The 108730-nt window shown below is 33.5% G+C and overlaps 3 protein-coding genes, 1 long non-coding RNA gene and 1 pseudogene across 4 annotated transcripts; 2 read left to right on the top strand and 3 right to left on the bottom strand.

Moving 5' to 3' along the window:
* Window positions 1–10785: 10785 nt before the first annotated feature.
* LOC146994071 (protein brain tumor pseudogene) lies at window positions 10786–14706 on the top strand (annotated as a pseudogene).
* A 2933-nt stretch (window positions 14707–17639) lies between these two features.
* LOC146994072 (uncharacterized) lies at window positions 17640–23506 on the bottom strand. Its single transcript, XR_015044000.1, has 3 exons — window positions 23415–23506; window positions 20776–20866; window positions 17640–17776 (listed from the first exon to the last, which is right to left on the bottom strand). It is a non-coding gene; the product is annotated as an uncharacterized LOC146994072 (long non-coding RNA).
* Window positions 23507–36657: 13151 nt separating this feature from the next.
* On the top strand, window positions 36658–42570 carry LOC146994073 (uncharacterized). The gene is made up of 2 exons (XM_085826806.1): window positions 36658–36844; window positions 39009–42570. The coding sequence occupies exon 2, from the start codon at window positions 39118–39120 to the stop codon at window positions 41683–41685; it is 2568 nt and encodes an 855-aa protein (XP_085682932.1). The 5' UTR covers window positions 36658–36844; window positions 39009–39117; the 3' UTR covers window positions 41686–42570.
* A 437-nt stretch (window positions 42571–43007) lies between these two features.
* Window positions 43008–81538, bottom strand: LOC118186570 (monocarboxylate transporter 9-like). The gene is made up of 7 exons (XM_035356676.2): window positions 81366–81538; window positions 66809–67144; window positions 60832–60975; window positions 58945–59265; window positions 56521–57225; window positions 56288–56413; window positions 43008–47058 (listed from the first exon to the last, which is right to left on the bottom strand). Exons 2-7 carry the CDS (start codon window positions 67047–67049, stop codon window positions 46835–46837), a joined length of 1761 nt encoding a protein of 586 aa, XP_035212567.2. The 5' UTR covers window positions 67050–67144; window positions 81366–81538; the 3' UTR covers window positions 43008–46834.
* Window positions 73717–74310, bottom strand: LOC118186574 (protein FAM200A-like). Its single transcript, XM_035356679.2, has one exon. It carries the CDS (start codon window positions 74308–74310, stop codon window positions 73717–73719), a length of 594 nt encoding a protein of 197 aa, XP_035212570.2.
* Window positions 81539–108730: the final 27192 nt, after the last annotated feature.

Raw genomic sequence — 108730 nt, forward strand, 5'->3', positions numbered from 1 at the left:
CGTCTGTACGAACGTATGTACACTACTAAAAAAAAAAATAATAATAAAATAAAAATAATAATAATAATAAAAAAAAATGGGACAGTGCTATATCCCCCATTCTACTGGGCCGATTGACAAAATTCAAACTGCGTTTTTCATGTCTCGAAAGCGCGACTTAGGATATACACTCATGTCCATAAATTCAGGATAATTCGGAGTCACGCGGAAATCGAACTCTAAAATAAGTATATCACCTGTAAAATGACTACACACATCTTCAAGAATCATATGCAAATTTCAGGAAGTAACCAGATGACACCGATGGTACGTCACAATGACGAGAGTGTAAGAGATTGATATATAAGGAACACAGGCAAAGAAGTAAACTTGTTCGCAGGCGCTTTATAAGCATTTCAGTGCAATAACCGAATAGTTATGACAGAAAGGACGCATTTGGATGATTTTTTACGTGGTAGAATTATCGGCCGTCTGGAATGTGGGCGTACCCAACTGGAAGTATCAGAAGAACTTGGAATTGCCCAGAATGTCATCTCCAGGCCTTTTCCAACGATTCCAAGATGATGGTAATGTGAGTAGACGTTACAGCACAGGTCGCCCCAGAGTTACAACGCCGAATGAGGACCGGTATTTGGCAGTTACTGCCAAACGAAACAGGCGGAGCACAGCCTCAGACCTGTCTCGTCAGCTCTCTTCAGCCACTGGTACGAGAATTTCAAGGCAGACCGTGTACAGACGCTTAGGGCAGATTGGTCTATATGCTCGTAGACCTGTCAGATGCGTTCCACTTACTGCAACTCACTGTCGCCTGCGGTTAGCCTGGAGTAGAGAGCATGCAATGTGGACACCGCAACAGTGGGCTTGTGTGATGTTTTCCGACGAGTCCAGGTTTAGCTTGCAGTCTGATTCTCGCCTAACTTTCATATGGAGAGCTCCAGGTACCTGTTACCACCAAGAAAACATCATTGAAGGACACCGTTACGGTGGTGCAGGAGTGCTCGTTTGGGTTGGAATTATTCTGGGTTCCAGAACTGACCTGCATGTTCAAATTAGAACCATGACAAGCCAAATCTATCGGGACGTCATTCTGGAACAACATGTACGTTTGTTTCGGGGCGCCATGGGCGCACAATTTGTGTTTATGGATGACAACGCCCGTCCTCACCCTGCAAACATTGTAAGCGAATGCCTTCAATCGGAGGATATCACCCGTATGGACTGACCAGCATTCTCACCGGACTTGAATCCGGTAGAGCACGTGTGGGACATGCTTGGTCGACCAGTTGCAGCCCGTCAACCTCCTCCTACATGTCTACCGGAACTTCGGAGAGCATTGCTTTTTGAGTGGTGTAATATCCCCCAAGATCAGATCGATAATTTGATACTCAGCATGCCTAGGCGTTATACGGACTGTATTGCATCGTCTGGGAGACATACAATGTATTAACAATCATACCAATCATGTAATATTAGTTTTTTGTAAATAGGTTTTTTTTGTAATTTGCTCCAAGGAGAAAAAATCGCTAATATTTTTAACAATATCAAATATATAGCACCTCTTTTTGCTCTTTACCTCTTGTTTAATATATAAGCTTTACAAATAAGTGAAATTTGCTTTGCTTCTAACTCTTCCTTTGCCTGATTTTACATTATCCTTAATTTATGGACATAGTGTATATTAGATTTATATATAGCACTATTCTAACATAGATATTTTGACACAAAATCCGTCTTTTTCTGAAATAACATACCATTTTCTTCCATATTTCGATTCTACGACTCAAATTATGCCAGAATACCAAGTTTTGTAAAAATCGTACGAGTAGTTTTTAAAATATTAGCTCTCAAAATTTTAGCTCCTCAATGTTAATTGAATTTTGGAAATATTTATTAATGCCTCTTTTTTTTATTAAACATTTTTGATTTTTCTCTCACATTTCGAAATTTAGGTTCATTCCAAATAAGATTCACCTTTTTTTGTGTTTTATTTTTTAAATTTCTATTTTTAAATAATTTTTATAAATTTTTCGAAAAAAATTTTGAATTATAACCTATAAAATTTTTACCATCATCTTAAAGTAGGTGTATTTTTAAGCATATCTGGAAAAAATTAGACTTTTTTATTCAAAATTTTCTAAGATATACCCGAATTTACATATTTTCGAGTTTTGAAATTTGGCATCTTTTTTTTGAACGAAAATAGCGCCAAATGTGGTCTATGTATTTTTGTTACAGTGAATTGCCATAGCTATTTTTAACCTTAAATTTCAAGTAAAATTTTACGGAGAATTAATTATATGACATTTTTTCCCTCATTGATGCATAATAAATATTTATTAATACTATATGAAAAGCTATTTTTTTTTAAATTATAGATGATATTATTCAAATATTTAACTATTTTTTTTTAAATTTCTCTCTATCTTCCTTTTTTAAAAAACATAAAAAAAATTTAAATAATAAATTTTATAAATAAATAAATTTTTAAAAAACATAAGTAAATTTTTGCAAGAGTAAATTTTGACCTTCGGCGTTTTATCGTCTGCTACTTTACTTCGTTTAAATCGAATTGTCTAAAACTGAGAATTTTCGTTTGATATTTATTTAAATTTTATGACATTAACTGCATAATTTATTTCTCAACAAACTGTTGTTTTGAAGTGGCTGAATAAGCGGCTGATACTATCATCCACATTTTTAAAGCACAGTATATTTTTATAGAAACATAAGATTTAGAATAATCATTTTTATAAAAGTCAAATTATGCTATAAACATACAACCCTCTAGAGACTGAATTAATGGAAGTTCAATGGTTATGTAGAAATAATCTACAGCTACTTAATGGTAGGATAAGTCAGCAGATTCCGTGGACAAGTAAGAATAATTATATAAACGACACCCAACATTCTGGATTCAATTAACAACGAGGATACGATGTTTATTAAATGAATTTAAGAAGTTTTAAAACATAAAAAATCAACTCATTTTTTATCCTAAAATGTATTTTTGTGCGTAGCGTATTTTCATTATATCCTTAAAATTCTAATTTAGAACGTAATTGTCAAGAACTGAATCCTAATCATCAGTAATATTATAAGTAATTATTACGGTTATTAATAAATCCTTCGTATAAAGTAATTGCAAATATTGCAAAAACTTTCTGTCTGAATGCAAATATTTTTTACTTTATATTAATCAAGATTGCACACGATATTATTATTTGCACTTCAATTCTTACCGTCAGTTCTAGTAGAAGTTACAAATCAATTATATTTAATTAAGAATTGTATTGTATTGGATTATTTAATTATGGCAAAGCACACGAGGGCTATCTGCCTAAAGGGAGGGATGCACTCGTGGAGGACTTTCTAAAGTAAACTAGCTCGTATACACGTTACACATGGGGAAAACCACGAAAACGCCGATGCGGCCAGCCCGTTCGCGGGATTCGAACCTCGGACCGAACTACCAGCGTTCAGCGTCTTTACCGCTCGGACGCTGGTGGAGTATTTAATTAACTCTTTCGAATCGAAATCGCCTGTAGCGCCCGTTCATTCAGGCAACGGCAAACCGCCCGAACGCCTCGTTTATTTTCTATCTAGTTCTTTCCCCTCCACGTTAGTGTATGGCTCATTGGTTTCGCGAGTTGTTAAAAGACATGTCAATCATTCTTTTGAAGCAAATAAAGGAGAAATACGGAAAGCTATTGACGTTCGCAGGTGCAATCCGGCCCTAAGGTGAAACTGCGCACAATGGATGAATGGATGAAACCGCAAAAGGGGGAAAGGAAAACTATTCCAAGACAAATTCGTAAACACGGGCGTTTTCGATGTTTGTTGAAAACAGATTTGGTCGTCTCTCGATGCGAAAGAGTTAAGGAATGACCATCTAAGTTTAGAAACAGTGCACCGTAACAGCAATTCAATTATTGGCGCCGTATCTTTCATGTTACTCCCGATTGGCAAGCTACATGATTTTTAATGAGTATTCGGGTTTTGCTAGTAATTTCCCTTGGAAATCGCGATTAAACTAGGTTTGTTGGTTATTTGAACACAGAAAGAACATGGGAGCTATTTGATTAAGATGCTTTCGTAGAGAACCTTTGTAAAGAGAACCTAGAAAACTACGAAAACCAACCATGCAGCCTGGGTTAGACTTCGCAACAAACATTAGTATTTAACAATCTTCAAATGCTAGGCAACTGGTGAGACTCCAGTTAAATCTCCAATTTAATATTTTATTTGTAAATATTTAAAATATTTTTGTATTCGTAGACAAAAAGCAGAATTTAAGTTTTGTTAACTCGTTAGTAAACTACCAATCCGTAGTGCAAATGAATATTCAATTTCTTTTGCAATAATTGTATTCACTTAATATTCTTGGAATATGAGCTAAAGAAGGAACGTTCTCGGAAGATTAAAGAAGTGTTTAAATCCAGTGATATTAGGTTTGTCTTACAAGCTTAGGATCAAAACGATTCTGCAATTGCCCGAGCAGCTAACTTGTAAATGGCTGTGAATTAAGCAGATGACTTTTAATCTTACATTTTCAGTCAGAAAATGTATTCCAAATGTTTTGTATTGCACGACAATGCATCTTTTCATTATTCAATAACCAGTCGAAGAACCGCTTGTGTTCCGAAAATAAGTATGTGTACTCAATCGTTCTGCATGTTTTTCAAATTTGTCTTCTTGTGATTTCTTTTCTTTCCCAAAAACTAAAGTTGTTTTTCAAAGGAAAGTTTTTTGTCATTGAAGAGACAACAGGAGTATGACATCTACTTTTAGAGGCATGTCAAAAACAGATCTCTATAAGCCTTCTCTTCCATTACATGTTGTGCAGTCAGACAAAAAGTTGCATCAGCGTAAATTCTATAATCTATTTTTATTACACTCTGATTACTTTATTAACATACAATGAATATATACTAAACTTTTTACTTCAGATTCAGTAATTCGAAATTTTTTACGGAATTGTTGTCGGAACTAGGATTTAGAAGATAAGTCAAATTGAATATTTCGATAATTCAATAAATTCTTGGTCGAAGTTTCAATATTTTATTTTCGGAGGGAGGGGAAAGTTTTTCAGTTTTGGTCCAGTATCTTAAGTATATTTGCTTCGATTCTTTATTTTTTCCATAAAAGCGAAAATCTTACGCATGGTATACATATAACGCATAGCTTCAAATTAAAATTTAATAATATACAGGGTGGTTATAATTAAAGTTTCACTTTGAAACGGTCATAAAAAGAAAACTACTAGATCAAATGTTATCAAACTTTGTAACAGTGTAAAGGATGTCATGGGAATTTATTTTCCGCGAAAAAAAGAAAGTTCGAAACTTCACCATCAGGGGTAAAAAGGCGCTGTATGCAATATTGTTAAACGAAATATTGGGCGGAATCTAACTTAACCTTTTGTTACACGGGTTTAATATGTTGTATACCCTTAAGAAACTTTGAAGTAAGCAAATAACCATTTAAAGGCGCTAAATTCGGTAAAAGTCGAGTGCGCCATCCGTGTAGGTGAGAAATTCTTCCGTGAAAATCACGAATTAGCGATTAGAAAATGTGAGATCGCAAATCACTCGCACAAGTGCGAAATCGTTTTCTTACAGATCACTAATTTGTAATTTTTGAAGCCTGAATTCGGCCCTAAAACATGAAGATACTGATTCAAAACGATTTTCATCGATTTGGGCCAAAGAAATCCCTCATGTTATCTATCTAGTTCCATTGCATTCTCGTACTGCATTCGATTGCATAGCAGTCATTCCACACCGTTTAGTGTTGAATGACAGCTAGTTTTATAACTGACCCATTTTTCTCTGAAGAGCAGTCGACAGCTGGACCACTGTGATTGCAGCTCACTTAGAGTCAATGTTAAAATGTTTCGTGATACATAAACTGCAGTAACGTGGCATTTTAGATACTACGACTTTTATGCAGGACTGGGCCCCACCTCACGTGTGTCGCACAGTTACTTAGGCAACATTTCACGAATGAACGTCTTATAAGCCGGCAATTCCCCTCTTCCCACCAGACCTCAATCTCTGTGACTTTTGGCTATGGGGTTATCTCAAAAGCACTGTTTATGGTAATAATCTAAACAATTTGGCAGAAATGAAAAATGTGATACACTGACATGTCCGTAACATTCCTCCTGGATATGCTAAGAGCTGCTGTTGAGAATGCAGTAACAGGATTTAACTTGCTCTCGGAAAATGCTGGACGCTACATTGAACATGCTTTGTAACACGTTTCGGAAATTATTAAACACATTTTAAACAGATCTTTTCATGTCTTATTTCATTTACCAATATTGTATACAGCGCCATTTTTCCACTGGTGGTAAGTTCATTGTATAAATGAACGTTCATTGTATAAAAAAGTGAGACGTTCATTGTATAAAAAAATGATCTTTAATATGAACTCTTTTTTCCCGCGGAAAATAAATTCCCATAACCTCCTTTACACGTATAGTTAAAACGACTAGAAAATGAAAAACTGTCTTCAGCTGAAACGCAATTCATGTAATTGATATTTAAAAAAAATTGACAAGAATGCAAAATTTATGGAAGTCTAGCAATGGAAAAATCATAATTTTCTTGTGTGAGCACTGAAAATAACTGTAGAAGGAAAGAAGAAAATTAGGGAGAAAAGTAAGCAAAAATTTGCAGGGAAATTTGGCTGTCAGACATACCAAGATGTTTCAAAAAGTTGGACGCTTTTGAATATACTTTCAGGATACTTCAAAGAATTTAGGTGTTGAAAGAGAAAACACTTGGACGTGTACACGATCAAATACCATCAATTGAGCTTGTGTTAAGAGAAAAGACAAAAATGATATCATTGCAGATTGAAGAGCGACTGGTTTTAGACTATATGATTGTATAAATTTAAATTACGTTATAGAACATCATATCGAATCATAAATGGAGAATCCTATAATTTTCTCAGTCGAATTATTTGAAGATTCAGGAGTTTATACAGTGATGTGTGTGAATGTTACCTAAAGATGCTTTTTTTTCCTCCTGATGAAACAGCGGCCGAGCGGTAAGTCGCTGAACACTGGTAGTTCGGTCCGAGGTTCGAATTCCGCGAACGGGCTGGCTGCATGGGTGTTTTCGTGGTTTTCCCCATGTGTAACGTGTATACGAGCCAGTTTCCCTTAGAAAGTCCTCCACGAAGGCATCCCTCTCCTTAGGCAGATAGCCCTAGTGTGCTTTGCCATAATTAAATACACACACACACACACACATGAGTACTATATCTTTAGCACTGAGACTGAATATGTTTCAGCTTTAACATCAGTGAAAGAAGTATTGTGGTTGCATCAACTTCTATAAGATGATGAAACATGTGAAGGCATATCTGTGATCATAAAGTGTGTGAAATGTGAAAAACAGTTGACCGATATCTCCTAAACTATCTGAATTAAAATTTTATTTAATCTGTTGGAGAAGCCAGGTAATGAAATGCTGTTTAGGTTTCTGATTACGTTTTACGGGGTTTTTTATACGGTTCTTAAGAGTCCTTGGTATTTTTTTTAATCGATTTTTGGTCCTTAATAGTCCTTAATTTTGGACAAAATGGATAGAAGGTCCTTAAATTTAATCATCAGAAATTTCTGTCTGTTTTTACGACTGCCATTTTTAGTGTGAATTAGCATTTTGGAGGAATATTTTTGGCGATTGACTGAAAAATATGGCTATCTTTTAAATGGGTTCATGGGTTATAATTCGTTCCTATTTCTAATATACACGGCGGGATACTTGAGTTTCTGAGCAAGACATGAAACATAAGCATTTTGAAATTATTTAATTTTACCTATTAAAGTGCTTTTAAACAACTTTCCGCTTTTGGGGATGTAAATTGTTTTATTAAACGGTTCTAGATTTGTCGATTTATAAACATTTTGGCGATTTTGAGATCAATTTCTATAGAAAATTTTTAATTCCGAGATTTGGGTATTTTTCGACGATTTTTTTTAAAACATTGTAGCATTGACAAATTTCATTAAAATAATGGTAATGTATTGAAATTATGTTTAAAAAATAACATTAAAATAAAACATTTTTATTTTTTGCTGTCATATTGTACAGTTCCATTTTGGCCACTTATTATACAATATTTTGAATCTGAAAAATAAACAAGGTATAATTTTAAAAAGCCGAATTTATGAAACAGTTGTTAGCAAAAACAAAATAGCTGTGTAATTAATTAAAAATATCTCCTTTTTAATTTTTTTATGGTAAGAGTTTTTCCCATGCTTTTGTCTCAGAATTCTCAGAATATGCATCAGTTTTCTCTATAAAATTCATTTTACATCTTCCCCTCTGATTTTTTTTCCAAAAGATTTCTGGCTATTTGCTGTTGTAGAATTCGTAAAAGTAATTTTTCTTTAGGATATTTCACCTAGGACCTTCTTTAGGACTTTAGGATCACCAGCTCTGTAGCTGGTCGTTATCATATATATTTCATATTTCTTCTGAATGTTCATATGACTAATGAAATTAAATTACCAGCATATTCTATACATTCTATGCTTCTATACCTTCTACACTATTCTAATTCTATATTTCTATACTTTCTATACATTCTATTCAATACATTTAGTTTTTTAGAATATCAGAAATCTTTAAATTCTAAAATGAAAAGGAAATGTATTGAAGAAAGGAAATGAATGCATAAACAGAGAGAAAATTTTTCTTCAAAGCTATGTACAGTTACTATTATGAAAATTACCCAATTTTTTATAATTTCGGCCTTTACTATAATATCTTATTTCGCTTTCTTGACCAGAATGCAATCACTTAGACAGTTTTTAAACTGAGGTTTTTGGAGTATAAGACAGAACGTGTTTCTGACCTCTCCGCTTGTTTGCTGCATTAGTTCCTGCCAGCTCTGATCATTTGTAACTGCTTTGGATTATCACTGCAGACATTTCAATTTGTTATGATGATAGAGTTACTGAGCTAGCATAAATTAAAATTATATTCTTTAGTCTTTGACCAGGCGTCCTCGTTTTTAATTTGAATTTGACTCTTCTTGTTTAATTACATCACCACGAGCTGTAATTGACTTTCTTAGCATATGAACATGCGTTTACGGTCTAGGTTCTGCTTATTTAAACCTTTGTCTGACTTTGTAGTTACTTTCAGACATAGCAATAATTTCTTTCACGTCTGTGTGGATATTTTGGACTATTTAACTGTCACCAGATCAAATAAATCCTCATAGGTACATTGTGAAGAGGTTTACAATTTAGAAGATAAAGCACGCAGAAAATATTGAGAACATTGGTTTTCGTATTGAGGCAAATTTCTGATTGTTAGAAAAGATGTTTATAGAGGAGGAAATTGATATAAATTAGCCAAAATGTCTAGGAAGGCTTCAAATTAAAAGGAAGCATAAATATTTTGTTGAGTGTTGTTGCTGCAAAACATAAATGTTTTGTAGGTTTTAATGTGTAATTATCCTGATATTTTTCTAAGAATCAATGTCATAAATTACATATATTTTAAACTGTGAAATTTTATTAGATTGTGATTTTAATAGGGCTTTTTTAACAAATATAGTTAACAAATATTGTTAAAAAATAAGTAAAATCTAATAGTGGTCATGTAAATCCATAAGGATTAAGGTTATCCAACTAGCTGATTTAATTAAATAATTTATAACTAACTGCTTATTCTTAAAAATTATCTCTGCATATTAAAAGGAGTTATTACGTTTCATTTATTTTTACCGTGGTCACGAGATAAAATTCGAAAATGTAAAATTCATGTAAAACTTATTCTTCGCATTTAGTGAGACTTGAAATAATACAAAACAACTTATCACTCTGGTGCTTTGGCTTATTGGAACCTTAAAGTATATTACCTGGGTTACAACCCCTGGAACTGTACACGAAGCTACGACACTAACTGCATCAAACAGAGCCTGACTAACTTGCCGACCGTGCCTAGATCAGACCCTACAGGTTTGTTCTGATCAGCAGATCTCCCTCTAGGCAAACGGCAGACCATAAACGCATGTTCTTATTCTGTAGCAAAAATGCAGTAGCAAAAATGCAAGATTCATAACGAAAGACAGCAGCTAGTCTTTTGTAATGAATCATGCATTTTTACATCTCATTTTAAGCTATGCCGCTTGACGTGAAATCTACTGGCTATTTAAAGCTCTAGACTGAGCAAGTTTGTGACAAAATGAGACACAAAAATAATCAACATAAAGCCAACTGTTAGTAAAACGCAAATAAAATGTCACTTATCTTCTTTCAAATATGTCCAACTATTATATGAGTGTAAAATATTTAATGCTACTTGATAAATTTCGCAAAGTTTATTTTATTCTCAAGCTTATTAATAATTATGTTTAATAGTAATGCATCTACTTACGAATCTATTTTATTTTTCAGATGGTATTACAAAAGTGAAGTTCAGGCATAGATAATATCTTTAATTAAATTTATTCAGCTCCCATTTGCTGATAGGTCCTTATTTTTTTCATTAATGGTCCTTAAAAGTACTTAATTTCCGTGTACAGAAATGTGTAGGAACCCTGGTTGTAAATTTTTCTGTTTAGATTTATGTATAAGGTGAGCATATCTGTGTTGATCCTAGGAAGTAACTGCTGTAAGTTTTGTAATTCTGTTAGAAACTACTCAAGAAGTGAAAATTTTTATGGGAAATATAATTGTTATATTGTATATTTTTGAATATTTACTTTCTGCCTTTGTTTTCCAGGTTGGTTCTTCAATAATTTGAGGCATCTCTTATAATGGCATCACCTACTCCTTCTGTCCTAGATTCCTCTTTATTTGGATCTCGTCAGTTAGAGTCCTTTGGAGACCGAGCACAACCGGAAAACGTAGGCACTGAGGGCAGTCTTTGCCGCGAAACATATACAGTTCTAAAAGATTTACCTTATTTACGCACTTTCTGCCAAACTTGTCGTGAAAAACTAACAGAAAACCACGATAAAATCCATTGTCCCAAGTATGAACAGGATCGTGCTCTTTTATCTCAAGGTAACGCCATCAGCAACGTGCTTGAAACCTCTGCCTTAGAAGTTTCTCATCCTTGCACTGGTTGCAAGGCAAAAGATACTCACGCTGTTGCTCGTTGCTTTGATTGTCAGAATTATTTGTGCCGAAATTGTGTCATGGCTCATCAATTTATGTATTATTTTGAAGGTCATCATATTTTCAATCATAATGAGAAGTTCGACAAAGATGACTTTAAAACAGATAAAGTGAAACGTTGTCCTCGACACATGATGGAAACGCTCAGATCCTTTTGTAAAGCGTGTAATACACCAATTTGCAAAGAATGCATGAAGAATGATCATCCAAAAGGTCTCCATGATTACAAATCTGAAGAAATACTTGAGGATATGCTTGAACGGAGCAAAACCAAAACGAATGATTTAAGAAGTGCTGCCAAGTCTGTAGAAGATTTTTCATCACATCTACAAATGCAGTATCATAAAGCACAAACAAAAATCGATGACACTTTTAATTTTTATTGTTCTGTATTGGAAGAACGTAAAGAAGAACTGAAGAAAGAGCTTGACGATCTGTATAATACTAAGATGGTTTCTTTAACTTTAATGGGCAATAAAGTCCAAGAAATGATAGAAAGAGCTCAACAAACGCCTCTGTTTGTTGATCGCATTAAGAAGAGATTCTACAGCAATTCAGAAATTTTAATGTTTAAACAGCTTCTTGACTCTAAATTACAGAGTATTATTTCGTATAATCCTGAAGTCAATATGCAATCTTTAGATCTTGAGTTCCTGTCCAATCACCAGGCCATCCAAGTTGGTGTTCGGAACACGTTTGGATATATTCGCCATATTTCTGAAGATGTTCCAACTACTAAGGCACAACCAATTGCAAGGCCAAATGGTGTGGTTAATTCTGATCGTACCTATCAAAATGCGCATGCCTATGAGTCAAACATCATATCTAAAAGTTCTGCAAATAGCCTTGGTTCTGCAAATAGCCTTGGAGCATTTTCTACAAGTTTGGGTGGTATGAAATGGTCCAGTGAAATGGTGCAGTCTGAAATGGTCCAGTCCCCATATGAAAACTGGTCCAGTGGAACAGCTGACTTATTTCATCTGACTAGTGAACCAGCTGTTGATTTTTCACCCAAATTCATTTCTCCCAGCATGTATCCCATAACATCTCAAATTAAAAGGCAAAAAATGATTTATCATTGTAAGTTTGGAGACTTTGGTGTTATGGAAGGACAATTTACTGAGCCTAGTGGTGTAGCAGTTAATGCCCAAAATGATATCCTAGTAGCAGATACAAATAATCACAGAATACAAGTTTTTGATAAAGTAGGAAGATTTCAATTTCAATTTGGAGAATGTGGAAAAAGAGATGGACAGTTGTTATATCCCAATAGTGTTTCTATTGCGAAAACACCTGGAGACATTATTGTAACAGAGAGAAGCCCTACTCATCAAATTCAAATATATAATCAATATGGACAGTTTGTTAGAAAATTTGGGGATAATATTCTTCAGCATCCTCGAGGAGTGGCTGTTGACATTAATGGTCGAATTATTGTCATTGAGTGTAAGGTCATGAGAGTAATAATCTTTGACCAACTTGGTAATGTCTTGCAGAAATTTGGTTGCTCTAAACATATAGAGTTTCCAAATGGAGTTGTAGTGAATGATAAGGAAGAAATATTTATTAGTGATAACCGAACACACTGTGTGAAGGTATTTAGCTATGATGGAGCATTTCTTCGTCAGATCGGAGGTGAGGGTCTTACTAACTATCCCATTGGTGTCTGTATTAATCAGAATGGTGATATTTTAGTAGCTGACAATCACAACAACTTCAACATTACAATATTCACACAAGATGGACAATTAGTGAATGCTTTTGAAAGTAAAGTTAAGCATGCCCAGTGCTTTGATGTTGCTTTAATGGATGACGGCTCAGTTGTCCTTGCTAGCAAGGATTACCACTTGTACATCTATCGTTATATGTAGATTCCATGTTTAGGAATTTAAACTATGTGGAAATCATCTTTAATGAAGTTGTTGTATTTGAAATGTTATACTCAGTTATTGCCTTTTCGGGCAGCTGTTGCAAATGAAATGGGAAAGTAAATATGTGAAAGAAAGTTATTGGAAGAAACATATGTGGTAGGGTTGATGTCTGAAAAATAATTTTCGGCATTTTGTACGAAATAGAAGTGTCCTTATTTAGCTGCGTCAAATTCAATTCCTGATTGTATTTAACAGTTTGCAGAAAGTCTTGGAATTGGCTTGCATAGAAAAGAAAACTCTTGTTCAAACCTGTATTTGCAAATTGTTGGTGTTATCTGTAAATTTAGTTTGCAGAATAAAATGTGAAGATGGCCAACAGTTTTTATGTGCACACTTGAATACAGCGGTCACTTGTTAATGAAGAGGCACTTAATACTTCAAGTACTTTTCTAGAAGTGTCCTCTTACTTGACACGCATTATTATGCTGGATTTGAAATTAAAATAGTTACTTTAAGATATACCATATTTTTTGCAGTTGTCGAATGTTATTACTGGCCCTAGTCATAATAGCCAGCAGCTACTATTGAAGCTGCATACATTGCTTGTTCCCACAAATTTTTGTGCTATATTGAAATGTAACAATGTTTTAACTTATTAATGGTAAAACACAATTTTTTAAGAAGACTGGTAAAGCCAAAGAAACATTGTAAAAACCTTTTTCCTGTGATTTCCTTTTGAAGATTGGTGGCCGCTTTGTGAAAACAGTTGTTCAATACTCTGCCAATCTGAATTTTCTGCCTTAATAAAATGCTTGGACCACAGTACCTACCTTTGCCTTTGTGACCTGTCTCATCCACCAGGACTGTTCTGTTCCAATACTGTGCAGGCATTTTTTCTCCTGTACTGTCAATTTAGATTACATTCCAGGTTTTATTAGTTATATTTAACATGGGTGCTACTTTACCTGTTAATTTTAATGTGTATCAAATTTCGTGTTGACCTATTTATATTTATTGCTCGTTCTTATTATAACAGATTTTTAAGTACTCTAAGTGAAAAGTGTTGAAAATAGTTACATCAAGATCTGATAGTTATCGAGTCATGCGAACTTTTGCTTTGGCGAACTCAGTCCTGTTATATTCCAAATATTTGAGAATTTAACTTTTAAATAGTTCTGAGCAATGTAAACAAGTTGCCGTTGCGAACTTGATAGAATTAGTTTTGCTTATTGTTTACAGTTTGTATGCTGAGGATCGCACTGATGAATGAAGTTAATGAATGAAACTGATCCTTTAAATAGCCAATGTGTGAAGATATTGTAGTGCGGCATGGTTTGTATTTGTAATTTTAGTTGCAATGCGACTGGCTGATACTATACAGTCATATATTAAAGGCTATGTTTACTCGTATGTTTCTCTTAACGTAAAAATAGAAATCTGTATTTTTACACTTTTTTTTTTAACTGTTTAAGCGTTGGCCAATATGCCAGCAAACGCATCCTTTTTTTTTTTTTTTTTTTTTCCCTCTCACCAAAGAGCTTTTAGCATCATTAGTAGCAAAAAGCGAGTTAGGATGTTTGCAGTAAGGTGTTTTAAATTGTGTAATTTTTTCACATTTTGTGTTAGGATTTATTAGAGTGCTTAATACAATGGTAGCAGACTTAATATTTTTTACTTATGGTTTCGTATTTGTCAATTGATTTATTGCTTTTCGTTTGTTTCCAGCTTTAAGATTTAATATAATCTATCAACATTTTATATGTTTACTGAAGATTCTGCCTCGACGAGTTGTGCAATAATTTGATTTTATGCAATCATTTCGTTTCTGTTATTACCTTTTGAAGGTCTGGTTTTGCCTCATATTGCTTTAATATAAATCTGAAATTACTTCGATACTTTTATATTCCCAGTATTTATAATTTTATTGCGATTTTATTAAATTTAATTTGTTTTTTGATGTTCTAATTGCTTATTATTGTAATTTAGTGTTTTTAACACGATTCATTGACTCGTTCCCACATAGCACAAAAACATCCTTGGGATATCCCAAGGATGTTGCTCGCGGGATATGCGCACATCCTCAGGACATCCCGGAATATCCCGCGAACCTCCTCCTGAGTGCTTAATGTCACATCCCGGGATATCCTCAGGACATCCTAACCATGTCCCATCGACAGCGTGCGGGATGTTATTAGGATATGAACTCCTACTTACTACATCCTAAGGACATCCCACAAACCTCCTAAGCACATCCCATTATATCCTAAAAACATCCTATCTATGTCCCATCGACAGCATATGGGATGTTATTAGGATTTAAAGTCCTACTTACTACATCCTAAGGACATCCCACAAACCTCCTAAGCACATCCCATTATATCCTAAAAACATCCTATCTACGTCCCACCGACAGCGTATGGGATGTTATTAGGATTTGAAACACTAGTTACAATATCCCTTTAACCTCTTAAATACATACTCTCAACTGCTTAGTGTCACATCCCAGTATATATACAGAGGAAAATTCCAGTGAAAGTATGTGAAGGTGTGATGATCTAAAACCTACTTTTTTTTACACATATAGTCTCAAATCGTTCTCTTATGGTTACTTTGGAAAAATCAGAAATGTTGAAAATATTTATACAACTTATTTTGTTTTTAAATCTGAATTTGTGAATATATTAAAACTGAGCAAGGAAATTAAAATGAATTATTAATACAAAATATCAAAACTGAAAATTTTGCTTTTATTTTTAAGATATTAAAAATCTTTTGATCATTTTTAAACATCCAATAGCCCCCAAATTGAATTATTCATAATTAAATTATTTTACAAAATCAGTTTCTAATTTCAGTTAATTTGTATTAAAAAGTAAATAATAAAATTACCCATTTAATAATCTTTACATAAATGAATCATCTTTCTTTAAAACATGTAAGGAATTTATAGTGTTTTGATGACACTGTTGGGAAATTGTTAAAAGGAAAAAATTGTATTTTAAAACTAAATCAATTCCTAGCCTCAGAATAAATAAATATGTTTTCGTAACATGAGAATGCTGCAGGCTTTTTTATAAATTTAATATTTAGTTGTAAAAATTTGACATTATGTTAACAATTCTTTATATCATTCTAAAGGTAACTCAAGAAGCTCTTCTAAAATTCTTTCTGCTCACAAAATTTAAAAAAAAAATCTGAAAGGCCTCAGATTTTAGCAGTCACTCAAAGAGGCTAAAAGCTTATGAATGTATAGATTATCAATACAGATGGGGCAGTGGAAATAACAAAACATTTTATAAGATACTGACACCAGAAAGTTATATATCTTCTATATATTTGAAAAATGAAGAAATATATCATGTAATTATGTAGAAGTATTAAAATGTTTTCAATTAGATATATCATGAATTAAATGCATTTTAAATCAATCAGATTAAAAATTAAAAAAAGCATTGTTAAGAACTGTGTGCAATGCTTTTAAATAGCTTGGCTTGTTAGTCAATAATATATTAGATTTTAAAGGTAAATATGTTAAATTTTGCCAAATGGCAAGACTTGAATGAAAAGCGAAACAAGTTTACGACTGACGATATGAAGTCAAAAGTTCTGAAAATAATTTGCAATGGTTCATTGGTATTATTTTATGCAAAATTCAGTAAAATGAAATTTACCCGTTGAAATCAGCACCAAATTAAACTTTGTAAATTCTAGCGCATGTTAAAGGTTGTCGCATCCAGAATTTTATTACTAACCATTCATTTCAGAGCAAAATAAAACAGTAATTGCCATTTATATGATAATCAATATCAAAAATTTAAATCTGCATTTTACGCAACATAGAAAAACTTCAAAAAATCTACTGTTTACCATGCAATTAAGGCATTTTATTCTGCTATCAACTCTACCAATTATTAATTCTATTAAGTATATTCAGTTTACTTTTTCTGCTCAATATATGCAATGTAAAATTTTCCATAAATTTATTAATTCATTTTATTTTGAGGTGAGCTTTTATTCAACTCTCAATGTTAACGAAAATGTTTAGTTCATTTTTTATTCGGTCTCAAAAGAGAAATCAAAATACGTGGATTTATGTACGTGTATTTATGAATCAAAATACATGAGAAATCACAGTGAGAAAAGCACTGCTACCTTAAACTGTGATTATATATAACAAATGCAGTGAATTATAGTTAAAAAAATAGTGAAAATATTTATATTTCTGAACTATTTCATACATAACATTTTCAGTTTCGCATATGTGGCAATTTAAGAACTTTTTTACGTATACCAATTTTTTGAAATATCTGCAAATTTTTGTATCTTCAAGGAAAGCTTATTCTTCCACCTTTAGTAAAGTAATGATAATTTACCAGATAAAATTACTTAATGGGGAATACAGAAAAATATCTAACCACTTACCTTTGTGACTTCATCTGCAAAGAGACTAAAAAAGTAATTCAGCTAAATCTGCTATAATAAATATTTATAATAATGCTAAATTATGCAATATCTATTAATATGACAAATTTTTGTAAAGCTATTTATTTGGATGAAAAATAAACACATTCAGAAATTTATGGCACTATATTATGATTAACAGAGGAAAAACACTTTTCAAAATTCAAAATACTTTTTATTAATCCAATTTATCACATTTTATTTGAATTCATGAAAAACAATCTTATATCCATGTATTCTTATGTATATAAGAACTCTTGATAAATTGGATCTCTGTCATTGCCTTTCACAGCACCTAAAATAAAAAAACACTCACAATTACTATATGTGAATATAATTCATAATTAAATTTAAACAAATGACTATTAGAATGCAAATTAAAGGAAGCATTTAAAATATTTTAACATTTAGTACCTATAAACAGAGTAGCAATTATTTGATTTTTCGATTACAGTAAAATAAACATGGGGGTGCCTTTTAAAATTTTTTATGTCAGAAAATAAACTCAAACCACCAGCTGAACACATGAGCAGTTTTATCAATCAGCCATTGGTAGGTAACCTGGATACCGAATCAACATATAAAGTTGCCGAGATAAAGAGAGAAACAAAATTATGATAATCACATCTTACCTATTCATAAAACTATTTTAAATTTAATGTGTAGGCAAGTCCAAAAAGAGTCAGAATGAATTTATTTTGCAACACAAAGTAAAGTCTTGCAGGAGCAAAAAAAACTTGTCTCATGAGATTGGCAAGTAAAAAATAATTAACTGCATCTGGTAACATTTATCTGACAACACATAAGTAATTGTTAGCTACGTGCAGAAAATAAAATCTGATCAGGGGCGTAGCTAGAGGGGGGCAAGGGGGGCATCTGTCCCCGGGTGCAGAATCCAAGGGGCGCCAAACTGATGTTAGAACATTTTAGAATTAAATGTTTTCCATCCTTGGCAAGCAGTAGGGGGCGCAAAATCTTCAGTTGTCCCTGAGCGCTGAAAACCCTAGCTATGACTCTGAATCTGATCATGTTAATGCAATTTTAAACTTTTGAATTTAACCGCAGAAATTTACCAAAGAAGTACTTGTAGCAGTAGTAAATGAAGATGTGGCTAATCTTTACTGTATGGTACACCTTGGTTTCTGTCTGAAAAAAAATCGCAAAGTGGTATTGGTTGTTTGTGAAATGTAGAAGCCCATTGCGTCAAATAAGTTTTTCGGTAACCCTAATGTTGATAATGTTGGCGAAAGTAGCCTTTGGGGAAAAAAAAAACTTTTTTTTGTCAATAAAAAAAAGTTATTTCTGCAAATATTGCCAACGTGCTGTGATAAATTTAGTTTTGGGCTACTTTTTTTAATAGTAAACCTTTTGTACGGTCCCAGGTTTTTGGTTCTTACCATTCTTTTCAATTGCTGTGTTTGGTTGCACGGAAGTGGTATGGTCTTGTATTTTGAACATGCTATTTATTATTTTGGTGTGGGTACCATCGTTTGAGTATGTCTGAGGTGACTAAGAGACGAAAAATTTAATTGAATTGCTTACCTGGAGGATGGTGGTGGGAAGCCTAAACATACGCATGTGAAAAAAAAGGTATGTTAAAAAAATGACGTTTCATTAATTTTTTTCTCTCTGTGTGTTAATTTTTGTTAGAAGATTTGTTATTTAATGTTTTTATGTTAGGAAATATGTATTTTTGGTAACTTATTCCTCTCTGTTTGTGTATTTTTGGTAGTCTGTGTGTTAAGACAGTGGCGAGTTTTTTCTGGTAACTATGATATTTTTAACTTTTTGATTTTCTTAAAGTGAAAATAGATCAATGTGTACATGGACAAAGTTAAGGCAGTGCACAATGCCCAGTTTGTGCAGTTCTCTGTTTTAATAGGTCGATGTGTACATGGACACAGAGTTTGTGTATGTCTTTGACTTCTTATTTTGGTTTTGTGTAGCGGCCACCTTGAAATTGGTGCCAATCCTCTCAGGTGACAATCTTGATATAAAAAAAAGAAACGATTCGCCAAGGGTTACAGTAGAGTAAATTTTTACCAAAGATGTTCTACCATAATCACCATTTCAGTGGTTTAAAAACTAGTGGAGCAGTATGCAGAGATGAAGATTTGAGTTTTGTTTACACAGCATGATGGTTTAGGCACTTCAGCCATTACAGTGAACAAAATTATAATAAACATAGCCACAATAATTGTCTATAAATATTGATGTATAACACTGCATTAACTAATATATTTCTTATGCTAGTATATACAGAATCCTTAATCGAAGGGAAAATCAGAAGACTGTGCATGCATTTTCCTTTAACTGAAACATGGATTCGACCATACAAATCTCAGTCTTACGGGACATGCCACACTATGCAGATAGACAGTAAAAAGTGCTTGTGTTGTTTTTATTTGTTAGAGGTATGAAATAAATATACTTCTAGATTTTAATTTTTTCTTTTCTTGTTTTACATTTGGATTACCTATCAAAAGTAAGGAATTTTGATATTATTACAATATCGGAGTTAAAATAACAATTATCGGACATGTTAAAGTAATGAAAATTTTAAATTAGGTTAAAAAGTAACCCTTAATGTGGCATATTTTTGAATTAAACTCTATCGACATTAAAAACAACAAAACGTCCCTCTTTATTAAAGACTTTAATTAACTAATTTTAAATACGGAGCTATGAATGAATTTTTTCCCTTGCATGTTATAATAACTGAAACAAAATTACTCTGATACAGTCAAAATTCCTAAATGCAAGTACATAAAATTTACTTTAGCAATTTAAAGAGATGAGACACACTGAACACATGAATAAATTTCTATCAAAGAATAATTTATTAAATTTGGCCCATTCCATAGTAAACTTTAACCATTAGATTACATTATTACACCATGTTATCAGTTTGAAAAGCAAGTCATATGCCAGATCTTGGATGTAAAAGAAATGCACAAAATAATATACAGATTATTGAAAAATGATGTATACCAATGTTTATAGATATGATTAAATGTAACAGAAAATTTACTGTCACAACCACATTTTTAAGTGAAATGTATTATTTTAACATTTTACAATATTTAAGGTATGGCATTAAATGCAACATTATGTGCCTGGATATAAGTTAGTAAATTAAAATAATAATAATAATAATCAAAGAATGAATGTCATGAAAAATTTCAAAAACAAGCAGAATTTAATTTAGAGGACCTTTAGACACTTATGATAAATAAATTTGAGGATTCTTCACCCAAAATTAAATTATAATTAACTAAAACCAGTTTGACTGACCTTCTACAAAAATCCTTCAGCTGCAATTTTTTCTAGCTTGAAAACCAAATTCTTCTCCACATGGTAATAACATCTTAACCAGTTGAAATTCCTGCAGAAAGTTTGATAACACAGTAATAGAATTAATAGAATAGAAAAATCAACACAAAAGTATAGAACATCATTTAAACTTAACATTATTACAAATTTTGGTGCTTTCTGACTATCTGCAAAGCTGTGAAAATTGGCAAAATGGTTAGTTTATGGTTCATATCTACTGCTCTGTTTACAAGTAGTAATTCAAATAAGCACTTTATAAGAAACAAGAAATTTTAGGATGCACACACACAAAAATATATACATTGGTCAATATTCACATATTTTTCATCCAATGGAATACTATTCAGAAATAAAGATTAAATATAAAGCATGTAAATACATGTGTGTGGTATGCACATTCATAGTTTGCTATTATCGTGTGCATACTCTTGCTGTTTTAGCATAAGTTGAAGCTGTGAGGGCAGATGATAAGAAAGTATCAGAATTTTTCATGTATAAGAAAAGATTGCCCTGACAATAGTATCTCAATTGTTTAGCACTGACATTTACATAGCACATTAGAAATATATAGTAATATATGTATAATAAAAAGATAATTGCATATTATTAATTCATTTTTTAAATGCCAAACTTTAACAATTCTTTCACATATAATTAAACAGAATTCTTTCACATGAACATCTAAAATCCATTCTTAACTAAAGAATAAATAATAAAACCGTGTAAATTTCTTATCAAGCCCATCATTTCCGAAATGTCTACTTCTGAAAGTTCCCAGCATTTCTCAATATATTATTAAATTACTAAACTAAGCATCAATGATCGTCATGTTCGCTAATGTGGCAATATCTTTCACACTTCTTTGTTACCACAAGTAACAAGTAGGCTTAATAAATCTTTAACTGTTACATGCTACTTTTGTCTACAATTTGCACAAATAAATAAATTAAATGAGCTCTTTATAATATGCTCAAAGAAGTAATTTTGTATGAAAATTTGTATGTTATATATTGGCCTGATTAATAATTCAGGAAATAATTCGGGTTTTCAAAGTGCTTCCAATAATTAAAATTTCAGCTTGTGTCAAAATAAAATCTATAACACAAAGATAAGCAAATTTCCTTATGAACAATGCATTTTAACATTATTCAATCACTGGCAATCACACAGTACTGATTGCTTCAATAAACATTACTGTAACTGTGTTTTTTAAAAGACTGTAATGTTTTAATTATTTCTTTAATTAAAACATTACAGTCTTTTCCTCCTTCTAACACCAAAAGAAAACCCAGATAAGAAATATAAAAATATCAGTAAAAATAAATTATATTATTGAATGACACTTTACATTAATTACACTTATGCATATATTATTTTATTATAAATTATTTCAAAATCAAAGAAGAGAAGGGGGAGAAACTTTAACATTGACATTTCTAAAATGATATAAACATTAATCATTTAGTACAGTTTGTTATTTCAGGCAAAAAGAATTCACTTTTCTGGATAGCATTTATATTTCCATCTCACTTTCAATGAAACATTAAGAGAAATGCATATAATTTAAACACCAATTTATTTTATTTATCAGACAGATTATGTCAACTCGAAAAAACCTATCAGTAAAATTCGGTAGTAATAATTCTGAATGTTAGGCAACTTGCAAGATTCAACAAAAATTATCAATACTTTTATTATAATGACAATACTACAGTAACATGAACATAAAATTAAACTGCATATAACTATAAAATAAGCCAGCATATAATAATGGTGCATTGGTTTCTAAAACAATGGACTCGATGAAAAAATACATGTATTATGGTAGCTATTCATATTCTTCAGCTTTTCTAATATTCTCATGTTCACTTTACATAACTAAAGTATCTAAAATACAATAAAAATGCAAACAATATTTATGAGAAAATGTTAAAAGCAATCATAAGCATTTGATTGAATGACCATATTTTGTCTTCCTGCAAGTCGAATCTTAAAATGATATGCAGTTTGAAAAATGCTTAATCCTTTTATAAAATATTCAAAAAAGATTAAAAAAAGGTACTGTTCTGTTATCAGGACCGGGTTCAGAATTGTATTTATGTATGCTTGTATATTTGTATGTTTGTGTGTCTACATATACACATCTATGCACATACTTACGAACACAGGTTCATACATTTCCGATTCTGGTCCCAATAACAGAACAATACCCCCAAAAAAACTTGAATTACAAACTAGTTTAAGATAATGTTTCAACCATACATATTTTGGACAAAACAATGCAAACTCTTATTTTAATACAATTGTTCAAACTATTTAACATAAATTTATTGCTGCAATAAAATAATAAGCAATCTGATCACACATATTATTTTGAAACTGAATGCATAAACTAGACTAAAAAAAATTCAGTCATAAACATTTGGATAGCAGGGCAAATTAGATATTTGAAAAGACAGCCAGCCAATGAGATACACTAATTCACGACAGAATGGTAACAATTCATAAAGCTGTGAAACATTTAACAGTCAAAATGACATAAATAACATAAATTCGAAAAGCAAAAAAAGTAAACATACAAGTATTGCAACTGAACTTACCTTTCATGCAACAAAAAATATCCATACAAGTTAACCTCATGGCGCAGCCATTTTGGATTTCGTTTCAAATCAGACAGATGTTTACGGATTTGCGGAAGAATACGAGGAACTAGTAGTTTGCCGGATACAATGTGCAATGACGCGAAAGAATATAGTTCTGTAGAAGTTCTTACATTATTCCGTAATAAACAGTACTATTTCCTAATTTTTAGTTATCTAATTAATTAATTAATAGGGAAATAGTTAAATAATGTCGAATTCATTTTTAATGAAATGTAAAATTTTGCATGTATGGGACGACCACCTTCCGTCCAATATTTCTGAGAATATAAACAAATTTTGGAATCTGAGAGTATCAGTAAATAAATATATAGAATATCGCCTCTCAAACGACCACTTCTGAAAGTGACCAATAGTTCTGAGATTATAAATAAATATTGATATTAAGCATTATTTCTATAAGACGACCATCTCTATATAAGACCAAAGTTTCTAGAATCTTGGATAGTCATCAGAGATGTATCTTTACTGCGAAATTATCGCACGACTGCAATTCAATATCAGTAACAGATCGCGCGATTGAAAAACATTTTCTGTCCTGTACTTAGAGGAAAAAAATTTTCCTTATGAGGTATTTCTCCCGCTTTCCTAGCGTGCCTTCGTGGTGTAATAGTTCTGCACGCTGGGCTGGTATTTCAGAGGTCCGTGGTTTGATTCACGGCGAAGGCGGTTGCTAATTTTTCATCTCTACGGCTTCCCAAAAAAATCCTAATGTCTCTACAGTGGCGCCCGAACTAAAAAGGTGTTGGATGAGGTATATCCACACCCAGGATTTAGTGATCGGATCCCCTTAAAAAAAGTCGGCCTTTAAAAAGAGACGTAATATAAGGTATTTCTCCCGCTTTCCTAGCGTGTCTTCGGCCCACCAGCGGCCGAGCGGTAAAGTCGCTGAACCCTGGTAGTGCGATCCGAGGTTCGAATCGCGCGAACGGGCTGGCTGCATGGGTGTTTTCGTGGTTTTCCCCACGTGTAACGTGTATACGAGCCAGTTTCCCTTAGAAAGTCCTCCACGAAGACATCCCTCCCCTTAGGCAGATAGCCCTAGTGTGCTTTGCCATAATTAAATACACCACCACCACACCTAGCGTGTCTTCGTGGTGTAGTGGTTCTGCACACTGGGCCGGTATTCCAGAGGTCCGTTCTTCGATTCCCGGCGAAAGCAGTTGCTAATTTTTCATGTTTCCTGCTTCCAAAAAAATACCTAATGTCTCTATACCCAAATTTAAAAAAAAAATCGTTTCCGTAATTAAATATATCTATATCTAATTTTACCTATATTTGTAGTAGGGTTTGTAATCTGTAAGTAATTATACATGTAATTTATACATTTTTTATAAAAAAAAAATATATGTTATTTAGAATTTTGCAAATATTCTAGAAAATGCTAATCCATTGAAAAAAATCTTTTCCATGACTAAATAAATTTTTAAAAATGTCAGAAAAAATAGCAGTTAAAATTAATAACAAAATAACAAGAATAAATCATCAATCATATCAATATTTTTAATGTACAGCATTTAGAAACAACTTAGTAAAATACATATGAAAAATAAAATAATGTGCAAGTTTCAGATGTGCAATGTCAAAAAATTAAAACTGGTAAATTTGAGAACAAATATCCTCAAAATGTTTGACAACGAAAGTCCTCCGGACAATGCAGAATGAATGTCCTCAGGATGTGAAATTGGTGAACTCCTCAGGACATCTGAAAGTCAACATCTTCAGGACATCCTGTCATATCCCGGGACATAGCGACTTAAATAAGACATCCTCAGGATGTTAAATTACGATCTCCTCAGGACATCTGAGAATCAACATCCTTAGGACATCCTAAATATGTCCCGGGATATTGCGACTTAAATAGGACATCCCGAGGATGTTTTGTGCTATGGGGGTTAAGAGCGGTCTTATTCCTATGCTTAATATTCTACACAGACGACATGTGTGAAGGTGTTCTTGTTTCCCAAAAGTGGAATTAGTATTTGCTGAGTAAGTAATGTAGTATTATAGTGCACATTGTGACAATCTGTTTTTAAATACTTGAAATTTCACTATTGTTTCATTATGTAGCCACTGTAGTGCTCAATTATGTGGAACAAATTAATACTGCTTTTTACACCATGTTTGGGCTATTTTCTGATGAGGGTAATTTATGCTAACATTTAACAGTTACGTATGTTGTAACAATGAAAAATCGAAATTACTTAAGTATCCCACATTTTGGTGTTTTGAAATAGCATTTTTAAACTGTTGCTGTGCAGTGTTCATTTATTCAAGCATTAAAGTAATGTTTCTGCAATATCAGCTAGTTGCATGGATGTTCCATTTGTCACGGTTAAAATGACTGTCAGTGGTTTTGCACGTTTAATTTTCTGCACTGGGGCTGACGTATCAAGAAAATATAAGAAATTAAATGCTTGCACAATGTTAGAATTTATTTTCGTACACTGTCGGGACTATTTTCCCTACATATTTTCTGGCCTCAGTTTTGTATTCGTTGAAGACTATGATGGCCGTTTTTTGACAGCCCTATCTGCAGGATCAGTTTTCATCGTTCTGAAATTTGACAGGTTTTTTGTGTTGAGTTAGTAGTTACGCTGTTTTGGTAATTTTCATTAAATTTATGTGTTGGAATTTGAATGTTAAACATATTATACATTACATCATCAATCAATATATGTTATAAAAGTGATAGTGTTTGTATTGTATGTGTAGACAAATTACTTACAATCATGTTGAATATACACATCTGTTAATTCTGTTGGCTATATTTTAAGCTGCAGCTGTGTAGAAACCTCTTTTCAATGAAACATGTAGTTAAGTATCTTATGAATGTATTTGTACTGAACACTTAAGTAAAATAAAGCTTAATATTTTGAAATTGCATGTTATGAGTCATTGTCCATGTGTTGAAACTTAATATTTTAAAACTGCATGTTATGAATCATCGTCCATTTGTTGTGATTGATTGAATATATCTCTATAGTGGTAAAAGAATTTATTACACATTTTTAGTGTACACATTGCACAAAAATAAGGGACTGCTCTATATCTTCCGTTCTACTGGACCGATTGTCGAAATTTATCTTGCATTTTCCATGTCTCGAAAGCGCGACTTAGGATATAAATTAGATTCATATATAGCATTATTCTAACATATGTATTTAGACACAATCGGTGTTTTTCTGAAAACACACAGATTTTTTTTTCCATATTTCGGTTCTGCGACTTAAATTATGTCTAGATAATAAATTTTGTAATATTTGATGAGAAGTTGGAGGGGGAAAAAAAAAAAAATTGTCCTTGGCGAATTTTTTTAGTTTGCGCCTAGAATAATTCACTTGGCGAACTTCTTAATTTATAGCAACCTATTTTCTTTTCCTTTATTTCACTGTACGCTACCGGAAAAAAGATCGTCGTTCCTACTTTCAAATAATTCTCACGAAGTTCGTAAGCCATATTTGGCGTTATTATCGCTTATAACGAATATGCCAAACTTCAAAACGCGCCAAATGTGAATTCCCGTATATCGTTGGAAATCTAGAATAAAAAGCTCTAATTTTTTGCAGGTATGCTTAGAAATGCATCTACTTTAAGATGATGGTAAAAATTTCATAGATTATAATTCAAAATTTGTTTCGAGAAATTTATAAAAACTACTTAAAAATACAAATTTTAGAAATAAATTATAAAAAAAAAAAATGGGCGACTTTTATTTGGAATGAACCTAAATTTTGAAATGGGAAATGATGAATCAGATAAGTGTAATAAAGAAAGAGATGTTTATAAATATATACAAATTCAATTAACCAATGGAGGAGCTAAAATTTTGAGAGCTAAATTTTTTAAAAACTACTCGTGTGGCTTTTATAAAACTTGGTACTTTTTTACTTGAGTCGTAGAATCGAAATATGGAAAACAATTGGTGTGTTATTTCAGAAAAAGTCCGATTTAGTGTCAAAATGCGTATGATAGAACAATGCTATATGTAAATCTAATATATATCCTAAGTCGCGGCTTTCGAGGTATGAAAAACGCAAGTTAAATTTGGACAATTTGTCCAGTAGAACGGGGAGATATAGAAATGTCCCATTTTTTTTCCCAAGGTGAACATTCCATTTTTTTAACTTTGTGAAATATTGTATTACATGTGAATTCTGCCAACACAAGTAACTTGAGCAAATACATAATTTTTTTTCATTGATATCTACTTTTACTCTAAAGGGGCTTTGTCCTTGAAGAACTGTTGTTTTCGTTTTGCGTTGATTTACTATAAATGTCCGTTTCACTTTTCAAACTGTTGCCACCAAATATTAGAGTCCTGCATTATATTTGAGGAAATTAAATAATGAAAAATCGGCACAAATGTATGTATATTTCTCGCATTGTGATAAAACAACGGTGCCTAGAGGCATAGAATTATGAATGACGTAATCCTCCGGCGAATATGGGCATGTGAAAGCCCAAATTTGAATTTGAAATTTGTTTTATTATCGATTTCATATTTTGTAAAATGTTAACGAATTTTTTATTAACAAACTAAATGCTTTCAAGACAAGCAATGGCAACGTTCTACCAAAAAAAAAAAAAAAAATATTTCCCGCGCGCGAGACTGTTTCGGAAATTCTAAACATGTGCTCAGTTTAAAACTTATTATTGCTCTTGAACTGAATTTTAAGTGCGAAGAACGTGATATTTAATAAATAAAGGTAACAGACAAAATGTCAAAAAAAAAAAAAAAAAAAAAAAAAAAAAACGCCTCTTTGGACATAATTTAAAATCTGAAACCTTTCAGATTTTTTTTTTTGGGGGGGGGGTTAATTTTTATTTTTTATTTCTTCAGCGGAAGATATTACAACTACCGAAATCGAATTTACTCCTGTATCAAAATCTCATTCATTCTTACATTTCATAGTAGATTGACTTTGATACGCTTTCCATCTTGATCGTATCTCATTACTGCAGTCTTGGATAAATAACATCGTGGAAGATGTCAATGAGTGAGACAAAAAAGACATATTGCAAAAAGGCAGGAAAGTAAAAAGATGAGGTTTATAATTATTATTACATATAGTTTCCGTGAACTGGAAGGGTTTCAGATCTACTAATAATAATGAAATAGCAGATCATATCAAGATCGAATCATTTCTTATTTAGGTCCCATGAAAAACAGAAATATGGAATTATCAGCATTTCGTCTACACGCCTGTTTACAATGGAAAAATATATTACATGCTGGTTTCTTGTTTTGCCGGAGCCGTACCTCCTATTTATATGTTTTTCCCCGAAATAGATTCGAATTACACGTTACTCCTAGACCTTATTGTTATCAGTTTACGATTTAATCTGAAAATGGTGTTTGCGATCGACCGGATTCCATTCGAGATGAACCAACTAGCAGGAGGGAATGCAAGATTACTTACCCTGAACTCCACGGTAGCGTCTAACCCTAGCATGGTTTATGCTTCACACATGCGCAATAGGCATATTTTCAGCATGGTAACCTTCGACGCTCGGCCAAAGAACATCTGTGTATGTTTGGCTTGGCGATGAGTTCACAATTCAGACTTCAGCAATGCGTAAGTGAAGTGCTGAGGAATGTGTGAAATTAGTTCACTTGATGCCCAATTATTCGGGCAATCTTAGAAAGGAGTACCGGGTGAGCTTTGTGCCCAAATATGCGAGAATTTATTTACTGGGGACTTGAAAATGCGTATGGGCAAATAGACGTTATTCTTTTTTTCACTCATGTTGATGTTTATGAAGTGCTTAAGTTAATGCTGTATGTTTCTGTAACGTGCAATTATCAATTAACTTTAACTGTATTTTACATTTATTTCCAAATGTATTTTTGTGTGATATTTCATCTTATATTTACAGTTCTCATAAAATTTCTTTTCAAATTCATTCTTTCCACTAAGGCATGTCTCATCCTAGGCAAATAAACCTTGAGAGCTTAACATAATCAATTAATTTTACAAATTAGTTTTTTATTTTATATTTACAGTTAACACAAAAGTTCATCTTTTAACAGGCATTCAGCAAAATAACATACTTTGGTCCGTTCTTTTCTTGATTACATTTTCTTACCTTAGTGGTAATCCAAATTAAGTCTTCTAACATTCCAAGCATACAAAATTACCTTCCGTACTAATCACGAAAATATATGAAATCAGTAACAGTTTAACTTCTTGAACGCTTATGATACATCGGCAATTCTGTATAACGGACGCCAACGAAGCTTGTCTTTGCGCATGCGTGAAGCATAAACCATGCTAGGGGTAGATGCTACTGAACTTTGCCGGCTGTTCCCTTCGCCAAAGAAAATGTATTGTTAAGAAGGAAACTTCTCTGCAACAGGAGTGGCTCCGTCCCAACGTAGAGGGAAAGAGCTGCTCATGCGGGAAATATCTGTGGCCAAAGCTCGAAGCCAGCTTCGAAGTTAGAAGGTCACGTTTATCAAGAGTTCATAAAACGAATTTCGTTTTAAATTTCTTTAAACTTTAAAGGATTTTTTTTTTCACAAGTAAATTAATTAATGGATTAGTTATTTTGATAAAAAAAAAAAAGGACAAAAAATCCGAGTATAAATTATCGCGAAAAGTCAAAGAAGAAAACGTTTTGTCAAAGAACATTTCCTCTCAACACGGGTTCCTCAATTTCCTGTACACATCGCGGAGGGGGAAGTTCTCGCCGCCAGGTTCCGTCGCCAAATCCCTTAACGAAATTTCCCTCCGTTTTCCAGCGGCACCCAATCAGAGGAGGAGGGAAGACTTGCAGAAACTTAACAATGGTTGGCTATTGCAACGCGTATAATTATTAACAAACAGCTGATGGTCGAGCCTCATTTCACAAAACTGAGATTGATTTTTTAAAACTTGGCATGCATAATTAACGTTCCAAATAACTATAAAACTGTTGCATACTTTAAGGCGTGTATATTTTTTATCTTTTCCTATGCTATAAGGAAACTGGTAACTACTTCTTTTAAAAGCAATATTTAAATCTGAACTAACAGAAAAATTCAAACAAATAATTTTTTCTTACAATTTTAATGCTTTTTATTGGTATAAATAAGCAAAAAATGCTAAAAGGAATTTCTGAACGCTTTTGTCTAAATTTTTAATTGTTCTTCCGCTTTTTTAAAATTATAAGTGAATATTATACCATAATATTTTACAGAGTAGTTTTATTTAAATTATATTTCATAATATATCATAGCAGTAAATACTTTTGACATTTTAATAATTTTTATACATTTATTCTAATGTTAAAAATTGTATTTAACTGTAATAATTGTAACAAATGCTCATTAAATCTTTAAAAAATTATCAGATCTTGTTTAATTTTTACCTTATTTGTTTCAAAGAATCATGTACTGTCAATCTTATTTAATTTTACTTTATTTGTACATAAAAGTAAGTTCACAAATTTTGTCTTTACAGTTTTTACGGTTTTAACCAAGTAAAGATGATTATACAAGAAAATTTCTTTAAAAATTTGCGCAGAATACAGTAAAAAAAAGGTGCTTTCATAAGATACATTAAATCTAATTTGCAAAAACAGTGACTTTCATATTCTACTCACTTATACAACATATGAATTTAATTAATAATTAAAAACAATTATGTGATACAAACGCCAAAAATTTCAGAGTTAAAGAAAACCTGATCGTCCCTACTCCTTCTTGCAGACATGTGGGTGACGCGCGCTTCTCCAGCATCCCCTAGAACAGTGAAAGAGGAATGTCCATAATCAACTCCCTCCACTCAGATTATTTGAAGAAAATATACCCTGGGTGGAATCCTATAAATATCTGGGAGTTTATCTAGATGCGAAGCTGCTCTGGAATACCCACATCAATTACGCCATCTCAAAAGCAAGGAATACAAGAACCCAGCTGATGTCTCTCCTCAAAAGAACCAGCAACCTCTCCCTCAACAATAAGATCCTTTTATACAAGAGTACCATCCTACCGATCCTGACGTACGCAGCTGTCGTCTGGTCTACTGCTGCCAATAGCCATCTAAAGAAAATACAAGTATTCCAGAGCGTCACGCTTCGTATCCTGACAAATGCTCATTATTTCGTCCGTAATGAAGTGCTTCATAACGATCTCAAAATTCTACCCCTAGATGCCTTTTTCCGGCAAAATTCGGCTAAATTCTTTAATAGATTAACGCAGATCGAAAACCCAGTCTTGCATTCGCTTCCTGCTTATGATCCAGCTGAGCCCAGCTCAGCTAAGCGACCTAGGAGCGTTCTTGAGAGAACTTATAACATCTTTCCTAGGAAGCCGAAGCGGAGGTGTCTGCTTGACTAGGAATTCTTTCTAAAAATTTTTTAAATTAACAAGCACTTCACGGGCCTAACCCGACGACCCTTAATTAATTCCATACTTCCACATGCCCGCCGGACCTAATCCGGCCTCGTTTCTCGGTTTTATATCCGTGCTGCTATAGGTAACATGCCCCTCCACTTGCCAAGACCTCATCTTTTCATAAAACACGGCCCAGACAATCTTAAATCAGACTTGCAATAGTTTTAACGTTTCTCTATTATTCTATCACCTAACTTAATTATTCAACTTAAACTGCCTAATTTTTCTTTTGAAGTTTAAATTAATATTCTAATCTTCTAAATCTAACTCCCTCACATGCTACTCAAAACACTTTATTAATGTATTTTTGTTCCAGCAATCTGCACAAGTACAAGCTTGCATATCTTCAAACATCAACAGCAATCAGGTATTTTTGGTCAATTCTGTCCCCATTTTTTATTTCTTTCCACTTTTTAATCCACCTCTCCTCTCCAACTTTTAACGTTTTTCTTTAATTCCCTTCCCTTTAACTATCCTAAAACTTCTCCGTCTTTTCCACAGTTAACTTTCTCTCACGGTTCTTTCCGCTCCAAAAGTTGCTCCTATTGTACTCTCGCCACGGGCGGTAGGAGAACTTTTTCTACTCTTGAATCCTTTCCCCCCCTTCTTTTCGTTCCACCTTCCCCTGCTCTGCTTCAGTCGTAAGACTCTCTCCCCCCCAGCCCATCCCCAAGGCATTAGCGATTACTGCGGTTTTCCGTATTACCTAATATACCTTTCCCGAGCCCTGGAAAATTATGATTCCCGGCTAATTGTCTTTCAATCTTTGCGATTCCATTAATGCAATGCATTCAGGAATCTGCCCTTATCCGTCACCTCTCTCTCTTTCAACCTAGTAAAACAGGTTGAAAGCAGAAAGAATTTATCGTCCATAGAATGGACTCCTTATTCACTTCCTTCCCCGTAAGCCCATAATGGTCTCCTTCATTACCCTTCAGCCAGTGCTTTGTCTTAATCACCTCAGTTTTCTCCTTAACGAAGTTGTGGAGGTAATTGCATTAAGTTGCAAAGGTACTCCGGAAAATATCGCCTTGGGCCTTGGGCCTAGAACAGTGGTGGGGAACCTTTTTGTGGCCGCGTGCTCAAAACCTTTTCTTTGGGGGGGGGGTGTGGAGGCGGCGTGTCCAAAACCTCTTTAATAAATTCCCATCAGAGAGCGGTTTATCGTGTTTTGCCAGGCACAGTGAAATTTGAAAGGGAAAAGTGTGTGAAGTAAGTGAAAAGAAACCGTAAGTAAAGATAAAGTAAGTGAAAAGAAGCCGTAAGTAAAGATAAAGTAAGTGAAAAGAAGCCGTAAGTAAAGATAAAGTAAGTGAAAAGAAGCCATAAGTAAAGATAAAGAAAGTGAAACGTTCAAGAACAGACTAAATCACTTCTTAAAATTTCAGAGTATCATTTTATTGTGATTATTGATTAAGGAAGTAATAATTTAGTAGCGTGCCGGCTGATGAGGCTATGGCACGCGTGGCATAGTTTCGCCATCATAGGCCTAGAATGAACATGAGTTGGTTAAGTTCTAGGAGGTGTTGGCTCCGCCCATGGGATTTCGTCTATCTCTTAGAAGGAGCTTAGAATAATTCTCTTACAAGGAAGTCTATTCTAACCTCCTTGATGACTTGCGAAAATCCATTTTTGGTCAGCCCCAAAATGGCGCATGAAGGTTTAGGAAAGTGAGCTAAGCCGAGTCCAAAACTCACGAAGTGAGGGTTTGCAGGTCTTGACGAAATCCACTCGGCTGTGAAGGTTTATAGAGAAGTCGGAAATTAATCTTAGTCTGCAAATATTAGGAGGAGTTCAACTGCTCGAAAGGCTAAAACCATTTTGCTTATAATTGTCTTTGCTATTTTAATTTTTTGAGCTGTTGTAGATATGTTGTTTAATCAATTAAAGACTTTTGGATCCTTAAAAATGGATAAAATTACTGTAATATCTTCAGCCAGTGTTTTTAAGTTTTCACAACAAGTCTGTTTAATTTCTGTGGTTTTCTGAGTCCCTCGTGACGTAATGGGTGCTGGGAATTCATCGATTTTTGTAGGGGTCAGAGTGGAATCGGTATTTTCTTTTTCCTTAAATCTCGGCCGGTAAACTTTACATCCTCTGTATGAGCTCACGTGGTTTTCTGTACAGAAAATGCATTTTGGCTTTTCGCCTGATGTCAAATGGCATGTATTTGAGCGATGATTATTTCCACATTTACACCTGACTTCTTTGTAACAATTATTATGGAAATGTCCATGTTCTTTACAATTGTACGAGTATCACTGCCTTGGCCTTTTTCTGGGAATGTATTTTTCAATCATAATGTTAAAAACTGAACATTTTATTAAGTTTGTAAACAGCTTCGATGACAGCATTTCTTTTTAACTTGAGGAAATAAATGGGGAGCCTGATAGGGGGAGAGTTGATCTTCTTACTTTTTGTAAACTGTTTGACTTTAATTATGGGAAATTTTCTATTTTCTAAGTCTGGATAAACACCTTGTTCGGTGACTGAGTTGGGGATATTGCTAAGTTTAACTTTCATGGTTCATTCAGAGCTGCGTTGAAAAGTGTGAAAATTAAGTCCTGTTTTTTGAAAAATTTCAATGGCAGTTTTGTAATCATTTAGTATTTGTAGCCCGGAAATAAATCTGATTAGCCTTCGTTATCGCTTAATACTCGTTTTTGCAGGTTTCTCCTAAAATTTTGTCTACTGAAAGCCAATCGGCATTTTGGTCTGTGATGACAATCGGCAGAATCTTTTCTAAATTGTTATTTTCGTTAACATCCATTTGTTTCGTTTCGGTAGAATCAGCTTCATTGAGAATTATAAATCTGTTGTTTTACGGATTCCTGTAGGTTTTGAATTCTGCGAAGATTTGCATGTTTTAGTGGGAGAAATCCATTGATTTTTATTACTAGCTTCAGAGAATGAATTGTTGGTTTGAGAGATCGAATCTTTCTGAACTTCTTGCATGACACCTTCTGTTAGGTTAAGAAAAAGTTTTCTGTGCTTTTCGAGAACAGTATTAAAGTCTGGAATATCTTGAGCTTTTTAGATTTAGTCTTCGGGGAATTAGTAAGCTTTTGAAAGTCGTTTGGACCTATCATTGCTTGAATAATTTCATTAGCTGCGTTTAAGCTCGAGAAGGATCGATCGGATTGAGTAGACTTATTGTGAGTTTTGATTAGCATAACATATTCTTACGTTAGGTTGCAATGAACCCAGCGTTTTTATATACAGCAATTCCAAGATCTTGGAGTTCATACAATGTAATTAATTAACAGGCTTATTATAATTTATTATATCCTTATATTTAGAATAGTTTTACTCAGATATAAGGTTATTAATAAAAACTGCATTACAGTAGCAAAACTGATTAAAAGACAACTTCAGTTACTCTCAAAATTTACATTTTATTTTTAAATGCTTACGTTTTCTTGAAAATAGAAAATGCTTTCATGAGTTGAATGTACAATTTATGTAATATAAATTAATTCAATGATTTTTTAACATACACTGAAGAGCCTAAACATTATGACTACCTATTCAATAACACGTTGCGCAAACTTTGGCCTGCTGAACAGCTGCAACTCTCCTTGGCATGGATGCCACAAGTTCTTGGTGGATGACTGGAGACAGGTTTTACCAAATGCAGCGGTCACGCAAAGCCGAGATATTCTGACATGGCGGTGTCTGGGTTCTCAGGAGCGGCTTCATGACATCCAAGTGGTTTTCCTCATGTTTAACGTGTATACGAGCCAGTTTCCCTTAAAAAGTCCTCCACGAAGGCATCCCTCCCTTAAGGCAGATAGCCCTCGAGTGCTTTGCCGTAATCTAATACACCAACCAAACCATCATGACATCCAAAATGTGCCGTATCTGGTTAAGATCCGGTTAGTTAGGTGAAGTTAATTGGAATTCATCCTTATGCTCCTCGAACTACTCCAACGCAATTCGAGGCTTGTGATATAGGGCGTTTTCCTGCTGGAAGTTTCTATTTCCAGCAGACACCATATAAGGGTGCACCTGATCTGTCCAGCAGACACCATATAAGGGTGCACCTGATCCGCAAGTATGTTGAAATAGTCCGCAGCTTTCATGGTCTGTTTTACCTAATCGAAGAGTCCCAAACCCACCCATGAGAACTTGCCCCGAAGCATAACACTGCTACTACCAGCTTGTGCATGACCTGCTGTACAGGGAGGAGCAGTTGCTTGCCTGAAAGACGGCGCACCCTGACACGACCATCGACGTGATGAATGAGAAATTGTGATTCATCGGACCAGGCAACTATCTTCCACTTATCCAAGGTCCAGTCTCCATGTTAAATAGCAGCTCTTCGCACCTCACACAGTATCTGACAGGGCATGGCTCATATATGTCCTATCTTCACAGATTTCACCCAAGATGCAGTGACCAATGTATTTGTGACAGTACTGGTGACCCAGATCACTATCTGTTTGACTGCTGTCACACAGAGAATTCATATTTAAAAAGACCAACTGCAACAATCAATATGCCGGCATGGTTCAAGAACACACTTAAGAATAAATACGCGCTCAGCCGCACTAGAGACTGCACTACCATTGCTAAAAGCATTGCTGACAGCCTGGAGTGACTTCTTTCCTTGAACACCGTGCCGTCAACAGCCAGTACCTCCTATATACGAAGCCAAGCCTCTAGGGTTGCTTGAACGGTCTGACGTCATCTAAGTCGTCATTCCTACCATCTTCCTCGCGACAAAGAATGAAAGAATATACTTCGGTGTCGTAGCGTAGTAAACTGACTGTTGTTTGAAAGTGTAGTGTGCTCTAATAGAACATTTTTCATTTAAATTACTTTATTTTTTATTACGCCACATAAATGCTGTGTTGCAACATGCAAAGGAAATTATAAGAATGGCCCGAAGGTGGCTGTATTTAGTTTTCCTACGGAAGAACAACTGAGAAAACAATGGATTTGGAACTGCAAACGAAAAGATGGATTCAAGCCTACGAAACATTCAAAGGTAAGCATGCATTTCATTTTTAAATTAGAAAATTCCTGAAAGATTAATGTCATTGAAAGAAGCATGACTTGAAACTGTGAAAACAAAAAATTCTGATTGCAAGGGAAATAATTTACTAAAGTTCCATTGCATTCAACCATAGAAAATAAAACGAAGTTTTAATTATTTTCTATACAAGCATAGTTATATATTTATTTACTAGGCAGAAATTTCTCTTATTATGAATGAGTATTATTAATGAATTCTTTCAGTAATTTATATTTTCGGCGTCGGGATCTTTATAACACGCACATTGATTTGGGATTGATTAATCTTTCAGGAATTTATGTTATACAGAGCTTATACTGAATTTTAAAGTGATTATAAAATGGACCCTTTTCTCAATAACTAGTCAATAGAAAATCCACCAACCGTATAATGTTCATATTATAACTTTAAGTAGATAAATATAAAATGCTTCAAGTCGTAATTTTAAAGCCGTTAATTTAAAGTTGTTTTAGATATAAGTATTTAACTGTTTGGGTATACTATTTCTTTTGATTTAGATAAGTCTCGTTCCATCTATTTTATTTTTATTTTTTTTCTTTTTAAAACTGAATGTATGCAATGCCCATTTATTATATTCTAGGAGCATTTGAGAATGCATTTTGCTCGTAACTCATGTGAACAGGAAATTAATGCTAATTATGCAATGTTCTAAACTTTATTAATTCTAAAATCCTTAAAAAAATTATGAAATATATGTAAAAGAAAACAATCGTATAAATGGACTAGTTTTGACAGTAATTATTTTAATTTCTGGAATAAGTTACAAGGTGTTTAAATTAAACTGTCTTGTTCAAATAATATTGCCTAAGATTGTAATACTAGTTTTCACTACATGTTAGCATAAATCCTAATTAGCCTATTAAATTGTTTCATGCACACACACATTTATAAAAGTACGAGTTTCTTATGCCAATAACACCTACCTTGTTACAGTGGTTCACTTGCTACTGGCAGTAAGTTCTTGTGGGCTTGAAATTTACATTAATTTCCTATCTAAAAACACTTATATAAGGGGTTTTGTTTATTTATACTTGTTGCAGTGGAATATGAAAATGTTTCATTGTATTAATAAGTTATATAACTTTTAAAATTTTTGAAAAAAGTTAAGAAAATTATATGGAAACTAAGCAATCTAGTGAGCCTTCCACAGTAATATAATGTCAAACACGATTGATGAATGTGAATATTTCACTCCAAAATTACATAAGAATAGCCTAAAATATTTAATTGCTGCAAATAAACTGTTAAATATACAAATTCTTGTTTTTTTTCTTTGTGTATCATATTTTAGCACTTATACTTGTTTTCAATAATTCAAGAAAAATGAATTTTTTTTAATGACTAATGATGTTTTATGCTCTTAAATATAAACATTCATAGGCACACAAGTAAATTTGTACTTCTGGTTGTGAACATATCATTTGTAAAAATGTTTAGAAAAAGAGCAAGTAACTTTATATTTGAATGGTACGAATGAATGTGGTTAATCTTATTCTTATCCATCAACTGATGGTTAATCTTATTCTTTTTATAACTGTATTATCACCATTTTGAATGTAATTCCATAACCAAGTGTTGTTTTCAAATAACTGAAGAAAGAAATATTTAGGATGTAGCAATTATATATTACATGAGCAATTGTATGTTACCTGAGGATGTATCAATTAAATATTACTTATGTTATATGCATTTGACATATGACAACAAACATGTGCTAATTATTTGTACTTTTCAAAACTTTATGACAGCATCCATGGCTCTTTTTAGCCCAAAAGAGTTAATAGTTTTGTTTTAAGATTTTGCATTATTCACTCTAAATGGCTGCATCACTTTTTTGCATTGTGCACTTTAAATGGCTATATCTCTTCAAATTGTTACCATCCAAACATTATCGCCCTGTATTATTTTTAAAGAAATTAAATGATGAACGTTTTCCACAACGGTAACCCTTCCCTTAAGCAGATAGCTCTTGAGTGCTTTGCCATGATTAAATAAAAATACAATAAAACCCTTATTAGACTGTGCATGTATTTAAAGGATGGCGAATGCTTACGATTTTATAATTGTTTAACCTTTTGATGCATGTTTATTTATTTGCTCTTTTTCATATTAAAAGGTGTGTGAACTTCACTTCAAGCAAGAGGATGTTCTGAGGCAAACTGAATTCTTTGATGAGAAAACTGGAAAGAAGATCATTATACCATTGTCATATCCTCGTTTAAAGAATGGTGCAATTCCAAGTCTGTTTCCTGATGGTCCGAGTCATCTTAGTTCCAGTGTTTCATCAAGGGAATCACCAGAGCATAAAAGACTCAGAACAAGATGCACTCAAAAAAGCCTTAGCCTGTAGCTTAGCTGAAAATGAAGAGTATGAACGAAAACAAATGTTTTATAATTTAGATGAACTAAAAATTTGTTTTAATACTGTGAATTTACCAGATAACTGGATAGTTATACACAGGCCTATACATACTATGATTCTTAATATTTCTAATGACAATCATCCAAAAATTCTAAAATCATTATTTATTGATTGTAATTTGAATATATCTGTAGCAATTAGAAATATACCTATTAAATCACTGAAGCAATATGTACTCCCATCAAAAATTAACAACCTTAAAGATATTTTAAGTATTTTAGAGAAATTAGACCTATTTGCCTCAAATGATTCATCTGAAGACAGTATTCAAAATTATTTACAAATTGTAAATGAATTAATGACAATTTTAAAAAAGAAAATTCCACATAAAAACAATGAAATAAATTTTCTCCTTGAGCAACTATCAAACTTGAATTCAGAAAAACAGCAATATAGGTATTCTGCAGACTTTCTAATATTTTCCACTTTACTTCACACAATTTCACCACATGCATATAACTTTATTCGAAATTCAGAAAATATTATTATGCCTCATCCACGGACCATTCAGAAAATTTTTTCAGATTTTAATATATATCCAATAAATGAACAATACAACCAAAAGTTCCTAAGCTACATAAAATTTAAATTTCAAGAGCTATTAGAAAAAGATCTGCTTGTTATTTTAATGATTGATGAAATTCATCTAAATCAAGCATTTGATTATAAAGGTGGTAATTTGTGTGGAATGGCATATAATTGCAAAAATGCTGCGTCTAGTGCATATGTTTTCATGATTCACAGCCTATTATCTGTTTATAAGGATGTTGTACATATTTTGCCGGTGAAAACACTTAGTGCGGATAATTTGTATATTTATATTAAAAAAATTGTTGTGGGATTAGAAAATATTGGGTTTAAAATTATTGCTATTGTCACTGACAATAATTCGATTAATAAAAAGGCTATGTCTCTGTTTTCAGAACCACCTAAAGTTAGTATTGTTTATCAAAACCCTGTTGACAAATCTAGGCCAATGTTTTTTATTATTGATACAGTGCATATTTTAAAATGCATTAGAAATAACTGGATAAATCAAAAAAATAATAATCAGAGTATGTTTTTCCCAAGTTTTGATGATGCTTCACATATTGAAACTGCATCTTTTTCTTGTATTAAAAAATTACATGAATCTGAAACTGGTAAGTTATTAAAGTATGCTTATGGTCTGACAATAAAAGCTCTATATCCAACTAACTTAGAAAAACAAAGTGTAAAGCTTGCATTGCAGATTTTTAATGATAATGTTGTTGAAGCATTATTTTCTTTTGGGCAGCAGAAAAAAATAATAAATTCCCAAGAAACTGGAAACTTTATTAAAATAATAAACACATGGTGGTCAATTGTAAATGTGAAATCTATTTTTAAAGGGGTTCATAAAAATAATGTATTTGAAACACCTTTCACTGTGGCAGAAAATGATGAAAAATATGTTTTTATGAATAACTTTTTGAATTGGCTAGATAGTTGGAAAAATTTGAATTTAACCTCTGGTTGCCTAACCAAAGAAACTCACTTTGCAGTATACCATACAACGTATGCTTTAATTGAGATATCAAGGTATTGTATAAATGAGTTGGGTTTTAAATACCTTTTACTTGGAAAAATACAAACAGATATGTTAGAGGCTAGATTTGGTAAGTACAGGCAACTGGCTGGAGCTCACCATAATATTTCTATCAGACAGGTTTATGAAATAGAGGGTAAATTAAGACTTCAGAGTACATTACCAACCCTAATAAATTCTTCAAAATTTGGAAATATTTCTCTTCATGTATCTGATTTTAAAGACACCGAAGAACAAACTTTTGATGACACTGATGTACAAACATTCATAGATGAAATAACAGTTGAAGATAGTGATATACACGACATAAAATTGGATGTACCTATTTTGACTTATATAGCTGGATATTGCTGTTATAGTATGCTAAAAAAGTTAAAATGTGATGTATGTAAATCCAATATTACTATTGATAAGGAGTTAGCTTTAGAAAACGATGAAAATATTCATTCATGGATTAAGGTTTTTGATAGAGGTCTTATGTATCCTCATCCTGATATTTTACATGCTGTTATATACAATTTTATTGTTGTTAAGAAACTTATTTCAGATGAATATGAGCAAAAATTTTTATTTTCGGCAAATCCACGAGTTACAGTGTGTAAAATTACTCTAAATTTACTTCATGAAAATTTTTTTTTAGAGTTGAATGACTGTCCTAAACTTCATGACCCTCAAATTATTTTGAAAAACATCATACAAGCATCAACGAATATTTTTCTAAATAATTACTGCAAAAAGTTGAATGATAATCTTTTAAGTAACAATTTAAATAAGCAACGGAAATTGAAAACATTAAAAAAATAATTTATGCATACAGCAGAAATGACATATACTATGTTTATAAGTTAGTAAACTTTATAAAATAAGATAGTGACACTAATCTATTGTTTCTTATTATCTTCAGACTTAACTTGTAATTCATTTTATTTAAATGAATATTTTTTGCAGAATGTGGATAGTATGTTAAATAAAAAAATAGTGCTTTTTCTATTTGTGTTGTGAAATCTTTACCAACTCTTTCAAAATGCATGCACACACACACACACAAAAAAAAAAGCATTTGTAATAGTTAACTAATTATGACAGTAAAGTGCTAAAGTTGTTAAGTCTCTTATATAATATCATTTTGTGCAAAATAGGTGTATTTATTGTAAACTAGAGAAATATTGATTTTTGAAGATAAAATACTTTGCCAATTAATATTATTATTGTTTAGATTTTGAAATCAGTATCTTGCAATTTTTTAATATTATTTTAATTGAAGCAGACATGTTTATTACATTAATTTTACACTGTAAGAAGAAAATAAATATAATTTGTTTTTACCTACAATTTCATATGAGTTATTTTTATAGATATTCATGCATTTTTATGGAGGAAATTCACTGTATTCTTATACAATATTTCATTGTAATACATGCTAGATTCTGTCAAAACTAAAATGAAATACTTTGGAATTAAAATTTCTAATGATGTGGTTGTACATATACAGGGGAAAACTTATCAAAAATAAATTGAGTAAAAAAATATTTTTAATCCTTCCCAGCTGTAAGGCTTCATGCAGTTATACTAAACTATTTTGATATTAAAGAGACTTAACTGTAATAAAAAATAAGTAGCATCAAGTTACATAAATAAATAGTCATCCCACCCTTTTTCCCACTGTAGTATGCAATGCCATTTCCTATTACTTCCAGTTATAAATTTACTAGTACAAAAAATTCAGGCCAAAAAAATAAATAAATAAAATCCTTTTTATATGTTTTGAATCCTAATTGTGTTGCTTTCCTTTAATAAAAATCTGAATTATTTTGAAAATTTTAAATCTTACTTTACATCTTAACAATCAGGCTATATTTATTTTCATTTATAATAGGAAAATACATAAAATTTGTTATTCTTTCAATTCTAAGAATTGAGGACATTTGATCTATTTAGATGTTTTAAAAGTTCCTACTGATTACCCTGATAAAAATTCCAGTAAGTACATATATAAACTTCATATTTATCATTTGCTAAAGAATTCTCAAATAAGTTACAATAAAATGCTTTCAGGAACAAAAATTTACAAGTTACAAAAAAAAAAAAAAAAAAAAAAAAAAAAAAAAAAATATGCACATAATTAGACAAAAGGGATGTTACAAACATTTAACAATAAGAATGAAACATAAGAATTTTGAATTCCTAGCAAGTGTCAAGTTTGTTGAATTTTTACAATTTTTCTTTTTTTTATTATTGGGGAAGATGCAGTTATGTATTCTCAAATAATGATCTAATTTAAAATGCCTAAATATATGAAATGTTTTGCTACCGTATTTTAAAACTACCAATGAATAAATATTGATAGATGCTAAAAAATAGTATTTTTCAAATCATTCTCCAGGTTTCTCATCTGTTAAGAAATTCAGTCCCACACTGAAGTGAAAAAAAAAAGCGGAAAATGACTAAACAATTATGTGTAAATTTGTATTTACGAGAAACAGAAAATGCCGTTAAAAATTGATTAAAATTAATTTAAGGATTTTTAGTGTTAATCAACTGTAAACTTGCTTAATTATGCATTATCCTCTTTGTTAAGGAAGAAAATATATATTCTTCAGAAAGCAAACCAGCATCAGCCAGATATTCAGTATATATTTATTACTACTAATCTGAAGTATGTTGAATTAATTTCTTTACTATACTGTTATTATTTTAAGCGTAAAAATATATAAGGAAAGTAAGGTTAGGTATTTGAAATTAGAAAATGCAGTCGATGAAATCAAATCGGAATATATATATATTTGCACACACACACACACATATATATATATTTAAAACCAAACGATATAGTAAGCCTTATGCAAGGAAATAAAAACTACTTTTCATTTTCTCTCCTCTTAAAGGAATAACAGCGATAAGTGGTTTCATGTGGCAACCATGCTTTCTGTACATAAGGACGACTTTAGTGACGTAGTGTGCGGCGTGCCGTGGCTTCGTTTATAGGAGGTACTGCAACAGCCCGCTCCGTACATATATGAATTTATATGTACATGTATATTTATATGTATATGTAATTATATGTATATTTATATGTATTTTAATGTCTTGTGTTTTTTGTTGTTTTTTGCTGTTTTTAATAATATTTAATATTATGATTAATCCAGAACTCATTTAATGTATTCCACAATTTGTAATGTATTTGATCACCTTTACATCTGCACCTGATTATTATAGCACATCCTTAATATAACTGTACGCCTAACATGTACCATAATAGTGAAAAGTGTTCCGCTTAGTCTCAGCAGTCCCCAGCATGCACGTTCTTTCCATGTTCTGATCTTTATTTCAATGTTCCTCGTTCCGTGGCCAATCCCCGGAGGACACAGTACTAAGCTCTGTATTTATATTTACTCGGGTATTTATATTTAATTCCATCGACGGGATTCAACAGGCTGAAAAGCACTTAACCCAGTGAGCCAGCTGTTCCGTCGATGGCGAAAGTCTCTATGTTCTCCGCTAACTGTAGGTGTAGTTGAGAATGACGCATGGTCAACAGAGGCACACGAGTGGGAAAAACTTGCACATGGACCTGCATTGTACTGGGCTATAAGATGAGCCCCTATCTGGCTCCGATTTTGCTGTAGCAAGCATGACCGTCTCCGACGTCCTTTTCTTTGATGACGCGTGGACATTCAAGACCTTGGCGTCTATTGCTGATTTCAACGTCATTTATCTGCTTTGCATAAATACTAACAACGGCAGATCGTGAAGAACCTACCAATCATGCAGTTTCGGAGATACTGGTTCTGAGTCTTAAGTTCATTACAGTCTGCCATCTAGCAAATTCGCTCAGTTCAGCAGCCTTTCCATCATTTGCAAAAGTAAGTGCAAGAAGGATGCCTTACTACCATCCAGAAGCAATTAAATACCATTCCCACTTAATCACGTGCCCTCCACGCCATCTACACTCATGTCCATAAATTAAGGATAATTCGGAGTCACGCGGAAATCGAACTCTAAAATAAATATATCACCTGTAAAATCACTACACACATCTTCAAGAATCATATGCAAATTTCAGGAAGTAACCAGATGACAACGATGGTACGTCACAATGACGACAGTGTAAGAGAGTGATATATAAGGAATACAGACAAAGAAGTAAAATTGTTCGCAGGCGCTTTATAAGCATTTCAGTGCAATAACCGAATAGTTATGACAGAAAGGACGCATTTGGATGATTTTTTACGTGGTAGAATTATCGGCCGTCTGGAATGTGGGCGTACCCAAAACTAGAAGTATCAGACGAACTTGGAATTGCCCAGAGTGTCATCTCCAGGCTTTGGCAACGATTCCAAGATGATGGTAATGTGAGTAGACGTTACAGCACAGGTCGCCCCAGAGTTACAACGCCAAATGAGGACCGGTATTTTGCAGTTACTACCAAAAGAAAAAGGCGGAGCTTAGCCTCAGACCTGTCTCGTCAGCTCTCTTCAGCCACTGGTACGACAATTTCAAGGCAAACCGTGTACAGACGCTTAGGGCAGATTGGTCTATATGCTCGTAGACCTATCAGATGCGTTCCACTTACTGCAACTCACTGTCGCCTGCGGTTAGCCTGGAGTAGAGAGCATGCATTGTGGACACCGCAACAATGAGCTTGTGTGATGTTTTCCGACGAGTCCAGGTTTAGCTTGCAGTCTGATTCTCGCCGAACTTTCATATGGAGAGCTCCAGGTACCCGTTACCACCACGAAAACATCATTGAACGACACCGTTACGGTGGTGCAGGAGTGCTCGTTTGGGGTGGAATTATTCTGGGTTCCAGAACTGACCTGCATGTTCAAATTGGAACCATGACAAGCCAAATATATCGGGACGTCATTCTGGAACAACATGTACGTTTGTTTCGGGGCGCCATGGGCGCACAATTTGTGTTTATGGATGACAACGCCCGTGCTCACCGTGCAAACATCGTAAGCGAATGCCTTTAATCGGAGGATATCACCCGTATGGACTGACGAGCACTCTCACTGGACTTGAATCCGGTAGAGCACGTGTGGGACATGCTTGGTCGACGAGTTGCAGCCCGTCAACCTCCTCCTACATGTCTACCGGAACTTCGGAGAGCATTGCTTTTTGAGTGGTGTAATATCCCCCAAGATCAGATCGATAATTTGATATTCAGCATGGCTAGGCGTTGTACGGGCTGTATTGCATCGTCTGGGAGACCTACAATGTATTAGCAATCATACCAACCATGTAATATTGGTTTTTTGTAAATAGGTTTTTTTTTTGTAATTTGCTCCAGGGAGAAAAAATCGCTAATTTTTTTAATAATATCAAACATATAACATCGTTTTTTGCTCTTTACCTTTTGTTTAATAAATAAGCTTTAGAAATAAGTCAAATTTGTTTTGCTTTTAACTCTTCCTTTACCTGATTTCGGATTATCCTTAATTTATGGACATGAGTGTAGATAAGTTCATTGAAAAATACGGGGATTGTGGTAATGCTTTGGCTCGTCGGTGCAAGTCCAATGAATATAATTTTCTTTGAGAAAAGACACTTCTGACTGCATGGCTTTTCCTGAAATTCTACGTTAAACACATAAAACACATATAAAATTATTTGTTTACAATTTGTAAAAGTAAACATTAAACTCAATTATCTGTTGCAACACAATAAAACAGGGATTACATTAATAATTACAGATGAATAAAAATAATTATAGCTTAAATAATAAAGAAATAATAACAAATTGACTAAAAAAGTAGTCCTAAATACGTTTTCGAAACAAAATTTTCTTTGCCCCAAAGTAAACGGGAGACTTTCCAATATGACAACATTCACCTTATTTTCGGGTAGAACCAAGATGGCGGTGAGAGGGAATGCAAGATGGCAGCTTTCTGGATCATACGTCTTTTCCGTGATGTCACTTCCGTCGCCCCATTACTACTCAGCTACATCATTACATTTTGGTGCAAATTTCTTCATGCGATTTAGATTCTGTAAGAGCGAGTTCTGTACGCGCAGGAACTGACATATTTAGAAAGTCTTCTCCTTTTCTATTTTTTCTGCCTGAAATCCTTTGAACACAAGGAATAAAGAAGAGCATGAATCCACTGAAAGCCATCATAAATCCAGAAACGTAAAAGCCAGGATCATAAGACCGGGTATAATCGTATAACCAACCTGAAAAAAAAATCCCAGGTTATCCATATTGCATGAATATATACTCAATTTTGTTTTCTAGATACGACCTGCCAATTGATAACAGTATCGCCGGTAATGGAGTGCAGAATGCGACGTGTCTGGCTCAGTTTAAATGGCAAAAAGATGCATCACATAGGCAGCTCATAGGATATGGTAAAGTAACTTAACATAACATAACATCGTTAATCTCACTTCAAAAAAATGGTTAGTGTTCCATCATTTACACTGTGCAGAGAACAGTTAAGCACGCGAGAAAAGTGTTAGACTATGGAGTTAGATTTGTAAAAATCCCACATTACGGTGGATTAGTTAAAGCAGAATTTAATTTGTATTTATAAAAGCTGGTACGCACTTTTTAGAAACGATTGTGATTATTAGATTTATTAATAAAAACATATTTATTGCGATTTATTTCTGTCTGATAGCCTTGATGCTTGGCATCAGGTAGAGATGTCTATGAAAGTAAAATTTTCTTAGTACTGTTATGTCAGTTTCATCCCATGCCACGTGTGTCGTTTTTCATTGTTCTTGCTTGCCGTTTTCCTAAGGCAAGTTTTAACAAGTCGAAAGCACAAATGTACGAGGCCAGATTAAAAAGTGAGTTATGACGATTTGTTAAATTATCAATACAAAAGTAACACAGCTATGACAGCACTCAATGTAAGTTCACTTTTCCACATAGTTCCCAAGACACTCTAAACATTTCTCCGAAAGGACAACCAACTTTTCGTTTCCGGATGCATAGAAATGTCCTCCAGAGCTATGTAACCACACAGACACAGCTGCTTTCACCTTCTCATAATTTCGGAATCCTTGTCCACCGAGAAGCTTTTTATGCTTGCCGAAAACATGAAAGTAACATAGCGCTAAATCGGAACTGTATGGAGGATGCTGCCTACCTCCCACTTGAATCGCTGCAGCGGATCGCACGTTTGGCTAGCCTTGTGAGGTGTTGCGTTCATGTTTTCGGTATGCCTAAAAGGCATCTCGCTGGACAACGATTCCGAAATGATGAGGAGATGAAAGCAGCTGTCTCCGTGTGGTTATATAGCGCTGGAGGACATTTTTATGCATCTGGAGTCTAAACGTTCGTTTTCGTTCGGAGAAATGTTTAGAGTGTCTTGGCAACTCTGTGGAAAAGTGAACTTACATTGTATGCTGTCATAGCCGTGTTGCTTTTGTATTGACAATTTATTAAATGGTCATAACTTGGAAGTGTAATTTACTTTTTGATCTGCCCTCGTACTTAGCAGAAGCTTCAGATGATTTCAGGTATTTTATTAATTGGGATACATTTTTGTGTTCCTAATGCTTTCTTTACTAAATAAGAGGCAGTTAACTTAGACATGTGACTACAGGCTTTGTCTATATGAAGCTCAGTTTTACTGATGTTCTTTTCACACATGGCTGGAATTTCTTCCTCAAAAATTTCCTCTAAAATAAATAGACAGTAACGTGCGCTGGAGATAAAAAAAATGTTTTATTCCATACAGTGCAACCACCGCTCGTTATTAAATCTTTGCGGCTGTTAATCAAATATTCATTGAAATTTTACAAAATATGAAATAGGTAATAAAGCAAATTCAGAATTCGGGCTTCGAGGGGCCCATATTCCCGTGGAGGAATACGTTGTTCAAAATTCGATGGCTCTAGGTATAACTGTTTTTTCACAATGCGAGAAACATACATGCATTCATACAGATTCTTCATTAGTTAATTTCTTTAAAGATAATACAGGGCGATAAAATTTTGTGGCAACAGTTCGTGGATACAGACGTTTATAGTGATTTGACACAAAATGCCGTTTCGAGAATAATAGCCCTTATGACTAACGCCTTTTTGGGTTAAAATTTGAGATGAGATAATGAAAACTTCAATCACCAAATCAACCAGGAGTATGTTAGGAAACACACAAATGTAGAAAACGTTGGCAATCTGCATTTCTTGCGTGGAAGTTATCATCTGAAAACAGATTGCCGACAAAAATATTTGTGAGGCAATATACTCTGTTGGAGAGTTTTATTGTAAATACATTTTTCTGCAGAGTTTAGTATGTCAATAACTGTTTACGTTATTGTTATTGCTTACGGATGGCCGACGGTTTTAAGTAAGAAAACACGAGACATTCGCCCCGGCTTCTACTGCGGGTGGTTGAACGGATGAACGGCATAAGTATTATGCAATTTTATTCATGTATGAAATAAATATGGCCAGTTTTATTTTAGGCTGCCTCAAGGCACTTTTATGATATAATGTAATAATGTAAGTCAATCCAATCCAACGATTATAATTCTTGAAAAAGCGATTCATAAGTACCTCTAATTTTTCATCAAAATACTTTCATTCCTATCAGAATAACCAGACACAACATATTTTTCCGAGCGATTAATTTAGTGAATGACAACTTTTTGCTGGTAAATTTAATCACTTCCCCTCATGAAAAGAAGAATGTTTTATTTCTCTAACCGTCATGTTTTTAAGTGAAATAATACCATTTAAATTCTTCACATAAATATGACTATATACACCCAAAAGCTACATTTGATACTTACGTATTATCGCAACCAGGTTAGCGCGATTTGTAAGTTTGAGTAAAAATGTATGAATAGAAAGAAAATGTACATTTATTAAATACAGATAATTTTTAATACAGTTTTTTTTATATTATTTTGTTTTAAAATATAAAATAGCAATTAAACCCTTCCGGTTTCGAATTTGAATAAGTTGCAGAATTATTTTTTCGGCGGAAATCTTTTGGCTATTGCTTTTAGCACTGATTGAAAACCATCTTCGCCATTAACAGCTTGAGCTTGGCGCCATATAAATTCGATAAGGTATGACTCAAGATGATGACGGGCTGTTCCTCTCTGTTTTTAGTTGCGCCATTTGGATGAGCCCCACATGCGCTCTACACGTTGTGTGTGAACGCCCGTCTTGGGATCCACAAAGTTATATTCGTGATTAACAGTTCCATGCAGAAATCCAGCATTTTCGAACTCACTTGTATTGTATCCTTTCCAGCAATCCGAATAAATGATGCTTCCTTCCTTGATATTTTCGCAAATTTTTTCCATGAGGGTAACGGCACTTCTGTTAGGTACAGTAACCAAAAAAGTCTCTTTCTTTTCTCGGCAAATTCTGCCGAAAACCCATTGCTGTGGTAGTAGACGCCCAGTGTTATTTTTTCTTTTTACAAATAAATTCTTTTTACAAAACTACGTATAACACGTAAGGTTGCCGTAAGTAGGGTCACCAAATTTGGCGATTTATGCGAATCTTGGCCTGGTTGCGTTAATACGTAAGTACCCTACATTTTAAATTAAGCTATAAGATAATGAGAGTTCTCATACTAAGCGTCCTTAAGTTAGATACTCCTAAACTTTAACTAAAATTGTTCGCGAGTAATGCCGTCTTCAAGGTAATCACTGGTTAAGAAGTTACACATATTTTTATGTAAATCTGTTAAAAGCTTTTAAAAGATAACAACGTCTCAATAATGTTAAAGAAAACAAATATCTTCACGCACTGATGAGTGTTATAAGGTATTTCTCCCGCCTTCCTAGCGTGCCTTCGTGGTGTAGTGGTTTGGCACTCTGGGCCGATATTCCAGAGGACCGTGGTTCGATTCCCGGCGAAGGCGATTGATAATATTTCATCTCTCTGGCTTCCAAACATCCTAATGTCTCTACAGTGTAAAAAGAACATTTAAATAGCTCAAGAACGCTTTGAAGCACGCTCGCTTTTGATTGTATCCTGTACTTAATCTTGACTTTATTTTCGATGCAGATGCTGAAGGAATGACAGAGCATTTATTTTGCAATAAATCTGAAAATTTTTAGGTTTTAACGGTCTCCCCAAACGGTTTGTAAGACCTGTGAAACAGGGTTTAAGCCATAGCCAATTACAGAAGCTAAATTTGCGTTTGCGTGAATATGTTTATATATTTCCCACTCTGTTTTTCCACTGAATAGGTTTCGTACTTTCGCTCTTCTACTAATGTCGACTCCTACACCAAGTTGAAAATTCGAACTTTAGGCCAAAACCCCTAACCACTTTTTGTGATGCAGCAAGGTCTAGTCACCTAGCAACGAAGCTCGGCTTTAACAATTTATGACATTTATGCCCCCGTCTGAACGTAGCCTTAAGGTTTTTTATGCTCTCGCTGAGCTCGTAATCTACCAGTCTTCTGCTACACTTACTCCTACTAACCGATTGTTTCCTTAGCTTTATTATTAAGCATAATTTTCTTCGCACTTACGTCCTATACAATTCAACAGCGAAATTACAAAAATTTTAAAAGCAGCATAGCAGTAAAAGTTATGATTCCCGATGCTGAATTAAATGATGGCGTACATTTTTCAGTTTGCTTTCAGACTTTTCTCAGTTCATCACATAAATGTTCAGTTTTCTTAATAAGATAACTTCGTAATTTTTTTTTTTTTTTCATTTTTATTATTAACATTGTGTGTATTGATTTTTTCAAATAACATACTCTTCGCGATTATGCCACATAAAATTCCGTTCAATAGCAAAATCCCAAAATATTTAAAAACAGCATACCTTTAGAATTTCAGACACACAGTCTCGCGCGCTGGAGATAAAAATATTGACTTCCGTACAGTGTTGCCATTCCTGGCGTTGAAATCGTTAAATTTGTTAATCAAAAATTCGTTAATGCTACACAAAATATGGAACAGATAATAAAACAAATTCAAAGGTCGGACTTTTAGGTATAAACGTTTGGGTGGAGGACTACATTATTCAGAATTTATGGCTCTAGGTACTGTCGTTTTCCCACAGTGCGAGAAACATTCATATATTCATACAGATTCTTCATTATTTAATTCCTTTAAATGTGTTAACATTTGCCAGTGTACTAACATTTGGTAGCAACAATCCAAAAAGTGAAATGGACATTTATAGGGAACAGACGCAAAATGCTGTTTCGAGACTAAGACCCCATTCGGGATTAACATCCCTTTTGGGCTAACAAATAAACGATGAAAGCGTCTTATTGCGAACTTCAGTGAAAAACTTTCAGAACCAGAAAGAAATTGCCCTGTTACAAGGAAATAAAAAATCTTTAACACTTAAAGCAATAAAAAGTGTTCGTCATTAGATCTACGGCTGTAATGAATTCAACACTTAATTTACAAAACCGAGACTATGAAAAATAGAAATTAAAAAACAGAATCGACAACTACAGAGAAATGATATGCCCATTTGTTGCTAACAATAATCTCTATACGCAAGCTAATAATTTTCAAGAGCGGCTCATGTAGAAAAGGAAAACATCACCGATAGAAATCCTAGGAAAATAAACGTTTGAAGCACTTTCTGATTAAATACCTTAATATAGATTGGACAATATTTCAGGGAGACCCTTCAGACTACAGAATACTAAAATACAAAGCCATGAATTAATGACAGACGGGGAGGGGGGGTCAAACCGGTTTTGTTTGGTTTATTTAAGTGACAAAGCCCGTTAGTGCTATCTGCAAGGAAAGAATATTTTCGAACAGGGATTTCTAAGGGAAGCTGGCTCGTATTTGCGTTTCACATGGGGGGGACACAAGAATGCACGTACAACCAGCTCGTTCACCTGTAATCGAACCGAGGTCGAACTACCAGTGTTTAGCGGTCTTATCCAGTCGGCCACTGCTGGGAGATTTATTTTGAGATCGGCAAATTCTCTTAAGAAGACCTAGAGGACTTTGTTATTTTGTAGCTTATGAGTATTTCCTACTAGCAGATGCTTTGTTATTAAGAATGTAAAGTATACTGCTATTTCTTATGGGAGAAAGCCTAATTAAGTGTAAAAAATGGCCAAAACCTCATGGTGTTGGACCCATCAGTGACCGAGCAGTAAAGTAGCTGAACACTGGTAGTTCGGTCAGTAGCGTGAATGCCGGCAAACAGGCTGGCTCCGTGGGCGTTTTCGTGGTTTTTCCCATGTATAATGTATATACGAGCCAGTTTCTCTTAGAAAGTCCTCCAATATTCAGTTTATCATAAAGCAGAAAATGAAGCTATTGCATTCTTTCAGGAAATTGCATCATCCACTCCAAATGGACCCGTCAGCGGCCGAGCAGTAAAATCGCTGAACACTGGTAGTTCTGACCTGGGTTCGAATCGAGCGAATGGGCTTGCTACATACCTGCATTCGTAGTTTTCCGCATGTGTAACGTGTATGCGAGTCAGTTTCCTTAGAAAGTTCTCCAGGCACCCCTTCCCTTAGGCAAATAGCCCTCCAGTGCTTTGTTATAATTAAATGAACCAAAATTATGACGCCGTATGGCACCGAAATGGTCACAGATACAATAACAAGAGCAATTACAGAGTTACTTTTGACATTTTCAAATTATTACATCGATATCTAATTTGTACAAGCAAATCCTTGTTGATATGTATTATTCCAGCAACTGGTCAGAAAAATAGGCCTGTTTTGCTGAGAAAACGTGGAATATTTCAGAAGTTCTTGTGCAGTACTGAGTGTTTCGGTTTAGAATGTCTTCTTTCGCACACTTGGAAAAATATCATCATTCGTATGTTTTTTCAAGATTCAGCTGAAAGGACTGAGACAACATATAAAAAAATCAGTATGAAGCCAAGTCGAAGAACACAGAGTTCAGAGAAGGAAACCAGGAATATGTGTGGATGTCTCTAAGCGCTGTCTCGGGAAGCTGTAGTTATCTTCTAAGGATTTAAGTTTTACTAACGTTTATTTTAATTTAAAATTTTGCTATCCTCTCTTATTTCTCATTTACGGCCAAAATAAGCGCGATTAGTTTTGTTTATGCAAATGAGCTTGCAAACTGTTAAGTATTTAAGATACGGCTTTTATTTATTTAGAAGTCAAACAACAAAAATCAGCGTATTGTTTTCAAATTTTCACAGGACTAGTTTCGATGGTTTACCGAACCATCATCCTCAGCTGCAAAAGCGCAAATAAAGGAGATAAAATATAGTGATTAGATAAGATATGATAAGAAAGACTGGACAGGTGTTAAGCTACTGGCGCCATCTGTTGATGAAACGAGAACTAAAACATAATTTCCTTAAAGGCTGAAGGCACAGATGGATTGGAATTAGGGTCGTTAACTAGAACAGAAAGAATTTTTTGAATGTGAAATGCCTCTAGAAAATCTAATTCACCAATAGAAGATTTTTTTGAATAATTTTGGCTCCAGAAAAACTGAAAGTGTGATTTTCGGACCGACAATGCTGGGCAACAGAAGACTTCTGTGTTTGCTTTTTTTAACGTATGTCTCATGTTCCTTAACGCGAAATTTTAAGGCTCTCTGAGTTTGACTTCTGAATTAATACTTGTTCGGCATGTTATTCTATCTTATTTATATGGCTTTTAGCCAAAAGAAAGAGTTAGAAAGAGACTTCTCGCTGCCTTACCACGCGCGTGTTTTTCATTCCTGTCTGCCTTAAAAGGTCAGAACTTAATTCTCACTGATACATGAAGACGTATTGTAGATTTTGCATTTCGCTCACTACATACGTAGTGTCAAAAGGCCAATCTTCGCGTTACTAATCTCTGTAAAACATCTTAGTTCCTATTTAATTAAGTTACTTTATTCCTTATTTTCCTCGTTTTAGACCATAAGTGCTGGTCTCTGTATCTCGAAGTGCGGGAGCGGCTGTACCCTGTGAGACATAAAGGGTAAAGTTAACCCTTCGCATTTGGGTTATATCTCCTCCATGGACACGGGCATAGTTTGAATAACTTCCCTGCTCCCGTTCAGGATTAATAATGTTCCTAAACGCAATTAGGAGGAATAGCAGTCCTGAGAATCTTTAGGGGTGTTGGAACCAAAAAATCTTTAAATATTTTAATTTCGGATTTTTGCATTTTCAAATTCTCTACCCTTTTATCTTTCTAAAAATACCATCTCTATGAAAATTAGAACTGTAAAAAATATAGTTTTAATTTGTCATCGAATGCTTTGATCAATGAGGAGTTTTACATAAAAACGCGTTTTTCTCCAAACGTGATTTTTTTATACTCGATGTACCTTTTCTCAGAAACTACTACTCACAGGTATCTAAAATTTTTATTCAGCTGTATATTATTATGTTTATATACTATATTATTATGTTTATATACTATATTATGTTTATATAGCTGTATAGTATTATGTTTATATTTAGCTAATAAGCCTTATTAGGTTTCTTAATATTTACTGAAATGAGCTTTTTTGTGGTAAACTAAGGGAAAAATGTTTTTAAATTTTGTGTGAGAAAAGTGCTAAATTTTACTATGCCTAACAAAATATTCTGTAAATTACTCTAACTTTCAAAATGTTTCAAAAGCTCAATTCAGTCATAATCAGTCATTTCATAATCAGATAGGTATACTTTAATTACACAAAAAATTTCAAGCGTCTACAGCAGATTTTGAGAAAATATACATCGAAAATGGAAGTTTAACATTGTCGGTATAGGGGTTGCCGATACCCCTTAATAATCGAAAATGCCTACAGCTTATCCCTCATACAATTAATTACAGCTGCTTTCGTACTCAAAGAAAACCGGTAATGTATCTTCAGATTCACATGCATGAAGTTGTAAGCGTATTTAAACTACTTGAATACATAAATTACAAACTTTGTTTACTAATGTTTCTTCTTTTGAGTGACACTACATTGAAATGAATTATTCGCCTTTATGACAATACAAAAAGGAGGAGACACACACAAACCTAATGTTTCAAATTGAGACATGTCTACTATGGTTACAACTGAAATCCACAAAATATTGTCGCTTGGATCGCTTATATATACCTTATTATACTTCCTCTTTATATTCCTTCTTATATATATATACCTTATTATACTTCCTCATTGTGTTATTTTATATCTCATTATAAGGATTGAGGGCTTACCAGCGGTCGAGCATTAAAATCGCTGAACACTGGTAGTTCCCACCTGAGTCCAGGCGAACAAACTGGATGCATGAGCGTTTCGTTGTTTTCGTTGTTTAAGATGTATACGAGCTAGTTTTCCTTACAAAGATTCCACAAAAGCACTACTCCCCTTTGGCAGATAAACCTTTTGCACTTTAATCTCCATAAACCGAAGCAAACAATTATACTATCAAATCGGTAAATCAAATCGGTAAAGTGCGCTAGGACGTGCATTGGTATGAGATAAAAATGACTTGCTAATTTGTGATTGAAATTAAATGATGCAAAGATTACCTGTGATGGGTGGACCAATCAGGCATGCGACTCCTTCAAAAAGTAACAGAACTCCAAAACCATTGGTCAGTTTCTTTAATCCAACAAGATCAACTAAAACAATAGATTGTAAGCTGTTATATCCTCCTATAAAATGAAAATATTCTGCATAAAATAACAACTACGAAATGCGGAGATATATTTCATCATAAATTTTTCATCAAGCATTCTGAGTTTAAAAACTAAATACTGACCTGACATCCCTCCGAAAATGGCTGAGTACACTGCCATGAGATAATAATCCTCACAGAAGGAACTGAAAGCTGTATTAACGCCACATATTATGAGAATTGTGCTGTATAACCACATACTGTTGATACAGCTGAGGTCCGATAAGTATCCGAAAATGATACGACTAACGGCACTTGCTATGCCAGTCACTGACAACAAGTAACTAGCATAAACTTCATCAGCAATCTTCATATCGATGACTCGATCCTGTGTGTAAATGTAGGGAATATCCAACCCAATGTTGGTGAAGAAATTTGATATGGTAAGTATAAGAAACGCGTTATCTTCCAACAGTCGAAAGTTCATCATTTCCTTGAAGGTATCCTTTATGACTAATGGAAACAAACAGTTACTTAATCGAATTACCATAGACTGTTCTGAAATAGTGTTGTCTTTGGCAATCTCTTCAGGCACCTCTTCTTTTGACTTGTGACTGTTGACGGTACAAATACCTTTTGCCCTCGGTGCAAAACCTGTATGTAAATGGCTACTGCGATTTGTTTCCGAAATGGGCGATTTGGCAGTTGAACTGGGCAACTGGGAGATTTGGTTGTTGAAAGAAAAGTGAAGAGAGTTATAGTTCACCTGTGGTGTAACTGTTGGAAGTTTTACAGAAGCTTCGGCTGTAACCGTCGACAGACAGACTTCGCCATTGTTTCCAAATGTTTCTGCAATTTAAAATAACCTTTAGTTAAAGAAATACATATATTGCATTGAGTGATTGAATTAAAACAACAGGAAAAGTGACTGTGTACAAAAATACATTACTCAGTACAAATCTAAAAGTAAATAAATAAATAAATAAAAATCTGAAAGGTTTCTGATTTTAAATTACGTCCAAACTCGCGTTTTTTTTTTTAACACTTTGTGTGTTACGTTTATTTATTAAATAGCATGTTCTTCGCACTTAAACTATAAATTTCAGTTCAACAGCGATATTGCAAAATAATTTTAAAATGAGCACTTTACAATTTACAATTTCCCCGCGCTGGAGATAAATATGTTTTTTTTTTCTTTTTTTCCGTACAGTGTTGCCATTGCTCGCTTACAAATCGTTGAGTTTGTTAATCAAAAATTCGTTGAAGTGTCACAAACTATCAAATCGGTAATAAAACACATTTCAAATTCAAATTAATGCTTCCACATACCCATATTCCATGGAAGATTACGTTATTCAAATTTTAATGCCTCTAGATACCCTTGTTTTATAACAATACAAGAAACATACATACATTCATGCAGATTCTTCATTATTTAATTTCTTTAAATATAATACAGGGCGATGATATTTGGTGGCAACAATTTGAAAAGTGAAATATTGCTTATCTTGAATCGACGCAAAATGAGAAAACTAAATTGATAATCCTTCTGGGCAAATTGTCCCTTTGGACTAAGAAATATTTTAAAAGAACTTTATTTACTTTAAAGTACAAGCAACCAAAAATATATCATTTTTTAAAAAAATTGTTGCGAAAGAGCGAATTCTGTTTTTCTAATGTTATAATGAAAATTATAATGAGGACTGTATATAGTAAATTTCAAAAGATATAATTGGCTGAAAGCTAACACAGTATCTTTCGATTATAACATTTTATTCAGATCAAAAGTAATTAACATTGTGGGATTCTCACTTGTGTATTTCTCAATTACTCTAGAAAGTGGAGAATCTTAAGAACTGTTAAGCGAATAATCGCTTAGGTTCGTATGACAAGAAACAACAAGGTGGAAGGGTAACTAACCCTTTATTAATTAAGACACAATAATTAAGACACAATAACCCTTTATTATTTCAATAAGATTTAACAGAACTCCGTCTTGGAGTACACAATAAAAGCCGACACTTGGGATTGAACTTAAGAGACTAAGAAATAAACTAAAACTAATTTTAAACTAAAAAAGAGATATAGTCGAAACTATTAAAGTTTTAATGCAGTTGGCCCCTTAAACACGAGATGATTGCGAAGCTATCAAGGGCCTGAGTACGGCCGAGCGTAATAATAGCTTTGAAAGAGAGTAGCCAAAAGACAGACACGCTCAAATCAGACACTCTGATTCTCTCTAACTCAGCAAGTAGAACTTCGCGGTTAAATACCGCTCTTCCTCATTATGCATTCAGAATGATTCTAAAACTAAGTTCTGGCCGGAAGTTGAAGTTAAGAATTTGACAGGAAAGGAAGTTTAACTTAAAATTTAACTGTTAATAAAATTAACATAATCCTTACAACATGATCTTAATGTTTATGAGTATTGCATTAAGACGTATTAGCATATGGCTTGGTGAACTTTAGAGAATGGTTATAAAATTACAACTGGATAATAAAATGCTTTCTTCATAAATTGAATGACTGATGTAATAGTAAGTAAAATATAGTAAACATGATTCTTACCATTGAATACCCTTTTCATATTTGAATCCAAGGGCAGGTTTGACGAATTAGAAAATAACACCCGGCTTCGTATTTTGTTCTTTTTCTTCAGAGGTCTGAAAAAAGCTCCGAAGATACAGCAATTGAGTGTGATGCCGGCCGTGATGAGCATACCCCCTTGCCATCCAAAAAGACGCACAATCCATTCTGTCAGAGGAGCCAATAAGAAGAGTCCGATACTAGCTCCGCAGACTGAAATACCAGTTGCAAGTGCCCGTTTCTCTTCGAAATAAGATGCTACGCAAACTATTACAGTAAAGTACATGAAACCGATTCCGACTCCTAAACAATGGAAGAAAGCAAATTTAAAATAATTCCAGATAACTAAAATTGAGTTTTATTGGCAGCATTTCGTGTTGCTGTATTATGATTAAGTGTATTTAATTTCAAGAGATTGGAATTAATATTAAGATAGTCTCATATTCCTGAACCTTCTTTTAAGCTCCAGTGTAAGGATTTTGCTGCTTAATACACTGACAGAACACATTGTACACTCACCTAATTAACAGTATGTTGGTAACCGGTTTCCGGTGTAGTTTCCGGTGGTGGTGGTAACGTTTTATGGCGAATGCTGATGAAACGCAGTCAGTCATAAATTACAAACGACCCTAAACACGGAGGATGAGGAAAAAGGAGAAATTACCCGCTTCAGAGTCGCATAAAAATGTGGGGGTTGTCTCAATATCTAACTTCTCTGCATATTTGACTTGAAGCTGTACTTTTTAAAACTAATTCGGTTTTCTGAACAGTCTTTAGCTGTAAAAAAAGCAGGAAAATCTACGAATATTTTTGATATATTGCAAAGATCGAAGTAAAATATATTTGAGTAGCAAAGTTAATAATTTCATCACGGAAACCGAATACACAAATTTCAGCTGTAAATATGAGATTGAAAAGTTGCGTTATCCGTTATTCAATTTTTACTATACAAGTTAGTTTTAAATCGAAATCTACAGAATTTAGTAGTTTAAATAAATACCTTTTATTGAGATATAAAATTAAAATTTCAATTAATTGATGTCTTTTAACTCTTTCGCATCGGTAGAAAACCAAATATGTTCCTTTCAAATTTCTGAAACGTCCGTGTATACGAATTTTTGTTGGAATAGATTTCCTTCCCTCATGCCAGGTAGAATATTATAACGTTAACAAAACCTACTTAAGCGACTACTTCTCTCTTTGAGATCTTTGTGCAGTTTCCCCTTCGGATAGGATTGCATATGCGAGCTTCAATAGCTAAACTTTGACGCTAACCAAAGGCGAGGAAAGGTTCGTTCAAATAAGAGAACCGCTTTTAGTAGCTTCAAAAGAATGATTGCCATGTCATTTAAAAACTCCCGAAACCAACGAGCAGTGCTCCAATGAGATGGGGGTAGAAATGGATCTAATGAGATGGGGGATCTAATGATAGATAGATGGATCTAATGAGATGGGAGATCACCAGGTAAAAAAGGGACGCAGGCGTCCAGGCGACGAAAAGGGACGCAGGCGTCCAGGCGACCTACCGATGCCTAAATGCACGGACGCTTTGGGTGACTTCGCTGTGACAGAGTTAATGAAGGTCGATAATGTTTTTATTATGCAAATTAAAGAGCGTACTTTTCAATTAAAACACGAGGGCTGGTGTAAAAGCTTAAAAATTAATTCCTAATTCTGAATTTGATAACTGGATATTTACGGTGTAAAGTAGCAGTTTTGGGATTATTGAGGAGGAGGACAAAATGAGAATACTAAATGCAAAATTTATGAAAAGAAGTATGAAATTAAATGTCACATTAAATAACTGTGTATTAAAGATAACGCACATACAAAATCGAGTTCTAATAAAAGAATAAAGATGCCACTAACCTGCACATATTCCTATACTGAAGTAAAGAAAAGTGACACAAGGTGCGAAGATGCTTATTATCAAGCCAAATGCTGCAAGCAAAGCTCCAGTAATGGTCACCGCTCTGCAACCAAATTGTTTTGTAAGACCACTCGCCAATGGACCTAGAGATAAAGAATTAAATATCTAAAATATATTTAAATGCAGTAGCTGACTGACTGAAATCTTTTAGATTGTGTCTGTTTCTCGTTCCGATATTACACGCGGTAACATTGGAATAAGTTTACAAATGTCAACATTTGACGAATCTTTACGCGCAGTTGGACAACCAGTCTGTTCAATATTTGGCCATTGTGAGCGAGTACCTGGTAAGTTACATCACAGTGGATAGGCAAGTTGTTTCTGAAGAAATACACAGGGATGATTGAATTTTTTTTTTATTAAATTTGCGAAATGCGCTAATGAAGCGCTTGGAATATTAAGGCATGCACACTTTGATAAGATACTTAACTGCGCTTCAATATTTAAACAGTGAGGGCCCTTCAAAAACAATAACACAAGAATAATCGTTAAAGAAATTTCTGTAACGCCATTCACTAAGATTAGAGATGTCAATACTACCAACTCGATGATGTCAATACTGCCAACTCATTGCAGACAGAGAACGGTGACTCATATACAAATATTCCGGAAGTCATTTCTATGGAACTTATGAGCAAGAAAACACCAGATTTCACAAAATTATAAATTTTACTCTAGGTCAAGGTCCTGCCACAAATTTATGCTGCGGTAATAGCAATACTGCCTGAAACCGACGAGCAGTACTAGAGAATACCCATAGAACTGGATTTAGTACCATGTAATTGATGAGCATTCTCAACTCTCTTTGCCTGAAATTGATGAGACAACCCTAGAATACCCTGCCTATAGCCCTGCTGTAGCGCAGCACGATTTATGAGTGTTCTCAGCGCTGAAAAGACATTTTTTTTCAGAACACAAAATGAAAATCGCTGTGGCCGCAATGTTTAAAATGATGTCATGAGTTATTTCATGTTTTTGAAATCATTAAAAGATTTGTACTTTCGTTGAAGAATTCTAATTGTTGATCTCAAATTTAAAAAAGCGGAATCAGTTACATAATTGTTTTAATGACCGGGAACTTTATTTAATAGCCATTAAACTTGCCCCACTAAAAGAGCAGGAAGTGGTGGCTATTTCGTTATAAAAGCACCTAATAGTAGTTTTGTATTTTTCAGTAATGCAAAATATTTAAATTTATTTTTATATAGCTTCCATTGCAGAATAAAAGTCAGAAAACTGAAATGTGCAACACTTTACATGTTTAAATAACATTTTTATGTATTTGGAAACGGTTATTCTCAAATACATTTAAAATGGTAAAAGAATGTATGGATTGTCACCATGTTTATGGTGAGCAGGGCAGAAAAAAACGTATCTAACTGGTAAAATAGTGCTTAGCGTTGTTGATTGCCACACTGTTGAACCCGGCTTGGAATCCCATAAAAGGCTTGGATGTTTGTATATATGTATCTTAAACGTCATGATGCTGATGACACTAATATTTTGGTGTCATATGTTATTATTATTAGACCATCAGAAGAGAAGCTGCACCGCTTTTAAGACATTCAGCTTTTATGCTCAACTGATGGAATCATCTACCAATTGCTACTCACAGCCCCGTAAGCGGCTCGTATACAGAATTTACATATTGATAAATACAATAATAGTCCGATGTTACAATAGTAATTCAAATTATGTGTTATATACATTTTTTTAAATTTTGCTGAATTTGGTCTAATATATAAAAAATCTTGTAAAAATTGAGAAAAATACATGAAGTTAAACTGAACTGGTGAAAGCTTATACAGGTATTATAGGCAGAAAGAGTGCCGACATGCTGGCCAAAGATGCTATGGGTAATGCCGGGAATGCGTTCGATATTCAGGAATCAAACAGAATTGTTATTGGTAAAATCAAGGATTTCTCTTATGATTGCTGAAAAGAGAAATGGCGCATTTTGGGAAAAAGGAAAGATTATTTGTTGAACTTTGAAGTTTCTAAAAATATATGAATGATATGTGATTTTGATTACAATCAAATAATTACTGGACGCGTGTGCTTCCCGGAGTACCTGAAATAATTTAATTTGTAAAATAATAGTCTTTGTAGTTTCTGTAGTGCTGAAGGCAATGTACGACATTTCCTCGAAGACCGCGTATTCTTGCGGCATGTTTGGGAAAAAATATGGTAACATAAAGGTATTGAATTGCCACAGGCTAGAGTTTAGATTTGAAAAGGATTTGATGAACTATATAAATGGCAATCGAAAAATACTGGGAATTTTGATTTGATGATTTTAACTGTACTTTGGATCCTACTCGAGTCTATGCAACGCATATCCACCAGAACCCAAACTTCGCAGTATAGCGTTTTTTATTTATTTATTTATTTATTTTTTTCTGTGCCAGGTATATGATAATGTAAACAGCTGCATATATCTCGTGTATACAGTGAATTTTTTTTGCTTATCCACTAATAATTTTTGTATGATGATGTAAATGGCTGTATATATTTCTTTTATACATTGTATGCCTTTGATTTATTTGCAGTATACATATTTTTGCATTGCAACTTCCATTTGTACTCTTACAGTTCCACTGTTTACTGCGTTGGCATTTGTTCTATAATCTGAAATATTGTGCACGAGTATTTGACAACAGTTATACTTTTTTCTCCCTCCTGCACTGTCAGCCCCCTCTTGGGAAGATCTAGATGGCAAGCACATCCTAGTGGGGTGAATTTTCTTCCTCCTCTGTTGTCTCCTGGCTGGTGACTAAAGTGTTCTGCTCTTACAGGCATTATTCCTATAGTCTAAAACTGCTCATTAACAACTATTTTAGCAGTATGTTTAAAAGTACCAGTGTGTTTGCTCTTGTTTGTCTCTGTCTGATATTAGTATTAATGTATAAACTTATCAAGATACATATGCTTCATGAGTTTATCCTACTGTTCTTTAATGAACAAGACTTTTACGGTCAATGGTAATAAATTTTCCTCTAATAGACAAATAGAAACTGAAGTACCTCATTACTCTTACTTAGGACCAATCCTTTATCTTATTAAAACATGGTGCAAGGCAATATCTATTAACGCCTCGATGTCTCAGCTCTTCTAGATGAGAAAGAAAATACTAGAACAGCTCCGTCTGTTCTAGTATTTCGTATGTCCATTTGATCATGTTTGGATCTCAAATTCCGATAGTTGGGAAGGCCATTCACTTAAACCTTGTGAATCTTCCTACAGGAACTATGAAGCAACTTCTTTCTGTACTGTGACACTATTCAAGCAACTTTAAAAGTATAGTTATATATATATACTTTTGATTTTAATTTTTACCCTTGTCTACATGGATGACGAAACACGAATTGGATGATTGAAGAGTTAGGTTTGGAGGCAATTTTCCCTTGTCTGTCTGCCTGCTTAACAATCATTCACTTATGCATTTTTTAAATAATTTTTTTAGGATTACATAATTTTTGGAATTTTATATTTATTAATGGATTTTGATACTTGCAATTGATTTACATATGCTCTTAGAATTTAAATGCTATTGTAGATTAGTTCGCAACAATAATTAATCATTTATTTGTTTGCATTAAATTTAATTTAAATTTATTAACTTTAATTTGCTTTTTACAAATAGAGAATATTTGTTAAATTCAAATTTCATTCCTTGCAGCTATGGCGCAAAAGAATTATTTAAAATTAAATTTAACTTTATTCTTTTGAAGTATATTTTTAATTATATATATATATAATTACGAAGAAGAGCAGTCCTCTGCTATATATGTCCGGCATAGAAAACTGGTAATAATAATAATATCCAAAGCTTACAGATTTTTCAGAAAGATGTTTTATGTGTCATCACTAATGCACATTAGTAGAATAACCTACTACACTGAGACCTTAAAATGGCGACAACAATAGAATTTATTCAAATATCGAATGGTAATTTATTTTAAAATCACATTGCTCATTTTCACAAATTATTAATAATGAAATTATAAAAGTCCTTTTCATCCTTAACAGTAATAAATCGTAAACGATATGCAGTCTCAAATTTATATGTAATTTAGTGATAAGATGTCTCGATTTGCTGACCTACAAATGGCAAAAGTAGCTAAAGGTGCGAGTCTCTGTTAGTTCTTTACCGTCAATAGCTGAATGGGAAGATGGTACGCAGTGTTATCAAATTTCATAGTGTGTAAATACAGGCTATTTTCGCTGAAAGTCACTCACAAAGGCCTCCATCCCAACAGGCGGTTATCCCTAATGTTTTTTGCCACAGTTCAGTAATCCAAACCCGTCCGATGCAAATGCAAAATAAGTGTTTAAACTTAAAGTTAGGAAGTTAGGACAATGATTTTCAGGATAGCTTTGCAAAAAATTTCTATAATTTGTTTAATATGAAACAGCCATTTTTTTTCATAGTAGTTTAATATCAGCTATATGTACATTCTGCACACACACACACAAACACACACACCAAAAAAAAAAAAAAAAAAAGATTCTAGATCTCTCATTCTGCTGGGCCGATTGATGAAATTTAATTTTCATTTTTCACATCACGAAATTAGGATATATTTTAGATATATATATAATAGTGTTGTAACATAGATATTTTGACATAAATTGGACTTTTTTTTAAAAATAAAATTTTTAAAAATAAGATTTTTCTCTATATTCCAATTCTATCCCTCAAATTACGCCTAAATATTAAATTTTACAAAATTTGGTGAGAAACTTAACGAGAAATTTAAAAATTTATCTTTTTTTCATTTTTTTCAGTATTTCTTTTTTTAAGTATTTCTTTTTAAGTATTTCTTTTTTTTCAGTTTGCTTAACATTTAAGTATTTCTTTTTTTCAGTTTGCTTAAAGAATAATTCATTTGGTGAAATTCTTAACGTAACCTGTTTTCTTTTTCCTTTCATTGTGCACGAATGGAAAAAAAGGTGCACCATTTCAATTTCAAGAAATTTTAACAAAATTGGTAAACCCCATATGGCATTATTATCGCTTATAAAAAATATGAAAATTTGGAATAAAAAACTCTAATCTTTGCGAGTAGCCTAGAAATATATTTACTTTAAGGGGATGGTAAAAGTTTCATAAGTTCTAAATCAAATATTGTTCCGAAAAATTTATAAAAATTACCAAAAAATACAATTTTTAAAAATAAATCAGAAAATATCTGCAAATTTTATTTGGATTGAACATAAATTTCGAACTGTGGAAGAAGGAATTAAGTCAATTTTATATAAAAAAGATATTATTAAATATATAGCAACATAGATATTATTAACATTGAGGAGCTAAAATTTTGAGAGCTAATTTTGGTACTGTTCTGTTATCAGAACCGGGCCCAGAAATGTACGTATGTATAGATGTATGTGCTCATGTATGTATGTGTAAGCACGAATGTATGTTTGTGTATACCTATACACATATATGCACATACAATCATACACACGCGCATACGTTCATACATTTTTGAATACGGTCCCAATAACAGAACGGTACCCTAATTTCTTAAAAAATAATAGTGCAATTTTTACAAACTTGGCAGTTTGGAATAATTTGAGTCGTAGACTCGAAATATGGATTAAAATCAGTTCAGAAAAAAGGTCCAATTTTGGTTTAAAACACCTATATGTTTGAACAACACTCTATATAGATCTAATGCATATCCTAATTTGTGCGTTTGAGAAATGAAAAAGGCAAGTTAAATTTCGTAAATCGGCTCGGCAGAACGGAAGATACAGAACTGTCAATGTTTTTTTTTTTTTTTTTTTTTTTTTTTTTTTTTTTTTTTAATGTGTGTGTGTGAAGTGTACGGTTTAGTTGTGATAAAAAGTATAACTTTTAGAGCAGGACATTAAGCCTAAAAAGGGATAGATTAACCAAAATCAACTCACCAACGCAAAATGTCATCGCATTCATGATGGACAGCACCCAAGATGTAACACCATTGCTTTCTCCAAAGTATCTAAGAAACTCTACGTAGTATATTCCAAATACTAAAGAGATACCAAAAGAGATTAATTGAATCATGAATGAACAAAAGACAATCACCCATCCCCATCCTCCGTCAGGCGGTTTAGGTACATCTGAGTCATCTTCTTCAACATCGGAAAATCCTTTCTTTTTTACAGACATACTTGCGCTCTTGGGAATGTTTTCCTTGTCTATACGCACTGCAGAAGTTTTATCCGGGAGGTATTTCTATTTTCATGAAACAAATGAAAAATGCCCTTGAAATGGTAGAAAGAATAAATAAATTAAAAATAGTTTTACACAGAGATAAATAACAGCTATGAAAATTAGTTACAATAACAAGTACGAAAATGCATAGTTGAAGATTTTGTGAATTTAATTCAAAAATTGGTGAGTTATCAAACTAAAAACTCATGTTTCAAATCGCGCAGAGTGTAATTCTACAATTCGTTCGATTTTGGGTCACTTTTAACACGCTCATTGCCAACGACGAGTCAAATTATGAGTTAATTCGTAGCCCAAGTGCATTTTAATTTTATAACAGTTGTTTTTAATTTAAAACACTTTCAATTCTTATTTCTCACCTACAACTCCCTACCAGAATGAGTTTTTAGAATCGTGTTGAATGCAAATGAGTTAGAAGAAGTATTTAAGGAAATGTCAACGTACTTCGCGAAAGAGTGCTTAGGAGACCCTAGTGGCGCGTGTTTGCCTTCTAGGTGCTTCGATCTTGAATCCACTACGCTCGGCCGTATTGTAAGGAGCTGTGGAGAATCGCCGGGTAGGTTAATTTTAGGACCGACTACGTTAGGTATTTGTGTCTAGCTTCGGCTAAAGTTTGTTTAGTTTAGTATTGGATTAGTTTCTTATTTTCTTACCCTGATTTAAAAGCTCAAGTAGAGGCTTCCTGTAAGCACAAGAAGGATCCATCTTTTATTATTTCTTTGAGTAAATAAAAGGGTATTTTAACCCTTCTCGAGTTTTTGTAGTAACTTCTTGAACTCAGTGATAATTCGATACTTAGTTCAGTAGGTTCCTCCACATTTTATCATAGACAAAGTACTGAGGAACATTATAAGGTGCTGGGAGAAAGCAATATTTAAAAATACGCTAAAACTGAAATTAAAATTAATATCACATTTATTTAATTGCTTTTGTTTTTACTTGAGAATAGATAAACAAATTGATTTCCACAATATTGAGATCTTAAACGAATAGGATATCCCATCTGTTAAAGCACTGCTTGCATCTTTTGGCAAAATTTTGATATCGTGGCAGTTGTGTATGGCTTACTGAAAATAATGTGGCAATTCTGCCCTTTAATATCCAAGAGTTTAAATGTTATGAATACGGTCATTCCTTATAGAACACTTTATATTTAATTACCATTCCCTTTAAGAAAACTCAGTTAACATGAATATTAATGTCTCAGCAGCTTTGGAAAGTATGCACGTCGCCGTTCCTTCGTAGCCTTAGGTCTATGGGTAAGGACGAGATACTGGCCGACGGTTGAGATATAGCTGTCGCTGCTGGCCGGGACTTCCGGTAATAGTCATATCGCAACCGTCGGCCAGCAGCGACTGACAGCCAGCAGACTTCCGGCCGCCCAGTTTCACGCATACTTTGCCGCGAAGTTCTTTCTTGATGGAGGAGTGTATTAGGCCCCAGTCACATTATGTTTCGGCTACGCGAGAGTGGACGTCGAAAGGGACAATTCTCAAAATCCGCACATTTCCAGGAAACTCACGTAGCTAGGTTACCATATACTGCAAAGACTTGAACGCCAAACAGTAATTGATTATCGTTCAGATTGGGATCACGTGATCCTTTAGAAGCACTTTTGTCCGATTGGTTGATCTCTACCCGGGATAGAGCTCCACCCGAGACATTTTCGATGAGGTTTCAGAAAATCCCACGTATCTGGTACATTATTTCCGTAGCTAAGCGGGATTTTGCTTCCAGGGGAGCTATTTTTTTAAGTAATCCTTCCGCTTAAACCAGTGCCAACAGAATCTCGTTTCTCAGAAAAGTCCTCTCTAGCAGAGACCGTCGCTAGATGTGACAACTCCTTTAGACAACTTCTGGGGAAAAATTAACAGTCTTCAACAGTGATTGGAACCATCCTTTATTCAGGCTCGGAAGGGACCATATGGTGATGTCTTGTCTGCCTCGACGATATATGGTATGATATCCATGGCTGTCCTTGGGGGTTTGACTCCCCTTGGTCAATATGAAGGGACGGTCGATGTCTTACTGTAACTTTGTTTTTTGTGGTGGATGCATTGTCGTCTACCCTTGACTTCCGTGCTTATTAACCCAAACTGTGCGAAACTAAAATTGTTCTCCTGAGTTGAACTTGGGGTTATGCCTCCTTGGATCGCCTCTAATGGTTGGGGCCGTAAACCATGCAAGACAGCTTCGAGCAAGCCAGGTCTGGGTACTCTTTCCCTCTAGTGCCCTGTCCGTTCATAAGAAGCAACGGTGGCCCTCCTGTTTGGTGGCTCTATCATAAAATGACCACGGTTTCCGGCCTTAGTAGTGGCAACATGTATAACGACTAGTGCCCGCCATTGGAAGCAAAAAAACCTTCCTCTGTCAATAACATGATTTTTGAAGATGTGGATGAGAACGCCTTCCTTTTTTCCCCAATTTTCCACATGAAACTTCAATGGCTCCTATGTGGTATATAATTTTCCTCCTTGCCTGCTTTCGCAAATTGGATTGAAAGTTTGGTTTATGTTTAGTTTATTATGGCAAAGCACAAGGGCTATCTGCTTAAGGGAAGGCATACCTTAGTAGAGGTCTTTCAAAAGGACACTGGTTCGTATACACGTTATACATAGGAAAAACGACGAAAACGCCCATTTAGACAGCCCGTTCTCCTCGATTCAAACCCGGGTCGGAACTACCAGTGTTCAATGATTTTATTACTCCCAGTTGAAGGGGAGAATAAAATTTCCTGGAAGATGCAATAGCTTCATTTTTTACTTTATAATAACTTGAATATCGTCACCATACTGATTGCGAAAAACAAAGAAAGAAAAAAATAAGAGAATAAATGGTACTAGAAGCAAGATTTCACTTGGTTTTAATTATGGGTTTTCAATATCTTTTGCCTAATTGGGCGATTAAGCGTTGGTCACAGTGAAAGCGACAGCTACCTGATTTAATTTCAGTGAACATATGTAACAAAAACGTACCAGCTTTAAACTGAATAAAAATCAAACTTCTTAAATTCTTGCGTTCTTCACGTTAATAGAATCCTTTCGTCTACATATGTATCCTTTTTTTCCCAAAAGAAAAATGTCCTTTGGAAAAATGTTTAATGCGATATCCCTATCTTTCTCACTTCTATGAATTGTATGGTACTTTGCTACAATGCAAGAAGACATATTACATAAACACTGCTTTACAACAGTGGTCTTAAACTTACATTGCACACAGACCAATGCAAAATTTAAAAAAAAAATTAAATAACTGATGGGTATAAAAAATGTTAATTAAATTAATAATAGTTCGCTAGATTCTTCTGAAAGCATACGAATAAAAATAAAGCAAAAAAATGTCAAATGTATACTTACATTTTGCTTTAAATCTAAAAATTGGAATCTGCAAAGAAATTTCTGCTGGTCACAATTCGGAATTCAAACCGACAGCTAAATATTAAAATTTCATATTGGCATTTATTCAACTAATTGTAATATATTGAATTACTAAGTAACTTACTAAGAGTTCATTCGAAAGTTTTAAAGTTCTCCTCGACGCAAAGGAAAATTCAGTTTCAAATCAATGAAATTAGATCTTTTTATTGAATTTAAAACAGAAAGAAACAACAAAATAAACTATAATTATGTTTTTAATATAAACTTTTGTGATATTGTAATATAATATATATATATATGTTATATTTTGACAGTCGGGTACATGAATGAAGCCTTGGCATCATAATCCGGACATTGTTGTGGCTGAGTAGTTTAGTGCAGAAATTATGACATAGAAGAAGTTAGCTGTTTTGATTCCACATCATTATTCCATTCAAATGGCAAATTATTATTCTTTTTGATTCTCCAAGATTACATATGCGATAGTTATTTAAACTAAATAACATTAGCTTTAAATTTACTGCAAAGTATTATTCAAACAAAGGGAGGCAGACGGGACGAGTGGAAAGTTAATCAGAGATTGCCTGTTCGCGTAGAGAAAAGCCATCGTATTTTTTATATTTTACATCTATATATATACTACATATGTAAGTCTGGTGCTGCGGATTGCAACCAAACAGTCAGGTGCACAGCTACATGTCATAGCAGGTCAACGTTCTAAGGCTACTCTGTTTTGAGTTATTCGAGATACCTACATACGTACGTACAGACGTCACAAAAGAACTCTTCTGAATCCATTTCACAATCCGCTTTGAGTAAACCAAACCTTATTTCCTCCATACGTACAGATGACACGCAAAAAAATCGTTCAAATGGATTCGAAAGCAGTCAAAATAGAAATTTATTTTGAAATATAATACCCAAAATTTTTCGCAATTACAATATACTTCCTTTACTTCGTACACAAAAGTAAAACGTATCTAAACTCTACATATAGTTTCCTTATTACCAACGAAGAGATAATTATCGATCAAAGAAACAAATTTAGATGGTTTTCTCATTCTTTTAAGTTATTTATAATGAAAGTCATTTTGTTAATTTGATTTAAATTGCTTTGTGTCAATCTCATTGAAAATGAATGGTTTAATGTATCTCATAAAGACTGCCCATGGCAAACTGTCACCAGCAAGACAGAAACGATTACCAAAGCAACTTAAAAGATAGCAACGAAAATTACATAATTTCCTATTAATTGTAGCTTAAATTATATTAGAAAACGGAATCGCAAAAAATTACAAAAGTTGCGTCATACAGTAACTAACAATAACAATTTAATCCTTTAACTGAACAGTTGCGTGGAAGTTTTGGTTAACAGAAAAAGAAGTAAGTTGAATTGCAATTTTTTTCCTTATAGTTTTTAGACTTTTACTTCTTAAGCATTCTTAAGTTTTTTAAAATATTAATGATAAACTCTTCCAGGTGTAAGATTAACATGAAATCTACAGATTTAATTTTTTAGTCCAAAGGGGCTTTGTCCCTGATGACTATTGTTTTCGTTTTGCGATTTTGCGTCGATTCACTACAAACGGCGAATCACTTGCCACAAAACCGTTGCCACAAAGTATTATCGCCCTGTGTTATATTTAAAGAAATTAAATAATTAAAAATATGCATGCGTATTTCTCGCATTGTGATAAAACAACGGTACATAGAGCCATCGAATTTTGAAAGACGTAATCCTCCTACGAATATGGGCATGTGGAAGACCAAATTTGAAATTTTGAATATGTTTTATTATCGATTTCCTATTTTGTAAAATTTTAACGAATTTTTGATTAACAAACTCAACGATTTCAAAGCGAGCAGTGGCAACGTTGTGCAGAAGAAAACATTTTTATCTCCAGCGCGTGAGTCTCTGTATCGGAAATTTTAAAGGATATGCTCGTTTTAAAGCTATTTTGCGATATTGCTGTTGAACTGAATTTTATGGTTTAAGTGCGAAGAACGTGATATTTAATATATAAATGTAACACACAAATGTTAAAAAAACGCTTCTTCAGACGTAATTTCAAATTTGAAACCGTTTAGATTTTTTTTTTTTTTTATTTTCATTTATTATTAACTTTTAGTTTTTACTTCCGCTAATGCCTGATCACATGCAAAATAAATTTATTAAAACTTACTCAAATGGAATATTGACAATTTCGCTTCATTGTTCTTGAAATAGATGAAACGATTCATGTGAGCAAAGTCATGGATATCTACACTGATTTTGCGCGTTAAGAGATATAAATATGAGAAGAATAATCAGTTCTCCAATGAAAGACGATATCAATCACCAAATAAGCTTTTTTCACCACTTATGATCTAACGAATCTGTAATCTTGATCAAATATTAATTCCTAATCAAGAAACGTACATCAACCCACAGCGTGCAGGAAATGTTCAGTATATAATGCCAAGTCGACATTTTAAGCCCAAAAGAGATGCTTAAGTCAGTGATTCTCAACCTGTGGGGCGGCCCCCTAGGAGGGCGCGAGCACACTAATGGGGGGGGGCGAGCTTATCCAAGAGAAAATGTTATTTAAAAAAACTGATTAAGTGACTGAAAGGCAAGAACACAAACAGACATACAAAACAAAATACATTTCGACATATTTAATAATTAACTTATTAAATTAAAACAACTTCCTAAATTAAAAACAAATTTAATAATTATTAGTGACTTTCTTGGGCCTGTCTTGCAGAGCAAAGTTTTTCGAAGGAGGGTTTAATATTAGAAATAGACACTCTCAGTTCTTTTTCCATATTTAGCTGAGATCTATATTTTGTCTTCAAAGAAGCCGCCGCAGAAAATCCAGTTTCACAAAATGTTGAAAATGGTAGTAGAATGCGAAGTGCCCTTGTTTTTAGTGCAGAAAACTCATCATCCACTCCTGCCCAAAATTCAAAGAGTGATTTATTACTAAATTGTCTTTTGGTTTCGCCGCTTGCCGTGAAGTCTATGAAGGTTTCTTCCTCTTCAATTGAGAGTCCTTCGGGAGTATTTTGAAATGGATCCCTCACTCACATGTAACTTGATATCAGTTTGTCGTCAGCAAGAAAGTACTTTTTAAAATTCTTTGCTAGCATTGCTAAATGATTTTCAATGGTTACAAAAACAACTTTTACATGTTGTTCTTCAGCTTTGTAAGTTTTAATACAATCATTCAAATTTGAAAACATTGTTAAGTTTCTTGCTTTAAATTTCTGCTCCACAATTCCAATTTCCTACGAAAGGCATTAACTTTATCACTCGTATCCAATATATGTGTATTTGCTCCTTGCAGTTGAAGATTAAAGTTATTTAATTTCTCGAATATGTCGACCATGTAGCTCAATTTCATCACAAATAAACTATCTCGAAAATTCTCAGCTTCCGGTCTGTTTTTCTCTTCTAGGAAAACGGCGATTTCTTCTCTTAATTCATAAACACGTTGCAAAAATTTTCCTCGTGATAACCATCTTGTCTCGCAATAAAATAGTAACGCTGGATGTACTGCACCCATGTCTTTACAAAGTGCGGAAAAGATTCTTGATTTCAGGGGTCTCATTTTTATGTAATTTACTACGGTTACAACAGTAGTTAACACAATATTCAAACCAGGACTCATTTCTTTGGAAGCCAAAGCTTCTCTGTGGATCATGCAATGTGTCCAGACGCACTGTGGCGATTTTTGTTTCACAAGTGCTTGAATACTTTGGAATCTTCTGAACATAGAACGAGCACCATCGGTGCATATTCCGACGCAATTTTTCCATTCTGTGTTTGCCTCGTTCATAAAATCATTTAAGACAGCAAATAACGCGAGTGTGTTGCTTTGAGTTCTATTGGTTTTCAGAAAAGTAATTCTTCTACTACTGACAAATCATCACAAAATCTAACATACGTAATGAAATGAGCATTTTTATTACTATCTGTTGCTTCATCGAGTCGTATTGAAAACAATTTGTCACGTAACTTCGACAAAAGCTGACACTCTACATCTGCAGCTATATCAGCAATTCGACGGGCAACAGTATCATTTGAAAGAGGTATAGACTGCAATTGCTTTGCAAAATTATCTCCATTATTATACATTGCATGATCCACAAAATTATACATTGCATGATCCACAGATAATTTCTACGATCTCAACTGCGGCTGGCAAAATAAGCTCTTCACCAATGGTGTGAGGCATTTTACATCTGGCTATTTTATATGAAACTTCGTAAGAGGCAATTAAAGCTTTTTCATTCACAGACAAAGTTTTTTTAAACAATGATTTTTGCTTTTCATATGATTTTAATTTTAATTCGAAGAATTCTCTGGGTTTGTTTACGTACTTACTATGAAGCGTTTCCAAATGTCGTTTAAGTTTATTAGGTTTCATGCTGTCTGCCGCCAACACTTTTGAGCAATTGATACACAGGGGCCTTTCTTCTTCATTTACTTCAGTACTAGTGAACCCAAAATTTAAGTATTCTTGAGAATATTTTCTTGATTTTATTTTCGGAACCACGCTCGTCTGTGTACTTGTTGATGCTTGTCTATCGTCTAATGCTCGCTTACGCCCGCTTAAAAATTTATCCATGATTCTGCATAAGTCTGCTGCCGTGAATATTTAATACGGTGAATTACAATTACACGAAAATATATATAACATACACATTCAGAATATATTCAATAGCGATAGAAGGATCGACTCGAATGAGATTGTCTGGAATTGAAATTGGCGTCATAGAACTTTCTCCTTCTCCCTATGAGAAAACATTTGTTCACATCTGTGCACGCTCCTAACTTAACTTTTAAGCTGATCAGACAAATTCCAGACAAATCTAAACTTCTCGCGAAACCGTGAGAATGCCCGACATGGCGGGACGCAAGAGCAATAAAAAGGCATAGGATTCTTGTTTTTTCAATGCTGAGAATCGGTGTTGCCAAATGTTAACAAATTTCCGTATTCTTGGTAATTTGTAAAGTTTTAAATTAAGGTTGTAGTGTAGGTTTAGCGCCAAAATACTCAAAATACATTATTATTGCATACATTTTATTGTATGCTGTGAGGAGGGGAAAATTATGATTGAAAATTGGGCCGTGAATACTAAAAGGTTGAGAAACACTTGCTTAAGTAGTACCTTGTATCACTTTTCAAATTCTTGCCATCAAATATTATCGTCCGGTATTATATTTAAGGGAATTAAATAATGAAGAATCTGCATGCATGAATGTATATACGTTTCTCGTATTGCAAAAAGAAAGGTACCTAGAGCCATCGAATTCTGAATAACATAGTCCCCCACCCGAAATAAGGGCACCTGAATGCCCAAATTTTGAATTTCTATTTTGCTTTATTGTCTGTTTCATATTTTGTAAAATTTCACTGAATTTTTGATTAACTAACCCAACGTTTTCGAAGCGAGCAGTAGCAACACTGTACGGAATCAAACATTTTTATTTTCAGCGCACAGGATTGTCTACCGAAATTCTACAGATAAGCTGTTTATAAATATCCTGTATTTTGCTGTTGAATGGAATTTGATGTGGCGTAAGCGCCAAGAACGTGAAATATAATAAATGAAGAAAACACACAAATAAATAAATAAAAAAAAAAAGTTTTGCAAAGTCATCTGAGGAAAAAACTGAATATTTATATGATGAAATGAGAAAAGATGGAAAAAAATAGAGAAATGTATGCCAACGCTGCATGGGGAATTCTAAACGTGTACTGTTATCCTGTTTTTAAATTTCTTGTTTATTTTTGCTGTTGAATTGTGTATGGCGTAATTGCGAACAAAATGAAGCTTAATAATAAAGCTAAGAGGACAAAAAAAAATTGGGCTAGTTAAGAGTGAGCGAAACAGCGGACTGGTATATTGTGGACTCAGCGAAAGCATATAAAACCTTAACAAACTCTTTTGGGGGACCATTAAAGTTTGAAGCTTTTCAGATTTTTTTCAGTGCATTTTTGTTTAGTTAATTATTTTTACTTACGTAATTCTATTATCATTTTGGAATACGACTCCAATCTTCATAAATTAATGATCTAAAAGCTGTATACATTCCTCAGAAACCTTATTAAAATATCAAGGATCTGTAGCGTTATAAAAGGCATCAAATATATTTGAATTTTGACAAATTATGCTTGTCTTCCACTCATTGGCGACAGCAGATTTTCAAATAAAACAAGCCCACCAGCGGCCGAGCGATAAAGTGGCTGAACACTGATAGTTCGGTCCGAGGTTGGAATCCCGCGAACGGGCTGGCTGCATGGATGTTTTCGTGGTTTTCCCCATGTGTAACGTGTATACGAGCCAGTTTCCCTTAGAAAGTCCTCCACGAAGGCATCCCTTCCCTTAGGCAGATAGCCCTCGAGCCTTTGCCGTAATTACATAACCTAACCTAACCTAACCTAACCTTCAAATAAAACTGGGATTTATGCGTATGCGGCGTTGTATGCAAGGTGTTAATAATAAAAGAACATGATAAAAATATCTATATGCATGTAAGTTTAGGAAATAAGAAGTTAATTTAAAACTTGTGAATTAAATTTAATGGTCTTTGTTAGTAACTCTTGAACAGAAGATAACTCGATGCCTGTGTATTAGTCAGTAATATCCCCAAATATATCACCCTTAATTTTAATTCCTGCGAAGGTTCGGCAAACCCTAGAAACTATTCCGGATTTGTCTAGAAAGATAAGAGTTTTATTTTTTCTTTTCTTCAAAATATTTCTTTTCTCCTTTCTAACGAAGTGGGTGGGAAAAAGCATATTCCATCGCCAAAACGAGAGTTCAATGGGAATATTTGAGTGGGTATCGGTTAATATACAAGTAATCAAAATGATTTACGCTATGATATGTGCTATGATAAGTGCAAATATGGATGCAAAATTCTGAAGAACAAAAACTTTAAAAATTAATTTTTTTCTTTCTGACTTGAAAGAAATTTATACCAAGAAAAGAATTTTAACAAGCAAACACTTTCTCTAAATAACAATTTACAGTAATTTTTCTCTAAATTCATGTATTCACTTCTAATTCCTGCACAATCTGCAAACTCCTAAAGCAAGTATCTGTAAATTTCTTACAACAAAAACAACAACAAACAAAAACAAAAAACCACTAAACGAATAACCGAAGAGCGGACAAAATTGCTGATTGCTGGAAATTTGATCCGAGTTTAGATCCTGGAGAAAACAAAATAGCTGCATGGTGTGTCGTTGTTCTCTCTCTCGTGTGTACAATGATTACGAGTTAGTTTCCCTTAGAGTGTCCTCCACGAAAGTATCCCTTTCCTTAGGCAGATAACTCTGATGTGCTTTATTGCAACACAATAATTTCAGTTGAGTCGTTCGAAAATGAATGTCACTTGTAGCCGAGCGGATAAAATCTTTGTATCCTAGTAGTTCGACCTGGGCTCAAATGCTCTGTAAAAAGCGTTTGTACGGGAATCTTTGTGGTTTTCCCGATGTGTAAAGTGACTATGACAGACATTTCTTTAGAAAGTCCTCCACAAACAAATTATTCCCCTTAGGCAGATAGCTCTCATGTGCTTTACAATGAATTAATTGGCCTAAGGTAGCTTTTGGAATAAAACGAAGTGAATAACAAGTACTGTTTGTATGAACAAATTTCACAATTCCCCCAAATAATATTCTCTGTTAGATATCAACATATGATGATTAATTATTCACAAATCTTTTGAGGCATTTCATAGACTTCGAAAGAGACGGCGGAATTTTAAAAAAATAAATAAATATGCAAGGTATTGTTGACAATTTTTGATTGTCTAAAGTTGTTTGGTTGCCTAATTATTTACTAACTTAAAACAAGCTCCGCCCTTACACGACAAATTTCGGATTTCGAAAATACAGTATTCTTCTGATTTCTGAAAAAGAACAAACAAATAGCGCATTTATTAAATAGTCCACCAGAGACAGAGCGGTAAATCTGTTAAACAGTAGTAGTTCGGTCCGGGGTTCGAATCCTGACCAACGGACTGGCTGCATGGCTATTTTCCTGTTTTCCCCATGTGTAGCGTGTATACAAGCCACTTTCCCTTAGAAAAATCCTCCACGAAGGAATCCCTTAGGTAGACAGCATTCGAGTGCTCTTCCATAATTAAATAAATCAAACCAAACCATTTATCAGATATACGTTTCTTGGGAATAGGAATGTATTTGCGTGTAAACAGGAGGGTCTGCTCACACAGCGATTTCTGTCTGTCTTTAACGCTACATTCCTTAATGCATAAAACAATTGCACAGTGTCAGTTAAAGCCGATGAAAGCTGAAATAATTGTATTTTTACATACGGCTCTTACTAGGTAGTGTGAGTTGTTGCCATTTTGTATTTATTATCTTGTTCGTAATATACTCTCTTATTTTGTTAAAGATTTAAAAAGAATAATAATAATTTAAAAGCTATGATTGCGTAATATTCAAACAGAAAGCACAGAAGTATTACTTGCTTAAATGGAGGGATGCCTTCGTGGAGAATGTTTCAAGAGATACTGGCCCGTATTCCATGGGAAAACCATGGAGGTTATGGTAACAAGTAATAAAGTAAGCATTCTAATGAACGTAAATAAAAAATTATATGACATTGCAGCCCTTTAAAGTCCTCGGTTTTTAGACGAATAGATTTTAGTTTGTATGTATTTTAAAATTAAAGTGTACTGACATACACTGACTACCAATAAGTATTTGGACACCTGTGATAGGAAAGAAAAACTAACTTTATTCAAAATCAATAGTTGGTAGAGCCTCCACGAGAGGTAATTACAGCGTGGACCCTCCGGGGCATACTTTCCTACTTTCCACAAGTCTTTGTATGACAGCTAGTGGTATTTTCTTCCACTCGGCTTGGAGAAGACATAGAAGTTCCTTCACCTATTTTGCACGGGTAGTGCACCCCTGAATTCGGCGATGCAACTCGTCCCAGAGGGTTCAGGTTCAATAGGGTTCAGGTCTGGACTCTGGGCAGGCCAGTCCATTCGATGAACTCCATTGGCACCATACCAAGCCTTGGTTAACGTCGAAACATGACAACTGGCATTGTCGTCCTAAAAGTAACAAGGGTCCACCCCGTAAAACTGCCACAACGTAGGAAGCACATTGTCATCCAAAATAGTGCAGTAGGCATCGGAGTTGAACTTACCATGAATGGGGACCAAGGGTCCCAGCCCATACCAGGAGAAACACCCCCAGACCATAATTCCACCTCCACCAAACTTGACTGTTGGCACAATGCATTCTGGCAGGAGACGTTCTCCAGGTAGACGCCAGACCCAGATCCTGCCATCCGAACGGTAAAGGGTGAACCTTGATTCGTCACTCCAAAGAACCCGTTTCCACTGATCTAGGGTCCAATTTCGATGTGCTTTGCACCACATTAACCGAGCAGCGCGGTTGGACTTTGTGATCAAAGGCTTATGGGCAGCAGCACGACCATGAAAACCAAGCAGATGTGCTTCCTTACGGATGGTATTCATTGAAACAATACTCCCGGATGCCTGTTGAAATTCTTCGCGGATGAGGGCCATCGGTTGCGTGCGGTTCTTCCGAATTTCTCTGGACCGCACTCGTCGGTCTCTATCTCCCAGTTTCGTTGGTCTGCCGACTCGGGGCACATTCCGACAATCACCGCTCAGCTTCCACTTCTTAATCACATAGGCCACTCTCGATTTTAGGTACTTCAGATCGCTAGATATGTCCCTTAAGGATCGGCCACATTTGTGATACCCGATAATTATACCTTTCTCGAAATCAGAGAGCTCCGAACTGCGAATCATCTTGCATGCGACTAAAGCCGATGCTGTTTCCTACACTATATATACCGGCGGAGTCCGTGATGTACCTTAGGACCGCAGATATCGTCATTTGCATAGGTGTCCAAATACTTATTGGTAGTCAGTGTATTATCACAACCACCTTTGTAGAAATCTCCAAAGCCTCAGAAAGCACCAAACTTTGGTAGCCACGCCCATAACAATTAATCAGACAGCCATGATCGCAAGAAATAATCAGTCTTTAACATCGCTTTCCGTATGCGTTCTTTTAATTATAATCCTTTTTTTTTTTTTTTTTTTTTTTTTTTTTTTGTTCCGTCTGTTTGAAGGTTCTAAATAAAGGTAATTTTGGCTTTTATAGAAAAATTATTATTATTATTATTATTTTGTTGTTGTTGTTTGTTTAAATTCGATTTTAAAATTTGCGCTTACAGGATTCTCCTACAATAGAACAAAGCGGAGGTGAAATTTCTGCATGCATACATTATTTTATTGCAAAATCGCTTGAGGAGGTGCATACATTATTTTGTTTCAAAATCGCTAAATAAACAATGCTTCGAATTCTTTCTCAAAGCAATTGTTACAAAGTTTCCACCACTACAAACCAAAGACGTTTTTTGTCAATAGATTTACTGAGTGCCTTTTGAAATAAATATATAGTTGGAAAGCAGAATATGAACATTTTAATATCTATGTACGAAATATATAATTTTTTACAAGTAAAAGTTATTGTTCTTCTTCTTCGTTAAAATTGTACAAACTGCGCCAAGGTGTTTTCAGTAATACTCAAGTTAAAGTATAATACAAGCTAGTTGAATAGTTCTTAAAACATGTTTTGCAAATATTTCAAAATTTATTTTAGTATTTTCGTGATTTAAATGATAATGAAAATTTGAACTCGTTTTCATTTCGGAGACCTCTTTCTTGATCATAACTCAAACTGAATAATGTTTTTCTCTAACCTTTCTAAACATTTTTTATAATATTTTAATACACTAGTTATTGAGAAGACAATAATTCAAAAACGCGAATAAAATAGAGCAATAATATAAAAACAAAACTCACCAATTTTTGCAGAGCTTTGAGCTCTAAATTTCATTTATCTTTCAAAAGTAATTAAAGGAACACCAATCTTCTTAATTTCATAAAATCAAAGTAAAAGCTAATAAGATCTTGGCATGTGGGTAAATCCGCTTTATTTGCAAAGAAGAAACACTTCAATCTACTAACTGCTTTTAGCAAACTTATTAAGCTTTCGTGTAAGGGTAACTTAATAATGCAACAGCAGGTGATGATACAGCAGGAATTCTTCGAAAAATTTTGCTCATGCGCCGAAGGTACCAAGAAAAGAGGATAATTACCAAAGAGGATGGGTTCCAACTGCGCGAATAAAAATCCTCCCCCCCCCCCGTCCTGCTATAGTCCAACTGCACAAATCAAAATTTCTTTCCCCCCCCGTTGCCTACAGGGTTACAATTTAACTTTTCGAAGCCAATTGTAGCCAAGAGGAAAATAAAAATAAAGAAATAGAATTACTACATATTAAGAATTAAAAGAGCAAGTAAAGAGTATCGAACAAGCAGGCTAATTACTTGAATAACAGTAATAAATGGAAGAGCTAACAAAGAAAATAAAAGGTATTGGTAAACATACATATTAGCATTACAAACATCTTTCATTAATTACAATATTAGAGCAAAGAGCATTATAATAATATCATAAATTAAATAATTGTAAAGCATACAAATTATATTTTTTTTTACAAATTGCATCAATAATAGTCAAGATTTCTGAACTAGACTGGAAAATTTAATTTTAATTCGAATCAAAGTGTGTTAAAGTGTGCTAGAAATATTTTTCGTTAATTAAAGTAGTCATGTAAATGTTTGCAGAAATTAATAGTTAAATTCAAAAAACAAAAAAAAAAAAAAAAAAAAAGCTTAGCATGAAATCTATTATAACAGCATTACTATGCGTTTGGGACACTGACGTATAAATTGTAAATAAATTTAAATTATTATGCTAAGAAGTTCTTTCTAAAATTGATCTAGAAGAAAAGAATTAGGTAAACTGTACTGCAAATTAATATAATCATTCAGGCCTCTCAAAAAATAAAAACTTATTTTTTTAAACAAAAACTAAAAATCGGGATGCAAAAGTTTGCGTAATATACTTGGAAATATCTGAACATATAATTAATTAGAAACGTACAATTAAATTAATAACAATCTAATTAACAGTAACATTAAGCTTAATTTCATTCAATCTAAAACAAGCAATCGATCAGGAGCTCCGCATAACTGAAGTTTTATTGCTATTTTACGTAGATTTGCATAAAAATAAATATTTGCACTAATGAACAATATACTGATAGTCAACAGGAATTAAAATACAGTGCTTAAAAATATAACTACTTGTCAGAAGGTATGCAAAGTTACTATAGCTACAGAAATTGAATGATTATAGAAAACTCACAAAGTTAAGCGCTACAGTGTGAAAAGAAAATGCTGGAATAAACATTTTAAGAAAATTAGATGGAGAAATAATCCTTAATTTATTGATATCCAAATAAACTCTATGCTTTTGGAAAAGGTTACATATAATTTGGACCGAAGCATCAATCATCGAATCCGAGTTAATTTCTTTCCTTATTTTATCTTATTAAAGGGATTTGTAAAAGGATATGCTAAGGTGAAAATTTTTGCCATGTTTTTAAAGAATAAATTAAAAAAATATTTTTGCATCATGAACTGAAATTTTTACGATACATTTTTACACAGTTAATAAGTACAAAAAAAGAAAGAGCTGGAAGATTTCTGGGATTAGAACCTCGGGTCGAACTACCAATGTTTAGTGACTTTTCCGCTTGATCATAAGACCTTTTGAAATTAGGCTGAACAATATATTAAAGAAAATAGAAGATACAGCACACGTAAGAACAAAAGTAGACTGAATTAAAGATTCACATGTTTGGTGAATGAATTAAACTTGTCTGAATGCCATTATGAAATATTAGGATGTAGCATAAAAGCATCAGCGAACAAGGTAATGGCAATCGAAATCATTGTAATCTAAATGTATAACGTTATCAATATCTGCTATTAATTTCAATACTGCTGAAAAAATTGTAAATGAATTCTGTTATAAATCACATGAACTTGTTGCATTATAAATTACAACAATTAGAAATATTATTAACGTGATTCAGCAACAATCTTTGTTAACAAATAATTTCAAATAATTAATTTTACAAATAATTCAGCCTGAAGCTAGGTTAGAAAATAAGCTGCATTCTGAAGATTAAGCTTTATCAATGTGTTAGAAATATCTTCTTTTAACTAGAGTTATGATGCAAGAATTTGTAAAAATTATCATTTAAATATAAACTGGCATAAATACAATACAAAATATATAAATTCTACTTACATGAAAACTTGAATACAGTGCAACAATATGTGAAAAAAGAATGAATAAAAAGGGAACTCAAAATCCCAAGATATGACTATAAGGGAGTTCGAATTTTTTTTTTTTTTTGTTAATTATGAAAATTCTGCAGATGCTCATAATTATAAATTTATTAATTAAATATGTGTTAGAAATTAAATGTATGCCAAAGTACATCAGGTAAAGTAACTGGAAAAGACAATAAATATTTAAACGTTTCTAGTATTAAAATATGGACTTTGTAAGAAAGTTAAATAACCGTAAAATAACTTCAATGACTAAAAATGGAAAGCTTAATACGGCAATATATTGAAATAATATTAGTGTGAATTTAGAACCACTTAAGAAATCCAATTTTTAGATTTATAAAGAGAATTGTTTAAATTAAATTAAAACTGTTTAGAAGTGGTTAATTTGAAAGTTTAAACCAATCTGCTATCTAAGAAGATTTGTTAATATTTATCTAGACAAAAAACTTATTTAAGGTGCGCTACAAATCCGATATTTGATAGGTTGATTATGTATCAGTTTTGTGTATGTGATTAATCTATGAATTTTATTATTCAAAACTGATCAGCGATCTACAACTTGGAAAGTTTTTAATTTTTACACAGAATAAAAAACATTTAGCTTATCATTCTTTTAAATATCATAAAACTTTAAAATGAGTGTGAAAGAAATTAATTTTTACTTTAGCACATGCCAGACTTTAAACTAATATTTGTTTTGTATGCTCAATTTTTTACAATATCGATAAACGAAAATAGAGGCTTGCAGTCTGAATAAAATGCCCTATTAATGGCGATAAGTGACCTTTTTGTAGCACCCAATCTTCTTGGGAATTCAAGTGCTTAGAAAGAGGGGACAGGGAAAAGTCGCGCAGTTCGTCTCTTAGATAAGAGGGGGCGGATCTTCGATCAAATTTGGCGCAGTTCATACCCTACCATGAAAGAGATATAGAGTTTTAAAAATAGAGATTTTTAAATTCAAATACATCTGCCGGGTGAAGAGAGTATTCGAAAAACTTAAAGCAGTAAAATGCATTCATATGTTTTACATAAACTTCCTAAGGATGACAAAAATTCCTTACAAACCAAAGTAAACATTCATTTTTGATTTTTAAGTAAACATCTACATGTTAAAAATTTTTACATGTTAAACATTCATTATGCTCGAAATATTTCAAATTATTAGAAATTGCTCTTACAGTCAACTTCCGTTGCAACCGGAGCCTAATTCTGTATCGTGATTAATCCGATAACAATTAAAAAACTCAGGTAAGAGGAATAATCGATATTATAATAAACAGAAAAAGACAATTTTCTTCTATTTTCATGCAGTTTAGTATAGAAAATAAGTTTATTTTGTAAACTAAATCAGTATTCAAAACAGAAAACGAACATATTTTAAATAACGGAAGAAAGAATATTATTAGAAACAAAGGAAATAAGATATAAATACTATTGCGGGCGTATGGGTTCGTGATAGATTGAATGCTTAAGTCCGATAATAGGTTAATAAAATTTATTGTTATCAAAAGAAATATTTCAGAACTCTGGAATTTTTCACAGAAATATTCATACAAGTGTTCACAGTATCACACAGTATAACCAGTTGTTACACTTCAAACTACCTAAGATCGTTAAACACAACGTAATGCAAAGTGCTTCTAAAGAGAAAGCTAATCCGATCTCAGGCTAAACACGCAACAATAACAAGAGTACCTAACTAACCAGTTGACAGCAGATACTTTGATACTTTTTATCATACTGGTCCACAGCAGGAGATTTCTTATTCTGTTCTTACGAGTTCCATAATAAGTTCCAAACAGGCCTGGCGGAGGTGAAAAACATCAGCGAAGTTTTCTTCGGGGAATGCAGAAGTCTTCGGCCTTAAATAGTTTTCAACCGGCCGCCGAGATACTTCTAGTACTTTCTGCTTCTCGAAATTACCGGAAAGCAATACAAGGGTTGAACTACGGTTACAGCTAACATAGTGGTCAATCACATTTATTCAGTTACGATACTTATTACGGTGATACAGGGACCGGACCTAAATGTCGCCAAATTTGGCTACAAAATAAGTCCCTAAAACCGTTATCAGCTTGGCGATATCTCGCTAAACTACCGAGATACCATTTACTCAATGTTAAATGCACTTGCCCCTGTATTCTTACTTTCCTAGCATAGCTTTCTCTTAAAATTTGTCTCGGGCTACATTACACAGAAAAATACAACAGTTTTACTTATAATTATACTTAAATTACTAATGTAAATACAAAATTCGTAACAATACGAAGGGTCAGTCTGAAATTTTTTAGAAAAAGCTAAATGGTACAAATTAAACTTGCCAAATCTTGAATGTATAGTTGCATCCCTCAATGAAATTTGTCGGAGAATTTCCAAAATAATAAATGCTTCAAGCCATTCATTATATTCTTTTATAGCCTATCAGTTTGAACTTCGAAATGAAAATGACGGCTACGTAAATTTTGATTCAGATTAAAAAGTAGCTAAAAGTCACATATCATAAGATAAAAAAGAATAAGTTGAATGTTACATCACTTTGACGTGTGTTTGATTAAGAAATTCTACTGTCAGTCTTGCTGAATGAGAAGATTCGTTACCATGGTGAAATATGAGTGCCCGCCCACTAGCGGCCGAGAGGTAAAAGCCGCTGAACACTGGAAGTTCGGTTCGGGGTTCGAATCCTGGCAAACGGGCTTGTTACGTAATGTATATCGTAGCGCCACCACTAATAACTAGGTGCGCCCTCTAGCGGGGTGGATTGATCAATAGCATCTCTGTATTTGCTCGAGCTCCAGCAACTAGCGGAGTGTAACACTTTGTTCAATGCAAACTGTGCATTGATAATAAATTCTTATTTTTAACTACAGTCTACTATTTCATAATCAAACCTCCGTAACATTTGGTCCTAGCGACCCGGAGGTCTTACCAGTGCATTAAGTTAAACAGGTCAAATCGTAAGAACAATGGTGACTGAATCCGCCATTACAATGCCGAATCGCAAACGTGGGAATATAAAAGGACAGTTAAAGAAGATTACCATATGTGAGGATAATAAAAATATCTCCGAGCTACAAGCTCAGTTGGATGTGATTTCGAAACTTCAAGAAAAATTCGATGTTCTAAAGAAAGAATATTACAAAATCGTCAGCGAAAAAGATTTTGAAGAAATTGAAAAAAAACGCTGTCGCAAATAGATGAAGACTTGCAAAATTCAGAGGTAAGTCTAAAAACTTTGATTAATAAGCTTAAGGTTAGTGAAAATAATTCTGCTTATCTAAATCAAAACACTGACAGTTCTTCTTATTTGAATTCGAGCAATAACGATCAGTTGAAGCTAATGTCAATAAAACTTCCAAAAATCCCTCTTCCTATTTTCACTGGAGAATTTGAGGAGTGGAACTTGTTTAAAAGTCATTTTGTTAGTCTAATTGACGAAAATTCAGAGCTTTCTGAAAACGAAAAACTTCATTATCTACGTGGCTCACTAAAAGGAGAAGCAAAAATTATAGAAACTTCAGTAACAGTTACAATTCCTTATTCAAGGCTCTAAAGCAAAGGTACGAAAACGAAAGAATTATTGTTAACTGTCACATTAAAAACATTCTCAACCTTCAAGCTATCAAACATGAGTCAGCCAAAGAGCTTCGAAACGTGCTAGATAATATAAATAAAAATCTTACATCGCTGAAAATTTTAGATTTCGAAAGAGACAAATTTTCTAATGCCTTGTTATTAAATATTGTTCTCGAAAAAATAGACAGAGAAACAAGAAAACAGTTTGAATTCACGTTAAAGGACAATGAAGTCCCAGATTTTGATAACTTTTTACAATTTTTAGAAAGAAGGTGTCAAGTTCTAAGAAGTGTTAACACCAACACTCCATCTAAGCACATTTGCGAACGGTCAAAAACCTTTATCGTCGATTCTGATTCGTTTAAAATATGTGTAGCCTGTAAAACCCAAACTAATCATCCATTATATCACTGTGATAAATTTTAGGTGAACCTGCGGAAGGATCATTACCGATGGTCAGATTCGTCTGGCAAAAAACATTGGTTAAACTCGAGGAGAAGGGTTCGCCTTCCTTCCCTGTACTGCGCGCCACAGAGCGGCGAGGTAGCACAGAAAAACTTTGAATGCTTATTTTTGAAATCCCCTCTGTAATAATTGCTTAAGTAAGCGCCATTCTATTTATGATTGTAAGTCTAAGAGAGTTTGTATAGTTTGTAAAAAAATCTAATCACTATTCACTGCTTCATAAGTATTCCCCCTCGACAATTAATAAAAGTACCTCGATGTATTCAATTCGAGGTTATGGAAACATTCCGTTTTCTGACGCTACAAATAACTTAAAGATAGTTCCCGCTCGCATATTTCACAAGTGCACATCAGCGTAGCCACTGAGGGAAGGGTTTCGAATATGAACCAATGAGCTGCTATTGCTCTTGTGACGCTAAATTTTCGTGCATGTGAGCATATGTTGTTTGCGTTTTAATTTGCATTTGTTTCGCAGTTATAAATATATGGCGTAATAGTAGAAATCTTGTAGTGCTTTCGTTTTCTGATTTTAATTAATCGCTGATATTTCACTTTCGTGATTTTTATCACGCATTAATGTTTGAATTGATGTTCACGGCATATTATGTGGATTAAGAGAATTCAAGTGTATATTTTTTTAATTGAGCTGAGAATGACTGAAAGGGTTACAATGAATCTTCTTATTTCAGTGCTTGCATTCTTTTGACTTTTAAAGTGTAAGAATCAGAATACATTGATCTATTGCTAACATTAAAAATTATATGTGAATATTAAAAATTATACGTAAATAAATTGAATATATTCGTTGTGAAAAAGATAAATGTTTGATGAGTATTTCTTGTGTAGGTAGTGTATTTAAGAGTGAGCAGTTATTAAATGTGAAATTTAAAACACTAAATGTATACGAATGTAAATTAGTAAAAGTTCGAATTGAATAAAACTCTGCATTGGTTATTATTATAACACATCTTTTTCATATAGACTGCAATAAAAAGTGCTGACTTCTACTTACATATATAATTGATGTAAATATTTTTCTCATACGCATAGTTTTATGTAAAGATTGCATTTGGGCTCAGATGTTTATCACATATTTCTTTCTTCATCTTATTTACCACTTATTAAGTAATATTTCACATCGATATTTTTACGAAGTATCCAACATGTGTTTGTATTTATTTCAACCAGGTAGTGAAATCTTCATAATTGCCTATATTTGATCTAACTTCGCAAAGAAAAGTTTATTTTGTACAGAAAATTGCGTTGCAGAATATTTTCAACCATCTTGCTTAAATCTTAAAGCACGCGAAAGATCATGTGACATGACAGAAATATTACCGGATCCTCATTGGTCCATCCTAGAAGCCACTCCCTCGGTGGCTACACAGATGTGCACTTGTGAAATATGCTTCCCGCTCATAATGATGAGTCATCACGCATGGTGTCGCCAATCAATCAAAATAAAAATTTAAAAAAAAAAAAAAAAAAAAAGCAGTCTTCTATGCACTGCGATGTTATTTATTGAGAATTCATTTGGCGAAAAAATGAAAGTAAAAACAATTTTAGATAGAGGAAGTTCTGATTCTATAGGCACACAAGAAGTGGCTCATATTTTGCGATTAAAGAAAGAAAAAATTAATTCTTCCATTTCAGGAATTAATGGAGGAGAATATTTTATTAAAAATAAAGTAATAGCAAAAATTTCTAACGATGAAGGTAACTTTTCAAAAACATTATCATTTCTTGTGCTACCTAAAATCACAGAACACCTGTGAAGAAAATCGACATTTCTAATATTTGTGTACCTCGCGAATTAAAAAAATAAGCTGACCCTACATTTTACATTCCAAGTAAAATCAATTTACTTATAGGTTGTGAGGTATTTTTTGAATTACTCAAGCCCGAAAACTTCAAATCACACGACAACAAGTTAATGTTTCAGAACGGTGTCTTTGGGTATTTGATCACGGGGACTGTAAAAAATACAGTTTCTTATAGTCTTACTCGTATTTCTGAAGAGAATTTTTTTAGAACATTCTATCAAAATTTCTTTGAAGTTGATCCCTTTCCAGGAGATGATACAAATGACGATTCTCAAATATTTGAAAGAGAATATTGTGAGCAACATTTTATGGCCACTCACAAGCGCGATGACAGTGGAAGATTTATTGTTAGATAACCCATTAAGGAAGGCAAACGTTCTAGTTTAGGAGAATCTAAATCAATGGCGGAAAGACGTCTAAATTTGCTCTGGAACAATTTGGATAAAAATCAAACTATGTCCGCTTTATATTCGGCATTCATGAATGAATATCTTGCGTTAAATCATATGGAAAAGGTTACTTTAGACTGCGAGAACTGCAGTGAAAATTATTACATTCCACATCACGCAATGTTCGGCCAGAAAGCATTTCTACCCTTCTTCGCGTAGTGTTTGATGCGTCAGCTAAGTGCGCAATGGAGTAAGTCTCAATTCCTTATTACTCAATGGTGGAACTGTGCAGAAAGATCTGTTCTCAATAGTAACTCGTTTTCGAACACATACATATGTATTTAGCACAGACATTACTAAAATGTAGAGGCAAATTCTTGTAGAAGAAACTGATAGAGAACTCCAGAGAATTTTGTGGAAATCAAGTTCGTGCTCAATTGTTGAAACTTACAGACTGAGAACAATTACATATGGTACAACATGTGCCCCATATTTGGCCACTAGAACTTTAAAGGCTTTAGCTGAGGAGGAGCAAGGTTGTTTTTCCCGTGCTTCCGCAGTTTTACTTACCGACGTCTACTTGGATGATATTTTATCAGGTTCAGAAAATTTAGAAGACACAATTTCTTTGCAATTTGAATTAATAAATCTATTAGACAAGGGTGGCATGCAGTTACATAAATGGGTTTCAAACCATCCAGATTTGTTAAACGACAACAAGGCTACTAAATATAACTTTTCTTCAGATTCCCATCTTGTGAAAACTTTCGGCATGCTTTGGGCATGTAATTCCGATAATTTAACCTTTAAGGTTAATATAGAATCAAAGGCAAGTTTCACAAAAAGAGATTTTCTATCTACCATAGCAAGCCTGTTTGATCCTCTCGGACTAATTGGTCCAGTGATTACAAGGGCAAAGATATTTCTACAGAATCTGTGGAGACAAAAATTAAAATGGTTTGATCCAATACCTCCCAATGATATGAAGGAATGGTTAAATTTCTTAACCCATCTTCCCGATTTAAATCAAGTAAACGTTCCTAGGCATGTGATCATTACATATCCCATAATGATTGAATTACGTGGATTCAGCAATGCGTCGGAACGTGCCTATAATGCAGCAATTTACATAAGCTCAAAAATTAGCCAAGGACAGTGGTAATCAACATTGTTATGTTCCAAATCTAGAGTATCTCCGATAAAAACCTTAACAATACCCAGGCTAGAATTATGTGCGGCGTTGCTACTTGCTCGACTAACTTCAAAGGTCATCTCTATTATTCAAGTTGAGTTTCATCATGTGTACCTGTGGTCGGACTCTATGATAACGTTGGCACGGATAAAAACTCCGCATGAAAGACTTAAACCCTTTGTGTCCAACAGAGTTAAACTAATCAACGAACTATGTCCTGATTATGATTGGAGACATGTTTCTTCTGAAAGCAATCCTGTTGACTTCATGTCTAGAGGAACCAGTATGACCAATCTTCTGCAGAACTCTATGTGGTGGACTGGCCCTTTATTTTTAAACTCGAACATTTCATCTCCTAAGGAACTTATTAACATGACTGATAATGATTATTCTAATGAACTAAAGACTAATTATAATCCTGTTTTAGTTTCTAACCCTACTAATAACTTCATTGATGATTGTTTAAATATTAGTAACAGTTTTACTAAACTTGTACAATTTTTAGTTATATTTGCAGATTTATAAATAATATCAAATGTCCTAAGGTTCGGCAAGTAGGTAAGTTAACAACAGAAGAAGTGATAAGTGCATCTAATCATTTAGTTAAATTAGTTCAACATGCAACTTTCAGCCATGAAATTAAGTGTTTAAAACATAACAATGACTTGAAGCTGATTCAGGTAAGAAATTTATATCCTTTTTTAGATCAAAATGAACTTCTTAAAGTTGGAGTTCGATTACAAAATTCTCAATTGAGTAGGGATTCAAAACACCCAATGCTATTACCAGCTAGGCATAGGTTCACTGAAATCATTATGGAATATTTTCATAAGAAAAACTTGCATGTGGGTCCACAGTCACTTTTGCATTTTGTCAGACAAGAGTTTTGGCCCATCGGAGGCAGAAATCTGTCTAGAAAGATTGTAAATGCTTGTGTAATTTGTTTCAAAAGCAAACCAATCAATTCAAATCAGTTAATGGGAAATTTACCAATGGAGCGAGTCAATCCAAGCCCAACCTTTTTTAACTGTGGGATTGAAATTTGCGGTCCTTTTCTTATAAGTGTCAACGTAAAGGAACCTCTCAAAAGATATATGTAGCAATATTCATATGTTTTGCCACCAAGGCAATTCATTTAGAGCTTATCACTGATTTAACATCAAAGGCTCTTATAGCGACATTAAAATGTTTCTTCTCAAGAAGAGGAAAATGTTCATGTATAATACTCAAATTTCTTTGTTACCCATAAATGAGTTATAATTATCAAATTATATATCAGATTTATAATTATCTTGTTATGATAATTATAAATCTGATATATATCTTAAGAGACTTTTTCAATTTATGTTTATATTTTTCTAATTGTTATTTTTGTAATATTACACTTTGTATTAACTTCATATATTTTTTATTTAATATGTTCATATGTCACTATATGTATTTTGAAATTTTGAAGATTTCAACGCGGAAGGCTGTTATGTAATGTATATAGTAGCGCCACCACTAATAACTAGGTGCATCCTCTAGCGGGGTGGATGGATCAATAGCATCTCTGTATCTGCTCGAGCTGCAACTAGCGGAGTGTAAAACTTTGTTCAATGCAAACTGTGCATTGATAATAAATTCTTATTTTTAACTACAGTCCACTATTTCATAATCAAACCTCCGTAACAGGGTTGGCTGCATGGGCGTTTTCGTGGTTTCCCCCATGTGTAACGTGGATACGAGCCAGTTTCCCTTAAAAAGACCTCCACGGGGCATTCCTCCTTTCCGTGTAGTGCCTAAGGGCGGAGCATGTAATAAGTTTTAAAAAAAAAAATGAGTGCCCTAATTTTCATTTCTCAAAGAATTTCTGTAACACATTTTGTGGTGAACCACTTAGCTGTGATTGTATTCTGTTACTCTACCTTGATGCTTTCAAAAAGTGGAGTAGTAAGAAGAAAACGGTATACATTGCCTTTTTCACTGCTTGCTGTCTTTTTACCGTTGTTGATTTGGGGTTATCTTCAAAGACCCATATTTTACTTTTTCTAATGTTTGGAATGTCAAAAAACAGTATGTACACTACGCAAGAAGAAAAAAAAAAAAAAAAAAAAAAAAAAAAAAAAAAAAACAAAGAGGGGGAGGACAGTTCTATTCTTACGTTCTACTAGGCCGATTGACAAAGTTCAACTTGCGTTTTTCATGTCTCGAAAGCGCGACTTATGATATGTATTAGATTTATATATAGCATTGTTCTAATATAGGTATTTTGACACAAAATCCGACTTTTTCTGAAATAACATGCCAATTTTTTTTTTCATATTTCGATTCTACGAGTCAAATTACGCCAAACTATCAAGTTTTGTAAAAATCGCACGATTAGTTTTTAAAAAACTACCTCTCAAAAGTTTAGCTCCTCAATGTTAATCGAGTTTGGTATATATTTATTAATCTCTCTTTTTTTATTAAACGTATTGGATTTTTCCTTTGCCATTTCGAAATTTTAGTTCATTCCAAATAAAATTCACCCATTTTTTATGATTTATTTTTAAAATTTGTATACTTTAATAATTTTTATATATTTTTCAAAAAACATTTTGAATTATAATCTATAAAATTTTTACCATCATCTTAAAGTAGACGTATTTCTAAGCATACCTGCAAAAAATTACAGTTTTATATTCAAAATTTCCGGAAGATATACGTGAATTTATATATTGGCGCGTTTTGAAATTTGGCATATTTGTTGAAAGCGATAAAACATCAAGTGTGGTTTACACACTTTGCTAAAATTATTTGAAAGTAAGTACGATGGGACTTTTTCCTACTCATGCACAATGTACAAAGGTAGGAACGAGGTGCCTTTTTTTCCGCTCCTTAACCCACCGGGCGGCTCGCATTCGAATCTATTTACGTTTTGAAAACTGCAGCAAAAATTAACCATGTTTACAATTTTCTTTTCATTTAGAGTGAACCAAAATTGTCCTGAAAACGGCCATTGTTAGGTTTTCTTCCCCCCTCCTTGTAGGGCGATCAACAAGTCGTTTCACTTAAGTGATGGTTTCCTACTGTCCTTTGATTACCGCCTAGAGGTGATTAAGCAGATGGGTGGTTTTGCCCTTATGGAGGAAAGAACACGTTTTATGTCCATGCTTTGGTTAGACGAAAAAGATATTTTTTCTGGAAATCCAAAACAGAGTATTGCCTTGTTACTAATTTTGTGCATATTTCTGATCTTAATTGCTTATCAGAGCAGTGCCAAGATATTTTTTCACCTGAGGCAGAAAGGTAAATGCGTGTCCATATAAACATAAAAATAACTACATTTGTATTAAGCAAAAGTAATTGTATTACATCAAAATATCATAATTCTTATAGCATAACTATACCATAATTCTTAAAGTATTTTTAATCGTAGTTTTATAAATTCAGAAAAATAATGTAGCCAATTATTTATAATTTTCAAATGAAAACGTTAAAAAATTCGTTTTTGATAAATAAGAAATAACACTGAAATGCATATTGCATTAATTTCCAGGTTTTCTTGCAATTTTTTTTTTTTTTTTTTTGGGCTTGTTTTATTGATTTAAGTTTGACGAAGCCTATTTCCCCTAATAATTACTGACAAATCAAAAAACATAATTAAAGTAATTTTCGAATTTGTATAGCCAATTTGGCGCCTTTTCTAGTGATTCACATGAGGCAAGGGCCTCACTTGCGTGACCCTTTTCCCGGCTTTGTTGCTTATTGAGTATAAATGTTATTGATTTTTATTGCGTTTCGGTATTTTAATGTACGTTTATAGAATGTTAATTTGTTTTTATATGCATATTTCAGTAATGTAATCTTACGACTAGTGAGACAGTGTAGTTTAACTAATTTTCTGCTTTTGATTCATGCTATCGAGCTTTAACGCTAAGAAAAAATTTATAAGAGGCTTAAAATACCTAATTCCTACTGAAAGCTACATGTAATTGATAATTAAATTACTATTAAAATAACAAACACATGCTCCGTGTCAGTCATTTCGACATAATGTTTGTAATTCATTTTACCAAAAATTTATTTCGTTTATCTTGTTTCATATTTATAAAAGGGGAGTTTACCTTTATCGCATTTGTTGGTTGATAGAAGTTATGAAATATTGAATATTTTGAAACAAATTTCAGTCATAATAACCTTATTAAAAATTTTCTACATATAGACAAGATGTCACAGATACCTCTCAGTTTCCGAACTAAATTACATGATACTGAAATTCGGTGCATTTTCATATGATTATTTTTGACAGAAAGAGTTACCTTATGTAAATCACAAAAGAACATTGTTTTAATTCTTAATTAAATATAGCACTTGTATTAAATTGCTAAAATTCATTGTTAGGAATATCTCGCACTAAGAAATTAGATACTTTTACCTTTCGAAGTGGGGGCCCACCAGCGGCCGAGCGGTAAAGACGCTGAACACTGGTAGTTCGGTCCGAGGTCCGAATCCCGCGAACGGGCTGGCTGCATGGGCGTTTTCGTGGTTTTTCCCCATGTGTAACATGTATACGAGCCAGTTTCCCTTAGAAAGTCCTCCACGAAAGGCATCCCTTCCCTTAGGCAGATAGCCCTAGTGTGCTTTGCCATAATTAAATACACCACACCACCACCTTTCAAAGTGGAATTTTTGTGGTTCTCCCTGTGCATAATGTGGGCGCGAGTAAGTTTTTCTTAGAATGTCCTCCACGGAGGCATTCCTCCCTTTAGGCAGATAGCTCTCGCGTGCTTTGAAGGAAAAATAAAGCAAACCCAAAAGCTTCAAAATTAGTGTTTAACATTTTTTGGGGTTTACGCAAATTATTTAGAGATCTCAATTCACATTATCAATTGTTATTATTTAAAAAAATAAAAGCAAGCTGAGGATTTCCATTTAAATTGTTTGTTTTAAAATAAAAAATAAGAACAGTAAGTTTTGAATAAATCTTGTCAATAAGCAGGAATAGGAACATGCCAATGTAAAATTTAATATTAGGCCAAAAAGAAACGCTTTGACATAGATTTTGGATAAAACTTAATCAAATTCGCAGGTAGTCAGAGACAGGCATTTCTTCAGTAGAGAGAAAAAAAATGTTTCTGAAGTATTTGTGTTTTATTACATAAATGTTTTAATGCTTCCATAGCACTGCTAATCAATAAAATTTATTTGATGAAAAGTAGGAAGTTTTCTTTCAAAATTCCGATTTTTCAACCGTTTTCAGTGCCATGTGTGGCATCGAAAAACACGTCTGGCCAGGAGGCAAAATGTCTAGCATCGACCTGCTTCCCGATTATTCCAGATTAACTTGCGAAAGCTCAGTGAAGCAAGAGCTATACATAATGCAGCTATTTACAATTTCTGCTATAATAAACTGAAATTTAATACAATAATTTAACACTATATATCAGTTTACGAAAACATGATGATACTTTTGAGAAATTTTCTTTAATTCCCCAGTACACTAAAAAAATTTAAAAAAAAATAAAAATAAAAATAAAAAATACGATAGATTATATAATGATATGACTAACAAAATGATGCCGATGACGCATTTAATTTTTACCTTTTTATTAATCTAAATAAATATGTCATTGAGTTTCCCATAACTTATAGTTTTTCAAATTAAAAATGTTCAATAATATAATATGTGACTATGGTATTATTAGTATGGTACTATTCAATTGAGGCAAAGCACACGAGGGTTATCTGCCTAAAGGGAGGGATGCCTTTGTGGAGGACTTTCTAAGGGAAACTGGCTCGTATACACGTTACACATGGGGAAAACCACGAAAACGACCATGCAGCCAGCCCGTTCGCGGGATTCGAACCTCGGACCGAACTAGCAGTGTTCAGCCTCTTTACCGCTCGGCCACTGGTGGGTAATATGTGTTTATGAAAGCTATGTAAAAGAAGAAAAATTCTTGCACATTCGTCAGGCAGCATACGATGGGTACCTGCTTGAGGAAAAGGATGCGTTTGTAGATGACTTTTTCAGGGAAAGTGGTTTGGTATATTCCACCTAATATTCACCAAAATACCAAGCAACGAACGCATTCGCCGGAATTCAAATTTAGGCAAAACTACCAGTGTTCAGTTGCAAAAGAGAGTTGCATCCATGAACAGGCAACATGTCTGAAATTAGTATTTATTGCATCCAACAGTGATATGATTTTCTGATATAATTTAATGGAATATCACTGCAAAAGAATGGGAATCTTTTTTTGTCTTTTTGTAAGGAGATTTCTTTCCTCTTTGGTTTCAACATTTGGTTGAAATGCAAATTAAATAAATATTTGCAAATGCAGAATATTGGATAGCTATTGATGATTTTGAGATTCAGTTTCTGAAATCCATTTCATGTGTCATTTCCTTAAAAAGGTGATACTGAAACCAACTTTCGAGGAGTAAAATGATTACTAGAAAAGAGTTTCCGATTTCTTTCATTCTTTTATTCCCATTATAAATTTATCCCGTAGTTCTTAGAACATTTTTCTATCCGTAAGCGATGATTTGCTTTCCGAGAAAATTTTCTGAAAGGAATAAATTACTTAGCCTTCAAACCATGGGAAAATCTTGCCATCGCCGGTACTTAATTCCCTTCATTTACGGAGATAACTTGCTTTGTTATAAGTATGGTACTTGTTTTCTGATTTTTACTGAATTTGCATGCTCAAAGCTATCTAAATAAAGAAACGCTATTGTTAATATCAGGGTATGAGTACATATATGAAAGGGTTATATATTTTTCAGAATTTCCCTATGAGCTGTTTACTCTTAGGGCAGAAAGAGGAAAAAGCTTGCATACATCGCCATTCCCGGAAACTAGATAGTACCGAAAACATTACTAGACAGTCCGGTTTACCAAACAATAGAGTTTATCTGATTCCTAGTTGTAAACGCTGACAGTTATAAATTGTTATGTTCATGGCGACCTTCAGAAGGCATCAAATTACTTCAAAAGTTCCGCTCCCTTTTCAAAACTCTCTTCTATTTGAGATGAATAAAATCATTTTGTAAGTTTCTAAGTTTCTAAGTTTATTGGATAAAATAGGGCATGGAGTAAGACAGCATTTGTATACATAATAAATTTTGTTGACAACATTATTTCGCGGGGGGGGGATACAGTTTAACAATAGCTGAGGCGCTTTAAATGTGAGGTTAGTAATGAAAACTCTTAGTTCTTTTTTTGAAATCCTTATGTTGAAGTTAACACTTTTGTATTCTGCACATTTTGTACTCTAGCTTTCTTCAATCAGTTATAGTTTTAAAATTATCAAACTTAAGTTTATTTTTCAACTTATATAATGGAGAGTGGCTCTGATAGTGAAGATGCACTACTTTCTTCAGATATTGAATCTTGCGAATCATCAGAATCTGATAGCGATTCAGAGTCAAGTTGTGGCATCACAGATGTTAGAGACTGGTGTCAAATAAATATGCAAGATATTCCACCAGCTCCTCCAAGATTTCCTTTCCATGGAGATCCGGGAATCAAAGTATCGTTAACGAATGAAAATCCTTTGGAATATTTTGAACTTTTTGCAGACGAAGAGTTTATTGCATGTATAGTGAATGAAACAAATCGTTATGCTGGGCAGTATTTAGATCGAATTGGACTAACACCATCGTCTAGATGTCAAAAGTGGACCGACACAAATGAAAGCGAAATCAAAGTGTTTTTGGCCTTATTACTGCTACAAGGCATCTTACGAAAGCCTAAACAAAAGTGGTTTTGGACCACAAGGCCAATAATCAGCACCCCTTTCATCTCCAAAATTATGTCAGAGAAAAGGTATGCACTTATTATGAAATTTCTTCATTTTTCTGACAATTCATCGGATATAATGTCAGAACAGAATTTAGTTCCTCAAAAACTGAAGAAAATATTTAATATTTTCAGCATGTTAAATAAAAAATTTCAAATGTTTTATGTTCCCGAAAGAGATATCAGTATTGACGAATCACTGTTGCCCTACAAAGGACGACTCAGCTGGAAGCAGTACATACCCTCCAAAAGGGCAAGATTTGGCATAAAAATGTTTCACCTTTGTGAATCAGCAAGTGGTTATATTTGGCGTAGTATCATATATACTGGAAAAGAGACCAGTTTCGATAGTAAATACAATGAATCGCCACGAAGACTGTATTGTCACTGTTAGATCCTCTTTTAGACAGAGGATACTGTTTAACAGTGGACAATTTTTACAATTCTCCTGAACTAGCTGACATTTTAATACGGCACAAAACAGATATATACGGAACTCTTCGACCATCACGAAAAAATGTATCAGCGGTTTTAAAAGCAACGAAAGTTAAGAAAGGAGACATTATAGCTTTCCAGAGAGGGAAGATGATGGCACTGAAGTGGACCGATAAAAAAACAGTGTGTATGCTATCAACAGTGCATAACCCTGCAGTGATTGAAGTTAATAAACAAAACAAAATCGTGAAAAAGCCTTTAGCTGTCATTGAATATAATGATACAATGGCTGGTGTTGATAAAGCAGACCAGTCACTTTCATATTATCCTTCTGCAAGGAAACAGCAAAAACGTCATTACAAAAAAATGTTTCTTCACTTATTAAATCAACTTGTATGGAACGCATTCGTACTTTACAGTAAAAGGACAGGTACAATGTCTCATTTAGAGTTCCGCCTGCAGGTGATAGAAAATTTAATTCAGATCAATGCAATGGAAAGTAATTACTGTCCTGCACCCTCAGTCAAAAAAAATATTTTGCGATTGAAAGGCCGACATTTTCCTAGTAGTTTGAAACAGAGAGGAAAAAAAAAAGACCCCTGTAAGGAAATGTGTAGTTTGCACCTTAAAAGTGGATAAAAATGGTAAAAGAAAACGAAGAGAAAGTCGTTATCAGTGCGAGGACTGTAATGTAGGATTGTGTATCGAGCCTTGTTTTAAGGAATATCATACGAAGCAGTATTTGTGAACGTTTCTTCCTAGAAAATAATTGTGGGCGAGTTTCCTTGCATTTTAGATATAATCTAAATGATATTCTTTTTCCTAACTGAATTATTACACACAAAGTGTTTTTTTTTTTTTTTTTAAATTTGCTAGTAAAAGAACTTTTGCTGACTTATATTGACTTATTTCAGAAAGCGAGTTCACAGAACTGTATTTTTAAAATTTTTATTTGAAGTATTAATAAGTTAGAAGTGTTATTAATTTTATTCTAAAGCATAAGTTTGAAAGTATTCATTTTTTGATATGCTGCGTTTGATTATTTTTAAATACTTATCACTTTTCATTATAAATAGAATTCAGAGTTATGTCTACATTTTTATTACTTTAATGCTTTTCTTTGAATGCTTCGTATACAGGTATATTGATATCAATGGTGAAATGAGCGGTAAATTATAAATATAACTATGATTCGTATTTATATGATTTTATGGTATATGTTTTATTATAGAAATTTTAATATGTGTTTTTTTTTTCTGCTTATGAAGTTCAAAGTGTTTTCATATCATACTTTCAACTAAAAATATAAAATTTAAAATGAAATATCAAACATGTCAGTTGTTAAAATGGTTTTGATTTTAGTATTTTGTTACCTATTAATTTCTATAGTGTTCGTAGGAAAAAAAAAATAAATGTCTATTCCTTTTTAGAACTTGAAAACTACTCTTAATTTCTACTCCTTTTAAGAACTTGAATAGTTTTGTTTAAATTTTATGTTTGTTTTCCAAATAAATAACAGGCGATGCCGAAGGGCCTGGGTTCGAATCCCGGAGAAGGCATGGTTGTAACTGTCCGTCCCTTCATAGGAAAGGCGATGGTGGTGCCTTCATAATAAAGAGATCACTACATCCGGCCTTGTATAGATTAATGGACTGGGTTACATTTGTAATTGTTCACAATCTGCCATTGAAAAAATAATAATAATAATAATAATAACAGGATTGAAATAATAATTATGTTCTTATGTTACTAAATAAACATTTAACTGATTGTTTCTTTAGATGACCAGTGTTTGGCGGAGAGTAACAATTCTGTTGATTGTACATATAAATTTGTATGGTTATACATAGGAATGTACGTGTACTCAGTTTTAAATCGCAAATGAAAAGTCATTTGATCTTTTTAAGGGGAACAGAATCTAACTCCGGATGAAATTTGACAAACTTTGAAATTTGACTGCCTTAAAACGTTATCATAGGATTTTCAAAAATCGTTTTTATATGTGTAATTTTGTCTTTTTTTACCTCGTAGATTTTCCGATTAATTAAATTAGAATGTATTAATAAACCATGATGTTAGTTTTGAATTTGATTATGAATGAATTATTTTATTTTTGTTTACGCCTTAAATTATTTTTAAACATTGCTTTATCTTTGCTACTGATAACACTCTTTTTACAAGTTTAAAAATTCCCATACCTGTATGTTGTGTACTTCGTATGAATTTATGAATAAGAAATAACTAAATTTTTTTGTGCAATACATTTAAAAAAAAAACCCTGCAAATATAAAGTTAAACAACTTCCTGAAACAATATTCCTTTATAAAAATAACGTGTTTAAGCAGATAAATAATAGCTGCAGAAATATCAGCATTTATATGACCATTGAACATATATGTGCAATCTATATTCTGCGCAATCAGTACATTTCAACAGCATCAGTACTTCTATTTCTATTGTTTTCATTGCAAACAAATAGATAGTTAGATTTCAATACCGTATGAAAAAAAGTTTTGTATCAATTGAAAAAAAAATATTTACACAAATTTAAATGTTCTTATATAAGCTTAAAGAAAGTATTCAATAATGTGGGTTATCCTTCCCCAAAGCTAATTAATCAAACACAAAATTCTAAGTTTCCGTAAGCAGAATTAAATATTTATCCTAATAATTTTACTATTAAAAAAGAAAGGCCCCCTAGATTCAACTGTTAGTGTAAAATTTTACCTCAGAATACTTTATACATTGACTTATTTGCGATTTCCTCAATTTCTATTTTAACTAAGTGCTGAAACTTCTATTCACACTTTAAACTAAATAGCGATTCTTTTTATACTAGATAATTTTCTACATAACTGCATCACTTAAACGGAGTGCATAGAAGACCTACATCAGAGGAATTTACCTCTTCTTTCTTTTTTTTTTTTTTTTTTTACTTCTGTGGTAATAGTAAATTTACCATTCATCTCGAAGGTATTGCTATAGTATTAGCTATTTTATTTATCCATTGTTTATAACAAGATGAAAAAAAAAAAAGAAAAAAAGAGGTAGGATAGTTTACAGTTCAAATATAGGGGATGAAAAGGTAACTTATGCCAAACTTAGGTTTGTTCTTTGCTAACAGGTCAGTTTTGGACTAAGGACCAAGACGTTTAAATTACAATTACATCCACATAATCGAAAATAATTGAACAAATAATAGAGCGGAATTGCTAAGCCTGTATTCAAAGGAGTCGTTCAGGTACATTTGAAGTAGAGATTTCATCTATTGAAGCGTGCAGCATACAAGGGGTAACCACTAATTGTGGAAGGAGATAGAGCAGTTTTTCCTACTCTGTCACACATTGTTCTGAACAGCTGTAAGAACAGGCAGGGCATTCATTGTTTAGGAACGTGTTTTTTTACTTGTTCTCAAGCTTTATCTAGCATTCTTTCTATTCCAATTAGTGGTACTTGAAAAAGCCGGAAACCGCCTCCGGTGTTTCTCTGTTTTTCAATGAAACTATAATTCCAGCCTGAGTTGGGCTGAAATCGGATATTTTATCATTTAATCTTTTGTAATTTATTTAATTTGCTAATATTTTTATTTATTTCTTAACATTTTATTTAATTTTAATCATTGACGTTTTATTATTTTATGTATGTATTTTTGTCATCATTCCGGATGGTCTTCCATAGAGCTGTAAAATTTTAGAAATTAGACACTGCGTAATAGGTAATGTTAAACTACAATATATAGTTTTCCCTCTTCTTAAAATGCGAGGAAGGTACGAATTAGACCCGTGTATTACATCTTTTTCATAAATCAAATAAAAATTTAGAAATATAATTATCGCTTTTAAGTAACTCGCCCACCAGCGGCCGAGCGGTAAAGTCGCTGAACACTGGTAGTTCGGTCCGAGGTTCGAATCCCGCGAACGGGCTGGCTGCATGGGCGTTTTCGTGGTTTTCCCCATGTGTAACGTGTATACGAGCCAGTTTCCCTTAGAAAGTCCTCCACGAAGGCATCCCTCCTCTTAGGCAGATAGCCCTCGAGGCTTTGCCATAATCACACACACACACACACACGCTTTTAAGTAACTCAGTTTACTAAACAATTACAAATTGAATAAATTGAAAGGAAAATTAAAGATCTTAGACTCTGCAGAATGCTGAGTTTCTCTTCTCAAGAGGGCAGGGAGAAATACGCATGTTAGCGGAACCCAATAGAATGAAATGACTGTAACAGTGAAAAATTTTTAGAAGGGACTCTACTGAGGATTATCTAACAATAGAAATGCAGAACTAATGCTCAACCTTTTAATGCTATAATTCGTTTCGAGCTGATTTATGTGTTAAGTAAATAGCAATGTAAATTTAATTTTAGGAAGTAGACACTTGATATCATTTTTAAATAAAAGAAAAATAATATTAATAATAATAACAACTTTATGGCGTTTCTAATTTTAAAATTATTTTAAATATTCTAATTTTAAAAATTCTGATAGTAAAATTTTCATTGAGATATTATGCTATAAATTTTCAGACTGCAATTTTGTTCCTTTAAATTTTCGAAAATACCTATTTTTTAAGTATTTTTCGGTACTTATATTAATATTGATACAGATAATATAGAAAGCACCAAACGTAGTTATGATGTATTTCAATTTGTCCTTAGTATTTCCTCACATATAGTATTAACACTTTGTCTACCAGTTTCTAATGTTTCACCATAGTGAGCCTTCTCTTTCCGAATGTATTCAGTTTCTTTTCGCTTTCGTTTTCTGCTTCTTATGTTATTTTATTTATTTATTTATTTAATGTTACTATATCCTGAGTTTTACTCTAGCTAGCTAGCTAGCATTCATTATAGTACATTCATTATATTCATATAGCTACTAGCTAGCATTCATTATAGTACAAAAACTAATATAGCTTGTCAATATCAACACATTTTTATCTTCAATAAAATCCACGAATTCGATTGATGCTGTAAAAATTACAATTTAACGCGATATATTGAGCACCGCTGTTACAAGTAAATACTGTGCATTCAACCATTTCATATTATGTAAATGTAGCATAACTTCTTTTCGAGTGCTTGCACTGAGAGTCTCCTTCAAGTAAACCTTAATGGAACTTTATTTTATAAAAATTTAGAAGTATTATAAAAGCCTCTGAATTATTTCCATTGCAAACATTTAAGAATTATGCAGAAAAATATATAAGAAAAACACCAATGAGAAAATATTATCGAATATACATTTCATGACAGTAGTAAAACATTTTTTCAGTACCGACGGTATTAAAAAGCTCAATATTGTGATAAGCTAAATAAAATAAAACGGTATTAAAAGTTTAATATTGTGATAAGTAAAAGTATACTAATCTATAACACTTTGATATTTTTGCCATTAGAACTATAATGTAATTCTAACCGCTAAAGTAACATTGTATTTGTATTAACTAGAATTACAATTGTAATTTCAATTAAATTTATCAGTACTCGTTGTTTTCTGCATCTTGAGGGAGACGCATTATTTTTTTTTTCTATTACATAAAATACTGTCCTCGGAAAAAAATGTCTCTAGACATGATTCTGTCTACAAAATTAATGCATGAGATGAACAGAAATAATTTTGGAACAGCCTTTGGGCAAGTGCTGCGAATATGCGAAATGTAAGACTGTAATTAAACTTCGACCATCCTGGGGACTACACTTACTTAGAATATTGCCATTCGACAAATTATAAGACCTTTCATTTATCTTTAGAGTTTAAGCTATATGTTATTGACTGAGAAAAGCTGGTAATTCATTGTAGTTACTTTGTAGTTAAAACTACAACTAATGCAGTTATAATTGTAATTGTGCCGCCCAGATGGTATAGTGGTTAGGGAAGCCTGAGTGCGATACCGAAGGGCCTGAGTTCGAATCCCGGAGAAGGCATAGTTATAACTGTTCGTTCTTTCATAGGAGGCGATGGTGGCCCACATATTAGGTGCCTCCATAATAAGGAGACCACCCCATCTCGCCTTGTATAGACTAATGGACTGTGTTACACTGTAACTGTTCACAATCTGCCATTGGGGAAAAAATTTAAAAAAAAAAAAATAATAATTGTAATACAACGATTGTTCGAATTACAATATAACTTCAAAAGCAATTAGATTTTTCGCTCAGCAAAGTAATAAGTCTGCTTTTGAATACTCCTAGTTCAAATCGGATGCCAATTTTGGCAAACAATCTAAATGTTTAGATAGCTCCGTGGATTTCCTTATGTGTAACATGAATACAAATCATTTTATTTTAGAAAGTTCTCTATGAGTGCATCATTCTTCTTAAACGTTTCGTTGCATTCAATTAAATAAAGATCTTTTCCTGCTTTTATTAACGGGTGATGTGAACATGAGCCAGTTCCCTTAGAAAGTCATCCACAGAAGCATCTTTGCAGTCTTTACCGTAATCCAAATAATATAACAATGAGAGGTGCATAAAAAACACCTTTATTTTTTGTTACGTGAAACAATGATGGAAAATAGTTCATGCAAGTACTTTCACTTGTAACTGAATAATGCATTTTAACTATTTATGGAAAATGTGTGTTATGTTGAATAAAAGACCAATTCGTAAAATGCTTTTTTTTCCAATGGCAGGTAGTAGCCGTTTATAGACATTGATCACTACTAAGGCCGGTCATGTTATTAAGGAGAAAACTAATACGTGGGTCACCGTTGTCACCTATGAAGAGGACGAACAAATTACATTCATGCCCTATCCAGGATTCGAACCCAGGCTCTTCGGTACGGCAACCAGAGTCACGAACCACTTTACTGTCTGGGCGGTAATTCATAATAAATGGATTTAGTAAAATGTCTAGTACACACAGTAATTAAGCATACTGATTGCTGATCAGAATCCTTTTTTACCAGCTAAAGCAATAGGTTGGATAAAATTATGAGACTTAGTTTAGTCTTTGATGATCTCCTTTCTGAAAAGAAAAGGATAAATGTAATTTTTATAATTTAGTTCTTATGTAATGTAAACAAGACAAGCTTCCCGTAACAAATCCTTTGCGAAAACATCCCTTTGCACTGGCATAAACTCTTTGCTTGCTTTTCCTTAATCTTGTAATTTAAGTTCACATGTATATCGAAGATCATAAGCATACATATTTGCTTACTAACGTTATGTGCATTTCGGTCTATATAAAATATTTCCTTTAAATAAACTCCAATTTATGCTGGTACCAGAAACTACAATATATGTAAGATGATTCAGAAGACATGACAGAAAATATTAATATTTTTCTTATAGGTGATTATCCCGTTGTATTATTTAAAAACTCATTATCCAAAATGCAGAAACATTTCGAATATAATATTATTAACTGTAATTTTCAAATATTATCACGATTTCCTTAGCCTATGTCACTGAAATTATAAGGGGCAGTTGTTTTTCTGATTAAATAATTACAATCATCTGCTGCGCAATTTTAATTAAGAGGTCCTTACAATCGTATTGTAATTTTTGTTAGATTATATAATTACAGTTATACTGTTTATTCAATTATATTTCACAATTAAAATGCAATTATAATTAAAATGCATTTGCGTAAATTGTATATGTAATCAAAAATTGTTACATTGTAATTACAAAATATTGTTGCAGTTTCTTGCAATTTTAATTTTAATTCCAATTACATTTTGCCAAACTGCATCTAAAATTTGGAGAATAATTAGGCTGGAAAATGAAAATTCTCTTTACGAACATAAGAATTTAAGTTTACTATATCTAGTATAAGCACAGAACAGCTGGAAGTTTTGAACGAGCTATTTATTCCGAGTTGTTATTCAAAACCTAACGATAAAACCCATTTGCCCCTAGCGAATAGATAGTTTCCTCTCCTCAATTACCTCCCGCAGAGAAAAATTATCACCTGTCAGTTTACATTAAGAGCAGAGAGGGGAGGGCACTCTAAGACAGGCCGTATATATGCTGCTTTGCCGTTTCGTGCCAAAATTTAGGTTTACATATATATGCTGCCTTGCCGCCATGAGGACCAAAATGCTCATTGATTGGTTCTCATTTCATTTTTGACATTTGATTGATTTGGAACAGCGATGGCTGCTAACAGTGACGGACGTACGAGCTCTGAGCTCCGTAATGTCAAAGCGAATGGTATCCTGAATACGGCGCCGCCAGCGGGCAATCAACCTTCTTCTCCTCCCCCTTTGATGATACAAACTGAAATGGAAATAACTGCAACTACTCCACCTGCCTCTCCTTCAGCGCTAGAGCTATCCAAGAGCGCGATCCAGATTTACTCACTAAAGAATCGGCACACAGACCTCCTTTTCGATATCCAGCGACTACAGCGAACGGACACTCCGAATAAGGACCAGATGATCAAACAGTTACAGGATGAGGGTGAGAAAGTTTTATTTTCCCTACATACCCTATGTTCTAAACTCGGCATAAATTTATTTACCCTCCCTGCCACTGAAGAGGAATTCTTCAGAGAATGTAAAAAGACTTCTAAAACCCCTGATTCGGACTCCAAAACTCAAAATTCTAACCCTAAAATTCAAAATACAAATCCACCCTCATCCCCAGCCAATCAAAATCCTCCAAAAGAAAATCCTAAAAATGACTCTAAAAAACGAACCAGACCAACTGATAATGAAGGATTTGTAGTTCCTCCAAAACATTTAATTGCCAAAAAAACACTTCCCAACACTAATAGTAATGAAACCATCACAACATCCAATTCTTTCACAAACATAAACTCTGATAACACTGAACACTCGACGCAGCAGCCGGCTGTCACTCAAACACCAAAAATTCAAGCACCACCTCCAATTTTCATAAAACCGCGAGCTGATTGGTTCTTTCTCCTCAATCAGCTTCGCCGACACGCACCAACTGTTCTTTCCAAACAAAACGTTGATTTTCTAAAACTCACAACTACTAACGAAACAGACTATAGAACAGTTGTTAGATTCCTCACAGACAATAATATTGAATTCAAGTCTCACACACTCAAATCAGATAGACCACTTAAAGTGGTAATTAGGGGATTACCCTCAAATACACCGCTCAACGTTGTGCAGACTGCGGTTGAAGTGCTTGGCTTCAAAATTCACAAGATCTCTCAACTAAAGAAATGGAAGACAAAAATGCCAATGCCTCTCTTTTATTTACAAATCTTCAACAGCCTCAAAGCCGAAGAAATCTATTCTATAACTGAGCTCCTTGGAACTGAGGTATCCATGGAACACTTCAAAGGTCAGAAAGGTCCCTCCCAATGCTGGCGTTGTCAGGGATTTTTTCAT

Source organism: Stegodyphus dumicola, chromosome 11 (genome assembly GCF_044657685.1).
Source record: "Stegodyphus dumicola isolate Sdum_Otavi_A_Nest chromosome 11, ASM4465768v1".
In the NCBI taxonomy this organism is placed as follows: Eukaryota; Metazoa; Arthropoda; class Arachnida; order Araneae; family Eresidae; genus Stegodyphus; species Stegodyphus dumicola.

What these genes read in the sequence shown, in the direction of transcription:
- LOC146994073 (XM_085826806.1), top strand. Translation starts at nt 39,118, where the DNA reads ATGGTGCAATTCCAAGTCTGTTTCCTGATGGTCCGAGTCATCTTAGTT.
- LOC118186570 (XM_035356676.2), bottom strand. Translation starts at nt 67,049, where the DNA reads ATGTCTGTAAAAAAGAAAGGATTTTCCGATGTTGAAGAAGATGACTCA. An exon ending in TGCGATGACATTTTGCGTTG is followed by an intron (nt 60,976 to 66,808) that starts GTGAGTTGATTT and finishes CTTTATCTCTAG; the next exon opens with GTCCATTGGCGAGTGGTCTT. An exon ending in CATTTTCGGAGGGATGTCAG is followed by an intron (nt 56,414 to 56,520) that starts GTCAGTATTTAG and finishes TTCATTTTATAG; the next exon opens with GAGGATATAACAGCTTACAA.
- LOC118186574 (XM_035356679.2), bottom strand. Translation starts at nt 74,310, where the DNA reads ATGAACGAGGCAAACACAGAATGGAAAAATTGCGTCGGAATATGCACC.